The following is a 121,896-nucleotide window of genomic DNA, read 5'->3' on the forward strand; positions in this document are numbered from 1 at the left end:
TCAGAATGTTAATTTTGACAGCGTTGGTGGGCTCCAAGGGCATATTGATCAGCTCAAAGAAATGGTGGCTCTTCCCTTGCTGTATCCTGAAATCTTCATGCGATTCAAAATCACTCCTCCACGAGGTGTCTTATTTCATGGTCCTCCAGGAACCGGCAAAACATTACTTGCCAGAGCCCTGGCCACCAGTGTGAGCTCACAAGGCCGCAAGGTCACCTTTTACATGCGCAAAGGTGCCGATGCCTTGAGCAAGTGGGTTGGTGAGGCCGAACGTCAACTGCGGCTCCTTTTCGAAGAGGCTAGGAAAACACAGCCTAGCATCATCTTCTTCGACGAGATTGATGGTCTTGCGCCTGTTCGCTCCAGTAAACAGGAGCAGATCCATGCATCGATCGTGTCCACGCTCCTTGCTTTGATGGACGGCATGGACGGTCGAGGACAAGTGATCGTGATTGGTGCCACCAATCGTCCAGACTCGATCGATCCTGCACTACGTCGACCCGGTAGATTTGACCGAGAATTTTATTTTCCCCTGCCAGGAACCGAGGCGAGACGTTCAATTCTCGACATACATACCAAAGGATGGGACCCGCCACTTGACCCTGCTGTCAAAGACGAACTGGCAGAGTTGACCAAGGGATATGGTGGTGCGGACTTGCGAGCTTTGTGTACCGAAGCGGCTTTGAATGCAGTGCAACGTCGATACCCGCAGATATACAGTTCGGTGGAGAAGCTCAAGATCGACCCTAAAACGATCGAGGTCATGCCCAAGGATTTCATGATTTCAATCAAGAAAATGACACCATCGTCAGAGAGATCCACATCATCTGGCGCATCTCCTCTCCCACCCAGTGTTGCTCCTTTGCTGAACGACCAGCTTGACGTGATCAGAAACATCTTGGCCGAAGTTCTGCCTCAGAAGAAGAGGCTGACTGCTTTGGAGGAGGCGCAATATGAAGATGTCGATCACGGTCGAGGTTTTGGGAAGGAGAAAATGCAGCAAGCCTTTGAGTCTTCACGAGTCTTTCGGCCTCGGCTACTCATACACGGCAGAGTAGGAATGGGTCAACATTATCTGGCAGCTGCTTTGCTCAACCATTTCGAAGGGTTACATGTGCAAGCCTTTGATTTGCCGACTCTGCTGAGTGATACCACAAGCTCTCCTGAAGCCACCATCATTCGTCTGTTTACAGAGGTGAAGATGCACAAACCAAGTGTCATCTACATCCCAAATGTGCAAGACTGGTATCATACAGTGGGGACTACCGTAATCTCAACCTTCCTAGGCTTACTGAGATCGATCAAGCCAACAGATCCTGTGCTGCTTCTTGGATTCGACGAAGGCGAACAAGAAGATCTCGATGAGAACATGCGACGCGAATTATTTGGTTTCTCCAAAAAGAACCAGCACCTACTTTCAGAGCCAAGTAACTCCCAACGATTTGACTTCTTTCAGCCTATCAAGGATTATATCCGTACAGCACCAAGCGACTTTCCCAACCCGGAAAATCGGAAAAAGAGGCAACTCGAAAAGCTTGATGTCGCACCACCGGAGGCTGAGAAGGGTCCGCCACCTTTGACCAAAGAAGAACTCAAAATGCAAAAGAAGAGAGATCGTCAGACGCTGAACATGCTGAAAATCCGTCTACAGCCAATCATGGATCAAATTCGAACCAAGTACAAGAAGTTCCGCACTGGCGTCATTGACGAGACTCAAATTCGATATCTGTTCGAAGAGGCTGACCCTGGCACTGTGACTTCAGACTTGCACCAGGAAATCCTTGCACAAGCATCATTCAGGCCTTTTGAGATTGGCCAGGACGCACATGGTGAACCTGGTTTAGTGGATCAGGCTAACAACGTTTTCTACTACAACTTGGATTCTGTCACTATTGAAAAGCGCCTTAGCAATGGGTATTACAAGCGGCCAAAAGACTTTCTGGCAGATATCAAACGCCTTGCGAAGGATGCAAAGGCCGCTGGAGACGAAGACAGACTTCTCAAAGCCAATGAATTACTGGCAAATGTCGAGGTGGACATTGGCTCACTCGAGTTGGGCGAGCCAGCGTTCAACGCTGAATGTGAACGAGTCTACGAGCGCGAGCTGGCGCGAGAAAAAGAAGCTCTGAAGCAAGCCCAGCTTGAAAGCGATAGAAACAAGGACATGCCACCACCACAAATAGTGTCAAATGTTGCGCACGGTAATTCTGGCCCTTCAACCACTGTTTCTACGGGACCGATCTTGCTGGGAGAGCCTATGGTTCGGCGCCATGACTTTGCAGAGCGCTTGGCTCCTACTGGCATCTCTATGGCCAATTCCAATGCCTCAATTGTAACCAACGGCATTCATCATGACAATGACACGAGGACGGCGGACTCGGCAAACGAGACTAACAACCATCCGGGTGTTGATGCTTCAGGTGACACCTATATGGGGGAAGCAGAGCCAGAGACCCAAACTTCTCAGGAGAGGAGCAATGAGACACAAAAAACCCAAACGACAAGCTCTTATGGCAACCGCGAATCAGCTCAACCTCGACCATTCCATTCATACACCGCACCATCACAGCATCTGATGAAGGAATCTGGCATGTCTTTGCCTCGTTCTCAGACTGGACCTTTTACACCCATGCCTCATGGCAGTGAAGTGGCTGAATTCCAGAACGATGCAAGCACGACGCAATCGACAAATGGAAAGAGGATATCTTCTGGAGATAAAGATGGCAGTAGTCCACCAGATTCAGGGCCAAACCTGTACGAGTATAATGAACGACGATCAGTCGCATCAGGAAGTCAGATCCCTGATACACAAGGTACGATCTCTCCTCCTCAATTGCGGCAATTTCCTCAATTCTTGGAGCTGACTCAGAGAGTAGATACTCCTCACTATCCCCCAGGCTCCCCAGGAAATCCCCCTGATGTTGCGCAACTACAACCCATACCTCAACATGTGACACCTCCAGGGCCAGACCGGCAATCTCAGCCACCAGTGCCACCATTTGCTACTGCGGCAGCAGAGACAAGCCCCGTACATCGGACAAATTCACATATCGCCGATTTACTCAACCCATCACCCCAGCCCAACTTGATTCAGGTTGAGGAGCGGAATGTGGATAACTTTCACCGGGAGATCAGCGACAAGACTAGTGGCCTGAGTGTGGAACAGCTCGAACAGGTCAATAGTGTGCTCATGGACACACTATGGAGGAGCAGAGGCGAATGGGATCGATCAAAGGTCCTGGTTCAAGTCAGTGATGCCTTCAACGAGGTCATGGCTGATATGCAAGAGTCGGGGCAGGACTTTGCACCCAGTAGTTGGGGACGAAGACCCCCAGCTTAGTTGGACCACGAGAGTTGGAACCTGGAAGTTGTTGGCCTATTTTTAGAAGGGCTGAACAGGACTTGCTACGTGGGGAAGACGGAATTACATTAGCAGATCTTGGGAACAAATATGAATGATGTTGTACAACTACGAGTAAGTTTTATTCACAATTTCTTTTGATGCCACGTGACATTCCCAGGTAGAGGAAAGAAGAGAGAAGAGAGAAAGATCATCTACAAATGCTCTTGCCTTTGCTTCAAGAGATGTCTTGTTCTTTCCCTTCAATTCCCACGAGAAGAAATGATGCGATGTCGTCGGTTTTCGATTTGCGACACTTTGACATTCACTTCAAAGCCAAACGCGAGATATTCCTGTCTCACTTGCTGCAAGATTTTGGTGTTATTGTCTGCTTTTCGACTCATGGCTACTCTACCCAAGACGACAACACTGTTCTGTGCGCTCTTCATCGTCTGTGGTTTGGCCTTGCCCTCGTTCTTCACATTGTCCCCCTACTCCCCAACAGTTGCACAATGCCCTTCAACGCCTCTTATTCGCAGTGCCATCGGCTTATCTGCTGGAGAGGCATTCTATCGATCTCGACGTGACAGGGTCACTCACAGAGCATTTCAACAGTTTGTCAGTCGACAAAACGAACAACTCTCGCTCGGCGATGGGTTTACTTACCATCGCCCACCTACCATTGCACTCGCCTCAAGTGGGGGGAAAATCAGAGCCCTTCTGTCCGGGGCTGGCGTGGTACAAGCAATGGACCTTCGAGACCCAGGAAGTGGCAATAGCAACCTCAAGGGATTGTACCAAGCTATGTCGTATCACGCCGGCGTTGACGGAGGGGCCTAGTTGGTCTCTGCCCTTGCTGGTAACAACAACCAAACTGTTTCCGACCTACATTTCAGTCTGTGGCAGAGATCGTTTCCCACAGCAACTCTTCTGCCTTCGCATATTCGTCCTGGTCGAGCGTATGCTGAAATTGCTCTGGATCTAGCGGCGAAGGAGCTCAATGGCTTTCAATCGACATTGGCCGACAGTCTTGGAGGTCTCCTGTCATTTCACTTATTCTATGACGTCCCAAGGATGCCTAGGACTTTGTCCGGTCTGTTGAGACAATCTATGTTCACTTCATTTGAAACGCCTTATCCGATCATCACAGCCCTCAAATCTGACCGAATCATCGATCACAAAGGCTGCGATCAGATCACCAATAGGTCACTACAGTTTGAATTTCATCCGTACGAGACAGGAACTTGGGAACCTGGGCATCGTGTGTTTGCGCAAACAGGCTTTCTGGGAACACCACTGGCGAACGGCATTCCCCTGACCCAGCCAACTTGTCTCAAAAGCTTTGACAACCTATCCTTGCTTCTGGCCATTTCAAGCAATGCTTTCTATCGCTTCTGCTCGGTTGTGCCAAATACAAACCTTCTGACGGGCGAGTGGGGTGATATGGAAAACGATCTGATCGGATTAATCGGCACACTTCACAAGCCAACTCACCTCGATGAGTATGGGCTCATTCCAAATCCGTTCTTCGACTCTAGTCTGGCTCCAGGTCTCTCTGCGGAGGAAACCTTTTACATGGTTGATGGAACATCTGCGGGAGAAAATGTTCCTTTATGGCCCTTGATCCAACCAGAGCGTAAGGTTGATGTCATTGTTGTCAATGATAATTCTGACGACACGGTGGATGGTTATCCAAATGGAGCATCACTATACAACACTTATCTTAGATCTCGGGAAATCGGCCTTGACACCATGCCAGCGATCCCATTACCTGAGACCATGCAGATGCTGGGCTTGAAAACGAGGCCCGTGTTTTTTGGCTGTCACGACTCCTCGGTAATTACTATTGTTTATCTGCCCAATCACGCGTATAACATCTCCAGCAACAAGAGTTCTTATGATTTGAGTTGGAGTGCGCAAGATGTTGTCGATGTGATTGCCAATGGAAGAAATGTTGCAACCAATGGTCAAGATCCTACGTGGCCACGATGTCTGACATGTGCCTTGCTCGTCAAGGTTAATCAAGGATTGCTGCCCTCGCACTGCTCAGCCTGCCTCCGTCAATATTGCTGGCCAAGAGATGATGGATTGCCAAATCCAGACCTTGCACCCATTTAGTAGGATTAGCATGATTGGAATCGAGCGAGGACCACCACATGCTTGTTGTGTGGCCTACAGTGAGCATCCTGACGTTGAACAACCCTGTGAATGTACCTGCTCGTCAAAGAGATGGCGCGAGTCGATGGCGATGGCAAGTCGATGGCGCACAAGATTTTGGTCCCACTAGGAAGAGAGACTCAAGGCTGAATGAGTACATGTGGATTTTATACAGGTGCTAACCCACTGCAAGTAAGGGCACTTGCTTTCATGTCTGGTAGTACATCCATAATGTAATGTCTATATTCTAGCATTCTGTTTTATTTTTGTCTAGCCGTGAGCATGATTTCTATCGTCTGTAGGCATTTCCGAACAGGGGCATGAAAGACGATTCATTGCCCCTGTAGCTCGCAATATCTCATGCGAGTCAACCATTGGGCTCTAATTCCAAACCAGCCACCAGGATGAAACGTTCCATCCCGCCATGGCCATCTGAAATTTTCGAAAATGCCATGAATCCAAATCACTTCGTCTTCTTACCCTCTCCCTTCCTCTTAGTTGCACCAACACTCCCATTCTCAGCCCTCGCCGGTGCAGATGAAGAAGATGAAGGCATTGATTTAGGTTTTGTGGGTAAAGCATAAAGCCCACCCCCGATAAACACCACAACCGCACCGACCAAAACCCCCGCTGGGAGCGTATTCCCAAACAACCAAATACTCAACACCAGACTGATGAGTTTTCTTACATTGAGAACCATACTCACGGTGAGAGAAGACGATTGTGCCGAGAGACGATTAACGCCGACAATGCAGAGGAGTTGAGTCGTGGCGTTGAGAAGGAGAAGGACCACTGGCCAGGGAATGGACAAGAGTGAAGATGAAGATGAAAGGGAGGAGGAGGAGGATGCAGAAGACGATAGAGCAGTCAAAGTGACGAGTTGACTTTGAAGTGATGAGAATTGCGTGGCGAAGAAAGGAAGCGAAAGACCGTGACTGTAGAATAGAGTTTCGAGCGTAATCGAGCCGGATCGTCCGTGTATGGCGTACATATTGTCGGTATAGACACCCATCATGGCGGAGAGAAGCAATGCCGAAGCCAACAGAGCGAAACCAGGGATCTGAGCCGACATGGAAGAAAGTAGTACTACCTCGTCGCTAGACGACGATACTACCATCCCCTCCCGCTGCTTCTCCTTCTCCAAAACCTGACTTTTACTCATCGCATCACTTATCGCCGCAACAACCACACCGGCAAAAAGTAAAAACACCGCCACCACTTTCTGCACGGGATATCTCTTCCCACCATACACCCTCCCCACTGCCATGGTGGTCACGGGCCCGGCTGAGCGTAGGATGATATGCAGTGGTATACTGATTCGATAGCCGAATGCCATGTTATTGAGGATATTGATCGCGAGGAAATAGGCTGTGTAGATGATCCATTTGCGTATGGGCACGGAACGGGGTTTGAGGTAGAGGTTTTTCCAACCGCGGTGGAGGGATAGGTGCGGTGGGAGGGTTGTGAGTGCGACGACGAGGAATTGTAAGGCGGTGATTAATGAGCCCGAGGAGGGGGACGTGGAGATTAGGGCTTCTAATGTGTAGACGTTGGAACAACACCCGCCGAAGATGAGGATTAGGGTCGGGGCCCAGATCAGAGTGATGGAGAAGGTTGACGAGGATGTGGAAGAGGATGGTGTCGTTGGTTTGACATGTCCATTGCTGTGGACGGCAGTTCCGTTGGAGTCTTTATATTCCTTCTCTTGTATTGACTCGGAATCTTGGTCCGTACCGTGTGGTAGTCGTCGACGGGCGGTGGAAGGCGAATTCACCGAAGAGTCCTTTTGAGCGACCGCCATGGTGGATTCCTGAGATTTGACTTTCATTCTTGCTGTTACCGAATTGTTCGGTCTTCCATAGTAGGAAGAATGATAGACGTCCGAGTTATGGTGCTCAGACGTATGCCGACATTGTTACACGAGCCTTATTGTCCGGATTGTGCTACATGTAAGGCAAAAGCAAGGGGGTGGATTTGCGAAAGTATAGGAACGAGGCACGCGAGGTTGATGTTGGAGTGAAGGATGGCAGGTTTGCCGATCTGTGATAATCATAATTATTACTCCGTATGTTATTAATATTGATAATGCACCTTTCTCGGGTTTGTCTTGTCCCCCTCAAAATGTTCAGCCTTGCATCCGCCTCAGTAATCTACCAGTACTTACATTGACATCAAACATTCACTACACCCTACCCACCCCATCAACCTATACCATGCTCAACGCATATCATTAACGCCGTCTAGAAAAAATACTTTTCGCTCTATGGACGGAACGGATATTCCACTTCCGCAACCGCGACCGCGACCGCGTCCCGACGACAGACACATCCATCTGTGTTCGCCAAAAACACTCGCTGAATTCGTAGCAATGCATTACACATCTGCCGCCTCTCTCCCAGTGAACTTTTTGTTACTCAACAACCGGGTCTTGCCAACCACCCACCCAACAATCTGATCCAATTACATCATTTTGCCGCCTGCAAACTCACTCCAGCTTCGCACCTCAGGCGGGATGCCCTCCTTGCGTGGGAGTTTGGCGTTCATGCATTGCGCAAAAAGAAGTGCGGTCTGTACATAGTGAGTTAGTCATTGGTCAGGAAGTACTCGGGTGTCTCTCTTACCTTAGGTTCCATAAATAGAGGGACACCAAAATCCACAGCATTTCGTCTCATCACATAATCTTCATCCAACAAGGTCTTGCCTCGGGTTTTGGCAATGTTGAACACGCCACGGATATCGTATTTCTGGAAAACTCCTCGGAGCTTGTTCTTGTCGGTCTTGGGGAACTCAATCACTTCGATATGTGCTCCAGTCTGCTCCAGATGCTTCTTGATCTCTGGGCTGGCAGCATAGAAATTGTAGCCTAGTGGCTGGAGATTTTCGACAATCTTGTAAAGCTCGGGAAGCTCAGTCGAACCGCCGAGAAGTATTCCCTCACCTGGTTCGGGCATGCGGAAATTCATGGTTGATTGCAAGGATGCCCAGTATGCTTCGATGAGATCCTTTCCGAAGCAAGCAATTTCACCAGTGCTGCTCATCTCAACTCCCAAGAATGGATCAGCACCAGCGAGACGGGTCCACGAGAATTGTGGAACCTTGGTGGCGAGATAATCCCGTTTCACAGCCATGAGGTCCTGTGGTTCAGGAACCTCTTGTCCAGCCAAGGCTTTGGTGGCAGTGTCAATAAAGTTCACACCGAGAACCTTGCTGACAAAAGGGAAAGATCGCGAGGCACGCAAGTTGCACTCGATAACCTTAAGAGCGGGTTCTTCACCAGGAACATCGGCTTTGATAATCTGCATGTTGAAAGGACCAGTGATCTTCCAAGCGACGGCAACCTTCTCAGCAATCTCCTTGACTCGATCCATGATGCTCTGGTCAAGATTGGCAGGAGGGAGCACCAATGTTGCATCTCCAGAGTGAACACCAGCAGCCTCCACGTGTTCTGAGACGGCGTGAAGAATCAGTTTGCCATTATTGGCAACGGCATCGACATCGATCTCCTGAGCACCTTCGATGAATTTTGTGATGACGACGGGATGGTCGGGTGAAACAGCTGAAGCGGATTCCAACTTGTCCTTCAGCTCATCTTGGCTGTAGATAACGGACATGGCGGCACCGGAGAGAACGTATGATGGACGAACAAGGACAGGGTAGCCAACAGACTCAGCGAACGTCGCAGCATCAGCCACCGAAGTGAGTTCCTTCCAGGCCGGCTGGTCAACGCCGATGGAATCGAGGATGCTTGAGAATTTGTGGCGATCTTCAGCTCTGTCGATATCTTTGGGGTCTGTACCAAGGATCTTTGCACCGCCTTCCTCTTGAAGTCGCAGCGCGATGTTTTGAGGAAGTTGTCCACCTGTGCTCACAACGATTCCGCTTCCAGCTTCCAGCTCGTAAATGTCCATAACTCGTTCGTATGACAATTCCTCGAAGTAAAGCTTGTCGGCCACATCACTGTCGGTGCTGAGAGTTTCTGGATTGAACTTTTGATGATATTAGCATGATAGAACATGAAAAGAACGTGCAGAAGCAGAAAAGATCAAAAGGAAATAGAAGAATGAGAAGTTGAAAGAGTGCCATCCTTGAGAGTCCAGATGAAGTGATGGTAGTGATGCTGAGACAAGGACACTAAGAATCGACTGGGTGGCACGGTCGTTGGAGGAGGTGGTCTCCTCACTTGCAACAACAATCAATTCACTTGACTGAGCGCGATGCTCCAGGATCCCGGGTGAACAACAACTTGTCCAAAACTGGCGACAGTCTCCACGTCACGTTCGGTGGACTCGTGCCGAGTCAAAGGAATTCGAAGTGTCCAGAGGGTTCGTCCAGGGCCAAACTCATCCAAAGAAGCAATACCGCAAAACATAGAAAACATCAAAGGGCAACCCGCGAACTTACGTTAATCATGACCGTCTTGTTGCCCATGTTTCGTAGAGAAACTGCAGCATTTACCGCACACCAATCGAACTCGACAGATGATCCAATTCTGTAGACACCGGAACCAAGAATGATCATACCATGGTCATCGAAGGTCACATCATGTGAAGAAGCATTGTAGGTGGTGTACAGATAATTGGTGTCGGCTGGGAATTCGGCGGCAAGGGTATCGATCTTCTTTACCCATGGTCGAATGCCGAATTTCTGGCGACGAGTTCGCACCTCGCCCTCGGTTGAGTTGACATACGAAGCAATCTGCTTGTCAGAGAAGCCTTGCTTTTTGGCTTTGAGCATGAGTTCGTGCTTGATTCCAGAGAGAGATCCGATTTCCTGGATTTCGACCATTGTGTCCTTGAGGTTCTGTAGCTTATGAAGGAACCATTTGTCGATCTTTGTCAAGTCGTGAATTTTGTCAACAGAGTAATTTTCATGAATCATGGCCTGACCAACAGCGAGCCATCGTCGGTCTGTTGGGTTTCGCAGAGTATCATCCAGGTCGTCGAACTTGTCGCCCTGGAAGCCGACATACCTAGGGTCAACCTGACGAATAGCCTTCTGGAAGGACTCCTCAAAAGTCCTTCCAATGGCCATGACTTCGCCCACAGACTTCATGGCACTGCCAATATCGCGCTTGACGTGTTGAAATTTGGAGAGATCCCATCGAGGAATTTTGACGACAATGTAATCCAAACTGGGCTCAAAGTTGGCAGTGGTAGTCTTGGTCACAGCGTTAGGCAGCTCAGGAAGTGTATGTCCAAGCCCGATTTTAGCAGCTGTGTAAGCCAAAGGATAGCCAGTAGCTTTGGACGCAAGGGCCGAGGATCGAGAGAGACGAGCATTGACTTCAATAACACGGTAGTCGAGACCATCGGGCTGTAGGGCGTATTGCACATTGCATTCACCAACAACACCAAGATGTCGGACAATCTTGATAGCCGCTGTACGGAGCATGTGATATTCCTCATCGCTCAAGGTCTGACTTGGAGCAACCACAATACTGTCACCAGTATGGATTCCCAACGGGTCAAAGTTCTCCATGTTGCAAACGGTGATGCAGTTGTCTTCAGCGTCACGGACGACTTCGTATTCGACCTCTTTCCATCCCTTGAGCGACTTCTCGACCAGAATCTGGGGAGAGAGCGACAAGGATTGGGATGACAGATTGCTCAGCTCTTCTGGATTTGCGGCGAAGCCAGAACCCAAGCCTCCGAGAGCGTATGCCGAACGAACGATGATGGGGTAGCCGACAGATTCGGCAGCTTTGAGGGCTTCTTCGACTGAGCCAACTGCAATCGACTGAGCAATGGGAATGTTGATCTCGTTCAAAGCCTTGGCGAAAAGGTCACGATCCTCGCTGGTCTCGAGTGTTTTGATGGGAGTACCGAGGACCTTGACTCCGTATCGCTCGAAAAGGCCCATTCGGTTCATCTGAACACCAAGATTGAGACCAGTTTGACCACCAAAGGTGAGAAGAATGCCATCAGGCTTTTCTCGCTCAATCACGTAGGAGACATATTCGGGAGTAACAGGGAGGTAGTAGACTTCGTCAGCGAGCTTGTGATCGGTCTGAATAGTCGCGATGTTGGGATTGACGAGGACAGAGGCGACACCGGATTCCTTGAGGGCCTTCAGAGCTTGGGCACCTGGGTGACTGTTAGTTACTCGATCGATTTCGCAATTGCTTGCTCAATGACTGTCTGTGGTCATGGAGGGCGGGCAGCCAGCTAGGAGAGTGCTGGGTGTATCTTACCGGAATAATCGAATTCACCAGCCTGTCCAATACTCAACCCACCACTGCCAATAACCAGCACTTTCTTGACATCAACGAGGTTCTTGCCAGGCTCAATGACTCCACTTTCGAGATATGACTCGGCTCGAGGAGCTTCCTGAACAGCGGCATATCGTTTTGTCGACCGGGTGAATTTCCTGGCCTGTTGCCATGCCGGGGTCTTGAAGGTGACTAGATGCTGTCTATGAGCAAGAGGGAGGGCACGGGTGGAGAAAGATCGGAGAGAAGATTGAGGCTTTGGGAGAGATTGTCGCAGAGCGAAGCGGGAGGCTTGGTGGAGAGCTCGGGTGGAAGCAGCCATGATGAGAAGGGAGCTCTGGGCTGACCGGCTCTTGAAGATGAGGACCAAGCAAAAGAACGACTGAGCCGTGCTCAGGACACGGATTGGCGAGCCAGTGAGTTGTGGAAGGGAGTTTGGTAGATCAAGATGTAAAGAGGGTTGGAGTCACAAGTTTTTGGACGAGAAAAAGAGGTTGCGGGCGGAGAAAAAAGTCAGACGCACGCAAGCAAAGCAGCAAACCAGTATGCATCACAGCGGCGCCAGAACCAGGTACAAGCCTACATGGCTAGCTTTGGGGGGGAGAGTAGACGGCGTGGTGCCCTGACAATCGAACCTATTGGGGGATCGCTATGGGCCTGGAAGACCAGATCGGGGGCGCCACTGGCCCTCAGCAGCCCTCTTAGGCTGGCGGTGAGGGACCAAAGAGATGGAATTTTCTCCACGAAGATGCGGGAACCAATCGATAAGCTCGGATAAGTGCAAAATTGTCAAAAATCCAAAGGGTGCACGCGCCCATGATGGGTTTTTTGCTCTGCTGCTGATCGGCATCCACCTCCTCATCAAAGACATAGCGTAGCATATTCATTTGTTGAGATGAGTGGTTGGTGATTGGGAGTTGATACAGCTAAACGCATGATCGGCTGTCGTTGTCGATGAAATAATCACCTACAAGAGACTCACGCACAAATATAGTCCAGGTCTATTGGGTGACGACTCATGCACTCTCTGTGCTGGGCAAAATCTCTATCATAGAACGAGTACAGCCCGATCAGAAGTTAAAGAGAACAATCTTCAACCATCGTGGACCCGCCTACATGGCTGGAAACCTACCCTACTGCAAATCTACCTATCATTTCCTTGCCTCCAGGCAAAGTCCCGTGTTTGGACTCGCGACGAGAGCACGAAAAGGTCTTGGGGGGAATTGGCAGAAAACAAGGAAGGATTCAAGCATTCGTTGTAATCTAACCATTTTGAGACACCGCCTTGGCTCTGCCGCACTCACGCATTTACGATGAGTTGACTCACTGGAGATTAAAACATGTTCTCAATGTTGCAGAAGACGAGCTACTTTGTTGTGTCCGAATCTACCAGATCGCTTGAGAGCAGATAGCTAGACGCTTGCACTTTTTGTAAATTTAGTCTTCTCTGATCTCCACATCCAGACTTGGGTCCTGAATACCCTACGAGGCCATCAGAGCATCCCACTGTCAAGATCTCGCTCCTGCTGGAATACCATTGGCTCATCCAGAATCTTTCAACCATCGATCTTGGTGTAATTTGCTGGGAACAATCCCTGTCGGCCGTTGTATTCCCCGTGCCACCAATCTTCGTCGGGGAATGTCTGAGTCCATGTAGTCAGCGAGACTATCTTCTCACTTGCAAACTATTTCACTTACCACGTTGGTGATGGTCGCATTTTCGGGGAATGACAACTCGTTGTCCTCCCCGGCCTCGTAATCGTAGAGTGCAGTTGCCGTTGCTCCTTTGGCAGCGGCAGCTGCAGCTGCAGGTGGGCTGGGAGATCTCACAGCCGCTGGAGCGACATGGGCTCCTGCATCATCTTCATTCTCGAGAAGAGTAAGGTAATTGCTGGGTACAAGTCCAGTCTGCTAATTGTCAGTACTCCCTACTAATGACTGTCGCATGCACCACGTCAACATACCTCTCCAGCTTCGTTCTTGACCAGCCACCAATCCGGGTCGATTTTCTGGATATCAGTAACGAGTTCGCCTGGACCTAGTTAGTACTTGTCGGAAAATTGCACAACGAGCTCATTACCTTCGCGTAGTGAGACCTCATTGTCCTCCGCTGCTTCATATTCGTACTCGGCTCTTGCCCTCTCGCCTCCGGCCGGTGGTGGAGCGGCTGCTGGGGCAGATTGTGCAGCCTGCTGTCCAAGATTGGCCGCCAGTGCTGTTTGTGCCGCTGCCCTGCCCAAGTCTCGATTATTGGACGGTTCATCGTCAGATTCTTCGCCACCAGCTGTTGCCACGGCCCGTGCCAGTGACTGCGTCGGTAAGGCCTGTGGCGGTGATTCCAGTTCTTCGTGGGCGTCAACAACTGGGGCAGTCGCACTGATAGGTACGGCAACCCGAATTGGTGAAGATGGTCGCATCTCTGGAGTTGGTGGAGTCGGGCTGCGAGGTTGTGGTGGTGGTGTGGGCATGCGCTGCGTCTCGACTTCCTCCTCATCATATTGCGCTGCCGGTGCAGATAATCCAGGGATTGGTATCCCCCGGTTGGGTTTATTGCTGGTGTCCGGCTCAGGGGCCGGTGGTGGACCGCGGTCAAAGGCTCCAGAAGGAGCAGGAGCACCCATGGGAGCCGCACCACTGAATCGCTCTCGGATCGAGCTGATGCCGCCGCTTGGAGAGGATGGAGCTTCTTCCGCATCTGCTTGACTTGTGCGGTCTCCAGTAACCTGCTGTCCGATGCTTGATCGACCGGTGTGGGTGGTGGCGACAGGAGCCCACGACTTCCCAGTGTAACCACTCTTCCATTCTCCTCCACTCTTTTGAGAAGACATCGGGGGCTGTCCTGTGAAGCCGCTGGGAGACACTGGCATGGGTAGGTCTGCTGATCCGCTTAGTCCTCGCTCGCGAGCTTTCTTCTCTGCCCAAAGCTGCGCGGGTGTCTTGCCACTCGAGTCAGCAAATGACCGACCGGCTGCACCAACAGGAGTCGGGACGCTAGGCTTTGAGTCGAACCCACCCGGAGTGGGTGCTTTGGTGCCTGTAAAGCTGCCACCGCCAAATTTGTTGGCAACCTTAGGCTTGGGAAGCGACGTTAAGCGCTCTGGGCCTTGTGAGAATGCTGCTGAGCGCTCAGCAAGCGATTTGGGAGCATCAGTAGGCTCGTCCGAGGCGCCAGTGGAAGCAGCCGATACTGGCGCTGGGCGGGAGAAACTGGGCGCATCGTCGGGCTTCTGAGCCTTGGCTCGAATTGCAGCGATATCAACCTTACCAACCGGTTCATATGCACCCTTGACAATCTCTGGGCGCTCATCTCGAGTATTCCCAGACGCCTGTGCCTGTCTCCGAATGGCTGCAATGTCCACTTTGCCAACGGGTTGATAGGCTCCTTTGACGACGTCGGGCCGATCATCAGATGTACTGGAGCTGAAGGCCGATGGTGCCGGCTTTTGAGATGTCAAATCTCTCATGTTGACCTTGGTAGGCTGGTAGGCAGGCTGAACCTTTTCCAACTGTGACCGAGTGACTGGAGGGGCATCCTCTCCCCATCCATCCTCATCTACGTTGACATCTTTCTTGGCTGGTAGACTGCGTGCAGCAGGACTGTACCCGCCCAGCGTCCCGCTACTCTGGGTTGGGGTGAAGACCGGTTTCGAAGCAAGTGCTGGTTTAGTGGCGGCGGGAGGTGGGGGACCAGTAGAGCTGGAGGAGTACTTTGAACCGGAAGCATCGGCAACTTTCTGAATGATGCCATCGGGGGTGAGGTCGCGGTCGGACCTGGCTGTGATTTGGACATGGTAGCCATGAAGCAATTTAGCGACTGCCGTCAGGTGGCTTGTAAAGTAACCCTTTGTCCGTTCAGGAACGCCTTCACCACACCAGGCAATTAGGGCACTCTTGGGGAGGCCCGAATTGGAATCCTTGACCCTGACAAACGCAAATTGAATTCGGCCATCGGAGAACTCATCCACCAGGTCTACCAACTCGCCCTCGCCAGTAGTCTGAACCTTCAATACGCTCTCTTTATTGCCTGAGTCCTGTTGAAAGGCATTGGCTAGAGGAGCCGAGACTGAGAAGACTGCCCATTGACCATATGTGGGAGAGGCGGCGGCAGGACCGGAAGGAGGAGGGGCATTGACTATGGACTGGTAGCTCTTGGTGATTGATGGGCCGTTGGTAGAGAGGTTGAGGGATGCCATGTTTTGATGGCGAAGGAAAGGGTGGGGGGTTGCAGGAGCTCTATCCTAAGAAAGACCCGGTCAGTTATAGAACAAGACGAAATGAAGCCTCCTGCAATGGATCAATAACGAGCGACCTGGAAATGATTCGGTGGCTTATTAGGATAGAAAGCAGGAGGAAGGTCAAGTTGCTGATGTGTAGTCAAGTGCTGAGCCATGGCGCTTACCAGGTGGTTTCCCGGTTGCCTACTGCGGGCACGTAATAAGTCCTGTCGCACCTGGAAAACCGTGCGGGGCGGGGGCGGTGTTGGTGGAAGAGAGGTAAACAGACACAACTCCTCCTTGGTAGAGGGACAGAACGGTGCAGCAGGAGTAATGTAAATAGTGTTCTAGGAGATAGTCTACCAGTGGCAACTTTTTAGACAATCATGACAAGTCCTGGTAGAGACGCCCAAAGACCTTGTTGCTAAGGACTGGGTGGTAGTTCAACTACTTACTGCGTAGGTACTCGTAATTGCCCCAGGCGGTCTGCACCCTATGGAGGAGGTGTGGCTCTTTGGCTCCGGTTTCAACTGGCAACGATGATGAAGGCCAAGACTCAGAAGGATTTGTCACGTGGTTTGATCGGACTCTTTGAAGTTCCGGCGGGGCAGGCAGCCTGTGACTGGCTGATTGATGAACAGGCACGACAGGGAAGGAGCCAGGGAAACACACAGAGCAGGAGACCAGAAGACCAGGACAGCAGGAGTGAGTCGTGACCCTGACTCGCGCCTGCGCTCCGCCTCCGCCTGCAACTTCCTCAACATACTCCACCCACCTCCACCGCATTTTCTGGCGATCTCTCCAACTTCATCCAACCTTCACTCGAACCACTCCCATCAACCTGCGACTCACACTGTAATCAACATTTCGCACATCCTGCCTCTGCGGGATTCGACACTCCTCGTCCAACGGCTCTCGCTGGTACTTCGTTCATCCTTTCCAGCCCAAAATTTCTGATCCGCCTTACCCAGGATCCGCCTGCTTAGGCTACACGTCCCTCCCTTTTTGCCTTGTTGGATTTGCCCGCCTCTAGGCCTTCCGGACAAGATTGTTGCGAACCTCTATCCATTGGGACATGTCCAGCGGAAATATCTAAAGATTCTGTCACATCGCACATGAACTCGTCCCTTCCAGCCTGAGTCGCGCAACCCATGCGGTGACTTGGCCTCATTGTGCATCCACGCACCTTGATTTGGTTTACGCATCCATTTCCTTATTCTACTGCTCTGTGGATCACAGAAGCATACCCTCGACATGTTTTCAGTCTTGCTTCCCTTGAAAACAGACCTGTTGACACATCAGATTTCTCATGCTGCTTGCTGATACTCTGGTGGTTTAGCCTGTCCTGTTTTCAAGCCCTTTTCTTTTCAAATCTCTCCATCTGTCCCGCCATTTGCACATGAAGTTTCCATCGCTCTCTGACGGGAGCCCCGTCGCTTTGGGCAAGAGGAAACGGCAGTCGACTTCTCCAGGACTGGCTTCTAGCGTCCCAGATAATCATGCTTGGCAAAATACTGACCTGTCGCGCCTTGCCAACTTAGACCCTGATGTTGGCAAACGCCCCAGGCTTTCTGGCCCAGATTTCTCTCAAGATGTCACTTCCGGACAGAGGTCCACCGCACTGTTATCAGATCTCCCCCCAGAGATCTGGCAGCACATCTTTTGTCACGTTGATCCAGTTGCCCTTGGCCGATTGATGCGTGTCAATCGTTTGTTTCGCTCGCTGCTTGATCCTGCAGTCCCTTTGCCTGAGCCGTCCGGTGTAGACAAGGCTATCGGCCTGCGCCTACGAAAGCAAGACCTGGTCTGGGCTATCTCGCGCAAGACCTTTTTGTCGGGGTTTCCAAGACCCTTGGAAGGAATGACTGAGCTGGCTATGTGGAGGCTTGTTCGCGGTACGACGTGTTACTTTTGTAATGCATCCTCGCTACGCCCTCCTCCCTCTGCTTCACATTCTCCATGGAATGCTGGCCCAGGCAAAGATTCCGTCCGGACCATATGGCCCTTTCGAGTTCGTGCTTGTACCTCGTGCCTGAAGCCTCGACTTATCAAGGTGCGTAGACGTCGACCAATATGGCAAGAAGCCTCTATTGACCAACTCAGGATACAACTCTCCTCATGTCATCATCGGCAGCATCCACTCTCCGTTCTGGTTTGCCTTTCGCCATCTTTACGTCTGATTGGGACTACGTTCTTGGAACAAGCCTTCAGAACGCGGACCCACCATCCAATCTCCAACTTATAAAGTACTTTTTCCTGCATCAAGTTGATGAACTCCAGAACCAGCTGCAATACGTTCAGACTCTGGGGTCAGCTGCAAGTGAAGAGTGGTTCAAGGGCCTTGAAGACCGTGGGTCTCATCTCAATTCCGATGCTGCCCGATTCGAGCAGTGCGAGCTCCAAGGAACGTTCACAAGACTTCCCCAGTCGAAAACTCGGATAAATCTCCCCTCAAGGACTGGTTTCGACGCAGCGCAAGACCAGCTCTCCGAGACTGTACCTACCCAGAAGCAGATACCCGTAGCATCGTCGGGTCACACTGACACCAGACCTCTTGTTACTGCAACGACTCCAGGTAAGCAACCTCTGACTCTTGCCAGCCTTGGTAACCTTGCATTTGTCGAGAGGCACAACCTAGTCATGGGTTGTGAGAATGTTCGCACTGATTCCGGAATAGATAGGATGGATGTCACTTCATTGGAGTCTGTGATGAACCCTTCTCTGCAACCTCACCCTACGATTCCGCAACACCCCAACTCTGCGGCCGATCTGTCTTCACTGCCAGTTCCTCGCAACCGCCACGGACGCTCACTTCAGGAAGCCGAACAGGCAAAGGCTGAGCGCAGAACAGAGATCGAACGTCGGTGCCAAGCAATGATACCTCCGATCTTACAGTCCACTCTTCCCTTCATGGATGCATTCCAAGCAGCAATCAAGATCGCCCGACCCCTCACAGAGGATGATTGGAAAATTCTGGAGCCGCGACTACTATCTCAACGAATCGCTGCCCAACACAAAGAAGCGATGCAAGTCACTCCATCAGGCAGTGCCGACGCACAACTTCGACAGCAGCAATTGGAAGAAGAGCAGCGGGTAGCTCAAGAAAACGAAACCAACATGTGGTCCGAGCTCAACGTTTCAAGCCGAGACAAGATCACTAGATATGCCCAAAAGTTCATCCAGCAGACCTGGTCCGGTGGCAAAGGCGTGACCAAAGCAACTAGTAGTACGTTTGCTGCAGAGGTTCTATGCCATGTCCGGCAACGCTTCGATGACGAGATCGCGGAGGAAGACAAAATGTTGGCCATGAAAGGGACCGCATTTCCGCACACCCCCGAGTCTCTTGCTAATCGCAGGTTGACTCTAGAAGACATGAAATGGACCTTTGAAGAGTTTGTGAAGCCACATACCGACAAGTATGGAAAGGACGTCTTTCTTTGCCGTGACTGCGACGACAGCCAGAAGTTGTTTCCATTCGAGGGTATCATCCAGCACTATGCCGCCAAACATACGAACAACTTCAGTCGCGGCAAGGCCGTTGTGTATTGGAAGGCGGACTGGCCATCCGAGCCTCCCTTTGACCCTAGTCCGAACATACCCTGGGTTCAAAATCCTAGCGACAGTCTAATGCATCCACGAGCTAACATGATCCCCACGACCAGAGCACGGACGGCGCCAAAATCATCTGCACCTCGATCCATCAGCAGCCAGGAGACGATCTCCAATGAACTGGTTTGGATGATCCAAGATGTATGGCATCTGACCGAAGGAGTCTGGAATCTTCCACACAGCTTGCGGCTGTACGTCGTGATCCAAATCACTGGCAAGCGTTTTTCTCAGAGGTTCAATGAAGATCTTGGATTTCATTCTTTCTTCCACTGCGTCCAAAGTCGACCAGAGCTGTATCTTATCCACACTTTGTCAGGACTTCATTGCAAGCTCTGCGTCCCTCAGCCTGACTTACCAATGTCCCAAATACCCCCCTCACAGAACTTTGGGCTGTCACTTACCGACTTACTGATGCACTTTCAAAAGACCCACATCGATATGGATGCCTCTAGCTCGGGCAATGGTTACGGCTTGGTCTCACCTCCATGGACCATGAGTTCTGCTTCAGGGAGGCTAGACTGGAAGCGGGACATGGTCTTGCTTCCACATGGAAACGAAATTCAGGACATTCTTCGTTCGCCATCAACAGATCCCATGAAACTGCAACTCATCAGCGAAGCATTAAGTTCACCTGCCTACGCATCGACTATTGTTGCTGGCCCGCGATCAGTTCTCTCGTCGTCCGAAAAGCGAACCCTACCACCCCGCCATGCGAACTATGAAGAACACCCGCGAGCTGTTCCCAGTCGAGCGCCTTTAGCATTTCTTCCTCACGAGCCTACTGGCGCTCCGTCCGCTCTATCTGCTCCGTCCTTGCACCCATCGGAGGATGAGTATGATCCTCATCGGCCGGCCACCCAGCCTCGCCTGTATAAAAGACGGCCTCCATCGGGATCAGGTCGTGTATATCAAATTGCAGGACATGGTGCCGTTGAAACAAGCTCTCTAATTGAAAAGATCGGCACCTCCCCTCGCGGGTGGTTGAGCACGCATGACAACCCATATTATCGCGATGAAAAGGGCCCAACCTCCAACGATGGATTTGTAACTGACTTCAGGCGTTGGCGAACACCACCGGCGGCGCATGGCCGTCCAAGAAGCAGACCGTTTGATGGGGAGAGTCAGCTGATGCATGGATCGACAGAAAGAGCTGCAGCGAGCGTACCCAGAGGATCGCCACGCGTCAGTGGTGCTGGAGCTGGTATAAGTACGGCGGCAGTGGAATTCTTGAACAATTTCGATAAGATGCCAGTGAGGGGCTCGGAAGAGCTCGTGAGGAGTATCAATGGCCCGACCGTCCGCTATCTCGAAGGTGACGATCGCAGACCAGAAGCACGAATTATGGGAGCAGCGCACGAGACAAACAGTGTGGCCCAAGAGGGTAACATCGCCCACGAAGGTTACGTGTACGCCAGATCACTAACTCCGTCCTTGCCGATTCGACCACGCGAAGTATATCGACGGCTACCATCGAATCATGGCCGTTTGGAAGGCCCATTGCAGCCAGGCATGTCACACGAGGATAGCGCTTTCGATCGACAGGGCACGGCCCTCACTGGGTCGTACGGGTCAGACCTTCCCGAGCGAATTCATCGGATCGAGCGACAAGAGCGACGGATATACCCGATCGCTGGTCGGTACTTCGAGCTTGTGGAAGAGGAGACGCATCCTGAGGGAGAGAGACAAGAGATGCGAGAGTCGCGATTTGCGGCAGTTGATACAAATCCTCGAGCCTGGTACGATGACCAAGGGCAAGCGATTGCAAGTGGCAGAGAACTTGCTGTTGGGCCTGAATATGGATCGAGATCGTCTGGCCATGAGCGCTATGAGCCAAACCAGGACCATGTGCGGTATGTGACACAGAACGGAAGACCGGTGGTCGGAGGAATCTACCATGGCGATGCTGTGTACTCGCCAGCGCATCAAGAGCCAAGGATAACATTTCCGGAATATGAGGAGATACAGTACTTGCGTTCCTCCTCTTTCGAGACTAGTCAGCCTGTACGGGTTCACAACGGCAACTACGCAGGGCACGAGGAAACGTTCATGGTTAATGAACAACGTCACCCTGCGTCACAAGGGTAAAATCATGGCAAGGATGGACTTCATGGACACGCATAAGAATTACTGACTCCAGAAGGATCTGGAGATGCATACAGGCCGACTTTGGTCTGCCCGGAAAGGACTCTACTCCAAGGATTATCTGAGGAAAGTAAAGGGCTGCCAGTGTGATATTTTGATTGCAGTTTTTCACTTTTCTTGCTTAGGAATTAGCGTAGGATGATACCCCATTTTGCGATGGCTGAAATGACATGAGATTACTATATGAAGCTTCTAATTGACTATTTCCTACGCAATGCACACAAGGGTTAAGAATAACGTTGACAACATGAAGGGGTCGATGCTGATGTACCCAAGAGACAATCGACGCGAAATTCGGTTCACAATGATGCTTGCTTGATGATGCAGAAAAAGAACCCTGCCCAGGTGAATTGAGTTGAATTTCGGATCATGTGTTGTGCGATGAGGCGCGACGCGCGATGCGTTGACGCTACACGGCTGGGATGCGTGGCTGCCCAATGTGAGGCGCCGGCGGCCGCCGCCTGACGCTATCTTATGCTAGGTAAGGTATGCAATGCAGCACCTGATGCCATGCACGTAGCATTGGCATCGATATCGCGTGGGAGTTCACTTCTACATACTGACTTTTGCTGGCCTGATCCAACAAATTTGGGGGTGGGAAATCGGCATCGCATACTACCAGGTAGGTAGTAGGTAACTAAGTAGATCCATGTCAGAAATAATGTTCGCTTTTTACATGCCCATGGCCATCCATGCCGGGCAACGATCTCGATCTCGACCTCGCTTGCTTCATGATGTGTTGTGTTGTCTTGGATTATGGATTTTCCAAGTCTTGAAGTTTTGTGCAAAGCAAAAATCAATCGAACGATCGGAGATTATGTACCTAGGTATGCTAGGTATGTTGGTATGGGAGAAATAGTAGCAGGGTTGTCGGTTGTACGAGACGGAGAACGGGAAATTCCTGTTGAGTTACCCTCGGGTTTTCGGACTGTTCACACTCGATCAATCATCTGTTGCACTGCCTGCACTGGGACAAGAACGGTGAGGTTCAGGAAGGTAGGGGGTATGTGGTGGTATGGAGTTTTGCATGTGTTGGGCTGGTTTGAAAGTTGAACGACAACAACAGGCAGACACGTGCAACATGCATGGAAGACAAGAGGAACAAGCAGGAAGTCGGACTCGGGGAATTTGAGGTGTTACAGAGTAGAAAGGGGCGTGTTTCCTTCAGGAAATGATATGGGATAATTTTGGCGTCTTCGTGTAGAGGGAAAGGATCAGGGAGGGAGAAAAATGAGGAAGAATCAAGGGAGTCCTTGCGAGGTTGGGACTGTCTTTCCGTAGGAGAGAGGCAGTTGCCAGCCCACAGGTGCACTCCTGCCACATATCATAGTTGTGCTTGCCTCCTCGGACGATTATTACGTTAACATGTTCCCACGAAAGGAACAGCTGACGTCGAGGCATGCGTTGACTCTCGAGTTTGTGCAGGTGCGTGGTGTGAAATGTCTGCCTCGCCTGCGCCAATACCATTTCTCCCACTCCATCTCATCCAGTGGCAGTCAAACATGTTCGCTTCAGTCGAATTCAGAGTCTTGATTGGTGTTGATCCTCGCATCAATTTCCCTTCATGTGACCCGTGACTTCAGTATTGGTCTGTTGGGTCAGTAGTTGGTCCACATCGTGAGGAAATCAAATTTTGTATCCCAAGGTAAGTAGCTACTTGATTTCCCGATTTCCAGGACAGAAAAAACCAGATCACAGCCGGCTCAAGCTTTTTCAGTGTGAACCTCGGATGGCCAGCCCAGTTGATACATCAACTGTCACATACCTAGGCTTTGCATGAGGCGGTGAGGTGATCGGGGTTCACCGCGATTCCCGTTCTTGAAAGTCAAAGTCAGTAATGTCTTGCCTTGGTTTGGGCCGAGAGTATCCAACGTCGTCATGCAGGGCTAAGCATTGTCGGTGCGAGGATCACGAGGTTGCAAAGGAAGCGAGTTAGAGAGATGTTTGTTGTGAACAAGGAAGAACCACGACTGCCAACTGTTGGTGGCTTGCAGGTCCCAGTAACTTGGGACATGTGAGGCTGTGCAGGGATGTGACTGCTGCAACTGCTGAACCCGCTGCAGGCGAGGGAAGTGAGGCTGATAACAACAGTTCAGATGCGTGTTGTTTTCTTCGCCCACCAAGGACGGAGTAAGTCTGTATGCGTACTGAACAATTAGGTTACAGTATTGAGCCAAGGTGGGATTGCGTGTGACTGGTGTGCCAAAGGCGGCTACGGCTCGGCATTCACGTTAGAGGCGCTAGAGAGCCAAGTCGAAAATAGCGTTTTAGCTTGGCCAGGGCAACATACTGAGGGGGTCCAATGCCGCTACAAGGTCAGGTGTCGGATCCAGCCTCCTAATTTTTCACGGTACGACTTGAGAGCAATGCTTAAAGTAGCAAGTGACTAAGAGGTTCCCTCCCACCTTCTCCACCGTCGCCCCATTCTACCACTCATCTTTCTCCTCTCTTCTCTTCTCGCATCTGTTTCTCGCACTCACTGCACCCTGCACACTGCCAACTGCACAGCACTCTGCACTCTGCACACCGTTGGGCTGCCACAGTCCTAAATTGATACTCACTTTGCTGACTTACCTATCGGATTCGGTCGCCGTCGGTCCCCCATCTTCCGTTTCTTAGCTCCAGCTCACTTTGTGCAAGACATCAAGCTGCTACCTTGCGACCAACCAACCGTCCGCCGACACATCCATTCCATCGTCGCAGGCAAGCGTACCAGACCCGTAATCAAGCTCGTTACTTCCGCAACCACCTCCGCCGCCCACTCCCTCGCGACTGCCACTTGTACAGCTACAACCTCACACCCAATCAACAACTCGTGCGCGCATTAGTCGTCCGACTCAAAGCAAACCTTCTCACTCCTCTTGTTGGTCCCAAACGTCCAACCGACGCAGTCTCATCTCGTCTTGCATTGGTAAATGTATGTTGCTCTTAGTTGCATTCACCCCGTCCGCCTGCCGTCATCGCTGCCCGCAACACCCATACGCATACACCGGCACCCTACCATTCTTTGTGCGCCAAACTCCACCTCTCGCCCTCTCTTGACCACCGACCACTCTCTGGAAAGCGACACGCAGCCAGTCAACTGAGACGCCTGCTCCCGTCATCTCCATTTCCTGCAGCTGTCCGTCCCGACCCTCGTCCTCGCTCCGTCCCTGTACCTCTGATCGCTCCTGTCGACCCCTCGCCGCATCGCCGCATCGCGCCTCCATCAGCCACCACCCGTGCCAAATCGCCAAATCGCCATCATTCATGCTTCCTCCTGCTGCCATTCACTGTCATTGATCCCACCGCTCTTGTACTGACCCGGTCTCTCTTAGCCTGCCGAGTCCGCCTCACCGCGACCCTCGACCGCTTCATTCAGTGCCACCTCGACCGATCAGGGACCGACCCCTTGACCAGGGTGCATCTCTTGGGCACCAATTTGCGCGGCGTCACAGCTAGACCTATCCTCTGACCAGCGACACTTGCGTCGCTATCCACTGACGCAGCCCAGTGTCAGGCACCTAGGCACTGTACGTTGCCCTACCGGCCCCGTGTGTGTGACCACGTCACTGCCAGCCAAACATTTGCCCGCCCTGCAATCCGCCCGCTGCGGCTATCCTCGAACTACATCATGTCCCCCTCCCCACCCAAAGAGCCTGATGTCGAACAAAGTGCACAATCTGGCGAAGAACAGGAACAGATGGACCGCGACGCAGAAGGCGCACCAGGCACCGGCATTGGTGAATTTGAAGTCAAAGAGCAAGACAGATGGCTTCCCATTGCCAACGGTCAGTCCCTCCCTCTCCCTCCTCCGCCCCTTACAATCTCCTGTTGCTTCACAAACACCCTTTGCGACCGCCGCCCGCGTCCAACCAACGTGCAGTTTGTTTCTGATCACCGCGGTGGAATTTGATTTGTTCAACCCTTGCGTTACAACCATGCCACCTTGCCGCGCCTCGGCGAGGTTGCCGGGTCCATGTGCGAATCCGAGTGTGCGACGCTGCACCAGGATTTAGACCAGCCCGTTCTCATTCGTTGCCGTCCGCGGCTGCTTCTTCTCCTTCGTCAGCCATGACTTGCATCGCATCTCGCTTCTTCCCTGTCTGGCCTCGTCGCTGTCCACTCAGAAGCCTGCTCTCCACCACAACCCATTCGGTCCTTGGACGTCATGTCTTCAGACACGGTGCCCAGCAGCAGCAGCAGCTCTCGTCCACGACAACACCTTGCCCGCCCGCAGCCCACGTCTACGTCCACGTCCTCGTCTTTTGCTGCCACGTCTGATGCTAACATACGTAACTTTGCTCCAGTGGCCCGCATCATGAAAACCGCTCTTCCCGAAAACGCCAAAATCGCAAAGGAAGCCAAGGAATGCATGCAGGAATGTGTGAGCGAGTTCATCTCCTTCATCACCAGCGAAGGTACGTGGCGAGGCTGGCCCGTCGAGAAGAAGAGCGCCGGCGCCTGTTGACTAACGTTGCACAGCATCCGAAAAGTGCCAGCAGGAGAAGCGCAAGACGGTGAATGGCGAAGACATCTTGTTCGCCATGACCTCGCTCGGCTTCGAAAACTATGCGGAAGCGCTCAAGATCTACCTTTCCAAGTATCGCGAAGTGAGTTTGGACTTGTCCCCCTCCCCTCCCCTTCCGTCTCCTTTGTCATCTCGACGGGGATCATTATTCTGAACCATTGAACTGATTGGGATGAGACCCAATCCACAAGGGGCGAGAACCAGAACAGACCTACCAGCAGCGGCTACGGGGGCCCCGTCGGGGGCGGCCAGAGCAATGCCGGGGGAAGTGGCGGCGCCGCCTACGGGGCTGGCCAATCCGAGACATCCAACGACTTACTGAGCGGCGACCACGATGCCACCAGTGCATACGGATACCCCGGCGCCGTGGCCACGGGACACAACGGCATCTCGAGCGACAATTACTAGTTTGGCGCCACGTGTCGGAGACGGGCAAAACCGCAGTGGCGCAGCAAACCACCAGGGTGCGCTACTTGCCCCGTCCCAGAGCACGGTCGACGACGGCATTGTTGGGGTGGACGGGAGAAGAGGAAAGAGACGACGAAGAGGCGAGTTGTAGCGCATCGAGGGGCCCCAGCGCGGAAGAAATGTCAGGTCGGCTGTCGAGTGGATCAACGCCGTTGTAAATGAATACATGGGAGACTCGGGAACAAGACTGGGACGGATGGGAATGGCGGCTGTCTTAATACTGGAGAACGCGATCTGATGCATTCTGGAAAAGCAAGGGCTCATTGGCTAAGACGGGCAAGAGTAGGGCATGGTTCGCGCTGATGAACAGGAACTAGGGAGACAACTAACGTGTTGAGGTTGCTGTTAAGAGAGCCATTCGACTAAAATTGCAGCGAGTGTGGGGAGGAGATGGAGCCAACGCCAGCACGTGACTATAGCGAGCTGGGGATTTATGAGTAGGTAGTCAAAGATATACATGCAAGGTACTAGGAGCGGACAAGTGATAGTCGGGACTGGGACATGCGAGACCTGCTTCCAGACACCGGACATGAGGCAGGGGTAGATAGCATATCTGTGGCTGACAGCTGCATCAAATGGATACGACCAGTTCCAGACTTTGACATGCATACATTATGAGAACAAGAGCCGAAGATACTGTCTGGATGTGACAGGCTGGCCATGTTCGTATAACCAAGTTGATGAGTAGCGTAGAAGATACGTCGTGCTTATGGGATATGTCGTAGTCTAAGGTATTTAAAAAACGGAGACGGTGTGTGTCTGACATCTCGACTGGGCATGATGGCGGAAATTTCCCGAATGCGCGTTGAGGCCAAAATTAAAGTATGAGGGGGCGGAATACAATGAAGCAAGTACCTGGTACTGCATTTACGATCGTACAGTTAAAGGAAATACCATACAGCAACAGTCAAGTTCCAGTGTACCGTACCTATCTGCCTACCTCGACAGAGAGGTACCTGTACCACAGTACAGTACCTGACCTGGTCCGCCGGCGCGCGGCCATTCGCGTTCAGTCCCACCAATCAAAACTCTCAGACCCCGGGGTCACATGACACTTGTGCCTCGATAGCCGGCGATAGCCTCGTCTGTGCTTGAGTGAGCTGCCGTCGCAAAGCGAAATGAGTTTCAATTGGCCTTGAATTCTCCGACGTGCCATCATATGTGGGCTTTGCTTTGGTGGCAATCAAATGAGAATGTGTCTTTCAAAGTTTCTAAGTAGATTGATTGCATTACTGCAGTGTGGACATTGCAAGGGCGTGCCGCGTATCTACAAACAAATGCTTCTCGCCTGATATACCTATCGATGCTATCATTTACATAATCGCTCCAATCCGGGTTTATTTACTGAAAAGGTCTGCTTCATGTGAGGTCATTTTTGACGCCCTTTTCATCACAAGCCTCGAGTTAATCTTTGCCTTTGTGTAAAAAAAAACTCTTGATTCGTCTCCACGAGGCCCAGTATATAGGCCTCCACGGGTCTTGCCACCATTGCCTTATAGTGTGCATGTGATCCGTTTTGTTACTATATTCCATTCTACGGCCATTCCTCTCCCTTGTCTCATTTACATCGCTCTGCCATAGAGGTGTTGTTTATTTCGAATCAAGATTAACCCGACTAGCATCGTCTCATCATCGCTATCACTATCACCATGGCCCCCCATGCAGATGTTGAACCAGTCACCGACACATCCAGTGTAGTCGTTCCGGATCCAGTCCTGGTCAAGGGGGAGGTATCTCCCAGGTTCGGCATCGACGATGTCTTCCCCCTTCGTCAAAAAAACCCACCTCTATCCACCATTGTCGCTTCCTTTTCATCCGCCCACATGTTCAAGAGCAAGAACTCGGCGAACAGACCCGCGGCAAAACGATGGGATCATCGAATTTCCACAGAGAGTAAACTTCGTCAGGCCTCTTCTCTCAAAGGAGCAATGAAGTATTTCAACAAAGACACCATTTCGCTGTGTGGTGGACTGCCATCACCTGAGTATTTCCCATTCCATCAAGTCAGCGCAAAAACCCCTGTCGCTCCTCATTTTGCCCAGGACCAAGTATCTGAGGCTGCGACTTTCTCCTCGGGAAAATACGACACCAAGACCGACGATGCCATGTATGACCTGCATATTGCTCTCAATTATGGTCAATCTATGGGACCTGGTGCCTTGATGCGTTTTGTGACCGAGCACACCGAAATTGTCCATGACCCTCCTTACTCTGACTGGGACATCTGTATGACGGCCGGGAGTACATCCGCATTGGACATCTCACTACGCATGTTTGTCGAAAAGGGTCACTATGTCATCACTGAAGAATATAGCTTCAGTTCTGCCATCGAAACTATTCTGCCCATGGGCGCCAAGCTGCTGGGCATCAAGATGGATGCCGACGGTATGCTTCCAGACCACCTCGACGACCTCCTCTCCAACTGGGATCCACAAGAACGTCAAGCTCCAAAGCCTTTTGTCGTCTACACCGTTCCCACTGGCCAGAATCCCACTGCAAGCACTCAGTCGCTCCAAAGAAGAAAGGCTCTCTACGCCATTGCCGAAAAGCACGACCTGTTCATTCTTGAAGATGAACCCTACTATTTCCTCCAAATGGATCCTTACGTCCAAGGCCATGTCCACACCACGGCCAGACCATTCAAACCCGCCCCGGTCAAAGAATTTCTCCAAAATCTGACCCCTTCATACCTTAGCCTCGACACCTCAGGTCGTGTGCTCCGACTCGATTCATTCTCCAAAATCATCGCACCAGGCTCCCGCTGTGGCTGGGTTACGGGTTCCAGCCAGGTCATCGAAAGATTTCTACGCCACAGTGAAGTGAGCGCCCAGACCCCATCAGGCTTTGCCCTCGTCACATTGTACAACCTCTTGGAAGTGAACTGGGGACACAAAGGCTTCCTCGAATGGCTCATGTACATTCGAAGTGAATACACCCGACGCAGAGACGTCATTGTCAACGCTTGCGATCGCTATCTTCCGTCCCAGGTCGCCAGCTGGACTCCTCCAAAGGCCGGTATGTTTCACTGGATCAAACTGGATGTGACCAAACACCCCCTTTACACTGAAAAGGGTTTCACCGTCGACGAGATTCTCGATATTGAACATCGTGTCTTTGAAACCCTTGCCCACCAGGGAACTCTGTGTGCTAAGGGCTCATGGTTCAGAGCTCAGAGGAAGACTGACACCGAGCTGTTCATCCGCCTGACCTTTGCCGCCGCCTCTGAAGAGCAGATGATCCAGGCTGTGGAGAAGATTGGAGGTGGTTTGAGGGTTGAATTTGGGTTGCCAGCCCAGTCAGCTATGAATGGTCATGCCAAGTGAATGGTGTTTGTCTGGTGTGAGGGGCCCAAGGCGCCGTTTGTCTTTCTTTGAATGCCCTTGAATGCAGGGTCTGAACTGCTCTGAAGCGTGGGCCCGGCATGCTACATGGTTCAGGGGTCTAGCAACTGGAAGGACATTGTTTATCTTGCCGCTTATGTGTCATTCATGCATTTTCATGCATCGATACGATAATTCTTGGTTTATAGTCATTTTGTGGGTTCGCACGGCGCTGGGGGAGCATTGCATCACGGACACTAGAAGTGGTCGGGAGACTTATCGACAAGTTAGGCCTGTTCATTGAAATGTATATAGCAACATAGCAGTAAATTCTGTACTCAGAAAATACATACCTACTAGGTAGTACCTAGGTACCTAGGTACTGTACCTTATCCACATTCACATCTTTTGAAAAATCATGCCTTGACGACATTAAACCCCTTCCACCCATCCAAGGCATCTCTCGTGACTTGATTATAGGCATCCACACCATTCAAATACAACAACTGCTCTCTCGGCTTACCGGGGATATTATCACCCATATACCAACTCCTCGCTTCAGGATAAAGAGTCAATTTATTGACCTCCTGAATATCATTCCTCCACTTCTCAGCCGCCTCAAACTTTGCATCGATATACTTGATCTTCTGCTCTCGCATCGCACGGATCGCATCGGCGATCCAATCGATCTGAATCTCGATGATCGGAGGACCATTACTCAGACTTGTCGGTGCCTGAGGTGAATAGACCATGAACAAGTTCGGCAACTTGTCGATCGTCAAACCCAGATAGGTATATGTACCGGTCTTCCACTTCTGAGCCAGCGACTTGCCGTCAATATCGGTCAAACCCAAATCAATCAGGGAACCCGTTACTGAATCGTAACCGGTAGCCAGAATGATAATGTCGAAATCATATTCCCGATCGCCGAATTTAATCCCCGATTCCGTGAATTCCTCAATGGGCGTCTTATTCAAATCCACCACCGTGACATTGTCCCGATCGATCATCTCGTAATAATCCTGCTCCAGACTCGGTCTCTTGGTTCCAAACCAATGCCTCTGTTCCAACGGAGCCATAATCTCCTTCTTCACCGGATCTCGAATCCTGGCGCGTACTTTCTCCGCCCAAAACCGATAGAATTCACGGTTCGCGTCCTTATCCGTCAGGAATTCGCGGTAGTTGGAAATAAGAAACGAAAACCCGCCTCGTTGCCATAATTCTTCGAAATACGCGAGTCGTTCTGCCGGTGAAGCTTCGAAGAAGGTCTTGGTCGCGGGATTATAAGGAAATCCTGATCGGCAGTCTTTGGCGGATTGGAGCATTGATTGGTAGAAACCTTTGGCGTGTTCTTGTTCTTCTTTGCTCAGTTTGCGCTGGTGCATTGGGAGAGCGACGTTGGGTGTGCGCACGCATGCGAATAGTTGACAGTCTTTTCGGGCGAGGGTCTGGACGATTTGGACGCCGGTGGCGCCGGAGCCGATGACGCAGACTTTTTTGCCCGTCACGTCGAGGTCGTCCGGGTAGAGTGCGCTGTGGATTAGTTGGCCTTTGTAGTGGGATAGGTTCTTGAAGTCCGGGAAGTGCTTCTTATATGAACTGCCGGTGCAGGACACGAGATATTTGCATGTTGCTTCGCTGCCGTCTTCGGTCTGCACGTGCCATTTACCTTGGTCGGTGTTGTATTGGGCGGATGTGACGATGGTGTTGAAGACGGCGTCTTTGCTGAGGTTGAGGGTCTGGTCAATGTGTTTGAAGTATTTTCGTAGTTCCTCGTGTCCGGGGAAGCGTTCTGTGAAGGTCCAATTCTTGTAGACTTCGGGGATTGAGAGCGAGTAATATGGTGTTTCGCTATCGACCCGTGCGCCGGGATATCGGTTCCAGTACCAGGTTCCTCCAAAGTCGGCGCCGGCTTCGAACAGCTTGACGGAGAGACCTAGCTTGCGTAGCTGATGGAGTCCGTACATTCCGCCAAACCCTCCTCCGATGATCAAGATATCAACGTCGACATTTCGAGATTGACTCTCACCGTTCACTTGTTTGTGAGTTCCGTTGATGCCGTTGGCCGTCGAGTGGTTCGACGTGTTAAAGTCTTGTGTTCTGTTAGGCAAGGCCGCCATTTTGGCCAAGATGACGCCTGGATGGTGAACAAGACAAATTCTACTCAAGAAATTTGATCAAACCTTGTGTCTGAGTTCCATATGAATCGAGAACAACATGGCATCCAGGGGTGTGCTTTTACTTTGTACCCATGCCCATCTTCCGCTGGCCGTCACAGCCGGAGACGGCAATGCAATTAGCCTAGGCAGCTTGCGTGATTCATCACTTTTCTCACTTGTCAACACAGTGAAAGGTTCGGTCACGTAGCCAAATTATACGAGTCAGGGTCGCCAGCGGGGTTAGATACCTCGGGTCAAGTCCCCTCGTTCCTCTCCGCTCGTGCGGTCCATTGGGTCTAGCCGAAAGAACCATGACAGCAGCTTTGTGGGAGCCGAGGCGTTGCATACCTTTACAAGGTTTTATCTTACCTAACATTGGGATAAAATTTGGACCCTAGGTTAGGATGGGTTGGGATAGGATCAAGTTGGGACAGATGCGTTGCTGGTTAGAGAGACAAAGCTGGGGCGCACACGCCCTCTCTTTTATGTAAGCACAACAAGCTGCGAGGCTGAGAACGCATAGCACCGATATGACAACTGCAGTACTAGGCGCTAAGTACTCTGTAGGTACTTATCAGGTACCCCATATCCATCAAATCACCACCAACCGGTCTTGGATTAGCTGCAAAAGGCCTGAGGGGGCAACCCTAAAGGCCAGATGCCCTGGGCCCTTGGGTTTCCACAGGTCGCCCAATAGTAACGGCCGCTCCACCCATCGGATTGCTGTCTTCGATTCTCGAAAGAAATAGAGCCAAGGTTTAAAAGAAAAGCTCATAGAAATTGAAAAAAGTTAATCTCACGGGATCGTAGATAATGATGTTTCATTTCGGACCATCGACCATTGGCACGATAATTGATTGTCTGTGTTGTACTTATTAGTCGTCTCTACTCACTCCTATATTCGCCTACAGTGATTGTCGATTTAGCGTATCAAAGGCGCCCGTCCAATTTATCACTCAGGTTGGGAAAATCCATGCGAGGCTAGGGCTGATCTGATAGGCGTGTTCTGGACAGGTTTGGGGGTATTTCGTCCACGCTTCGCCCTGTGCTCACTGTACATCCAATCCAATACATGAATCCCAATGTCAATCCGATAAGCGAGTCGCGTGGCCATTTATGTACTTGCTGAAGATACAGGCTGGCTGGCTGGCCACTATTGGCAACAGGCAACTCTTCGCACTTGGCCCCTGCTGTTGCGCTGGACAGCACAGGACTCCCTAAGTCCGCCAAAGTTCCATCTTCCTTGGCGAGTCTGATGTGGCTGAGCCTATCATGAAGCCAGCTGGTGCCGGGGGACGACTAAACCCTGACATGGCTGCTCCAGAACTGTCTGGCCGCTGCCGATCCAATTGTCATGGCCAAACGTAATCGCTCCATCACCATCTCGTGGTGTGGTGCCACGACGGTCTCAGGGAAAAGAATGACCATGTAAAACGGCTGAGGATAGCTATGTTATATTATGTGGGCATGCTGAGATGATTAGAGGCTCGGCTTCAACATAATCAAATATGATGCGATGAGCATATCAATTTACAAGGTCGACAAGGAATCTCGCATCGATGCCCTGATGGTACGAGCCAGTTGCTCGACGTACAATTTGATAAGGGGAGCCGCCAGCCTCCGCAGAAACCGCTGCTGGATGACGCCTAATCAGCAACGAGGCCCTTAGAGAGTTATGGCATAGTAAGCACTGTCCGGGGTAGCTTTTGGTGTAGCTCCGTACAGCCAAACAAAGCAAGTTCAGCCTCAAGAGCCGACTCGTCGGACTGCTAGTGTGTTGTGTCGCCGCTCTCCGATATGCGACTTGGTACGCAGGGTCAGAAGAAGCAATTCAACCATTGACCTTGCCGAACACTATCAGTGGAGTGGGGATGCCAAAAGCCTTCTATCCCATCCCCCAGAGCTATCGTCTTAAATCTGGTCGTATTAGGGCAAGCGGAAGCCGCCTTTCGTCTTGGCTGTGACCCGTTGTGTCCAATCGTATCCAGTATGATCCTCCACCACACTGATGGCCCTTATCATACTGCTTGAATTGTCTTTGGATCACCATCTACGGAGTATGATCGTGATCTAGCCAGGCGTGTCGCTTTCGTACCATGAGATCACTTATTAAGGACCCTGAGTTCCCTCATCTGTCGAGCTGGAATATCCTCCTCGTCGACTCAGCTCAGTCTATTGACACAGTCAGTCTACTCGACTTCGACTTGCTCTGAATCCCAACCTGCCGCCGCCATGGGTTTCAATTTCAACGAGAAAATTCACAATGCCAATGTGGCAATCGCCAAATCCTTCGTCGGACGGCGATTCCATTTGGAAGGGTCGGGCCACCGTCGCGAACGAAAGGGATCATTCTTCTTTACAGAAATCCGTGCTGGTCTAGCCACCTTTTTCGCAATGGCATATATTATTTCGGTCAACGCCACCATCGTCTCTGATTCTGGTGGAACTTGCGTCTGTCCGCCTGACAGCCCCGATCTCTGCCTTTCCGACTCCGATTACATGCTCTGCGTCGCCGAAGTCAAGCGCGATTTGGTTACCGCTACCGCCGCAATTGCTGCTCTCACCACTTTCTGCATGGGTCTCTTCGCAAATATGCCTATTGCTCTGGCTCCGGGTATGGGTCTTAACGCTTACTTCGCATACACTGTCGTCGGCTTCCACGGATCAGGCTTGGTGCCCTATCAAGTTGCAGTCACCGCCGTTTTCGTCGAAGGTTGGGTCTTCGTTGCTCTCACAATCTTTGGTTTGCGACAATGGTTGGCTCGTGCTATTCCCAAGTCCATCAAACTCGCTACCGGTGTGGGTATTGGCCTGTATCTGACCTTGATCGGTTTGACTTATAGCGCTGGTATTGGTGCCGTCACCGGAGCCACTGCTGTTCCCCTCGAGCTGGCTGGCTGCAAACCTGAATTCAGAGACGAATCGGGTATCTGCCCCCCTGGCGAACGAATGCGCAACCCTACCATGTGGCTTGGTATCTTCTGCGGTGGTTTCATCACCGTCTTCTTGATGATGTTCCGTGTCAAGGGTGCCATCATCTTTGGTATCTTGCTCGTTAGTATCATCTCCTGGCCCCGTGGAACTCCGGTTTCCTACTTCACATATACTCCCCTTGGAGACGACAATTTCGACTTTTTCAAGCAAGTCGTCACATTCCATCCCATCGGACGGGTTTTGGCCGTTCAGGAGTGGAATGTTTCCGAGTATGGTGGTCAATTTGGCCTTGCCTTTATCACCTTCCTCTACGTCGATATCTTGGGTGAGTCATCATTCAGTTTTCTTCCCGCCCGTTCCTCCATATACTAATTTCATGCCATAGATTGCACGGGTACACTATACTCCATGGCTCGATTTGCTGGCGCCATCGATGAAAGGACTCAAGATTTCGAAGGTTCTGCTGTGGCCTACATGGTTGATGCAATTGGTGTCTCCATCGGTTCACTTTTCGGCACGCCTCCAGTCACCGCATTCATCGAATCTGGTGCTGGTATTTCCGAAGGTGGCAAGACCGGAATCACTGCCATGGTCAGCGGCCTCTGCTTTTTCATCGCCATCTTCTTCGCTCCTATCTTCGCCTCAATTCCTCCCTATGCCACTGGTACCACCTTGATCATTGTTGGATCTCTGATGTAAGTTCTGCCAACCACTCACTCTCCTTCAGACCTTCTCAGGCTAATAATTATTCCAACAGGGCCAAATCTGCGGCAGACATTAACTGGCGTTACATGGGAGATGCCATCCCGGCCTTCCTTACCATTACCATCATGCCCTTCACATACTCGATCGCCTACGGCCTGATTGCCGGCATCGTCTCTTACATTGTCATCAACACCGGAATCTGGCTAATTGAACTTGCTACCGGCGGCCGACTCAAACCTGCCGACAAGGAAGAAAAGGACTTCTGGACTTACAAGATCGAAGGTGGTATCTTGCCTGGATGGCTCACCAGAGCTGCCAAGGGCAAGAAGGACTTCTGGAGACCCTACGAAGATGTCGAGCACAACACCGGCCCCATTGGAACCCACCTTGATGGACAAGAAGCTAAGAACGATTTTGACAAGGGCCCAGAGACCCCAGCTACTGTCATCAAGGACCGAGAGGATTCGTCTTCCGACGGAGAGAAGGCCAAGCCAAACTAGGATGCTATCAATGGTAATACTGTGTCAAACGAACATCCGGTCGGATTTTGGCAAAATAGCTCTAATTGACAAGAGAAAGATAAAGATAGCCTTGCCAGTGCGTGATAGAGCATGATCAATCATTGCATAAAGCAAGGTTGGATTTCAAACATTCATTCCATAGTCTCAAGTCATTAACTCAATCTATCTTCATACTTCGTACATTTCAGTGGCCTTGCGACCTAACTCTAATGGTTATTACTAGGGATGTTATATCGACATAATTAGCATAAAAGTCCTGGAGACTTTTCCGCATATGTCGGTTCATCTCCCACACTTCGCATGGCTTTTTGGCCAATCAGCCCGGGCAGTAAATGGTACTTGCGCATAGAAGCCAATACCATTTCCACCTGTTGAGAAGTCCCCACCCATCGGCAAAGATGCTAGGCCAGTGATTCCACATCCTTGTTGGTGCGATTTGCGATAGATCTCCGATCCATACGAACCCGCCTGCATCAAAGCTTTGTTTGATCATAGATCATATCTTGACGTTATCTTTCGCCAACAAGGCTTCATTTTCGAATGCTGATCGTGGTCTGACATCTTTACCCCGCCGATCTTCCACCGGCACATGATACAAGCCACGATTTTTGTCTGCCATCACCTAATAAACGGATATCACAGTCAATGCTTGTCCAATGCCGCTAAAAGGTGTGAATCACGTCCTTTGAATTCATCGACATCATATCTCCATGGCGACCGTCGTCCTGAAGCCCTGGGTCCTGTCCAGAAGGGTCGACGGGAATGATATTTGAAAACAGCCTCGTCATAGGCGTCTGGTATTGGTCGATTTCAAAGTCTTGAATGTGATCCCAAAAATTCACCTGCGGCCATTGAAGATCACCAGGGCTGCCGACACTGCTGAAGCTCGGAGTTGGTAGGTCATTGACACCAATATTCACTGCTTGATTTGGTGATTCCTGACTATCGCGAGTGGAGCTCGTCATTCTGCGGCGTTTGCGAAACTTCGGGTCTAAAGCTGAAAAGTGTTTGATCATCATTCGATCGTCAGAGGCGGATGACTGGGATTTCTCTGTGATGTCGTCTGCCAATACATCGATCAACCCTGTGAAATGTCAGTCAGTCAGTCATGACAAGCTGCGAATGTTCGGGTCAAGTTCCATACGAAGTGATGCAGATCCAAGTTTCCAGTAACTTGCAAAATGTTTGATGAGTAACCTGGATAGGTCCGTGCAACGAGTCTTAGCTGGATGATTATCTTCCAGAACAACGTCTCTTGTGTTGATCAGCGCACAACACATCTATAGGGAGAATTGTGAGTATGGTATACTGTATGGAGGAGCCACAGGATCGAGGTACTTACAGTTGGATGAATAAGAGGAATATACTCCTGAGGCCAAATTTGGGCTAAAGTGACAAGCATAGAGTGGAAGCGCTTCCCGAAAGCGGTGGGATCACTGGCAAAAGAAGATAGACTATTTCTGTGGGTCTTGTGGCATGCCACTTGCTGAAGAAGAGTCTCGCAGCTGTCTCTTGTCAGTGAAAAGAAAATATCAGACAAGAAAGTTATGGGATACATACGCCATAATCATTAGATGCGTCGACAAGATCCAATGACATTCTGCGAAATTGCTGTCGTCAAAATGTAACTGTTTCAATTGAAAACTCGCCGGCATTGCCATTTTGAAACAACCAAGTGCACTTTCCAGCTCTGCCACTTGCTCTGGCGATGTATTTGAGGGCCGACGTGCCGCGTCGGCAACAGAAGAAGACAATTGGTTGCTCATTAGGAACCAAGCCCGGGCTGGTTGAGTGGTTGAATGCTGGAGGCTCTTCCAGATTTGAGAAGGATGAAGGAGTAGCACTGATGATTTTGTTGGTACGCCCTTGAACCAGAGCTCATCAGAAACTGGGAGCAGGACTCTCATAGACTGTCGATCGAGTCCGAACGGATGACTTGAGACGGTGCATAGGAACGTGTCGAGGTCGGAAATAGCCCACCATACCCTTCGCAGCTCCTCTTTGCAGACCCAGGCTTCTGACTCATCGAAATCATCATTTTCGACAGTTCCATCTTCGCAAATTTGTTCGTCATCAAGGTCGTTCAGCGCTAAGTTATACGCGAAGCGAACACAGACGCTTAACAAGACGGCCCCGGATGCCATTTGTCCTGCAGTGAGGCAATGAGAAGCGAGGATCACACAGGCTTTAAGCAGCTCGGTAGAGGCTTCTTCGACTTTCCTAATGATGGGATCTTTGAGGATAGCAGCACGCTCGGCAAAGGCAATACCGCGCGTGACAGGATCTATACCGTCAAAGCATGGTGCCTTAGAGAACCTAGCAGACAAAGAGAACATGGATAAGATCATAATAATGTGGTCGGTTGGAAGGCTCTGGGGCTCCACCAGACGGTCTTGTTGATTATGGCGGCGAATGTATCGATTGAAAAACGATGGACGATGCATTATTGGTAGCCAGGGCTGAATTTTGTCGAAGAAAATGTGGATTCTAATAGAGTCAGGGGCTGAACGTGGTGTGATGTGGAAAGGTGATCTTACAGGTCAAGAGCGGCTGTATCTGGAATACCCCAACTCTGGTGCTGATCTTCAGTCTGATGGAGATTTTCTGGATGCAAATGTCTGCCAGGATGTGATGCTGGTCGAGCTTGCTCAGCAGGAGTGATGTTGTTAGATGTCACCCGGGCGGGCCTATTGTGGACAACGATCTGGTCTTGCATAACGACATCCGTGTCCTGATTCGAGGAGTGTCGTGCGCTGAGACTGTCGCTCAATGTGTCCGCTGTATGTTTGTCAGCATGGAACTCTCCACGTCTCGACCTTGGACAGGGACATGACTGACTTGTTATTGAGACATGGGAACCCTCATCATTGACAAAGGCATCGAGCAGGTCGAAATTCCGCGATGCGGCTGTAAATCAGCGCGAGTTCTTGGTCCGCTGAAGACAGGACTTACTATGACTGATTGATGTACGGCGTGTGGTACTTGAATCCTTGTGCTTGGTAATGTTCTTTTTGGTGCCGGGTCTATTGGTGGAGTGATTCAGTCGGACTCGAAACGTGCATCGCGCCCCGATTCTCTGGCAAAGACCACAGACCGGGCGTTTCATATCACCTGAAGGCGCAAATTAACATAAGATGATCTTATCGAAGCAGAAATCCGTTAACCTCACACTTTGTTTTCTTCCGGTGACATGACTCGCAGGCCCGGTTAATTGTTGGTGAATGCACCGAGTCTGCCTCATAAGGACGAGGGTCTTGCCCCATTTATGATTTTGGCCGCTACCGGGCGGGTGACTGGGGTAGTATATCTAGTTAATTGAACGATGAGTGAGAACTGATGATGTTCACCGGAGTGTAGTGAGGACCAAGTGCTTTTTCCCGATTAAAAGGAAAGCTACAGACTAAGCCCCGTGGCCCCCGTCTTCCAGACTTCCAGGCCGGGTGCTTTGCGGGGGTGGAGCACTCGTCTTGGATAACCCAATCAACAGTCAATGCTATTACCGAACCTGGTCTAGGCCAAAGAGTTGGGGCTGGAAGCCATGTCATCGTTATTGAAAGAGTCGTGGCGATAACATTGAAGCCGTGAAGCAGTGATGGTGTTGAGGTTTGTCAAAAATCCCTCGTTATGTCATGCCTTTTCCCACAAACCCTTCTCATTCAAGTATATATGCGTATAGCTATTATAGGTAGTCTCATTCGCTTGGCTATGCTAATTGGAGCTCTCTCTTCCAGTTTCCTCGACTACGTGGTCAACATGACCAACTTGTCTTTGACATAGCAAGCGTTCTCTTCTGCGGGCGGTGTGTATTAAATAGTGTACACAGGTCTCGACTGCTTCAGGTTCCTTTGTACGGGGCTTCAAGAGGTCCCATGGGTTCTCCAGCCGCAGAAGTATCTATAAATTGGTCATTGCCGACATTGCCGTGATCCCGTGGCGAGAATCCCAATTGAGAACCCCGCGATCTACACCCATTCGCAAAGGCATGGGCCTTTACGGCCGAGAATGTTGACAACATCTCTGCAGCAGCGCATGGTCTTACTGTTTTTCATGTTTACCAACATGTTAGTAGTAATTATGGTGATCTGATCAGCGTGGCGTTGCTATTCCCTCAGTTTTGTTGTCTACGGCCATCTCTCTATATAGGTATTATTTCTTTGGAATAGAGCGATATCTGGGTTCCATTTAATGGCTGGCTTAGTGGGCTGGCCCCCCTGAGAGATATTCATCTAATTGGCATCACTATGCACTCATTGAATATTGAATCCTTTAGTAACTCAAGAAATCCCGCTCCATCTACCACATTATTTGTGGGCTAGAGTCCATGCTGTCGAACATTCTCTGGTGAATAGAGTCCGTTCAGTTCTCTCTCTAGTTCGAGCAACAGAGTATAGATACCATGTATCGAAGAAGTTCAGGCAGAGCCAAACCCAGGACCCGCGTTAGGATCGAAGATGGCAATGACTTTTCCTACCAGAAATTCCTCAACACCGAATCTGCTGTTGTTTTTCCCCCAACCGCTGCCTTTAACCCCTCCCAGTGGTACAGGGGACTCCTCCCAAAGGGTCATACCATTAATTGTGATCAACCCAGCCTCTATTTCCTGTGCAACACGAAGTCCCTCCAACGTATCGTTCGTGTGTACTGCTGCGGTGAGACCGTATGAAGTGTCGTTAGCGACCTTGATTGCTTCATCTTTGTCTGCGACAATATGAATAGAAGCCGAGGGTCCAAAGGTCTCAAAGTTGTAGACCGGGTTGTTAGAGTCCACGTTGGTGATGAAAGTTGGCTCTAAGGATGAACCAGTATCTCCGTTCTCCTGATTGCTTCCTATTACCAATGTTGCACCTGCATTCTGGGCATCAGCAATCGCCTTTTTAGCCTTTTGAGCCATGGCTTTAGTAACTGCGAAGCCGGCATTGCCTTTCAGGGTGCCGACCACCTCCTTGAGAATCTTAATGAAGTCGTCCGCGACCTCCTTTTCGACAATGATCTTGTCCGTTGACATGCAGACCTGGCCGTGGTGCATAATCGCGCCCTGGACGCTAAATGTTGCAGCCCTCTGGAGGTCAGCGTCTTTAAGGACGATCATAGGGTTTTTGCCGCCAAGTTCCATCAATACTGGCTTGAGGTATTTCATCGCGACCTGGCCGATGATTTTACCAACTGTCGCGCTCCCAATAAACTCAATCTTTCGGACAGCCGGACTGGCGATGATTGTTTCGGTGACTTCCGCAGCGTCCTCACGTCGAACTTGTAATTGGCTGAGTGCAGCCTGCGGCACTCCCGCGTCAAGAAATGCCTGAACGACGCCTGAGTGTGTCCTAGGAGAGAGCTCAGAAGCCTTGAAGACTATCGTGCAGCCCGCAGCGAGCGGTGCAGCAAGTGTCCTTGAGGAGAGAATGATGCTCCCATTCCATGGTGCTATGCTTAGGACCACTCCAATAGCTTGTTTGAAGACGAGGGAAAAGGAACCCTTGGTCTCAGGAGGAGGGACAAGCCCTGTACAGGCAACGCTAATACTGGCTGCTATTTCTCGAATACCTTTAGCAGCAAGGATGACGTTGAACTTTGCCCACTGCTCCGGGCAGGAAGTTTCGTCGATTTGATAACGGGCAAGTTCTTCCACTCGACTTTCCAGGATGTCTGCGGCCTTCATCAAGATGGCGCGCCTGTCCTGATAAGGAGTCTGGCTCCAGGCCTTCAATGCCCCTGCCGCTGAATCGACAGCGGCCTTCGCGAGCTGGGGTGTAGCAGACTGTGCATAGTGCACAACCTTTTGTTGCGCTGATGAGGTGACCTCGATTAGGCGGGTAGGGTCAAATGCGGTGGCTTCGCCGCCAACCAGGCAGGGGATGACATCGAGTCCTTCGTGTTGGTGCAGTTTTGGCGCCATATTTGAAAAGATGGTCTTCTGAATGACAGATTTGACACGCAGGGACCCAGAGTATTTCAAGGGGTGATAGTTGTATATCCTGTCTGTGGATAGGCGGCAATCACGGATATATGTTGATGAGGCCTCCCAGTATACTTGGGCGGACAACTGAAATGTCCGCCAAAACCGAGTCAAACCGAATAATCATTACATGATACTTACCCTACCACTCCGTGTTGAAGAAAGTAAATGCTCTTGTGCATATTCTGTCCTCGTTGCATGTTAAGGCCTCCAGAGCGATATCCAAACGACATTCGGTGAAGAGTGTGGCGACATATATCGACGGAGTTATCAACTTCTTGGCGCCAGCCGACCACACCACAAAGAATTCCCACAGACGGGTGGTAAGGAGAAAAAGTAGACGAAAATGGGCCTCATAACGCGAGCAATTGTCATGCGAGAAGCGGGCAAGCCACCTGAGATCGAAGCAATTGAACTGGAGCAACCCCGACCTGACGAAGCAATTGTCGAACTTCAAGCAGTTGGGATTTGCCATGCTGACCTTGCTGTGATCCATGGAAAGATCCCAGTACCCTTCCCCGTCGTGTTGGGTCATGAAGGTATGTCTTGATTCTCTCGGTTTTCCTTTTGGGACAGGCTTTGACAAATAGCAATAGGGGCGGGTATCGTGCGCGAAGTCGGAGCCGAAATTACACATGTAAAACCTGGTGACAAAGTTATCCTTACTGTCAACACCTGCGGAGAATGCTTCTATTGCAATAGCAGACTCCCGACCTATTGCGAAGATACTTTCGCACGCACGTGGAGCGGGCGCAGACCAGACCAGACCACAACCTTGAAAGATGGCAGCGGGAAACCAATTCAGGGCAATTTCTTTGGACAGAGCTCGTTTTCAAGACTTGCCCTCGTAAACAAGAGCACGCTCATTAAAGTGCCGCAACAGACAGACCTCAAACTATTTGCACCCCTCGGTTGCGGCGTTCAGACTGGCTCAGGCGTCATATTCAACACTCTCAATCTCCAACCGGGCGACTCTATTGCAATCTCTGGTTGCGGTGCAGTAGGACTGAGTGGAGTCATGGCGGCGAAAGAGCGTGGTGCCAGTATTATCATAGCAGTCGACCTTAACAACGAACGCTTGGCCATAGCAAAGAAGCTGGGAGCGACTCACGCGGTGAACAGCAGGGATGGCGACACGGTGAAGCAGATTAATGAGATCTGCCCACTGCCTGCAGGGGTAAAGTACACATTTGACACGAGTGCAGTTCCCAAAGTTATAGAGTCGATGATCGCTATCACTGGACGAAAAGGTAAGATAGTGGTTGTGGGCGCGACACCTTTCGATCAGAAAATTAGCATTCAGCCGTTAGAGTTCCTCAATATGGGCAAACATTTCATAGGAAGTGTTCTGGGAGACAGTTATCCTCCTGAGGTGAGTCTGGCCACGTCTATTCATCCGAGTGCTACCGCCACTGACATACTATGCTAGGCGATTCCTCATCTCATCGAGCTTCATTCAAAGGGGTCGTTCCCATTGGATCAAATCGTCAAGTACTACAAGTTTGAGAATTTTCAACAGGCATTTGATGACATGCTCGGTGGACCAGCCATTAAGCCAGTCCTTGTTTTTGATGACGGGGATGGTTTGAATTAGCTAGAAGGCTCTCGATGTCAAATACAACGCAGAGGCGAAGAAGAGATCACATTTCTCATCAAAGGTGTCAAAGGTGGAACCTATTGTATTAAGATATCAAGTTATTACCAGTCCAGATTGGCTGTACGAGGAGTAAGGCGTACTGACGTTAAATCTATGTTTGATCAAAAGTCATGAGAAGCAGCTTCGTAACTTCCGAGAATCAGTAATAGTCAGTTGAGACTAGCTTGATCTAAATCTATATATCTGCTATGGCTTGCATATCAAACCTGAATTGACAGCGCTGCTTTTTGACTTGTTTTCACACGATCCTTAGGTTACAAGATATGGTTCATATGTCCTGTGGTATTTCCTTGACTCATGCTGACGAGGAAAAGCGTGGAAACAGCTTCAATGCATTGCCCCAATTTATTGCCTGATGCAATTCCGGATCCAAGTTCTCCTTGTCAAAGTCCTCTATAAAGCTTCTGATGCCCTTGGGAGGCCCATATGGATAATCACTGCCATACATGATGTGGTCAGGCTTAGTGAATTGGAGAAGGAGCTCCACGTTCATTCTTGTCGAGGATAGGGCCAGGTCAAAGTAGAAAGATCCAATGTCCTCGAGAATCTCTTCCGGTGACTTTGGCGAGAGACCTAGTTGGCCGATTAAAGCGACACGTTTGGCGATATAGGGCAGAGTTCCACCAGCGTGCGAAAGAATGATCTTGGTATTCTTGAGAGAACGGACCCGGTTTGAAACCACCAAGTCTACTGCTGTCCTGGTTGTTTCGTGAGGATAGTCGGTGATAGGTTGTGGTAAATTGGGCGCGACAAGATGAGTGTCTACAGGATGGGTTGGATGGATCAGGACCACAGCTGCACGGTCATCTAAAGCTTTCCAGATGGGGATGAACGCTTCGTGTCCCAGATACATGTTAGTCTTGCTGTATCGTGTCATCAAGATGACACCGTCGGCTTTCAATTCGTCGTATGCATACTCGATCTCAGCAACCGCAGCATCCACGTTGATTAGATCGGGGAGAGAGGCAAAGAATCCATATTTGGCAGGGTTCTTGTCCCTCAAGGCAGCCAAGTATTCGTTTGTTTGACGTGCCAGTTGAATGGAGCCGGCTGGTCCAGCTATTGGAGCTCCTGGTGAGGTCAAAGAGAATATCGTAACAGCAATGTTCAAAGTGCTAGAAAACTCATCGTCCGCCTCGATGGTCCATTTGGGAGTATGGGAACCGGACGGATCGCCACCAGCATCTTGCAGCGCCTGTGAAAGTCAGGAACCTCGAGGCCTGATAAGGAAGTGCTCAAAATGTTCTTACCTTCAAGTAGAATTCTGGTACAAAATGATGGTGAACATCAATACGTTTTCGTGCGCCTGGTGCCATCTTCCTTGTGGCTACTGATTTTCAGCGAGATTGCTTTTGGAAGTCGTGTTATGAAATCCGCAGTGATGGATTCAAACAAAATTGGCTCTCTTAATGCATCAGCAGATGTACATGACATGGACCCAGATCATTCTAACATTCTATTTGCTTTCGTGGAGTATAGGTTAACCCCGCGTTAGGCAACGGCGATCTCTGTGGATGACCTAGCATTTCTCCGGAATGACCGAAATCTCCAGCGTGTCCACACAGTCACCTTGACTATAGTAACTGCCCAATCGATGTTATACAAACCTGAACGGTAAACTGTTTGACGTAGAAGAACACGTAGTTTCACGAATGATAGGGGAACACATAGTTGAAGCAGTAAGAAGACGAGCCCACGCCCTATGATCTTACCAAGAGAGGTGCTATCGATAACCCCAATATAGACAGAAGTTGATATCTCCTGCGCGAGTAGAGATCAAGAAGCTATGGGTACAGGGCTCGAAATAGATGCTCTTTTTGGAGGGCTATACTCATCTCTAGGCTGGGGGGTGGCAAATGCTCTATAATGCCAAGACCGGCAAAACTGAGAATGGGGAACGGAAATCACGGAGATTTTGGACAGGCGACGACAGTAGCCAAGTGCTGATGTAAAGTTCCTTCTATCGAAATGTATTCAATTCGGAGAATCTAGAGGCTTTGTAGTCGTTCGGATTTCAATGCCCTACTGTTCTCGTAGCCGCTCGGTGCAGCACCTGGTGAATGCAGTCAAGCATATCGGCCCATTGGCAAGCAGACTTTCAGATTATGAACCACTCATTCTATCCCCCGCTTACTGAATACATGGAGAGAAAAGAGATGCTGACATGTTCGTTGTCGTTGTGAGGCGTGGACGCGTTGATTCCTGGTCAGGGGAGAAAGCCTCGTCCCACTCCTTTTAAGAGGACACGACGACGTGGCGTGCAGTGGCAGCTTGCGCCGACGGATATGCTAGGGCGGAGTATTTATGCAGAAGACATACCAATTTTGTTTACCGAGTTTCAAAATTTTGTGCTGTTTGCACCATTTGCGATGTTTGCGATCTTGTGGCCTGAGCAGCGGAACCTGGTCTTCCGGACCTTCACCGCCTGCAAGGGACTGTCCAGTGGCACAACTCTGGCACGCCACTGGTCAGCCCACCTCTTGGAGATTTGCATCTGAGATTTCTCGGATCTTGTTGAGCCCCAGCAGGACATCAGGCCGTCTTGCTCAGGGCCCCTTTCTCCCCGAGTGATGCCACCCACGTCTGCGTCCAATAAAACCTCTGCCGTCGAATTGGCTTCAATCTACCATTGTTCCTAGATCCAGGATACCTCACATTCATAACAAAAAGTTGACATCCTAGATTCAACTTTCATTCTGCCTGCAATCGTTTTCACTTCTCGACTTTCTACCCTATATTGTTTTGGTACCCCACTACGTACTTCCGCCACTCCCTCTACAATCTCCCTCGACCCTTGAGGCACGACACGAGTGAAACACCGCCTTCAAGATGCTGTATGAGATTCTCCGTCCGTCGTCGCCCGATCTTCAGGCTAACATGTCTGCTGCAGGAACTCGACAGTTGCCTCGCCGGTGACCTACACAGACTACTTTAACGACATTTCTCAATATAACGTCCACCTCAACGTCTTCGAACGGGCCTGGATGGCATGGTACGCTTACATGCAGAACGATGTTCTCGCCACCGGCATCATGTCTTTCACCCTACACGAACTTATTTATTTTGGCCGCGCCTTGCCGTTTATTATCATGGACAAGATCCCTTACTTCCGAAGATATAAGATTCAAGCTGTAAGTCACCACACATTGGCACCGGATGTGGAGGACCCGAGACTGACTCCCGCTTGCTGCAGCAAAAAATGCCTACATTGTCAGAACAATGGGCCTGCGCTCGACTTGTCCTCCTCTCCCACTTCACTGTCGAGCTTCCCCAGATCTGGCTGTTCCACCCCATGGCCCAATACACTGGCCTGTCAACCACGGTTCCTTTCCCTTCTTGGGTCACTATGGCATGGCAGATTTCCTTGTTCTTTGTCCTGGAAGATGCTTGGCACTACTGGTTACATCGCGCCCTACATACCCCTCGCCTCTACAAGATGATTCACAAGCTGCATCACCAGTACAGCGCCCCCTTTGGCCTCGCTGCCGAATATGCATCGCCTCTGGAAACCATGATTCTTGCATTCGGAAGCGTCGGCATTCCCATTGTGTTCTGTGCCATTACCAAGAATCTGCACATTGTCACCATGTATATCTGGATCGTTCTCCGTCTGTTTCAAGCCATCGATGCACACTCCGGCTATGAGTTCCCGTGGAGTCTGCACCACTTCCTTCCCTTCTGGGCTGGAGCCGACCACCACGATGTCCACCATGAAAAGTTCTTGGGAAATTATGCCAGCTCATTCAGATGGTGGGATGCTGCCTTGGACACCGATATTGGAAGCTCTTGCGGCAACGCCAAGAAACGCGCTGCCAACGCAAAGCTCGAAAAATCGCAGTGATGAACAAACAGAAGCATTAGTATTCTGCGGACGGAGCCCTCGACCGCCTCTGTCGTACATAAATGGTCGAAGCATTGGACAATGTTGCATGGAGCGTTACATGGCGTTGGATGGTCGGACATGATAGATTGGACAGGGGAGTTTGGTGGCTGGGCTGTCGTTCACTCGAAGCTTGTACACTGGATTTGTCGTCAAGATACTGTTACATACTGTAATCATACAATTATTACCCTTCCGTCTTTGACGTGCTGCGCTTTTGGCAGCCTTAAGTCCCTACTGTATGCAGGTCTTTCAAGGTGATTTAGAGGAGCCTACGCCATCGGCTTTGACCGAGGTGTCTGGCGTTGTGGGCATGTCTTTGGTGCCACAAGCACAGCTATCGAGCGCTTCAACAATGGCAGCCATGTTCAGAGCCAGTAATCTATTTTGCTCTTGGAGAATGTCATCTTTCACCGTGTCCTGTTCTTTTGGGAGACCTTCAAGCTTCAGAGGGACCAGAGACCTATCAATCCTGGCGGCCAACCTGGTGTCACGCACACTTAAACCTCGTGGTTGGTGTGTGGTGCAGGTGATGGTCATGCAAAATGGATGGTCGGATGTGGCACCCAGAGCCAGGTGGGGATGATGGTCCATTTCATCAGCAACAGTCTTGACGAGCTGGACGGCACGATCTCGGTCTTGCTGGGATTTGAATTCGAAGTGCCGAGTGATGCTGGCGCCTTCGGGAAAATCCAGCTGCCATGATGGGCTGCTGAATTGTGTAGGGGCATCTTCCTGTTCTCCCAGGAGATCCATCAAGCCAACCTCGAGGCGATCGAGTCGAGCTTTGGGAGTTGGCGAGATTGGCTGGGTTCTTGCAGCTCCTTCAGATGAGAACAGCTGTGCTTTCTTGCGGTCGGCTGTGATTACCACTCGCTCGACCACGAAGTTAGATGTGTGTCGCATTGTTCCAGGGACTGAAACGGAAGGGTTTGAGAGGAAGGACGCATGGTTTCTCTGGCGTGGGAGGACTCGGCAGTCAATGATGATGGCCGTTCGGAGGGATAGAACCTGGCATGGTCGTAAGAACATCTTTCGAAGCCACCGCCATGTATGACTGTGATGTGATGTTGATTGTGGTTGTGGTTGGTCTGGATGGGATAGGTCCAAAGATGTGTGTCCAAGCCCCAGATGGCCTGCGGTCACGACCTCGATGACGACCTTTGCAGCATCAATTGGATAGCCTTCTGGGGCCTTGGGGGCTCCCATTGGGTGACGCTCGCCCATAAGGTACCCGTAGCCTTCAACAATCGGGGGGCCGAGAGCCCAGAACTCCGACGTCTTAGACTTGGCATCAGGGCGCAGGAAGGAATTACTTGAGCCTCTCTGCCACTATACCAACTATACCTAAGGTACCCTAGTCAATAATGATTCTTCACCTCTACATCCATGATCCTCCCTCTCTCAACGGTTTTCTCTGGCTCTAGACCTGGTCCATGCAAGTTATTAATATTCATGGCATCATTCTTCAGACGTGGGCCATAAGCTTGTACTAACGCTTAGTGTATCTGCCCCATGGCTATACCATGACAATCCGGTAGGTCCTTGGTCTCACACACTACGAGCAGACGTGCCGTCGACCATCAATTTCTTGTCTAACCAAGTCAAAACACTCTTCACCTTTCGAGGTAACCATGGAAGGTGGTTGATGAAGTTTACTCCCTCCATCCAGGAGTCGGTCTCCGAACCAGAAATGGGTTGTATGGCGTTCTGATTGCGAATCCGCCCTGCCTTAAATATCTGAAACGAGGACTCCCTACAAGGGCAACCTTGGCTCACTCGACGTTTGAGGAGCTTCGCCTCAGACCAACCACAACTCGAGGGATTCGCTAAGAAGGAGCTCATCAGCCCCCAGGGGAAGCCTGACTGAGGCTTGTAACTCAACGACATGTTGTACAAGCCTCGATCAAACCTGGGTGCACGTCTAGATTTCAGTTTTTGCCTGGGAGTTCAAGTGCTGAGTTTGCATCCTGCCATGGTATGAAACCGTGCAACAACCCTCTTGAACGGCATGATTTGAATATCGGCCCCAGCCGATCTGATCTTCACTTCTGCTCGTGTTGGTTTTCCTGTTCCCTTCACCTTTCTGGATCATCTTTACAACGTTATTGTTATCTGCTTCTCGTGGGCTGGAATTAGAGTACCTCTCAAATTGAGGCTCTGGGTTGGCCATTGTTTACCACCACCCCGCCTCATGCCCAAGACGTGATGCGTTTTCTTAATCTCCGAATTGCTCTAATTCTTTTCTTGACACAATGCACGATCGTGTCGTCAGCCCCACAGAGGTTCGCTGAGAGAATCAAAAGTGCTGCGAGCGTTGCGAGCTTGGAGAGCGCAGCAGCAGCCACAGCAACAGGATCGAGCAGCCAGACAGCTACGGTGACGAGTAATGCCGGCGCGGCCTCGACGACACTTTCAAATGGCAGCTCATCAAATCCAACAACGGGGGCAAATGCTACTCCGACCCAAGCAGCCACCACAAGCACCAACGGCAACTCAGCTGAGTGCTCTGATACACCCGACATATCATGTGGTGGGGAATCATCGAATGGCGATGGGAGCACAGGCTCGAATAGCGGAAATGGATCTGGAAGCGGCAACAATGGCTCAGGCTCAGGTTCCAATTCCGACACAGCAGCACAAAATCAAAGCAACTCTTCCGGTCTCTCCACTGGCCAACTCGCCGCCGTCATCACCCTCCCCATTCTAGCCTTCCTAGCCATCGTCATCTGCCTATTCTTCTTCTGCCGGCAACGATGGTCCAAGTGGCGACAGGCACGAGCCGAAAAAGGCGCGTATCGTCGCACTCTCGACGATACTGTCATGTCACAAACAGACGATGGTAAGCAGAAGTTGACTGGACCTCGCTTCAGGGAGAATCTCATGCGACCATTATCATTTGGCTTCTCACAACCCGCCGACCAAAGCATCCGGCGGAAACCACTCAATTGGGATGCCAACAACATCGGCACCACCAATGGATTTAGCTCGATTGGCATGGCGGTCCCCATGCCAGAAAATGGCGACGAGTCCGAACGAAGGCATCTACGAAATCAAAGCGAGGTCTCTGAGCCCGCCGTACCGGAGCCTAGCTCTACGGGAGATGGAGATGGCCGAACCAAAAGTCTCGGTCAGCGCAGTGCTGTTAGTGCAATGAGTACTGAGGAAGAAGTCACAAGAGTTGATGCTACTCAGCCTCCGTCATGAAGATTGTCTGGACGGTAGCATTGATTACAAAAACGTGCTTGTGTCTCATCTTACAGCGAGGTGTTTGAAGGAGTTTGAGTTTGAGTTTGAGTTATTGGACCAGCGATGTGATGTGATGTGCATTTATTGAATGATGGAGAGGGAAGGGCTAGACAGCTCTAGCCATACCATACCCATACCCATACCCATATCAATAGTCACTCTTTATTAGGTATTATTGACCATGATGGATACATATTGAATTATCCCATGGTGTGGAAGCGAGAGATGATATTCCTCGCGAGGATCAAAAAAGGTAGTCGAGGCAACGAGAGCGTCTTAAAATATATCAATACATTATTAAATTTCTTAAAATTGGCAAAGATCATATGTTCAGGTCATGTTGGTGTCGTTCAGGCCGGAACTTGAAATTGAGAAGCATCCACGGCATCTTAGCTTCAGCCAACCAGAAGAGCCATTGACGACATGCATGAAGATCTTGGTCCATAACGTGAGATTTTGTGACTTGAAATCTCTAGATTCTGGGATGTTGTGCCACCATCCAGTAATCAATAAGTAGGAGATTGAATTTGAGTGGGATTGCCTTCTCTTCGCCAATCCTTAACTTGCTACTTACTGTTTCCTCGTCTCAAACCTCAACGCACAAAGACAACCTGGCCTCATTCGCTCGAACTTTTTGAGTTTTATTTTATATTCAATCGACATCCCTCAACTGGTTATATTCAAGTCCCAACATCACAAATCCAAAAATGTCCAACCCCGAAATCTCCCTCCCCGAACTCCGGGACACACTCATTTCCATCGCATTGGAAGCCGGCAGGCTAATCACGTCCGCCACGCCATCCACCACCTCATCCCTCACCAAGAAAAACACCGCTGATCTGGTCACCGAAACCGACCGAGCGGTTGAAAGCTTCATCTCTACAAAACTCAAATCTCTGTACCCATCCTTTTCCTTCCTCGGCGAGGAAACCTACCAACCAGGCCAAAACCTCGGCCCCGAACCAACATTCGTAGTCGATCCTATCGACGGAACCACCAACTTTGTCCATCGATGGGGATATGTCTCTGTAAGTCTGGGCGTTGCTATCGATCGTGTCCCTGTGGTGGGTGTGGTATATAACCCCTTCCAGGGGAAATTATACCATGGTGTTAAAGGGCAGGGGAGTTATCTCCGTGACCAGACCGTTCAGACTGGGGAAGGGGAGAGGAAATTACCGTTGAAGCCCCTGGAGCCGCTGGAAGGGTTAGATGAAGCGCTTGTTGCGATTGAATGGGGATCTGATCGGTCCGGTGCGAATTGGAAGACGAAGACCGATACGTGGGATAATTTGGGGAGGGCGAAGAGTGAAGGTGGAGCGATGGTGCATAGTGCGAGAGCGTTGGGGTCGGCGGCGCTCAATCTATGTGCTGTGGCAGAAGGGTCGATTGATGCGTATTGGGAGGGTGGGTGTTGGGCGTGGGATGTTTGTGCTGGATGGGTTGTTCTGGCGGAGGCCGGGGGTGTTATTGTGGATGGAAATCCGGGCACTTGGGAAATTCCGGTTGATCACAGGAAATATCTTGCGGTCAAGGGGGCGACGACTGGGCAGAAGGAGTTTGTGGAAGAGTTTTGGGGACATGTCAAAGGGACGATGACTTATGATCATTGATCGATTCCAAGGCCATTGGCTATCTATGGAAGGGAGGGGAAATGATAGATCTTCCTGTCTACTTAGGGTTCGGAGATGAATATATGCATATAGACACGATATAGATCAATCAACCACTTAGACTACAACGCATGGAGAATAGTGTTGAAGAACATGATGATCCCAAGTTGGAATCAGAGACTCTATCTTGATCTTTAGCAATCCACCCGAGTCTAATCTGTCGGTGGCGCTTCACTGCTGTTCTTTTTCAAGAGGTATTGTTACATATGCAATGGCCGCTCTCAGAAACAGGCACCCAGAAACTGTAGAATTTACTTCCAGAGTTTGCCCAATGACACCTCCTTGTCATCATGCTTGTTGAGGACCTTGGCTGTCGCCAGGTCGAAATCCTCCTGCGTCACGTGCACTCTGCGTTCTCTCAAAGCAAACATACCAGCCTCAGTGCACACACCCTTCAATTCGGCGCCTGAGCAGCCATTCATCTTCTCGGCGATCTTCTTCAAATCAATTCCACGTGTCAGGTTCATGCTCCGAGAGTGAATGCGGAGAATATCAGCTCGGGCTTCGACTGTTGGTGGAGGGAATTCAATCTTTCGGTCAATGCGACCTGGTCGGAGAAGGGCAGGGTCCAGAATGTCGAGACGATTCGTAGCCATGATGACCTTGATGTTCTTGGTCGGTTCGAACCCATCCAGCTGGTTCAACAACTCCAACATTGTTCTTTGAACTTCAGAATCTCCGCCACTGCTTCCCTCGACACGGCTGGAGCCTATACTGTCGATTTCGTCCATAAAGATGATACTTGGCGCATGTTCGCGAGCCATGACGAAGAGTTCTCGTACCATTCTGCTTCCCTCACCAATGTATTTCTGTACCAGTTCGGAACCTGACACTCGAATGAATTTACAGTCGGCGTGATGGGCGACCGCTCGCGCGAGAAGTGTTTTTCCTGTCCCAGGAGGCCCGTAGAGTAAAACGCCTTTGGGTTGAGCGATTCCCAACGATTCAAAGAGTTCAGGGTGGTTCAGACCCAGCTCAATAACTTCCTTGATCTCCTTGATCTGCTGATCGAGACCACCAATCATGTCGTATGTGCTGTCAGGGACCTTTTCAACCATCATGAGTGATACCAAAGGGTCGACGGATGAAGGCAACATTTTCTCGAGCTTGTAGGAATCGGAAAGGAGGGAGACACGTTTGCCGACGGTCAATTTGGTAATGTCCACACTATCAGCAATGTCGACAACTAGAGCACTGTGTCAGCATGAGTTGATGGAGGTATGTCTATCTCAACACCGTACCGTATTTGCCTTCCGGATGGACCTTGACCAGGACTTTCTTGGTGCCCATGACTTTGACCACTTCTCCTACATAGGAACCCGGTTGTTGCAGGAGTCCCAACTCCTCTCGTAGTAGTCGTACTCTTGAATTGTAATCATTGCGTTGTGCTTCTAATCTCCGCAGAACGGCTTGACCTTGGATGATTTCGAGTTTTAATGATTCGATCTTGTTGTGGTAGAAGTTATCGAGCGCCATGGTGGCGGTTGTGAGAGTGAGAGGGGGGAGAGGTGTCGAGGCAGGCTTGTGAGGTCGGAGGAGAGCTGAGGTCAAGATGAATCAATGGAGATTGGGAGTTGCGAGGTTGAAGGCGACAGATGGTTGTGGAACTCTGACACAGACGCAGACAGATGCAAATGGTTACTCTGTACATTACGGGACGCGCCTCACATGGGAGCCTCCCTGCGAGGCAAGCATGATTACATAAGAATATGGGTCTAACCGTAAACGTCGGCGTCTAGGGCGGCTGGGGCGGCTACTAAGCGCAGTAATATACGGAGGAGTAGAAACCGTATCGCTGGCAAACCTCAAGTGAATAATTACTTCAGTATGGTGTCATCTGCCTGCAACCAAAGAGTCATGCGCTGGGTGATGCAGTCCGTGGGGTTTCCAGATGATCACTTTCTACATATGTACGTGGTTTATTTCTGATCAAGACAAGGGTGTGGTGGGTATGATCAGTTGACCGCCTATTCTAAACAGGATGGTTCAGAATGGAGGACGACTGGATGGATTCTATTTAGGCAGAGGCAGCAAAACCGTTGCCCCCGCCAGAAGCTGGGTTGACACCAAACCAAGCCTAAGCGTACCGTATGGTGGTTGCAGACTGGGGGTTCTGGGGCAGTTCATGCGTACCTAAGGTGGGCACGCCATGCCTAAGAAAGTGGCTTCACTGGCCCCGGGGAAGAGTCAACCCGTTGCTGCCCAGAGGTCACAACGACTTAGTGGTGGAGCCACCTATTGTTGGCCCCTCGGCCCAAGATGCCTTGCTATTCCTTGTCTTTCCACCAGACTTTGGTACCAGGTGAGCAGAACCGGGACCCGCGGTCGCCGTGGCACGGGCTCCAAGACTGATGAGATGCGTCAACCCCAGAAAAACAATTTGGATCACAGACTACAATAGTCATCTGCCATCTAATTGATCACTAATGACGCGGTCTTTGTCGTGTAAACTGAAGGATCAACGGTATGATGGGCTATCTCGGTCATTTTGACAGTCTCTCCGAGTTGCATAAGGGTGGGACATCGTGGATACCTACGAGTTGCGAGATAAACTTAGGGTACACGGTAGCACTGCCGGTCGGTCAATTCTTCCGCCGTGGGTGGAACATGTACGTCTTTTATCTTAGCTTCCTTTTGCTGCATACTTGCGTCGTCAAAGTTCTGCCAGTTGGCTCCAAAGTGTATTTGATTTGTTATTCGCACGTGCATGTTTCCGACCTCCAGAGTCGAAGAGAAACGAGGCAGTCAAGAGAGACGTGGAGAAACGGATCTCTCCCAGCAAAACACTAAACACGAACACCTCCAGCTGAACGCTGCTTTTTTAGCTTCTCGTATCACATCCATTCTCTTCCGAGTCGTCTTCAAGTTGTCAGTAGTGCCACAGTCAGCTCGATCGCAGCTCGATATCACTCGGCCGTTGTACAAGGCCATCGCTCGCTTCCCACCTCCTCTGCAGATCCTAGTCCTTGCATATTACCTTTTTCCCTGCCGACCTCATCATCTGATCACCCATCTCCACGGCCGTCTCATGTGGTGCAACAACAAGCCTGCAACAGGCCTCAAATCTACCGGGTTGCACAGTCCAAAGGTTCACAACCTGGCGACATCAGTTCATCCTTGACCTGCAGTTCATTCTCCTTGAAAAGACAGTGAACTTTCACGACCATGCCTTCCGATGATGCTCCCCCAAGGAGCCCTCGGCCAAACCTCACTTCCAATTCTCAGAGCACCAGCACCTCTCCAAGGCCGACCCAGCCCTCGATGCGTGATCCCAACGAATCCGATCTCAATGCTGCAGACCAAGGTCCCTCCATTCGACGCGACTATGGTATGGCTCCTCTAAATTTCTATCCTTCTGTCCCCGTTGCTGCTAATCTCGCACTAGCCAGTATCAACACCTCTGCTCCATCCGCCCACCGCCCGAGAAGCGCACCTCGCCCCGAATCGCCCACCCAAAGACCAGATCGTTTGGAATCAGGGTCTCACCTACAATCCCCGCAGCCTACCCGCGCAAGACGTCCTAACACCATGAGAAGAATATCAACTGCCAGGAAGAAGTTACCCCACCGCGGTGAACACTTCTCTGTCGATGATGATCCATCTGAGATCGATGACGATCGCCCACCTCAAACTCCCAGAGAAGCCTCCATTCCTTCCCTTTCTCGCAAAGAATCTACCGTCCGCCGTCGAACCCAAGCTGTTGTCAACACTCTCCCTCGTGTCGACTCGGCCGAAGAGGACGAGGCTGCGGAACAAATCCCAGATCTAGATCCCGCCGATCTTGAAACAGAAGCAGACAATTCTGATATCCTAGAACAAGGCGACCTTCAGGACATGGAAGACGCAGACCTTAGTGATGCTGAAAGTTTCACTCTCAAGGATCGACAGTTGGCCATTAATGAAACCCATCCCTTTGGTATCAGAATATGGAAGCCTGCCTTGTACAAGAAAAATCGCTCGGTGGAGAAGACGGCCGAGGAAGATATCCATTCCTCACCAAGCCAAATTGTGAGCCGTTGGCTCTGGGTCTTCAATTGTCTCTGGACTGTTATCTTCGGCTGGTGGCTAGCTCTCGCTGCCTTCATCGCCGCCGTCGTATGCTTCTTAGTCGCCTTCGAGCCAAGTGCCGCTGCCTATGGTAATGTCTTCTGGTCACTAGGCGGTTACTTATTCTGGCCTTTTGGTAAATTCGTCAAACTGGAACAGGACGAGAACTATGTCGACGAGGACGAGGGAGAAGGCCGAAGCATCAGTGAATATGAAAGATGGCAAAGTGGAGACCTTGAATATGGTCGCTTGATGTTTGGCCCAACTATGACGCACACAGGTTCCATTGTCGGCAGACACAGAAACAGCATCGATTCCGCTAGTGAGACCGACAGTCTACTTGATCGAGGAGGTCGAGCGGACAGGTCAGACACTGCCGCCAGCTCACGCGCCAAACGACGACTCTTTGGCCGTGGCCAGTGGACTTTGGGAAGAGTCATCTTCTTCGTCTTCTTTTATTTCAATGTTGCTCCTCTCATGCTGATGGTATCCATGGTCTGCTGGTTCATGGTCTTTTGGATCCCCATGGGCAGGGTTTTGCTCATTCTCCTCTATCACCTTCGGAAGCGGCCCTTGTCTTTAACGTTCCATCGAGACGTTTCCTATGCTAGGAGCTCTACCACGCCCTCGTCAATTGTTCTGTGCACCTATCGAGCAGTCGGGCTCAAATACTGGAAGTACACAATTGACGGCACCAATATCTTTCTCATAAACTTCTTGGCAGTGGTTGTGTTTGTCATCCTCGACAGCTTCATCTTGAAAGGTGCTCTCAAGCTTGACATTTGGCTCACGAGTCCGGCCCTCCTCTTCACCTTGGGTCTCGTCTCCATCATCCCTCTTGCCTACTTTATCGGACAAGCTGTGGCATCTATTTCAGCCCAGTCATCGATGGGCATGGGAGCTGCAGTGAATGCCTTCTTCTCAACCGTGGTCGAAGTCTACCTTTACTGCATAGCCCTCCAAGAAGGCAAGGGGGCATTGGTGGAGGGTAGTATCATTGGGAGTATATTTGCGGGCATTCTTCTCCTACCTGGACTCTCCATGTGCTTTGGCGCAATCAAGCGAAAGACACAGAGATTCAATGTCAAATCTGCCGCAGCCACCTCAACCATGCTTCTCTTCGCTGTTATTGCCGCATTCGGACCAACCTTGTTCTACAAGATATACGGTAGCCATGAATTGATTTGCAAGAGCTGTTCGGTGGACAGGGACTCTGAGGCCAGTCGAGACTGCAGGCAATGCTATTTTCGTCAAGTTCCCGCCATTACTGATGACTTCTTCATCAAGGCAGTGAGACCATATTGCTGGATTGCCGCTGTCCTGCTATTCTCGTCCTACATCATCGGCCTCCTATTCACCCTCCGAACGCATGCAGCTGTCATCTGGAGCACTGAGGGGGAGGAGAAGCGACCCCACCCAGTGCCAACTACAGCAGAAATAAGCCCTACAGACACTCGACATCACAGTGCGTTGAATTCACAGGTGCTCCCAGCTGCGCATGGGTCTTATGTTTCAAGGCCGGCCATTCGAGAGTCGCAGTTGTATAAGAGAATACTGGGGCAATCTCTGCGATCGGCTGGCTTTCCTGAGGAAGGAGAAGGAGTCGCCGAGCACGAAGCTACAACCTCATCTAAAGCAAAACCACGGCATACAGCATCCGAGTCCCACTACAACGGCGAGTTGCCTCATGTAGTGCCCCCGAAATCTAGCCACGGTTCTGATCAAGCCGGTAGTCCCATGCTTCGACCGGTAGTGCCTGGCCTTTCAGAAGAAGACAACAAGAATCTCGTGCGACATGTGGCTGAAATGGCGGCCACCGCAGCCGCAGTTGCCGCCAGGGACGCAGTGCATAATCCTAGATCTACCTCATACCAGACTACACATGCTTATAAGGCTGATACTGCCAAAATCCCGCGCCCTGGGGCTACCCGCAGCAATACTGTGGGTGACATGTTGGTAAGGCGACCCACAGAACAGCCATTGCCTGGCGCAGCAGAAGGAGGAGGACACGACGCTCCGAACTGGTCTCGAGCCAAATCATCTATTATACTCCTCGTGGCAACAGTGGCTTATGCAATTGTCGCCGAGGTGCTTGTTGACACTGTTGATGTTGTACTCGACTCGGTCGAAATTGATGAAAAGTTTCTCGGAATCACGCTGTTTGCCCTGGTTCCCAACACAACCGAGTTCCTGAATGCCATTTCTTTTGCCATGAATGGCAATATTGCTCTCAGCATGGAGATTGGATCCGCATATGCGTTGCAAGTGTGCTTACTCCAGATCCCCGCGGTGGTACTATTCTCTGCTGTCAGTGGCCAGTTTGTGGACCCGGCGGATCTTATCGACCACACATTCAACCTGATATTTCCCCAATGGGACATGGTCACGGTGATTTTGTGCGTGTTTCTACTCAGTTATATGTCGGGAGAAGGCAAGAGCAACTATTTCAAGGGTAGCATTTTGGTCATGACATACTTGGTTGTGGTGTTGGGTTTCTTCTTCAGCGGCTACACCACCATGACCATTATGGGAGGTGACCCTAATGATACACTTGCCATCATGTCGAGTATGGCGTGGCAACACAACACTGTTGGAGGCCCCGCGCCAGCCAGATCGATTAGCAGAAGAGAGCTTTGAAAGGGGGATTGCAAGAGAATGGTTGTTGGGCGCATGGATATGGCTGCATTTTATTTGATTACTGGCGTGCAGTATACAGCAGGGACGTCCCGGGCTTGGAGAGACCTAGACCATGGTCACCCTAGCAAGATCCTATCCTACACCGCTTCTCTGACTAGCATTAATCCATCGACATTGTTAAACGGTTCATTTCTCGTATAAATTAATGATTGGGGGTGGGAGGCGGAGTGGGATTTTTTCCTCGTTGGGGTTAGTGCTGTATTTGATACCCGCGCTTAATTGGCCCGCCAAACCTTTTTGGGACGACGACTCATCATTTTGTCTGGTGCCAATAGAACACGCCATCCCATCGTGATGCGTTGGTGGTGGCATTGAATCATCCCTCTCAACACCTGATCTGCTCATCAGGGTGGCCTTTTCTCTTTCTTTTTTTCATCAGCACCGATCGGGATCTTGTCTGTGGTCTTGTGGTTTTGGCGTTTCACTACAATCCCTCGGATTCTATCCATCCATCCACAGTGTCATTTCATCCTTTCCCCCCTGTCCCAGCGCTTTGGAGAGATATGTTTATCGAAGACATATTGGACTCCGCCGCTGTACCAATTTCATTGTTTGATCTGCTGTCCAACTCGATCGTTCTGGACCAGACAGTTCCATATCTGCCATGTTCTAGCCTTTTTGCTCTTGCAAGAACCTGCCACTCTATCCGCGACCTACTGTTCTCGACGCCATCGGTATTCCGCTCGGTCGACCTGTCACGTTGCCGCGGTGCGTATATCAATCCAGAGTTGCTGACGAGGATCGACTCTGGCGGAAACTCGTGGCGGGCTGAACGCATAGACGAGCATCTAACCGAAGACGAATTCTATGCTGGACCACTTCGGGGCGTGTTGTGGAAGTTGGGGCGCATGCATGTATTGCAGCGAGTTCACACTCTGATCCTTGATGGCTTGGCCTCTGTCACTCAGGATTTGGTCAGCGACCTTGTGTCAGATCCCCAGTACGCCGTCACCATCCTGAGCATCCGACGATGTCTTAATGTCAACCCATCAAAGCTCCAACAATTGCTCCGTCACATCTGTCGGCCCACTAGACCTACTGGCACTCCTCGCCTCAAAGGTCTTTACTACTTCACTCAGCCTTCGTCATCACTCAAGTTAACAGACGTGGATGGCCCAACGACAAGAGGGGTGACGCTGTCCGAAGGTGCTCAACTTGGCGCCTCCCCCACCCGCGGTCATGTCAACCCCGACACCATCGACCCATGGTATACAGCAGCAGGACAGGTCATATCCATTGGCCATGGAGAACGTACCTCGTGGGAGGAGACATTGCAAACCTGCCATGGAATCATCAGCTTTGATGCTGTGCTGTGCACGCACATGCATGCGGATATGGAACCAGTTCTACACGCTGCATCTCGTGATTTTCTGATGCAAAACAAGCCGGGCATTGCTCCAATGGCCACAATTTCCCTTGGGCCGTCCGGATGTGCCAGTTGCGGACGACACCCACGAGGTGGACCCGTTTGGGGTGAAAGTGACGTGCACGAATTTCCACTGATTTGGCCCCCGCCTGCATCAGGAAGGCTCGTCGATGCCGTACGACCGCCTCTACGAATGGCTTCGGATGGGAGACAGTTAAAGCAGCATTTGACTGTGTCGTGCACCTGGTGTCTCACTAATCGTCACTGCGACAACTGCCATCGGTGGTGGTGCAGTGACTGTTACAATCCAGGTCGAACGAAGAAGCTTGAGGATCTGGAACAATTAAGTCAGGCTGGCTTGAGCTATCTCCCAAGCCTGGAGGAACTTTGCACCGGAGTGGGGGAAGACCATGGTGACCGGATCAAGGTATTTAATGGCCTTTGCGTTGAAAATTGTCTGGTGAGCGAATGGATGGCTGGAGCTGGCGGAGGCGGCATGTGGGGGTGACAGACAACGAGTTGAGGAAGACGGATGAGATCCAGGGACATGAGAGAAAACTGGCCTTGGAGATTTCGATCCAATCTCAAGCTTCCCACAGGACTGCCATCCAACGAGCCCGCCGCTGACCACTTCGTCGCACACCATCAATTTTGTCCTGTGTCCATCCATTGACCATTGTGTCCAGCAGAAACTCAAACTATCCCCCGGTCAAGCCGCCGTGATGCGCCACTGCTTCGACTGTGGTCGCGTCTGTAGTGAGTGCGCACCTCTCAGCGCCCGGACGTGCATTCGATGCAAGAGCAGTTATTGTGTCCTTCATAACACAGGCTGCGACGATAAAACCGTATGTGCAAATTGTTACCACCGCTTCCACTACGAGGAGAGATGGCTCCGCAAGAGAGGACGACTGATGATGGTTGACTTGATCTAGTGTGACTGGTGTATGCATGGTGGACGAAGAACCAGGGAGCTGTATTGATGATGGCTTTTCAAGGAATTTGATCATCGCCATCACTTGACTTGACTCGACTCTTTTAGCATCTACCGGATCAGCTTGCAACTGGACTCGAGTGAGCCTCTATCTGCGCACAAGTCCCTCCTGGACTCTCATCTTCAAGGCTCTCCGTTCATTCGAACCTACTACTCGATGACTCTCAACTCCAATCTCAGCCAGGTGCTGTTTCTATCTAATCCTAACCACCTACTCTTGACGAAGCCTGATGCGAGCGACAAACTCTATTTAATTCTAATATCTAAGGGGTTGATATTTTCCAGTGTGTTTTGGCATGTTGGGCGTTGGTGGACTGGGAACTATGATGGTGTGTTGTTAAGCAAGCTCTTTTGTATTTTGGGAGTATATCTATCACAATGACGGTGCGGAGGATTGGGCTGGAGAGACCACAGCAAAATGTATCTTCGCTATTGACGCCGATCTATACACAAGTTTGATGGCATGTGAGAGAATTTGGACTTGCTGGATTGTCACCGAGAAACTGACGATCAAGGCTAGAATTCAAAAGGTTGGCAAGAAAATGAGAGAATCTGGGCAGAGAGAAGCAGATTAGCGAGGTCAATATTAGCAATAGATCCAGATGCTCCGGGGTACGCCCTGGGCGGTAGGCTTTAACCGTCCACGGCTATCCTCGCGTCACTCTGGCGCCTTTGGACGTTGCTTTTTAACCAAGGATGACCCCAATGAGCGCACCTGGCGGGGGCAACGGGGGCCAGGGTCCAGGCTTCCTACCAACCAGAATGGCTGCCATGCTGCCCCTCGGCCGCCTCAATGCTTATGGAGTCACCAGAAACAAGCTTGGAGATCCCTTTGTGGCATGACGTAGTCTACAGTACGTAAACCTGGCACTTTGTGACGCCAAAGGAGAAAAGTACGACGACATGATGCATGTGTTCTCTCTTCTACCTGGGTAACAAAGTGGTCAGAGGGAGCTGAAGACGCATTGTCGTCGTTGTCGTGATATTCCATCATTAATTCCTCCATCATTCCATCACTTCCTCCTCCTTTAAACCCCCTCTATCTCCACGGACACGGGTCGTGTCGACACACCGTCCCATCTGATCTTCAGCCCCTGCCTTGACTGCGCCTGACAGAGTTGACCGCCTACTGCGTTGCCCTCGCCAACATCAGCACCCAAGTCCATCATGGCTGCCAAAGTGCTGCAGACCAACTTTGATGTGGACTATGTCGTCACCTATCGCATGTGTGACGGTGAGTCGTCGATGACTTGGACTTGATGGGCATCCACTGACTTTCTCGCGTCCAGACAAAGCAAAGGGCATTGCTCAATTCCAGAAGCTCATTCGAGTCCTCAACCAAGTAGGCTTGACCACCGAGGTCCGCAGAGGTGATGAGACCTCGCTGCTCATATTTCTGAAAGCCGCCGACGAAAAGATCTTGGCCGATGTCGTCTATCGCTCTAGAATTAGGGATTGGCTCCATGGCATCCGTCAAATCCAACCTGTCTCTGATACTGCCCGAGCCTTGACTGCTGAGCCATTGACTCAAGCTGAACGATATCGCCAAATCCACCACATGATCACTTGTTCCCCTGAAGATGGCGGCGCAGGCATAACTCCACAATATGGCGAGTGGGAACAAGTCGAGGCTATCTTCCCGCTTCACGACCATGTTAAGAACAAGAGATGGTTGACTGAGTTCTCCCGCAAGACCTTCCTGACACCTGAGGACTTGGATGAGATTCGAGACACGATGGGCGAAAAGGTACTATTGTTTGGTCCTGACTTGTGACTAATCCTCTCACTGACCGGTTTCAGATTGCCTATTACTATGCCTTTATCCAGTCCTACTTTACCTTTATGACCTTCCCCGCAGCATTTGGATTCTCCTGCTGGGTATTACTGGGAAAATTCTCCCCTGTCTACGCCATCGTCAATGGCCTATGGACGGTTGTGTTTGTCGAGTACTGGAAACGCCAGGAACAAGAGTTGGCCATAAACTGGGGAGTCAAAAACGTGTCTGCCATTGAGGGCAAGAGGAAAGAGTTTGTGCCTGAGAAGACGGCGACTGACCCCATCACGGGCGAGAAGATTGCCTTTTTCCCGGCAAAGAAACGCCTGCAGAGACAGCTGCTCCAGATCCCACTGGCCTTGCTGTGCGTGGTTGCTCTTGGAGTGGTGATCTGTACCTGCTACGCCATTGAGATATTCATCTCAGAGATCTACGATGGTCCTCTGAAGTCGATCCTGGTCTTCCTCCCAACCATCATTCTCACTTTGGCGGTCCCCACCATCAGCTCACACCTCACCCAATTCGCCGAGCTGCTCACCAGCTTTGAGAACTATGAGACTCAAGAGGCCCACGACAAGGCCATGGTGTCCAAGGTGTTTGTGATCAACTTTATCACATCATACACAGCTATCTTCTTGACATCGTTTGTCTATGTCCCCTTTGCGACACTCCTTGTGCCGTATCTTGACATCTTCAGCCTGACGGCCAAGCCCTTTGTCAACGACGAGAAGCAAGTCGAGATTCCATCGCCGGCAACCTTCACCATCAATCCGAATCGGCTGCGAGACCAGATGATTTACTTTGCCGTTACCGCTCAAATTGTCAACTTTGGCATGGAGACAATTGTGCCGCTTTTGACTCAGAAAGGCACCAAGAAATACAAGGAAATGCAGTCTTCCAGGGCAGAGAAAAGTGCGGGTGCGGCACCTTCGATTTCCGCATCTGACCCTCCCGAGGAGAAGGAATTTCTTACTCGTGTCCGTGAGGAAGCAGCCCTGCCAGAATACGATGTTACGACGGATCTTCGCGAGATGTGCATCCAGTTTGGCTATCTCTCTTTATTCTCTGTCATCTGGCCACTGACACCAGTGTGCTATTTCATCAACAACTGGATCGAGATCCGAGGCGACACATTCAAGTTGACAGTCGAGTCTCGGCGCCCGACTCCCGAGCGCGCCGACTCAATTGGACCATGGCTGGACAGTCTTGAATTTTTGGCATGGCTTGGAAGTATCACGTCAGCAGCACTGGTCTACATGTTCAACGGCGGGAATGGACCGGACGGGAAGCCACACGCCATCAAGCTTTGGGCTCTGTTGTTGAGTGTCTTCCTGTCTGAACACATCTTTTTGGTAGTGCGGGTGCTGGTTCGCACGGCCATCTCGAAATTGGATTCGGCGGCACAGCGCAAGGAACGTAGTGAACGGTTCATGGTTCGCAAGAAATACCTTGAAGATGCTGGATTGGCTGACGCCATCAAACCGTTGGCATCCGCTCCCAACAGCCCGCTGGTTGATTCAGATGGTGCGCAGGCATTCAGTAATATCACCAGAGAGAGTCTGGAGGAGGATGCAAGACAAGATTCGCTGCAAGACTCAGACCCATCTGGTCGGTTTTGGAAGAGGCAGCGGAGTGGGAGAGAATCGGAACAGGTTGGCTTGGGATTGATTGACTTGATGGATCTGGGATCACGGGACAAGAAGAAACAGTGAAGAGGAACCGGCGACATCTTGGAAGCGTCTGGGGACTGAGTTTATGACGGCGATACGAGAACACGACACGACACCATGCGGCGGGGCGTTTAAGCTGGGGCTTGGAGAATCTGGAGAAATGGCAACGTGGTTTCGTTCTGCCTTTGTAGCACAGGGGCCACAGGGCGATTTATAACAACAGGTGTAGTCAGTCTTTGGTGCAGTACAGTCCTATAGGTATACGCCGATGACAATTGAGTCGTATGGGTTTCCAAAGGCAATGTCTGGGGATCATGATAGTCCAGCTTCCAAGTGATCTAGACTCCATGCTTATGGAATTGTTCAATTGTCAATATAATTGCAATCAAAATAAAACTGGCATGGCGTGGTTATGCTACCGTTCAGCCCAGCGTCATGAGTCAGGGGTGTCTATATATTTTGGACAGACAGACACGCTAAGTAGACGCCTCGAGATCTTGGAGAAATTCTGAAATTGCATGCATGATGATGGCCGAGGGCACGCGATGAAACTCCCCCTGTGGCCCCCTCGGCCCAAACCTAAACCACCCCCCCGGCTGGTTCCAGACAGGCCGAAAAGGAGGTGGAGAGGGGGAGAGCCCGGCGCGTTAAGTGTCTAATAATAATGAAAATCCGTTTCATCTCCAGTCGATCAGCCAATTTTCTCACACTCATGGCAGCAGAAAAGCGTCACTGCCTCGGGTGCAAGTTGAAGATGGGTTGCACCTGCTCAAACTGATGACTGGCTTTCTAGTTTTTGTTCTGTTCTGTGGAAGGAGCGTAGTCAGCCTCGTTCGCATCAATTGCATCCATCCGCCATCCATCCGCCATCCATCCACCATCCATCCATACCGTATATCCACTCATCAGGCCATCGTCCCTATTAGGCCCTCGGCCCAAGGCGCGCCAACTACTTAACCTAAACTTAGTAACCACGCGTGCCATGGCTGCCAATCTCACCTCGACCCAAGAAATGGGATCAAGGCTTCTAGGGTCCAAACCTCGATCCATCATCATTCCCATGGTCGACATGACAGATGATGGCGATTATGTTTCTTCGTCTGCGATGCCTCTTCCAACTCTTCAAAGTATGATGCTGGCGGCTCCCCCCTGGCTTCGTCGCCAGAGCTCCACGATGGGGGTCCTGGTCGGATTTCTTCCTAGCTTCGTCGCCGATTACATAAACCACAAGCCTCGCAAAGCTTCTTCAGATACCAAAATCTCCGCCCTCGATGGCCTGAGAGGCATCTGCTGCCTCATGGTCTTGCATATGCATTGGACTTTTGCCGTCACCGATAGCAACGAGGGTGGCTCTGCAGCCGTTAACACCCAGTTCTTGTTCCACCGGCCATTTTTCTACCTGTTGTGGGCCGGTACCAGTCATGTCTACATCTTCTTCGTCATGAGTGGTTATGTCCTGTCGGTGAAATGTCTGAACATGATTCATCAAGGACTGTCAATTCACAAGGTCATCACCTCGGCCGTCTTTAGGAGAGCGATTCGAATCTTTTTGCCGCCCATTGCTCTCCTTTTCATCTATCTCCTGGCCATCAGGGCGCATATCTTTGACAGGGGTATCCAGGTCTTCAACGAGAATCGATGGTTTGGCGAGCAACAAATTCGATATTTTGAGAACCCTCCTCAATATCTCGACAGCTTTTCTGCTCAGTTCTGGGATGTTCTGGGCGCTGTTCATAATTTGGTGGATCCGTCAACTCACTTTGGCAACTTACCTGAGTATGGTAACTACGACACTCACCTGTGGACGATGCCTGTCGAATTCTATTGTTCCATGACCCTCTTCGTGGTCTTATTGGCGACCTGCCAGCTGAAGACTCGGTATCGCGTGTCTCTGCATGGTGCCTTGGTCTTGTTCTGCTGGCTGACAAAGCACACCAACCACGGCCTCTTTTTTGCAGGTTTGTTCATCGCCGAAATGGACATCCTGGCCAAGAAGTCCTCAGATCCTAAATTTCAACTCCCTACTTCTCTCGATACCCAAGACTCCATTTTCCACAGGCTCCAATGGGGGTCCCCGGAAATATGGCCCTATCTTTGTGTCTCAAACATCATCTCCGTGGTGGCTTTCATTGGAGGCCTCTATATCTTGTCAATGCCCCTTCTATGGGCGGATGAGACCCCAGGATACACTCAGCTGTTGTCATATATGCCATCATTGATGGGCATGGAGCATCGCATGGAATCGCTGCGAGCCTTGGGCGCCGTGCTCGCTGTGTGGCCAATCACCTATGCCTCCGCCACAAGTGCTCCAGGTTCCACTCCAATCATCCGCTTCTTCCTAGCCAACCCAGTCTCCAAATATCTCGGACAGATTTCGTTTGCCCTGTATCTAGTCCATGGCTTCGTAATCCGCAGCCTCGGATACAGCATCTTACCTTCGATTTACAATATGGTTATTCGCGACCCAGAGCGTCGTACAGCGCTAGCAGTCCAGCGCTACCCCCAGGGTAACATTCCTGCCCCGTCACGTTTGACACCTGGCGAGCTGGGAACCATTTGGGTCTTGGGCTACCTCATCGTTCTCCCTGCCTGTGTGTGGGCGGCTGATTTGTTTTATCGTTTCATTGACGTCAAGAGTGTCAGCCTTGGCAGATGGATTGAACAGAAGATGACAAAAGATGAGCCAGCACCTCGAAGTGGGCCGTTGATCGTGGTCGAAGACAAGATTTACTGAATCCCAGATTGTCGGACACATTCGTCCACCCAAGTCACCGGACCAATGGGAGACTTTGATTTTGACAAGGCTGTGGCGTGTGATTGGCCAACCGCCACAAAATCTCCGAAACACCTTCGTTCAGTTCAGCCTTTCGGAAATTTTACCAGTTCACCATTGTCGGCGAGATCATCAGAGTTGTCGTCTATATATACAGCCTCCAGGAACACTCGGCGTGCGTGGAATTAACATCATCCTACATTTACGACAGTTGCTCAAGCAAAATTGAACAAGCAGTTAATTTGTTAACCACGTACCTCAACGAAGCATTCATCTCTACAACATGTCGACTATTCCTTGGCTACTATATACATATGCCTGGATGCCATACCCACGGCGCATCTCAATCTACCTTCGAGAGAAAAACATTCCAGAATCTCTGATTCGCATCATTGATTGTTGTGATCCAGCAACTGAAGGCATGCTGAGGGAAGAAAATCTACCCGCCAAACCAGCCGGCAGTCTCCCAATTCTGGCCATTCCAAATCACGGTGGCGCGGATGGACACTCGGACAAGGGATACACCTATATTCGTCAATCTGTCGCCATAATCAAGTACATTGACGAGCACTGCGACCAAGGCATATTAGGATTTCCAAAGTCAGAATACTCTATGACGGGGGAAAGTGCGATAGAGAGAGCAAGAATTGCCGAGATTTGTGCCCTAGCAGATGATTGTTTGACGGGGTGGAACTCAGTTCGCACGTTCGGCTCTGCAGCTGGTGCACTGAAGGATCCTGCAGCATCCAGGCAAATGATGACATGGGTCAAGAGATCACTGCAGACGATTGAGCAATGGTGGAACGATCGTGACATGCAACTCCTGCGCACGGGAGGCGTGGGGCAGGTCAATTTGGGAGACATTCTGCTCTTCCAATTCCTGCAATTCACCAAGGAAGATTACGGTGTGGACATGACCAAAGGGACCAACACCGTGATCAAGGATGCGTACGATCGAGAGATATTGGATGACTACCCCAAGCTTGCCGAGTTTTACGAGGCTTTTGGGGGTCGTGACAGCGCTATTCTCGATGGAGACCGCGGCGACATGGCGCCAGAAAGCGCATCCAAAGTAATGAAGACCTGGTGGGAAGGAAGCTTGGCAGAGAGCGCGGCATTGCCTGTATAGAGTACCAGCTTTCCAAAAGCATCAAGTTGGAGCAGATAATTCAGATCGTACCCGTCTCATTTATAGATGATCCAGTGTATATTGCAGTCGAGAGAAGAGCTGCTCCGTACATTCAGAAAAGTAATCCCAGACAGAGGCACTCACCCAAAAAGGGGGAGTCCTCCGAAGGGATTCAAGCTAGTCCAATTTAGGTTAGAACACCTTCTCTTTTGGACTTGAGGCAGCCTCGTCCTAGTAAATGGGGAATATGAGCATCATATCACAACCTAATGTGACTCTATTCAACATCTCGACCGCCCTTCATATTGGTGTCCTGAAAACTTTCCATAGCAGTTGTGTTGTCTGTTCGGCTGGCGGATCAATTGTGTTGCAGGCAACAATAATGAGATAAAGTTGCCGACCACTGTTATGCAAAACCTTTTGCCAGATTCCAAAGCAACGACTTCATTTGACAATAGGACAAGTCGTGGGGGACACAGTCAAAGGGTCCCAATTTTCAACGATGAATTTCAACATGCCGACTTGGTGATCCGTGGACGACCACCCAATGTCCAGGTCGATGCCTCGTCTGCATCTCTGGGATCCAGCTCGTTTCACCACGGCTTCTCCATTGATAGAGTTTCCTCACAATGGACAAGATCAACCTGGTCTACTGCCGGGCAACATGGCCGCATCCAAGAGATCGATGACGAAGACGAAGGCGAACCCGAGATCAAAGACGAGGTCGAGGGTCAAGTCCACGAGGTTACTCCTCTGATCTACCTTGACGAGTGGCAGAGCGATCCTTTCTCAGCCCTCCCTTCTGATTTACCGAAACATGTTCTGGCCGAACAGATGCACCAATGTAAATTACACCACAGTATCACTTGAATTTGGGAATGAACCTCCACTGACAATCATGATATTGATAGCCAAAACATGTCTACTGGAGATGGTCACCAACCGTTCAGCGGATTCGTACGGTCCGCACTTTGCTGGCAATATCCTCAATCTCGCTGTCAACAATACCACTTTACTGTACGCCATGATGTATGCGGGGATGATGTTTGCCCGCACTGCAAGCAATCAAACGACACCTACGGTCTTGGAACTTCAATTCGGTACTCGCGCCATTCAGATGCTCAGTCAACAGCTCAGGTCTCCCGTGACTGCTGCCACTGAGGCTAATGTCTGGGCCGTGGTGGCTCTGGGCTATTGCGACAACTTTATTTCATTGAGGCCTGGCAGGCTTCCGCGGCAGTCGTTCCTGAAGGAGCTTCAATCTCTGCATATCTACGGCAGGATGACGGTCAACCTCGCACATATCCAGGGTTTGAATCAGCTGATTCAACTCCTGGGCGGGCTCGATAAGATCCGCACGCCTGGGATTGCTCAAGTGATTTCCTTGTAAGTTCGATACCATGCTTTAGACCACTCGTGCTCTGTTGACCAGTTTCCTCACTTTAGTGCGGACTTATTCGAATCGACCCGCTACCTTTTACGGCCAGGTCTGCCTTGCATCTTTCATACTCGGACATTCATAGTTAATGATCGTCTCTCGGTAAGTTCGCAAGAGAGAAGATGGGCTGAAAAGGCGTTGGGACCACTGGGATCCTCCTTCCGAGAAATATGGGGTACTTCTTCGCCGTTACCGGTTCAAAAACTCTGCGAAGTCATCCGAGACGCATGCGATTTTACCATTGTTGTGGAAAACTATGTTGAAGGGAGATGGGTTCCGAGACTGCCTGCCGAGCTCACCGATCAACGAAACTATGTCCATCACAAGCTGATGAGCCTGGACAGCGAAACCGAAATCGCTGAACGCGGAGAGTGGTTGCACGATCAACATTATGAACCTTGTCGACTGGCCTGCATCGCCTACAGCTTTCTGGTCATTTTCCCATTCCCTCCCATCTTTGGGTTATTTGAGAGACTAGGAAGTCGACTTCAGAAGTCCATTATGAGCAGTTCGCTCAGGTTGGAGGAACTTGGTCGCACACGAAAGGAGCTTCATCTCTGGATTGTGGTCATGGGAGCTATCATATGCACCGGACTACCTGAACGAGCCTTCTACATCCGAGAACTTTCTCAGACCTTGAAACTGTTGAAGGTGAGCTCCTTTGACAGTCTGGTTCGCATCTTGCAGACGTTTCTGTGGCATCCCAAGACCAGCAATTACGATGCAATGGACCTCTGGCGGGCATTGAAGCTCGACGTCTGATAGGGTCGTCAATATTGATATGGACGATATATTTCCAACAAGAATGAGGAAAGAACGAACGACACGAACGACATTCCCTCGTTATTGCCTCATATCACCGTCATGCAGCGCACCTTCCACGTTGACACGGACCAAAACCGCCAAGAATCTCGAAATCGATATTAGCCCAATCAAGGAATTACAAGCGACGGTCAAGCCATCTTCGCCAAGCACTTTTGGCAACTTCCTCAGATCGGCCATCGTCATAGAAGGCGACTGACAATCTTGACGAATAATCTCGAATTCTCCTCGACGTCGCTTCTGGATGATATTGTTGTCGTCGATATATCAATAATTGCCCCTCTCTACGAGGCTCATGGTTTCCTTACGGCACGGCTATCTCTAGCCGTATCGTGGACCATGCCTCGGCCGATCTCCCAACGAGAAATCGACCTCGATCGCAAAAGTACTTTGGTGCTTGGGATCCAACCTCGACCCCAGTGTTGATAGATTTCATTGAAATATGTAAGGACCCGATGGTCTCCTTGGATACTTGGTTGCTTGGTCCCCCTCTTAGCCTGGATCCTCACTTACCAGCGAAACACCTAGGCCTCAAAAGATCCAATTCGTGACCGGGTACCCCCAAAGTCAAAAGGAAAAATCGGAATCTCGCAATTTAGTCAAAGCCAATGCCTCGAGGATCCGATGGAGGCAGGGCGATGTTCATACTTCCATCAGCACCACGCCTGTACAACCCCCCTCAAACCGACCTTTGGATTTTGTCGGTGAGCTCGATCTTCAAGGAGAGCCGTCACAGAGGAAACCATCCACCGCTCTTCAACCCTCGCAAAACACCCCTACCCTAGAGATTGGTCAAGAGTTTCTCTCGGCTCATGATCCAACCCGTTTACAGCCAGGGTCTGGGTTACCCGTTCCTGAGATTCCCCGGCCTCTCAGCATCTCTTTTTCTTATGTTCATCTCCCATTACAAAGTCAATCACCTTTGGCGAACCGCGGGACCGATGTGATTCTCGCTAAAGGTCAGTCGCTTTACATTGCCGCTCGCTTGATCGCTCTATGTCCTGTATGAACAATATTGACTCGGTGACGTACCTCCAGTGTACGAAGATCTTCATCAGATGTTCCCAGCAGACTCTTCCGGCAGAAGTCACATAGCAACAACGTGGTTCGAGACCATTATTGCCGATCCTGGACTCCTTCATGCCAGCTTGTATGCTGCCTTGGTCCGAAACAAAGTAACCAAACACCTCCTTATCGACCGAGAGGAGCTTAAAATCGCCGTTTGCCAGTCCGAAAGTGTCCAAGCTATCAATTCCAGGTTGTCAGACCCCAAACCCGGCGTTGCCTGTGGTGACCTTAATATTCAATCTGTTTTCAATCTTGCATTCAACTGCCTGCGGAGCCAGGACAGTGGCGCGGACAGCTCCTCGAGTCAATCCCAATTCACCCGTCCAGCTCAAGGCCCTCTCGGTTCATTGAAAATGATTGATGTTTACGGCGGTCGCATTGAGACAATGCCAGTACATTGCCATGGCCTAAACAGGATGATTTCTGTCCGTGGTGGACTTCACAAGCTCGAATTGCCGGGACTGGCGTCACAGATATCTTAGTGAGTGATAGTAAATGGCTTGAGTTGGCATCGACTACCCACTAACGAATATTTGCAGTAATGATCTGATTGTAGCTTCCCGTCGGCTCGAGCGGCCCTCGCTGCATTTCGTCGCTGGTCTCAATTTCGACATGGCTATGTCGCTGTCAGCGCTCCGTCGAGTTGACCGCCCACTCCGTCAACTGGGCCACGGGTTTCGCATTCTAAAAACGCTCCGTCCCGACACTTCAGACAGACTGTTAACATGTCTCCACCATCTCAGCCTATATACTCTTGGCATGGATGACTATCTAGCCGTACGCCCCGAAGCGCAATCACTGATAGTCATCGCGGATCAACGAAATTATGTCCAACACAACCTCATGACCAAAATACCTAATTCAAAATCACCTGACACCCACGACAATGATGAAGATCATCTTCTTACCCTCTGCCATCTAGCCGCCACCATCTACAGTTTTCTCTGCATCTTCCCAATTCCCGCCGCTCCATTTCATTCCCTCGCAACACGAATCAGAACGATCCTTGGATATGCCAGATTAGCTCGCGAATTCGCTGAAGCGCCTGAACTTATGCTGTGGATCTCTATCATGGGAGCACTAGCGTCAATCGGCAGTCCGACAGGAGATCGTGCTTGGTTCGTCGCAGCTCTTGACCGTGGCTTCAGAAGGTTGAAGCTCGAGTCATGGGACGAACTGCGCGCCCTCTTGTTGCGCTTTCTCTGGTTTCCCAGTACCAATGATTACGACGGTGGTGTCTTATGGGAGGAAGTCGAGGCTTCCGATCCATTCGATTTTGGACCGCCCAGCCAGATCAGTGCTGGAGGTGTCGGCTGAGGAAATTCGGTGTCTTGGTTTCATTTTTATTACATCGAAAGACCTCTATGGGTTAACTGATCTCGTTCTCAGTGGACTGGAGCACACTCATTGCTTCAAGACCAGGCACAAGCAATACCCGTCACGGTTTCTGCTCCTCAATGAGATCACGAAGAGCCATCCAAGCTCTAACTCTATAAATCAGGACCGTCATGGAAATATCGTGCGGCCATTGGCCTGCCACCCATATATAATTCCAGCATGATTGTGAGGAGTAAGGCATGCTATGTCCAAGGGGTATGGACAAGAAAGAAATATCCGCAATTGCTCGCTCGTTTAGTGAGACAAGGAGGATGGCAGAGTAGATGAGCTGCCCACGTGAGGGAAGCGTCCCAATTATATAGCGAAGGAGAGGACGGTGCCGATAACTCCTATACCGTGTTGGCTGCATCGTGGTAGTAGAGCCAGGCGCCATGATCGCATCTGATTATGGATTTGAATGAATGAATGAACGAACAAATGAATTAATGGATACATATTTACTATATACACTCTTCTGCGATCGTCTACTTGACTCTGTTCTGCTCTGCTCTGATCTGATCTGATCTGATGTATTGTTCCTAAGTATCAGTCAACCATCTCCTACATATGTATTAATCCCTGGTCGCCAGGTCAAAATTGTCCAGATTACCAGGACTGGCAGATCGCTACGACAGTGACAATTATGGTTATGCCTTTTACTCTTACATCATTTTATAACGTTCATATATAGAACAGGAGATGTTATGGTAGAAAATCTTTTTTTTAAAGAATCTTTGTCATCAGTCATAATCATTATATGCCGTAGAACGTATATACAGGCTGAAAAGGTTTGTTGTACAAGAATAGTGGTCCATCGTCAATCTCTGATGATGCCTTGCCTCAGATGGGACATCGAAGCCAATCTCAATGTTTGGTTGTTGAAGGGTATTTATTCAAAGCCAATTGTGAATGGCCGAATGTTCGTGAATCCCGGCATATTTGAGATTCTCCTTGATGTCCGCCAGATCGCATGCGTCGCAGATCTGGATGGGACTAGGGAGAAAGTAGAGATCATCAGAATTTGAAATGTCGTTTCTGAGAAGATACATCTGACAGCATATTGGTGATGAGGTTGGTGGCTCAGAGGCCGGTGGTCTCTGGGTGTGAGATGAGTAGGAGCTACTAGCTCTGTCGCATTCTGAGAGGTGGTCGCAATCTGAGAGGTCGACAACTAGACTGATGCGATGGACTTCGACCAGGGGTGGTGGACTTAGTTCTTTATCTGAAGGCGGTTGTTCGCTGGCCTGTTTGCAAGCGGTAGCGTGGGTTTGGTAGAGATCGGACCAGCGTTTATTGCAAGCTGACTCTTCTTCATTCGATTTCTCCGTGGTCTTCTTGCGATGTCGTAGTTTCTCAAAACTGGTGAGAGACAATCTGAAGGATTTTGGGCGATGCATTTTTTGACGATGAGATAGAAGTGAACTTCACACGAAAGCTAGAAGAAGGGAAGCATAAACTACGGGGACATTGGGGTCTCAAACCTGGATAGATATAGTTCAGAGCAGAGCGAGTCGCGTGCTCTGGGCATTCGTAAGTTCTCTGAAACTTGTGTAATCTGGCTTGCATCGAGCTGGAAGAAGCCGTCCGTCGATTCATGGAATGCCCGTGCTTTTTGTCATGCCACGCGAGCTGCCTACTTGAGTTAAACGGACGGGCGGCAGGCAAGCATAACTTTCGACTTTCTTCGGGATGAAAGGGAGAAAATCCCACGGACCTTTTCACCACGTGTTTGACACAACCCGAAGAGATGGTTCAGGTGGATGTACTCCGTAAATGAGATCATTCTCGGCAGAAGGATGGTTGTTTGGGTTAGATGTGTTTGACGCACAGGGCACATTTCTTCAGCCTGGGATGCGGAATATTGAAGTTATATGGGCGCACGGTCGCAAAAGTTGAGCAGGCACGGCAGGATGAGAGAGATCCACGAGATCTCAAGCATTGGCCACGTAATTCGTCGATCTCCAAGGTATTTATCATCGAGAGAAAAAGTGTTCCTGGATTCTCGGCATCGCACACAATCGATATGGAGAATTGCATCTGTCTCCCGATTTCCAAGCAACGTCGGATATCGGGTGCGTCGATGCCGAGAAATGTCTTTGCGTAGATCCCCGATGCATTATACACTGTTTCCACAAAGGTGTTCTGTCCGTGTCTGGATTGATGTGGATTGCCAGCCTGGTGGGAACTCATCTATCTAAATAATAATAAGTCCTTCGTAGTCCGTAGTGTATTTTCCGAAGCGACCTTGGCAAGGATTGTGAAATGAAGAATCTTTCACATTCCATCGCACCTTCCCTGCCGTTTGCTTGTTCCCTTCCTTCCTTATATGCCTCGTTCTGAATAGGAAGTGACGGTTTAATTGTCATCCGGAAGGCGCTACCCGACTGACCCAGTATGCGACTGACTATCACCTCAACAAGCTGGTTTTCGCTTCAATTATGTAGCATTATTCCAATCCTGAAAATGATCCATACAAAGAAGACGGTAACTTTTGAATGCTATACTAGTTCCGTATTTTTTTGGGTCCGAATATAGCTTCCTCGGACGATTCTATGCACCGAAGCGACTAAGAGCTCTCTCGCTGCTTCTTCTGCTCAATCGTCTTCACTTCACTGTCTCGTGGGTCTCTTATTTCTTGACTTGGATTTCCTTTTCTTCTAGACTCTTTGATTGCGGCCTGTTCAGAAGCGGCTGGTTTGTTGCTGTGGAAAATATAGTAGCCCGGGATGAGCGCAATTGCAGCAAGCCCAGCAAGACTGCATGTGGTTAGCTACCTAGCTTGACTTAGGTGACCATCTAGATCGCCACCATCAGGTGACTCACAATAGCGGTCTACTCTCCTTGCCAGATTGAGGACCAGTTGATCTCGAATGGTCGACCTGCTCTGCGTATGATCTTGTCACTGTAGGTTTCTGGGTTCTGATGATGACAGAGGATGCTCTGGAGAGTGGTCCTCCGAGAGAGTGGCTTTGATGGGCGAGAATTGTGGACATTGCAAAGGAGTATGGATATCGTGTATGCATCACGGTTCGAGTGTTGGTTCCTAATCAATTAGACAATGGAGAACAGACTGTGTTTAGTGTCATCTTAGAAGAACAATGTTTTCTATGAATCTTTCAAGAACGGTCGCGTCATGATCTTATTCCTTACATCATGATTTTATATGACGTGGTCGAGGGAGTTCAGTATCCGGCCCAGTGAATACCTAGGAGTGGTTGGCTGAAAAGGGTCGCCACATGACATTTCATCAGTCCGTGAATTACTTATGTCAAGGCATCCTTCCATCCAATGTCTGGCTTCTAGTCATGGAGCTCATGTTTATGGAGATGTGAAGATGTGAAGATTCTTAAGTCCGAATGTATCCTACCCCTCAAAGGCTCCCATCTTCCCCGCACAGTTTACGGAGTACTTTTTGTCCAGGTTAGCATCTTGTCCTCCAACAGGTATGGATATAAGTACTAGGTAGGCATCGATATACCGAGATCTAAAGATAAGTACGTCCCATACTCGTACCCTGCTGTGTCATTTTTCGCAACTCCATCACCTGGCGCTAGACTAGCAGACAAAGATTCTTCAAAGCGAAGGTTGCTTCAAACAAGCGTCACAATCCCATCATCAAAATGAGGGCTCAAGTCTTGTCAGCCTTCAATGAACCCTACGTGTTCCAAGATGATTTACCAACACCCAAAGACATCCCCAAAGATGACATATTGGTAAGAGTCCTCGCTGCCTCCTACTGCCACACCGACACAGTCTACTCCACAGGCGTCATGCCACCAGCAACACTCCCCCGAGTCGGCTGTCACGAGTTCACTGGCGAAGTTGTGGCTCATGGCTCCGGTGTCCCACCTAGTCTCCTCCAGACCCTCAAAGTCGGCACCAAAGTTGGTGTTCCCGTTCGTTCCTATCACCCTTGCGGACACTGTCTAGAGTGCCTGAACTCCGAGGACGATGATGTCCAAGGCTATAGTGTCATTTGTCCTAAAGCACATCGACTTGGTATCTCGATCGATGGTGGATTCCAAGACTACGTCTGTGTCGATGCCCGCCAGGTCCAAGTCATCCCGGAGCCTTTGACTGCACTTGAGACAGCGCCGCTCATGTGTGCTGGCTTGACTATTTTCGCCGCCCTGCAACGAATTCAGGTCGAGTGCCGACAGAGGGGCCGACCGTGTGACAAGATTGCAATTATCGGGGCGGGCGGGGGTCTTGGTCATCTAGGTGTGCAATTTGCCGTCAAGATGGGCTTTTCGTCCATCATAGCGACCGATGCGTCCGATGGTGCTATGAAGGTTGTCCGGCGCGTCTGTGATGGGTTTAGTACTTCTGAAAAGGAAAGGGTTTTTGTGGTAGACGCCCGTACGACAGATCCCGCTGAGTTGTTGGAGACTTACTTCCCTCATGAGGATGCGTCTCTTGCCATTGAGAATGGCGTGGATGCAGTCATCGTTCTCCCAGAGACGCAAAAGGCCTTTGACTATTCAATGAAGATTCTCCGCAGACATGGAACATGTTGTATCGTCAGCTTCCCTTCTGGATTTCAAATGGATCCTAACGATCTCATCTTCCGTGACATCAAGATCATTGGAAGTTTGATCGGGACGAGGAAGCAGATGAAAGAGATGATGCAATTGGCGGCAGATACGGGTGTCCGCGCCCAAATCAAATCATTTGCCTTGGAAGATCTCAACACACTGGTGGATGAATACCATAAAGGCAACGGTGGGAAATTGGTCATTGATATGACCTTGAACAAGGACCAGTGAAGAGAACACCCTTCAGTCGCAATAATATCAGACATACAACAAACATAAGTTCGACACACATCCGGTATCCTGGATCTTGGACCAGACTCATCTGCCTCTGAAGCAAAGACGGTCATGGACTACGACGGATCAACATCTCTACCAAAACAGAGGAAAGGAAGGCTAGACAGGTTTTATGAACTCGTGATGTTTCGTTTCACTTCATTAACTCATGTTCCACAATAAGGTGGAATCGCTTTTGGCACTTTTGCCGGACCATTTGAACTATGCAGCAACCAGCAACCAGCAACCAGCAGCCGATCAACACCACTTCCATGTCACCGACCAATTTATGCTCAAGATCCAACCGAGACGCCTTCGCAAAATTCATGGCAGCTCGTGAAAACTTTCACTTTTTTTTTGGTGAGAAACGCCGCCCCGTAACAAACAACAATCTCCCCTCGATAAGCACGCCCCAAGGCATTAAACCTCGTGAAGATAACGAGGGATATGTGCAAAGTTTCTTTGTACCCATTCGCAAAACTCGGGAAAAGGCAGGGTGATTTGATGCCCAATAGTATCGCTTCGCATCGCATGAAAATCATCGACTGATGTATGATTGGGTATCGTAACTTTTGGAGAAACGAAAGCAGGGGAAAGGAAGATGATGGACGATGAGAAAGTCGTGTGTCGTGACCTCAAATCATTAAACATCATCACGCAAGCAATGTTGCTCGAATGCACCAAACAATGCATCGTCAATTCGGGAAGGTGTAGGAGGTGCAGAACGCTCAAACTCGAAGATGTCTTCATCCAGAGTGGCAGCAGGAGCAGCAGATGCAGTGGCAGCTGTGGTATCAACACCCAGGGTGGACAGACGTAGAGGCGAATTGGGATATTCACCCGCAGGGTACTCGTAGGTGTTGCCGCCGTAATAAATCTGGTTGCCCAACATAGTGACTGAGCCAGAAAGGAGACCATCGCCCTGGAAATTGTCGTCAAAGTCCAGATCGCCAGCTTCCGGATCGTAGGTGCCATAGTATAGAATGTCCTCTTGCTTGGCAGGTCCGCCAATAAGCGAAGCCAGGGTGGATGTTTTCTTCACTCCCTTGTCCTTGCGCGGCTTGCGTTTCTTGGGTACTTCTCCTTCGAGTGAGGTGCTGGTAGCCTTGCGTTTCTTGTCGCGGGTCTTCCGCTTGCTCTCTAGACCGAGATGAGCAGTGCGGATGTGTTCTTCTAGACTGGCTTTGCTTGTAAAAGAACGTGCGCAGCCTTTAACCACGACGTCTTGATCGCCGTCTTCGTCCAAAATTGTCATCTCTGTCTCACCACAGACAAAATCGCGGCGATTCTCATGTACTGTCTTGATGTGGACATTGAGGTTGCCTTTCTTGGTGAATGCTTTACCACATCCAATATGGTCGCACACGAACGAAGGGTTGATGACTGGTCCATCCGGTGGAAGAACACCATGCAGAAGTTCCAAATGGCGGGTCAATTCCTTGTTGGTGGTGAATGATGTGGGACATTGAGGACAAGTTGGTGGATGCACGATCTTGAGATGTGCCTGGAACTCTCCATAAGTAGAGAATCCCGCAACCTGTTGGTGGCTAGGGTCCAAGTCACCGCTAGCCAACAAGGCCTGATTGTGCTCCTGGCACTCGATGCATGAAAACCTTGAAGGATCATGCTTAGCTCTTTGATGAGCACGTAGATTCTCGGCGGTGTCATATGCTTTTTCACAAGGTTGACCAGTGACAGAATCAGCTTCCTGACAAGGGAAGGGTCTGATGTTGTGATGAACAGACAAGATGTGTCGATCTAAAGTGCCTTGCTTCCGGAACTCTTGACCGCAGTCTGCATAATCACACCGAAACTTCTGCCCCTCATGAGTATCAATGTGTCTGCGGAGGCGGGTCGCGGTGGTGAAGCTTTTGTCACAACCCTCGTAATCACACTTGTGGTCACGGATTTTCTGATGTTGGCTTTTGACATGGTGCTTCAGGTGGCTGTCCCGGAGGAAGGATTTGGTGCAGGGAAAGTAGGAGCACTTGAAGGGCCGTTCATTTGTGTGAGATCGAATGTGTTCTTTGAGACGAGCCTGGCGGTTGAATGCCTTCTCACAATTTTCGTATGGACACTTCAGATTCTTGGGTCGGGACAGCCTAGAGCTGCTACCGGAAAGGGGTGTCGTTGCAGGTGTGGAGGAGGCTTGTGGGTGGGTGTCGAAGTCATCGTCGTCAGAGTCCGCTGCCGCAAGATCGTAGTCGTCGCAGAGATCAAAGTCCTCGTCCTCGTCGTCCGAAGCTGCCTGCACTCTGGGTTTCGGCATGGCAGCGGCCAACGACGCCGCTAATGGCTGAGGAATAGCACTGAACAAGCGTCTCAATCGCAGTTAACTGGGAAGATTTGTCTGCAGAAGGGACAAACTTGAACTGTGATTTCTTGGACAACCAATGACAGTGAGTGGGGTTGGGCGTTTCGGCAGATTTTCATACTGTAGTGATTACGGACTTGCGGGATGTGCGGTTGGCCCAGGTCTCCGCTGACAGAACAATTTTCTTGTTCGCCGGGGACTGTGAGGATAGGGATTGCATGAGGTGGTGATTGATTCGTCCAGGTTTAGCCAAGATCTGTCCACTTTTTTTTTAAAAGACACTCCGTCCATTGGTGATCACGTGAATTTTGATGCCAAGAGTTTTCTTGAGTTCTAAAGAAAATCACGTGATTATGATTCCCGCATTTGTGACTTGGGGGAATTTGAACTCACCGGTCGCGGAGTCAGAAAAGTTTTGAATTCACTGGTTGTTGACAATATCATTGCGCGCATACGACTGTGTTGAGACATTGCCTGCACTGTCTTCCAATCCACTCGTTTCTACACACATCTAAAACAACAGGTTGTGACCTTGAGTCAAGATCTAATCGGACACCTCTGCAACAAAACTTCACATACCCTCCAAGTCACGTCTTGATCATGTCTGACTACGGCGATGAGGGCGGGTACGTCTCCATTGACACACGCTTTTGCTGCGTCTGTCTATGACTCCCGGAGAGATGGCTAACATAGTCTGACAGCTACGGTAACGATGAGCCGGATGACACCTTTTACGAACCCGAAGAAGACGTTCAAGATTTTGCCCCCGATGCCGAAGTAGATGAGGATGCGATCGAGGCCAACCGCAATGCCGAAGATGGCGATGATGATCGAGTTGTTGTTTCCGGCGATCCCAACCAGGTTCAAAAACCCTCCAGCGACGCAGACAAGAAAATCCCCGACGATAAGCGAACCACCACTCCATACATGTCAAAGTACGAGCGGGCGAGGGTTCTAGGAACAAGAGCGTTGCAGATCAGGTATATACCATTTTCTTGAGCCGCTGGCTACTGAACAAGATCTTTCTGACATAATCAGCATGAACGCACCTGTCCTTGTCGACCTCGAGGGAGAGACCGATCCTCTTCAAATTGCGATCAAAGAGTTGAACCAGAAGAAGATTCCCCTTGTCATTCGACGTTATCTTCCTGACGGATGGTGGGTTCTTCGTCATGCTCTTAGTGGTCTATACTTGTCTAACTTGGCTCAGGTACGAAGATTGGACATGTGAAGAACTGCTATGAAACCTCGTAGGGTTCGTTACCGCACTCCCAGCGTCTCTCGAACTGTTCGACCAAGCTCCCAATGCACTTCGCTCGCTCTTCGCTCGCTCTTTCGGCCTACAAGAAGCCGCGACTGGTGGTGGCGGTGGCGATGGCGGCCGTTTCCATGTGATTTTTCGTGCCAATCCCTCGTTATAACCTGGTGTCGACTGCCGCCACGAAGACTAGAGCCTCCTTTGAGTATATGCGAAACCTTACCGGGGAACACCTCCTCCAGAATTGGTTATTCCTACTTCGCGACGGTCCTTGGCCACGAGGTCGCCACCGCCGACCCGGAGAAAGCTCACAATGAGGCCTGTCAATCAAGAGGACTCTATGGTTTCACGTCTTCAAGAGCGTCTCCTCAGTATTCGCGCAGCGATCATCGTCCTCATCCACAGGCCGTGCATCTCTAGCGATGAAGTCCAACCTTGCACAAATGCCGTGATGAAAACGTTCGGCAGCCGGTTGTATCATCATCATAGAAAGGATCACGAGTCACGGGGGGATTACCGAGGCGGTCGGGGTCTGTGATAGGAGTCGTGCATTGTGCGAGGATTGGTTCCAGTCCATCCTCGACAAGAGGGGATTCTTCCGCAGTTGCAGAAATTAGGTTTTCAATGCATATCTCTATATCACAATGGCATCGGAATCATGTAACACGAGTGCACTTCATACGTATGTCAGCTTGATTGAGGATACCGTAGTCTACAAGTCTACTCATACCTGCAAACCTCTCTTGCTACTTGAATACAACGCAAGTGGGCCGGGCTGGATGTCTCTGAACCATTGACATCAGCAGTCTAAACTAGCGAAACAGCAATGACGTTGGATCAGCAAGTCTCGATGCAGTTGAGAGGTGAATTGATAACTTTGAACGAGATGCTTTAGTTTCATTTGATTTGATTTCATTGATCCTGCTAACCTACTTGATTGCATAGTGACTAATCGAAGTAGAAGACAGGAAAGAGGTAGTCATTCCCAAGGCGTGACTTGTGTTTCTCAGGAAACAAGATACTTTTTCGTTTTGTGTTTGTGTTCGCCTTCATGACCGATCCACCGCGAGTCAAGTCAAGTCAAGTCGCCGCGGAAGGAAAGACCCATTTTGAGGCATTTGAGGACATACGGCAGGCAGGCAGCAATGGCAAACATCCAGCTTTCTAAACATGACCAACCAACCCCTTCTTTCATGGCATACCACAGAATACCGCTCTAGTTCATTTGTCTGACCAAAGCATTGATGTTCTCCTCACGGTTACCCAAGTCACCACCCTCGATGTAGTGCTTGAATTTGCGGGTACGGAAGCCACCGGTGGGGTTGGACAGCTTGAAGGGCCACAGGAAGTTCGCAGCCTGCTTGAAGTTGGGGCCAACGGTGAAGATCTCGTGGATCAAATCCTCCACACCGACGATACCGTACTTGCCAAGAGTATCTTCGATGATCTGGTTGTCGGTCAAGGCAATGCGTTGCTTGTCGACCTTGCCGTATCCACGCTTGTAGATGAGTTCGCGCACGGTCTTCAGGTTGGGGTAGCCGTAGGCGATGTAGGGGTTGACGATGGTCAACATCTCTTGGGTGGCCTTGGTCAACTTGATGAAGACGCCGTTGTTGATCTGGAGGAGACGGAGGAGTTGGAGAATCTTGCGAGGCTTGGGGGCAATCTTGTTGATACTGCAAAACTTTTGTTAGTTTTTCCTTCTTTGCAATCGGTTTTGCTCGACAGGAGAGACACTTACCCCTTGATTCTGATGACGAAGACAAGCTTGGGGGTCTCGTCAACGAACAGGGTGCCTTGCTGTCGGCTCACGCGAGCAAGTCTGATCTTCTCGCGCTCCGCATCACGGTATTCCTTGACGTATGACTCGGCACGCTTGAAGAGAACTTCACGCTTCTTCTTGTTGTCCTATAGTACTTCCGTCAGTCAAAATGCTCACAAGAGTTCGCAAGTCTGGAGGATGGGTTGTGGAATTTGAACGCTCAGCCCCGAAAGATGGTTAACAAAGCGACAACATCGACCTGGGTCTAGCCGCGAAGTGTGGTATTTATCATCACCGTAAAACAGAAAAAAGAATGTGTGCGAATATGGAGAATGTGTAAACTTACAGCCTTGCGCTTTTCGATGGCAGAGCTGCGCTCGGCTCTGGCCTTCTCCTGGCTCTTTCTCTTCTTCAACAAGGTCTCAGGCACGAGGACCTGGTCCTGGGTTGGGACAGATCTGTAAGGGGGATGGTGATCAGTATGGTCTCGTGGGTGTGTGAAAAATGAATCGCCGAGTTGGAACTGCAGCTATGGCGCGGCATTCTCAAACTGGTGACTGGGTGTAACTCGACGAAATGAATTTAATCAGTGAGACTATTGATCACAGTAGCTCTGGCATTTCTGCTCAGAGCATCGTTGACAATTTTGTCTCATCTGACAAGGCCTCGACAAGATGTCAAGATATTTTGCGCTCTTCGATATTTCCCAGGGTGACAACCGTGGTACTCATCTTCATGAGCTCAATGGTTTTCAAGGAAGATGATGTGATTCTTCTATCCTCAATGCCCCAAGTCCTTCCACCACAACTGTGATTTCTCATGTTCTCTGGTGTAGGCCATCGGGAGGATCGAGCTGGCGCAGCTCAGGCGAACCAGCGATTTTGCGGACCATATCTGCCGTTCCCATAATCAGCAGACAAAGACATATACTTACGATTTAACGACTGGCTTGGTCATCTTGACTTGGTGTCGCTGGTTGAGGATTTGGCGTGGAGAAGAAAGGGAGGATGTGCGGTGAGGTTTGATCGAAATTCTGATTCTGGGAGGGAAAATCGACGAGACTGCGCTGAGTTGTGGGTGAGCTAGATCAAAAGTGGAAAAGCGTTGTGAAATCTTGGCGTTCAAAATCACATGACCATATCTCGCGCCGGGTGTTGATAGAAAGGTTTACGGGTTACGTGTGTATAGGCAGACAGATATCAGTTTCTTTCCGTCTTATTAGCCACACCCTGCAGATGAAAGAGACATAGTCATGTCAACTCGGCGGGGCGTCGGGTTAGGCGCCTTCACACAACGCAATGCTACCGCACAACAATATGCCGCTCATGGTTCCAATCTCAAATCTGCCAATGCGGCGTCGCTCCAAGCCCAGCTGGAGGTCTTCCAATCTCTTCTACACAACTTTGCTCTAGAACATGCTGCGACTATCAAGTCGAATCCCACATTCCGCGCAGAGTTTGCTCGCATGTGCAATGCCATCGGAGTAGACCCGCTTGCTGGCAGCAATATCAAAGGCAAAAAGACCGATTCTCTCTGGGCCAAGGTACTGGGGCACGATGTCAATGACTTCTACTTTTCGGTTGCTGTACGTGTCGTTGAGCTGTGCCAGTCAACACGTGCTGAGAATGGTGGGCTTTTGGGATTGCAGGAATGCTGTGAGAGTGTGAGCAAGGGCAAAGCCATTGGTGGTGGCCTGCAGGTCTCTGAGGACGACATCGAGCAGGCAGTCAAATCACTGGAACCGCTTGGATCTGGATTTGTGATCCTGACGATTGCTAGCAAGAGATTCATACGTTCGGTGCCAAAGGAGCTGAACACCGATCAGTCTACGGTCCTGGAAGTTCTGCAATTGCTTGGGAACGTTTCGGTCTCGCTGCTTCAGCTCAACCTGAACTGGGAAAGAGCCCGCTCTGAGACTGTTCTACAGGACCTGTTGGCAGATTCTCTCGTTTGGGTCGATTACCAGTGTCGTGAGCCAGAGTACTGGTCACCACAAGGGCTGGTTGATGAAGCTTATTGAGATGGGTCCAACCATCTGCGAGCAGAAGTGGCCAACACTCTTCTTGCCGCACCAAAGATCTATCTATGTGGGGAGTGAGCGCTTATACTCTTCTTTCAGAACCCATCGCCCTCGACCACGGCTGCCCTTCTCCAGCTTTGCAAGCAGCTTCAAAGTCTCTTTGAATTCCGCAGTGGCTTGTGGAGTTGTACAGAACCGATTGAAATGGTCAATCAGCATTTGCGTGTGTACAGCTCCGCCATGGGCTGTCAGATAGTCACGAATCAGACGGCCAAATTCTTTCCCCTGAGGTTGACCTGGGGTGCTGGACCTAGACCCTGTCGCTGCAGAGCCAGAAGAGCGTGCGGGGCTCGACGTACGAGGAGTCAAATCATGTGCCGCGTTTGCCTGGCGCTGCTGCAGATTCGTCAAGAGACTCGATGACTGAAACCCGCCACCTCGCGACCTGGAATTTGAGCTGAATGCCCGCTGGGCAGTGGTTTCTTGTGGTCTGCCAGATACGCCAAATTGGCCCGTCCAGGTTGGAGTTCCAATGGGCACAGTGCGAGCGACTTCACCCGCACGTCTGAGCTCCCTTGCTGCTTCCGCAGCTACTTTACGAGCCTCTTGCTCAACGAGCACAGGGTCTGCGGCAACCTTCTTGGGCGTCTTACCGTCGATGATGGCGTCGTGCTCGACAGCGGAGTGAATGCCTGAACGGGCGAATATACCTTCCATCATTCTGGCTTCTGAGTTTGCTGCGCCCTCCTGATTTGCATTCTTCTCCTCTTCGGCTTCGCCGGCGAATTGCTCAATCGAAGACACTCCGGGCAATGCTTCTATATTACCATCTTGCTGAAGAGAAGGCGAGTTCTTTTGGTCGTCATTTTTTGTTGATGATGTTTGAGGTTTGGAGTTTGACTTGTACTGAACCTCTGCGCCTCTGAAAAGAGCGCTCGTCTCGGTTGGGTCGCCCTCGTCACCCAAACCAAACAAATCATGTAAATCGTTAAGATGGAAGGTTTGCCGCTGTTTCGGGTCCTTAAGGATTTTGTTAGTGAGGAATTGCTTGAAGATCTGTCGATGGTAGATCTTTTCTTCTATCGTGCCAGCCGTCATCAAACGATAAATAGTCACTTCCCTCTTCTGACCGAGACGCCATGCTCGTTCACGGGCTTGCAAATCTGTCGAAGGGTTCCAGTCAGGATCGTATATAATCACTCTATCGGCGCCAGTCAAATTGATGCCTAGACCACCGACTTTGGTGGTGAGCAAGAAGACATGCAGACGAGGATCGGTGTTGAATTCATCCACCATAGTTTGCCGCTGTGGGATTGGAGTGTTTCCATCCATCCTCCTGTACTTGAAGCCTGAAAGGGATTGTACGTATTTCTCCAGAATGTCCAGCATGATTCTATGCTGAGCGAAAAGGAGTGTCTTGTGGCCAGTCTCCTTCCACAACTCCAGGAGCGACCCAACGACTTGCATTTTGCCCGACTTTTCAGGTTTGCCATAATCATAGCCTGGTTTGATGGATAAGCGCTTGTGATCAGTGAGGTCCGGGTGATTGCAAATCTTGCGAAGAATATCCACTCCATACAAGACCTGCCTTTTCCCTCTCATGATGGCATCCATATCTGCAGAGTTGATGAAGCGACTGTATTCGGCCCGCTGCAACTTTGATAGTTTGCAGAACAGCACTTGTTCGCTTTTTTTGGGCAAGTCTGAAGCAACGTCGATTTTGAAACGTTGAAGGAGATAAGGACTGATGGCATCCTTAAGGGTTTCGGCGCATTTAAATGCGGTCTGCACCTGAAGGTTCGAGGCGTTGGCGTAGCCCCCTTGACGAATGGGGATCTCAAATTGATTGCGGAAATTAACCAGCGTACCAAGTCGCATCGGAAAGACGAAGTCGAACAGTGACCACAGTTCGATAAGATTGTTCTGCATCGGCGTCCCAGACAGGATGATCCGGTTTGGTGTACGTAATTCCTTGCAATATATGGTGATGGCAGTGTTGGGGTTTCTGATCTTGTGTCCCTCATCGAGAATGGCATACTGCCAGTCGACAGGGATTAGTAACGGGGCATAGGTCTGTAGACCAGTATATGTGGTCACTAGAACACCTCCGCTTTCTAGAACTGGCTGTAGCAGCTTCCTAGCCGACTTCTGGGCAGGTGTCAGTGGTTTGTCGCGGCGACTGGGATCCCACATCATGTCCATGAGCCTGTCTTCTTGAGTAGATTCACTGCGTAAATTGAGCATACCGCTTCCGGAAGAATGCAGAATTGTGACACGAAATGGAGGCCACCACTTGTGAAACTCGTTGACCCATTGCTTCATGACTGTCGCGGGACAGACAACAATGAGAGGTTTGTTCAATTTCTTGCTGTAGTGTAAGCCAGCTAGAAATGAGATGATTTGGATGGTTTTACCCAAACCCATCTCATCGCCAACTATGCCGCCAACTTGCTGTGTATACAGCTCGTGAAGCCACTGGACACCCGTCTTTTGGTAATCGAACAAACTTGGGTAGATATCGCCGGGGATCTTGTAGCCGTCGGCAAAGACAGTGTCTGCGACTTCAGGGTGCGGGAGGTACGGTTCTTCTGCGATTTGAGCAGAAATGTCTTCAGATTCCTCTTCCGATTCTCCTCCAAGCGCATCTCCATTTTTAGATGCCTGTAGTCGAGCCCGGTGTCGTCTTTTGGCCCATCTCTGGAGGCGCGACTGGTAGAGTGATTCAGTACCATCATCGAGACCGCGAAGATCTTCTATCTCGTCGTCTGTGTGTCTGAGACTTGACCGACCTTTTCTCTTCTGTCTACCGCTTGTCGTAGGAAGGTCTTCGTCTTCACTTTCGCCTGCACCAGAACTGGAATCATTGCTGAGACTGCCCTCGTCATAGGAAGAATCTTCATTTTTGACAGCTGCATCTTGTCTTGATTGAACTCGACGCTTCTTGAGCGGTCGATTAGAGTCCAGATTTTCGTCAGTGTCAAGATCGACAAAAGAGGAAGCAAACCCTGGCTGTCGGAGATGTCGATGAGACATGCTCTTGGAAGCTAAGTCGGCTTCTTCTGCTTGTACGAGGTCGGTCTCATCCTCGGCGTCAAACAAAGCACCTTGTAGGGTCGCAGAAGACTCTCCATGCGATGATAACCCGAACTTGCTGAAAGGGGTTATTTTGCCGGTCCTGATAAGAAAATCTCGTTGCGATTCATTAGGGAGTCGACCAGAGGTTTGCTCGGGGCCATTGACGGCGGAGGCGTTTGCCTCGCGCGCGGCTATTCTCTCTTCGATCTCTGAGATGTCATTGTTGAGATCGTTGATCTGGGATTCCATTCGACTTATTTCAACATGGAGTTTGGCACGTTGGGTAGTACCAATAGGTTGGGAAATGGTCTCGCGGGTTTTACGGATCTGGTTTTCGAGCTTCTGCTTCTGGGCCTTGCTTTTGTCTAATCGTTGCTGATCTCTCTGATTTGCTTGTTTCGTGAGCATCTTGTCGGCCTCAAGGCCAATGTTGCGTTCTAGATCATCTTGATCGCGCACAAGGGCGTTTAGATTCTTCAATCGATCGGCCTCGAGTGTAGCAGCAGCCGGTGGGCTTCCATTGTGATTAGCCCCCATCGATTGGTCATGGCTGCCATCAATACTAGGATTAGACATTGTGAATCCTGTGAAATGGTCGAGTTTAGATAATTTTTGAGGATGAATACTGCGTGTCACGAGGCCGTCATCATGACCCCCGAGAACAGAACCACTTTATCGCTGCTTAATTAGGGGCAATCAAGAACGAGAAGCGGTAAAACTCTGTATCAAAGCGAGTAAAGTGAAGGCAACACAAAAGAGAAGCAGATATGTTGCGAAGATACAAAGAGGTGGCGACTGGATGCGTGGCAAACATCGATGAATCGAAGAAGCAAGAATGTCAGACGCTCGAAGACTCAGAAATTTTTGTTTGTGAGACTCGAGTCACTGCATCGCCCTGCCACAGGAGGATGATGGATTCGACAGGGAACCTCACTCTTTGAGTAGTGGCAATGTTCTTTGTCGCATGTATGGATGATTTCTCTCTTTTCAACGAGTACTTGCGTCAGAGGCCCTTGCACTTCGTCGAGGCTGATTGGGCCAACGGATGACCTAAGTGGTCCATTATTAGGCTGCCATGGCGGTCACAGGCAGGAACAGGAGGTCTTCACACGGCACCAACACTTCGCAGTAGATGATAGATACTTGGCACCAAACACTCCGCTGTAGCTGCCATCGGTGCCAGGTGCCTAGAAATGCCAGCAGAAATGCCAGGAACTCTCTCCTCTTGCCTGTTTGCACACGACGCTTCCTCGTTCGCGCCTTCCGTTGTTCTTCCTTATAATTACAGGCAGGAGATAACAGAGATCCTTCCAGCTGATTGCCACTGTGGCTTCTCACTTCTGACAAAGCCATCCAAATATTTCAAAATCAATGAAGACTGCAAACCCCATTAGTGAGCAACAATGACACATCTCTATGCCTGCCATGGCTCAAGAATCGGAGCCAAAGCCGGTTTAAACTAGGGACATGAGATAGCCGCCGTCTGGTGCCACCCATTTGACAAACCCACGAGTAGTATACACGCAAATGCCGTAGTTCTTAACACCTGCAGTCTTGATTGTTCCCTTGTCCTACTTTTCAGGTCGGCAATCAATTTTGGTTCACAAGATACGTAACTCGAACAGTCCGTAGCCCCCGCGGCCCCTCGGGCCCCATTCTCTGTCCAGCCAGGCATGCCAGGGGATTACCGCCAGCACCAAGTACTCCGTAGCCTCGATATACAGTCTTGTCCAAGAAGTAATTATGGGACATGGTAAGCAGAGACTGATGAATACAAAAAAAAGGTGAGTCTGATCCTCCAATTCTCGGCGGTTCATTTGTTCCTTAAGACTCAAGCAATCCAACGCGTGGCCACAAACCTCTTGGGTTGTGGTTGCTAATCCCAAACCACTCAGTCCGTAAACCTTGAAAGAGGGACTGCCAGGACTGCCACTCCGCCTGGTCATCCAACCAACTGCTTGTTCCATGTCTGAAGGGCAGATTGTTAATTGTTCAGTGCTGACAACCACCAAATACTGCGAAACACTCACTCCCTGAACATCGACTCACTAGCACTGCTCTTCACTACCCAGTTCAATGTTGACTCCATGACTCCTCGTTCCTCAAATCTACCACCACTCTGAAATAATCCCATTCCTGCTTGACCATTAAATTTGTTTGTCCTCGAACAACATCTTTCACCCTTCGCAATCTTTTTAATTCGTCGTTTGGGCCTTGAGCTTTGTACTTGTACCTCTTTTATTTCGGGCACCCGTTTCATTGGGCTAGTTTTCACTTCCACCGCCCACAGCCCCCCCAACCCTCTTCGCCCTTGGGTGTTGATCTACTTACCGTCTGTCATCTCTCCACCACCAACCCGACACCAGCTGTCACCACTGCCCAAGCTCGTTGCGCGCCCACCACTTCGTCACTTCACCCTATTCTTCCATTCTTTTTCCTCCTCCCAACACCTTCTCGACTTCTCGACTTCTCGACTCCTGGCCTTCTCTTTTCAACATCCAACGTCAACATCATGGCCGAATGTTGAGCCTCTTGGTCGCTTTTACCATGACTGTCATTCTACCCTTGTTCCTCCAGTCTTTGTCGACTGCGCTTACCGGAACTCTCCAGCCGCTCAATCAACCCCTCTAAACCACCAAAAACACCCTCACATTCTCTATCCTTCAGACCATTCGCAGATAGTCTCGAATCTTTACACCAGAATCTTGTCCCATACTGGATTGGCCGGTGCCACAGTCCATGAACAACGACATCGCCTAGACGCAGGCTAAGCAGCCTCAGCTCAACCCACCACGACTACCACCACCACCCACATACTCCCACATCCACCGTTGGCGCGCCTCGTCCCTCCAACTCACCCCCTTCGCCCTTCCTTTTCTCGATATGTCTCTAAACTCGGCCCCGCCCACTCAGGCACACGCCTACGATCCTCAGAACGAGGTTGATGTTCCCATGGAAGACGCCGATCCATACAACAGGTCAAAATACCCCCCACGCCCCATGCATCAACATCGTCTTTCTACACAATACATTCCTGAAGCTTCCTCTGCTGCTCAGCGCTATTCTCCCATGAACGTCCAACCTGGATCCTCTGCATATGCCTCCAGCCCAAAGGCAACAGCCTCGAACAACTTCTCCTACCTCAATCAGACTCCTTCCTCGAGACACTCTCCCACTCGTTCCACCAGCTACCAGAGCGATGCATATGGGGAACCTCCCACCCCGACCCGTTATCCTTCCAACTATGCTGCGGGTATCCAGAACAATGAGCTCAGCCCTGATGCGTATTATCCCTCCAACACCCCCAACACAAGACCGCCGCCATTGTCTAGGCAATCTTCCCAAGCTCGTGGTTTGGGTCCTGTACCCCGATTTCAAAAGGTCAAGACAATGCAGGATCTCACACCTCGAATCAATGCACAGCCTCAATTTCGACGGGCGAACCCCGAGGGTGGCTTCATCAGCCCCCTGCAGGCCCTGACTTCTTACCTTCCCGCAACATATCGGATATGTAACCCAAGCTTCAAATACGAGTCGTCTCGAAACCCGAGGCGAGTTCTGACCAAGCCGAGCAAGGGCACAAAGAACGATGGCTACGATAACGACGATAGCGACTATATTCTCTACGTCAACGACATCCTAGGCAGCGAGGAGGCCGGCCACAAGAACCGTTATCTCATCCTCGATGTGCTTGGCCAAGGCACATTTGGCCAGGTTGTCAAGTGTCAGAATCTTAGAACTCAAGAGGTGGTCGCGGTCAAGGTTATCAAAAATCGAACCGCATACTTCAACCAAAGTATGATGGAAGTTTCTGTTCTAGACCTGTTGAATCAAAAACTCGACAAGAATGACGACCATCATCTCCTCAGGTTGAAGGATACCTTCATACACCGCCAGCATCTCTGTCTCGTCTTTGAGCTGTTGAGTGTCAACTTGTACGAGTTGATCAAGCAAAACCAGTTCAGAGGCCTCAGCACGACCCTCGTCCGTGTCTTTGCCCAGCAGCTGCTGAATGGCCTGACACTGTTGAACAAAGCTCGCTTGATTCATTGCGATCTGAAGCCAGAAAATATCCTGTTGAAGAATCTCGAGAGCCCCATCATCAAAATCATTGATTTTGGTTCTGCTTGCGACGAAAGGCAAACTGTCTATACCTATATTCAGTCCCGCTTTTATCGCTCCCCAGAAGTCCTTCTTGGACTGCCGTACTCCTCTGCAATCGACATGTGGTCCTTGGGCTGCATTGTGGTTGAACTCTTTCTCGGCTTACCTCTCTTCCCTGGCTCTTCCGAATACAACCAAGTATCACGCATAGTTGAGATGCTGGGCATGCCTCCAACGTGGATGTTGGAAATGGGCAAACAATCCGGAGAGTTTTTTGAAAAGACAAATGATGAGTTCGGCCGTCGAACCTATCGATTGAAGAGTATGGAGCAGTATTCTCGCGAGCACAACGTCAAAGAGCAGCCCAGTAAAAAGTACTTTCAAGCGACCACTCTACCAGAAATCATCCGAAGCTATTCTATGCCACGGAAGAATATGAAACCGGCCGAAATCGAGCGAGGTATGTTCCCCCACCACGCCCACCACCCACCGTTCCCGTAACTAATGACGTGCAGAAATGAATAATCGCGTTGCATTTATCGATTTTGTTCGAGGACTCCTTACGACCAATCCACTTGAGAGATGGTCTCCTCAACAGGCCAAACTGCATCCTTTCATCACACAACAGAAGTTTACCCAGCCATTCGTACCCCCAATGAACCTCAAATCGCCTTCTTCGAGCAAGACACCCGCACCTGGTGTTCAACAACAGCAACAAGCCGAAGCTCTGAGCAAACAAAGGGCTGCTCAAGCGGCACAGGCGCAAGCTCAGGCTGCTCAGGCGCATGCACAGGCACAGGCACAGGCACAGGCACAAGCACAAAATGCAGCCCAGAACGCGTACGCAATGCAAATGACTCCATACCCACAATCGCAACCTCCCATGTATAACACCATGTACCAAGGGCATCAACAAGGTGCCCCGCCTCCATATCCAGCTCACAACGCAAATTACGCTCCGCCGATGGGTATGATGGCCCAACAAAACCCCCAGATGAATCCAGCGCATTACGGCCACCAACAGAACCTATACGCGCAAGCTACTCAGAGGGCAGGGCGACAACGTGCTTCTACCATGGATCAACAGCAGGCAGGAATTCCTGCAGCGATCCAACGTGTTGCAAGTCATCTTGACCCCAATGCTCCAATCAGGCTGCAGCCCAGCCCGGCATATTATCCACCACCCGCTGATGGCTATGTTGACTCCCCATCTTCGACTCGACGGCGAGGAAGTCGGAACCAAAGGAATCGTGACTTCATAAGAACTCTGGAAGACGGGGCAATGGGGGACACTTTCATGAACAAGGCGCAATGGCACTGAACGTTCGAGGGGTTTCTGATCATGCATTGTAAGAAATACCGCTCCCGCATCACAGTGTGTCCATCCTACCTTGACACCAGAAGGCGTCGGTTGATGATGATGACGACGATGGTCGAAGGGTCGGCCTGCTGGTTTGACTACACATAACCTGGGCCCCAAAGTGGGATCGGTTCAACCTGATGGCTTTTATAAGTCAAGTTGTCGCGGAGGTACGGCTTCCCAAGGGCAGAGGCTACGAGCCTATCACGGCTTCGGTATTATTAGCCTCTACACTGGAGAAAATTGGCATGCTGACTGCGAGCATTGCAGCCTACTTTTGCGGCTCGTGCCACTGGATTCTGCCTTCATCCGCGTGCGGTCACGAGACATGTACCTGACACCATTTGGGAAAGCTAGCACTCTCGGAACATTACCAGTTGGGACAACAGAAAGAGAGCTGTACAAGTCCGACTAAGTGGAACTTGTCCGGTACTAGTCCAAGTCTCTCAGGTTTCTGTTTCCTGCCGAGTCCCGTTACCGAAGTAGTATATCATAGAACTCAATCAGGACAAATTTTGACGCACTCTACAGGTGGGCAGTGGTTCCCATCGGGGACATAATTTCCCGCTCTATTATTGAATCAATGCACGCCCATAGATCTAACAGACAGCTTGACTGCCCACAGAAATATCCTTGACTCTATCTGTACATCACTGTGAAACACGTTATCAGCACTGAAAACGTTAAAAAGGCTGCAGTGGGAAATCCGGTCACGTGATGACAAGTCTTGGCGATGACTGGCACACGAAAAGTGCAGGAGGCGCAGAGTCACACAATTTTGTTGCCGCAGCCCAGACTCTTTTCGACCACCGGTCAACCACATCACCTTTCCGCCAACTGGCTTCGACTCTCCCACAAAGTCAGCCAACATGTCTTCACGATTCTTTCACGGCGGAGATAGCGACAGCGAGAGCAGCTCCTCCGAAGAGGAAGAGCTCTACAGCCACAGCGAAGAAGAATCCGAGGAGGAATCCGAAGAGGAAGAAGAAGACTCTGAGGAAGAATCTTCTTCTGACGATGAAGGACAAGGAGTCGGTGCGAGTCGTTTCTTGAAACCCTCGGGCGGTGCGGCCGACGATAGCGACGACAGTGAGGATGATGACAGAGAACGAGTCGTCAAGAGTGCAAAGGATAAAAGATTCGAAGAATTGGAGGGCACCATTAAACTGATCGAGAATGCCGAAAAGATCAACGATTGGGCCGTTGTTTCAACAGGTTTGCATCGCCTCATCCCGCGATATACAGTATTCTAACCATCTCTCTCTCCAGAATTCGACAAGATGAATCGACAAGTCGTTAAAGTCCTGCAGCAAGGCACCACCCCCAAAGTCTACATCAAGATCATTGCCGACCTCGAGGACCTGATCAACGAAACCAACGACAAGCAGAAGACCGGCGGCAAGAAAATGAACCCCATCAACGCCAAAGGATTCAACGCCATGAAACAAAAGATTAAGAAGAACAACAAAGACTATGCCACAGAAATCGACAAATACCGAGATGACAAGGATGCATACATGGAGTCAGAGGACGAGGACGACCACCAAGAAATTGTCGAGAAGCCCCGCAAGAGCAAAGTGCAACGGTTGGATGCCCTTGAAGCGTCAATTGATGAGGAAGGCTTCGCCACGGTTGGCAGAGGTGGAAAAACCCTGGTCTATACTCCCGAGAGCATCCTGAAGCACTTGAGATCCATTGTCGAATCCCGTGGCAAGAAGAACACCGACCGAACCGAGCAGATCCGGATTATGGAAAGACTTCTCGAAGTTGCGGTCAGCCCTTATCAGAGAATCCGGGTTTTGTTGACTTTGATTTCTACACGGTTTGATGTGACTGCATCGTCCGTCCAGGCTTATATGTCACAAGAGTCATGGCGAGCTGCAGAGCGTGAACTTTCTGCCTTGCTCGAGACTTTGGAGGCAGAGCCCAGCTGGATCGTTGTTGAAGGTGCCGATGAGTGGGAGGATGATGACAAGACGCCCAGCGTCGAAAAGGGAGAGATCTTCAAGATTCCTGGCAGTGTTGTCTCATTAGTTGAACGACTCGACGACGAATTGGCACGATCACTGCAACAAACCGACCCCCACACAGCCGAATACATCGAGCGACTTGGTGACGAACAATCCCTATATGCTGGCATTCTCCGAACCCTCATCTACATTGAAACTATCAACAAGAAACTCGAGAAGTCGGAGAGTCGGCAAGATAATGTTAATCGGGTCACCATCCGTCGCCTCGAACATGTCTACTTCAAACCTACTTTGGTGGTCAAGATCCTCGAAGAGAAAGCGTGGGCTGCGTTACCGCCGGCACTCAACTCAGAATTGACACCTCGAGGTCAGTACACCGAAGTTTCCGAGCTGGTCCAGAAACTCTGCAACCATCTGTTTGAAAACAGCGAAGGCATCATCCGGGCTCGTGCCATGCTGTGCCAGATTTATTTCCTCGCACTCCAAGACGAATACTACCGGGCTCGTGATCTCGCACTGATGAGCCATCTGACCGAGAACATCTCATCCTTTGACGTCAGCACACAAATCCTATTCAACCGAACGCTCGTCCAGATCGGACTGTGTGCGTTCCGCGCCGGTCTGTGCTACGAAGCCCAAGGAGTTCTTCAAGAAATCTGCGGTTCTGGCCGACAGAAGGAACTCCTAGCTCAAGGCGTCATCATGCAAAGATACTCCACCGTGACACCTGAGCAAGAACGCTTGGAACGACAACGCCAACTTCCATTCCACATGCACATCAACCTTGAACTTCTCGAGTGCGTCTATCTGACATGCAGCATGCTTCTTGAAATTCCTCTACTGGCACAAACAGGATCATCGCCAGACGTGCGCAAGCGAGTCATCTCCAAGACGTTCCGACGAATGCTCGAGTACACGGAGCGACAAGTATTCCAAGGTCCACCAGAGAACACACGGGACCATGTGATGCAAGCAGCCAAGGCGCTGGCGCAAGGCGATTGGAAGAAGACTCAAGAGCTGATCTCCAAGATTGCCATCTGGGACCTACTGGGATCAGACAAGGACAAAGTCAAGGAGATGCTGTCTGCACAAATCCAAGAAGAAGGTCTACGGACATACCTGTTCACATACGCGCCATACTACGACACACTGTCCATCACAACCCTGGCCAGCATGTTTGAACTCGACGCAAAGACCATCTCAGCCATCGTCTCCAAGATGATTTCACACGAGGAACTTGCCGCCGCACTTGACCAGGTCAACGACGCCATCGTCTTCCGCAAGGGCGTCGAGCTGTCCCGTCTGCAGAGCCAGGCCATCACGCTAAGTGAAAAGGCGATGGGTATTCTCGAATCCAACGAAAAGGTCCTAGAGACCAGAACTGCCGGTATGGTCAATGCCTTCCAACGCGATCAAGGCGGTCGAGGCGGTCGAGGCGGTCGTGGTCGTACTGGTGGCGGTCCGGCTGGTCTGCCTAGAGGTCAGCCCGGTCAGAGGAGACAACCTGGTGGTCAACAGTTCAGTGGTGGTGCTTTAGGCAATGCCATCAAGACTTAGTTACTAGTGGGAGAGAAATGGGGAATGGGATATGTGCATGTAGTTGGCCACCTTTTTTTTCTTCTCCTTGATCTCGTCCATTCATTATGAAGATGAAGACGAACATGCATTCAAGGAGAATGGGGCCTTGGGCTTTTGTTTGTAGAATGGCAGACAGACAGACAGACAAATGACTTGTATGAGTTCGAAAAGGAATTCACATGATGTTTTGATCTTTGATTTGAATGTGGGGAACTTGAATTGCTTCTCCCTGCTCCCTGTGTATTGAGTGGTTTGATGAACGACGGAGACGCCCTCTGCTTGTTAACTCACTTCGACTAATACTACTTGGTACAAGTCACACATTGTGACCTTCATCTGAACCATGACATGAATAAACGATAGAGTGGCTTCTCTTATTTAGATCAACCAATGTTTCATACTTGATTTATATCAACAATAAAGATAAACGCCAGGCCTGGAGGGAGGTAAAAATCCCAATCGAAACCTCGATGCCTGGAGACGCCGAAAAACATCCAAGACATCCCACAGACAGGTCTTTATACACACATGTTTAGACCATGATCATCAGCATCATCAGCAGCAGCATCACAGGACATCCATCCTCATGAGACCAATTTCTTCCATCCATCCATCCATCCCCTCTCTGAGTACGGGGTTTGCTTTTCACTTGTCTTCGGGCTCACGCCATGCCATGCCATGCCATGCCATGATGGTCCCATCAAGGCCGAACACATACCAACACGGAGCCCTAGCCAGCTAAACTCTCTAAGCCGGACTTTCATAATGTCCCAACCTCGTGGTATCCTCGGCGCCCGCAATCAACCAATTCCTCCTTGCAATCCACCTCCTGACACTATCACCCGCGGCGCGTCCAAAGACCACACACTCCAACAACGAACTACCACCCAACCGATTTCCACCATGTAAGCCACCTGTAATCTCGCCTGCGGCCCACAAGCCCTGAATCGGGCGTTGTTTCTCATCCAAAACCTCGGCATCGGAATTAAAGGCCACACCGCCCATGGTGTAATGCACGACTGGTGTCACTGTACCAACATACAAGACCGACGAAGCGTCTGGGTTCCTGAGTGTCCAGTTTCCAAAGGTCGTGCGTCCAAGCGGATCGGGGGTTTCTTGTGATGCGATTGACGAGTATGATTTCAGGGTATTGAGTAAGGGGGTGTATGAAGAAGTAGTAGAAGTAGTAGTTGAATGGGATTCAAACGTGGTGTTTGAGTGGCTTCGTTCTTGTTGTAATTCGGCCTCGAGCTCTCCGACGGTGGTTTTCTTCATCAGACCTTTCCACATGTAAAAATCGACGTGGCTTTGAACGGATTCGTAGGTGGTTTGGTCGAGAACGAGTTTAACGTCCCATTGTCGAAGTAAGACGGTGTTTTCGTCCGCTTCTTCCGAGGATTGAGGTTCCACGTCTTCGAGGTCTTGTACTCGTTCCGTCACGACTTTGCGGGTTTGAAGTTCGTCGACGAATCGTTTTCCGGATTTGGAGATTAAGATGCCGCCTTCGCCGCGGAGGGCTTCGGCGGCGAGGAATTTCGTGGGGCGGAAGCGTGCCGCTGGGTCGACGAACCCGGTGGGGTGGATTTGCACTTGGTCCATATCGCGAAGTTGGGCGCCGATTTGGCGGAGCAGGCGGGCTGAGCCGGGCATGGCGTCGTTGGTGCTGGGTAGGGTGGCGAGGTCGGGTCGGTAGAGGTGTAGTAGGCCTCGATTGTCGCCGGCGAATCCGCCAGCTGCGAAGATCACGGGCCCGCTGACAAGTTCTTTGTTTTTGTTGGGTGGTGCTGGCACGCCAGAGGAGGAGGGGTCATGTTTGTGTTCGACTTCGACCCCGACGACAACGCCGTCGGTACCTCTTCGGATCACGGAGGTGACGTTGGTGTTTGTTTCGATGGTGGCGAGTTTGCTTTCTTGGATTTGTTTGAGCAATGCTGTGACGATTGCTCGGCCTGGTGGTGTGCTGCCCGCGCCGCGATGTGTGCGAGCGAATGAATGGCCTCCCAAACGGGTGACGTGGCTGAGGTCGACGCCGATTTCGTCGGTGAGCCAAGTGATGGCGCTGGCGGAGCTGGTGGTCAATGTAGCAATCAAGTCGTCTCTTTGTTCGTAGAAGGACTTGTGCAAGAGTTCTGGACCCACGGAATTGGTGGTGTCATTATAAAAGGCACTGATCGAATCAGTCTTTTCGCCTGAGCGGCCTGTGGGTTGAAATCGAGTAGGAACGCCGTTGATGCCACTGGAGGCCTTGATACTGTTTCCGCCAAGATGAGCTTGACGTTCGATAATGTGAACGGGAATGTTGTGGGAGACGAGCTCGCTGGCGGCGGAGAGAGCAGCGAGTCCTGATCCAACAATGACGACTGGTTCGGTGGTTAGATCGTGGGAGTAGGAGGTCATTCGACTGAAAGTCTGAGGCCGTGCAGCAGTAGCCATTGATTGCGCAGAGGGAGCTCTGGACGAAAAGGCACTGATACTCGCGGTACTGAGGGAGAGGGTCGACATCTTGACGAGTAAGTCAATGTTGCGAGTGGTATGGGGTAACAACGAGATGTAGCGTAACGACACCATCGGGTATAAGTGTACATGCAAACGTGGGAGAAAATGAGTGAGAAAAAAGATGTCGAGCAACCTACCTGACAGTGGAACGTCACCTGCACCACTATTTGTTTATTACTCTGCTCACCTCACCTTTCATGCGCGACTCGGCATTTGGTCGCGTGAAAGGGTCAGTGGTCTGCTCACCTGGTGGACAAGCGGAGTTGTCCAATGGCTTTGACGTTCTTATTGAGGTATTATCAAACTGCTCCGTGGAGGGGACGGCGGAGAGAGTGGGCTCAGGCACAGATTGTGGGTCGAGATGGCAGATGCCGGAGAGGGAGGGTCAGATCATGTAATGATGGAAGCGAGAAAGAAACATGTTCGGGTAGAATATGCGGGTTTCTTCACGAGTATTTGAGCCCCGACCTCGCTGTTGGAAGCGGTGGATTGTGTTTGGCCGTCACGCCACTTCTCGGATGGACGCTTATGGGAATCCATCACTCCACCTTGGCTGAGACCGCCGCTTCTCGTTCTCGACCACTTTTGCATGGCCTGTGACCGAGAAATATCCAGAGTCTGGAGTGACAAGGTCTTAGAGAGTAAACTCCGGGGTAGAATCTGATCTGATGTGAATTGTGTAGAAGAGATAGATCATGAAGGTGGGAGAAGAGAGATGAAGTGATGGGAGAATGTCATTGGTTGACGAGGCCCGCGAGGTTGACCAATCATATTGCACAAGGCTGTGACGTATAGATTTGGCCGGATTATCTCCGTCTCGCTTGATATTCTACAATGTCTAGAAGGCTTTTAATGTCTCAGATAGGATGGCAGCGGCCTTGAAAGTGCAGATACATCAAAGACTCTTCTATATTGACGCCAAATCACCACAGCTTTCAATGCTAGCCCATCGGGTGGCGCCATCATATATTTCGTTCAGCTCATTCATTCTTCTTATGTGACACTGTATCTGCTCTCCGCTGCTCTGCTCTGCTCTGATCTACACAACATCAAACGTGCAAAACCATGTGTGCCAAGAAGATCAACGTCAAAGGCAGATACCCTGCCCGGGGCGTCGGTGTTCAACTCGCCATCGATGGCAATATCATGACCGCTTCTTGACCTCCGTCGCCCAGCCTTGAATGTCATCACCCTTGGATCCCACGGGAATGTCGACCGAAATATTCTCCATTCCTTTGGTGCCCATCATAAATTCAGAATTACTCATTCCACCCGCATTGGCGCGGGCTTCGGGCGCCAACTCCAGCATAGGGCTGAGAAACGCGCTGGTTTTCTGGGCCTCCTCGGGGGAGAAGTGATACTTCTCCCGCAGAACATCCGGCAATGCCCAGTGTCGTAATCGATGGATATTTCGTAATTCACCTTTTCTGTTGAAGATTTCTTGAGACCACTTGCCAGCAAAACATAACGATTTGGGGAAAGGTCCAAGGAGTTCGATGATCTGTGCAATGTGGTCATCATCTTTGCCATACTTGGTTCCCGATTGAGGATCGAAAAGATAGTCTCCGGTAATCAATTCAAACACCTGGTTGAAGTTAGCCTTGGAGGATACTCTCGCGTCTCGTGAATCCGACGACTTACCATGCATGCCATACTCCAAACATCTGTGCTCGCACCCCACTTCGCGCCAAGGATGACCTCTGGGGATCGATATTGCCGAGTTTGGATGTCATTGGTAAAGTGATGGCCAACCCAACAGGCGTTGCCCAAATCTGCAATCTTGACTGAAATGATCTCGCCCAGGGGATCATCCTGCTTCTTCGCCGCCTTGACCACCTTTTCAGCCTCAGTAGGCTTTTTGCTGTCCAAAGACACGCCGGCCAGGTCTTTCTCTATGGGATCTGTGGTGCCCTCACGGCTTTTCGCCGAAGCCGACTCGTCACTCGACTGCTTCGACCGAAGTTTCAGTTGCTCGACCATGGACAAGCCCTCGCTCTGTGACTTGTTTGTGGCCTCACTCAATACTTGATTCAGACTACTAGGCTGGTGGATATGCGGGTTCCCGATTTTGTCCAAGCCGGTGAAGCTCGCGTTGAGCGGACTGGGGAGGGGTTGACTGCCTGTGATCAGAGTTCGTCTTCTTCGACGGCCATTCCTATTGTCATCTTTTGACGATTCTTTGTCGTCCTTGACAAAAGCCTTGACAATTTGTTCAACGTCTCCAATCTCGATAAGGACGTTCTCTGGTTTCAGATCGGTGTGGATAATGCCACATTCTCGATGAAGATAATCGAGGCCAAGCAAAACTTGTTTTGTGATTTGCTTAACCAAAGGCGTGGGAATGCCTCGATGGTTCCACCTTTTGATCAAACCAAGAAGGTTTTCTCCCAAGACCTCAAAGACCATACAGACGTGGAGGCCGTTGGGACCTTCGTGTTGGAAAGAATCGAGAAGGCTCACAACGTATCTTCGGCCAGGATGATCCGGGTTGGCTTGGACAACTTTTTTCAGCAATTTGATTTCATCAAGAGCGGTTTCGGTGTAATGCGCGGCGGAGCGGACGACTTTGAGGGCGACATGTTTGCCGTTGGTAGTGTCTTTGGAAAGCCAGACGGTTGAAAAATGGCCCCAGCCCAACTTTCTTACAACAACATATCTGCCGTTGCAGTAGGTTTCACCAACATGAACTGGATGGTAACCACCTTTGCAATAATCTTCCGAGTCTTCTTCATCGGCGGTGGTTTCGGCAGGGTCTTCTTCGGAGGTGGAGGAGGAAGGAGATCTGTCAAGACGTGAGTTATGTGAAGGATTTTTGTTGTGCGATAAAGGAGACTCCATGGCTCTGGCGAATGACGGATGATCAGTTTTTGGGATGTTAGGGTCAAAATGCGGACAGAATGATGCGATCACGATTCAGGCGGTGGGGGGTTGGTGGGATGGTCAAGGGTCAATGCGTACGATGCGATGGCACAGAATAAGCAGCAGGATAGACTTACTCAGGATCATTTTGAGTGGGAGAGGCATGTAGATTTGATGAAGAATTTTCGGATGTTATGATGGGTTTGAGATTGTCGCCTTTCCTCCTCTTCTTTTGGCCATTGCCGTTGGCGGCGAGGGCGGCGGTGGTCGCAACCTTTTTTGCCTGTGAGATGGCGGCCTTTTTGAGGTCGGTGCCGTTCATCATGGCGAAGGCGGCGGCGTTGGCGGCCAACAGTGTGGGGGATTTGGTGAGGACTGGTCCCTTTGCAGGGCCAGCTTCGGACCTGGGAGGAATTGTGAAAGTGGTGGTGGAGGAGGAACGCTTTGGATAAGAAGTTTGGAGGACCTTGTGTAGGTCGGGCGCGGGCGCAGGCGCAGGTTACGGCAGCAGCTGGGCCGCAGTCGAGCGCAGTCGAGCTGGCCTGGGCTGGGCTGGGTGGGATCTGCAATGGATGCAATGGATGCAATGGACACGGGGGACAGTGTCAAGGGCCCAAGGGGGATGGCGGAAGCGTGGTCAAGGGCTAAGGATAGGCAATCAGAGTGAGAGTGATGGTGGCAGGGCATCCAAGGACTAGGGAGGCACGAAATGGTACCAATGGTGACGGTTGGACTTTGGTGGACTTTGGTGGACTGGCTAAGAAGTGAGGTGCGTGTGCGTGGGTGCGCCGCCTGGGAGCGCCTGCGAATGATGGTGGGTGGGGTGCAACTGACGGGGCAGGGAATCTGCAGGACTTGGACTTGGAAGGCCAACTGGAAATGTGATGATGTTGGAGACTCGTGCTTGTGAATGGACAGTGATGAGATGGACTCGGTTGATTTAATGTCAGACAAGAAACACAGGACTTCTTGATCTTCGTAGGTCGTAGCGCAACAAGTCTGAGAGGATGTGTTCTGGTTGTGTGGTGTCGTGTTGTTCTCCACAGAAAGACAATGACTTGTGGGCTTTTACAAGGTCAAAAGTCGGACGCTTCTGGCTCTTCTGGCTGGTCTTGGGCGCTTGAGATTGTTCGGCCGCCGGCGTCAATCATGGACGGCTCGGCAACTGTGATGTGAGAGGGCAGAGCGTGGTGCAAAAGATTGAATGTGATTCGTGCAAGTGATGATTGGGGCATCCAACCAGTGTTGCAGTTGGCGGCTAACTCTGGGACTGGAGCATTGAAATAAAAGGTAATTAAGATGTTGGAAAGGACCTGAAAAGGATATGGGAAGATAGATGGATGAGTGATGGAGAATTGGTAGTGTTTGGCACTTCTTCAGATGAGTCGAAGCGGTGTATCCGGCACAGAAGTTTAGCCAAAGTATGGCATGTAAGAGGTGAGCTCGTTGGAAGGAGCTCTGCCCAATTGCCCAATTTGTTTTTGGGTGATGCAAAGAGATGGATGATAAATACTACGAAACGACTGTTGTGTCAAAAAGCAAAAGATGGTTTATGTCTACCAAAGCTACGGGTTGCAAACAAAGTCGGGTCGGAGAGTCTGTCTGAGCAAACGCCTCGAGGCGGGAGAAAGAGTGGGCGGCGGATTGCGGACATGGCTTGAAACCAAAGAGTCAAAGACCACGAATGACACAATGGCTGATGATTTCTGTCGAGGAGAGGCCAATGCTCAGTGCTCAGGCAAACACTACATGCGTTTTCTGATTCTTGGTGTTGAGTGGCCAGTACGATAATGTGAATAATCAACCTGGACGCTGAGTCCGGCTCTGATAACTTGGTTGGGATACGAGCGAAGATGCAGTCAAGATCAGGCATGAATCCCCGGAACCTCGCCTTTCTCTCGCCTACAACAGAATTCATTTGCGTTGGTGGTAAACGACATCAGGACGATCGATCGAACATTCTCAAGCTCGACAAAAGCATGACGATCTTGCAAGGTGGGATGAATCGAGTCTCAAGCTCTGATAGAGATACGAGAGTCTTGACTGCCCCGCCACAATCCGATCGATTCAATTCACTAACTTTGTATGACGCCACTACTGATTTATCCCACCGATGAAGAGCAGGAGAACCGCCCAAGAGTCTTTGTGATCGGGTTGCCCAGAGAGCCTAGGTAGGTACCTACCTAAAATAATTGCCCGCACCGTGTCGCCTGAGAAGCTTGATTTTCATTGAAGGAAGAATGGTGATAGGGGAGTTATTGGAGGGGAATGGGGGCCGAGGGCCCAAAGATGGGTCCCTTCTTGGTAACCTGCCTACTATACAAGCAATCCTTAGGCCAAAATGAGAGACTCTTCGGCCTTGGTCGCAATCATCATTTGGGCGATGTGGGAGCGTCTCGGCGTCCTCTTCAGGCTTCTCCATCACACCTCGACAGAACTTGATTAGCGTCGCCTCCAGCCGCTAAACACGACCCTTTTAGGCATGACGTTGGTGTGGGAGGATAAAAGTATAACTGTCCGACACGCAAACATTTTGAACCGCGCATCAAGCAGGAGAAAGGTCGAGGTTGTGTGTTTTTTTGATAGCCAACGACATGAGTTGCGACCCTCGACACCATCACCGGAACGTCCTCCCCTATGCTGTCCAACTTATTAACTAAACCTCCTCATCATCATGGCCATCCTCTCACCCCCCGACTCTCCATTCTCACCCCCCTCGTCCCTCTACACCTTCATCTACCACCCTCTCACCAGCTTCGTAACCTTCATCCACTACCTCGCTCTCTACCTTCGAGGCGCACCATATATAGCACCCAAAAACAAAATCCCCATAAGAGTAGTCTGCCTATCCGACAGCCACTCCAAAGTCCCTCGCTATGCCATTCCAGGAGGCGATCTGCTAATCCACGCGGGTGATCTCACCAATACCGGCTCTCTCGCCTCCATCCAACAAACAATCGACTGGTTGAAAACACTTCAAAAACCCTGGCACGGGTCAGCAGACGGATTTCGTCATATTGTGGTTATTGCTGGTAATCATGACAGTTACTTTGACGAACGAAGCCGAAGTGCCCATGATACACGATATTCGAAACGACAACTCGATTGGGGCAGGATTCATTACTTGCAACACTCGTCCATTACGCTACCGTTTCCTGACGGGCGGTCTTTGAAGGTTTATGGAGCTCCGCAGATTCCAAAGGTTGGGGGAAAGGAACATGCGTTCCAATATCCACGGGGACAAGATGCGTGGACGGACACGGTTCCCGACGATGTCGATGTGCTGATTACGCATAATCCACCAAAGTGGCATCTTGACTTGGCTGCGAATGGCGGGTTGGGCGATGAATTTGAATTGGCGGAAGCGTGGCGTGTCAAACCTACGTTGCATGTCTTTGGACATGTTCATTCAGGGCATGGAAAGGAGGCGGTCTGGTGGGATGAGGGTCAGAAAACTTATGAAGATTTTCTGGCCAGTGCGTACCAGAAGCCTGCGGGTACTGTGGCGAGCCATCGTCTGCCTTTGACCGAGTTGTTTGACATTCCACTCTGGGTGCTGGCGGTCAAGTCTATGGTTGCGGATATGCGTGGTATCCTATGGACACGTCTTTGGGGTGGTGCTAGACATGGTGGATATATGGTCAACGGGGCCTTAACTTATCAGACGACTGAAAAGTTGCTCAATAAGCCGCAGGTTGTTATGCTGTAAAAATATGTGTAGATAGATAGCTCTTGCATGGACATGTACATTCTAGACGTCTCTGGAGCGAGCTCATATGTAGGCCCAACGGCGCAATCCCGCACGATACTACTTCGTCTTTTCTACTGTTAGTCGTCTACAAAGTAAGGAAACGAGTTTTTGAATAGGCTACAATTGAATTTTGGCAAAACTTTCGCTGATGGGAAATGGCTAGGAAACGTAACAACGTCCGACAAGCCTGGCCACCTCATACTCCTACTCCTGCCTGTCCTGTGTGTGTGCTGCCCAGCCATATCCATCCCACAGACTCGTTGAGATATTATCCAATCCAAACCGACCAGTCCCTGGCGGAATTGCAAAACTGCACATTTATCAGGATCTGACAGATCGATGACACAGGTTGAGACATTTTTTCAAAGTGTCAGATGACTCCGATCAAATCCCTTCCCTAAACACACTTTTCCGCGTACTGATCGGACTGGTATTTCCGTCTCCACTGTCGTTGGTGTCGAGGCTGGGGTTGCCTTTGCTGTGGCCGGCTCCTTCATGTGGTCTGGGACTGAGGCTCCTCAGACTGGGTGCTTCATTCTGATCGCCAAATGGGTTCATTCCTCTTGAGCTTGGACGGCCACGGTCGTTGTAGCCGCTGCCGGCGCCGAGGTAGTCTCCTCCACCGCCGGCTCCAGCTCTGCCACTACTACCACCGCCGTAAGGCTCATTGTGTAGTCCTGGTGTGGGCGCAAGACCTAATTCCTGTTCCTCGTAGCCGCTATACCCGGCTCTATCGCCATATGGGTCTTCATTGCCAACTCTTGTGTCCCAGGCGTCGTCCTCCAACCTCCGGCCAGTCCGTCCACCAGCGCCACCGAATCCGCCGCCACCGCCGCCACTTCCGTCGAGCGGACCTGCTTCTTCATATGCGCCGCGGGCAGTGCGCCTGTTGGTCAACTTGCCGAATTGCTCGCGAATCCATTCTAGTGGGTTGGTCGACCGAGGAGCGGGATAGTTCGAGGCGCCTTCTTGTGGCATGAATGGGACGTACGTTTTCCATGATTTGAATGATGGTGCCGTCCGGCCATCCCGGCGCGCATTGATCTGATTGTATGCAACCCAGCTGACGACGGCGAAGACCAGGAGGAGGAAGAGAAGGAAGAAGAAGAGACCTAGGCGGGTTAGCATAGGTTGAATGATATGGTGTGGATCGTGAAGGATCTTGAAGCGATGAGTGACGTACCCCAGCCGCGCATGCTTGCGATGTAGAATGTGTTGGTGAGATGGAGAAATTACAGTGAGATATTGAAGAGGGTCGCTGATGCAGGTATTGGGCTTGCGCAAGTAGATGACTTTTGTAGTTTTGTCGTTTGTATGTCAGTTCCAAGTCGTGCTAAGATGTTCAGCTGAAACTGCGGGCGGCGGCAGGACACTCAGGCTCAGGTGAGCATGGTCGCCGACGACTCCAAATTCGGAAGCCTGTGAGTGGATTGAAACCTGGGTTGGTGCAGGGAACTCTGAGCTTTGGATATACACTGTGGTATGTCAAATCGACGTTCGACGAGTTGTGTGGATATACAACAAATCAGAATTGTTACAAGAATCTGTTGTGCAAAGGAGTTGGCAAAGAAACTTGGGGAGGTTGGCGGAATGTCATGAAAGCTGAAGTTGGTGTGGTGCGGTGCGTACAGGTCAGCATCAACTCCGCTTACAGCAAAAGGCGCCCGAGTTTAGAGCTGGGGGGAAGAGTTCTGGATGGGCATTCATATGGCATTATTGCTGGCTACGGACTATGTCATATTTTAGGCTCCAAAAATGGTCCAGGTCAGTGGTTGGAGAACCAGGCTAGCGCCTGACTAACAGCCGTGCACTAACAAGTTAGGAAGCCCGTACGGGGTCCGTTACTGCTCTCGCTCGGGCTCTAGTGCCTATTACATGCCTAAAAATGTCGTGGGGACCAGCAGGTGGTCGAGATCATTTCCAGAGTGGACAGGGCGAAGAACACGTGATATATCTTACATGAGAGTCGAGGTGGTCATGCTGAATTTGGTCTCGAGGCTCTTGTTTCAAGTACCAACTTCGACAATCTAGTCTATATCATTGCCCACTCGGGAGTTCGTCTAGTACAATCATCTCTATCGGCATCATCAAAAGCACCTCCAAGGTGCATATCTAACAAACAAGGTCCACCACCTTTCCTGCTTCAATACCAGTGCCAGAGAGCCTCTTGACTTCCATCCAACCACCTTCTTCAATTGCAATGATCTTACCGTCGACGCAGACCATTCTCCATAATTCGTCATCTTCCTCAAACTCGATGCGCATGCTATCGATCTCTCGATAGCTAAGCTTGCTATCGTTGGCGTGGGCACCAGCTTGATACGCGAGACCCAAGATGCGCATAATCTCACTCACCGGTTCCGGACCAATGTGTAAGAGACGAAGTGAACCATCGAGCGGCTTGCTGTGTGGTGAGATTTGGAAATGCTCTTCGAGATTCGAGACCATGATGGACAAGAGATAGGCGTGTTCTGATCCTGGAATCTGCACCCATTCTCCCCCGGCTTTCCTCCACTTGATCTTTCCCTTGTAGATGTGGAGGTCCTTGGCCAGTTCTTGTGCTGCCATCTGGAACCTTTCCAGGCCATGTTTGCGGTATTCAGCCGTGTCACTCATGGCTACAAGGCTAGCGTGGAGGCCCCAACTGGCAACGACCGCTCCATATACCACGATGTCCTGGCCTTGAGTAGAGGTGATTATCTCCCTGCTCTGACCTTCATTGGTGACCAGGCGTGAACCTTGACTGAGAGAGACTTGAAAAGCAGGCAGTGCTTTAGGAGATCCCTTCAACAGAACCCCTAGAGGGTCTTGTGCGACTTTGGAGCTCCATGCAAGGGCATTTGCCGTGCCCATTGGGACCAGTGCTACCACGGGAGTGGTGTAACCTGCCCTTGTTTGGTGGTCATTCTTCCTTCGGAGTAATTCGGTGTTCAGGGTATTCACAATATCAATGATCCCGCCATCTCCCGATAAGAGGATCAAGGTCTGCTTGACACCCTGTGTTGCATTGGGAAGAATGAGTGATTTGGTCAGCTCAATGATGGTCTGGGCCGACTTTGTGGTATGCGTGGCGTATTGGAGTTTGTGGTCGTCCAGCCATGGCTTCAGCGTCTCATCGTAATACTCCTGGGCTTTTTGCCGGCCTGAGAGGATGGACACGATGACATGAATTTCATGGTCAGGCTGCAGATGAGGAGGCAGGACACGAGTCACCTCAATACCCATGACGGATAAGATGTGCTGAGATCCTCTAGGGCTGCAATCATGCGGCGATGGCTTGTGTTACCACTGACATGGATGTCACTCTACCCGAGCAGAGTGATGCCGTGGTCCAGAAATGGAACTCGAGAAATGATTGGGCCTAATTCCGTACCCAAAACCAGAAAACTCAGTATGAGGAGCCAATAACGTCGTTGACGTTTAGGCTGTCAAGAGTTGATATCTTCTGAGAGGACTTGACGGCCTCACCACTTTTTTAGAGCAGGTGAATCTTGGACGTCTTCTTCATAAAGTTGTGTCAAGGGGGATCAAAGCTCCATAATGCCTAATCTTTGTGAAAATCAATGCTCACAGAATCAGGGCAATGTCGACATTATTCAGACATGACAGGTACTGCACGCGTACACCTGAAAATGAGGCTGACCACAGGTGATGATCCAGGCAGTCGAGTTTGGCAGACTGGCAGCCTGGGAGCCTGGCCTTGGATAGTGAGCAATAGGCAAGTAGTGGGCAGGTACGGAGTAGTGGGCAACCGTGGGGCCGAGGGGCTACGGTCGAGGGATCCCCTCGTCCTTCTTCTGGGACCCTGTGGCCCCTCGGGCGTCATCAATGCCCCCTCGGCCTCCTTCCCATGGCTGATTTGTGGCGCTTGTGGCGCATGATTGCCGAAATCGTGGTGACGCCTTCACCTCATATCGAGGCAGTCGCAGTAGGAATCCCGACGATGCAGGTGCAGTTGCAGTCGTGTTACAACTGCAGGCACGACTCCCTCCCACTCAAGTTGACTCATCTCAACTCGACTCGACTCTCTTCGTCTCGATTCATCTCATCACATCATCTTCTCTCTCAAAGTAACACCCTTTTGTCCATCAGGAACTACATGAGTTTGCTTCTCAGTCGTTGAGTGGCACTAGTAGTGGAGACGTCTTTCGCCTCCATCCTCCTCCCACCCCGCATTCAGACAATCACCATCCTCTGTCCACTGCAGCTGAAGGATCACCACTGAACATAAGGTGACATCTCCTAGGTCTGTACCATGTTGCTCGATGGTGTATCCAGTACCTTCCTTCTTCTCTAGCGCTGACAGCGATAAGCCCCAGAGAAGGACGCATCAGTAGGACCGAGCCCCTTAATAGCCTGCTCTATTGCAACGTCTTCGATCCTCCTCGGCGCGCCTTATACCAAGATCCTAAGATCTCATCCCCAGCGCCTCCTACCGACCCACCAAGTATTTGTCAATTCTTTCGCCTGACTAAACTTTCACAGACATTGGTCATCCTCCCCTTCATAATGGCATAACATGACCATTGCCAGTCCATACAACTTTGCCCTTAAGCAAACATCAAGCCAGATTTAACTCTGCCGACTCGCCGTGGAGATAGTTCGGTACATTCTTCGGTACATTCGGTACACACTTGATAAGCCTCTTTTTGTGTTGGACCCTAGATCCACCACCCCAGAACGACTACTCCGCAACAGGCTTTTATGAACGAGCGGTCCTCATTTCACCGGAATAGCAAGCGTCAATTTCAAGCCTCTTGACAGGTCACATCCATCCTTCCCCGCATTTTCAACTCGAACTCGACACTCAAGGTTCGAGTCGACTCAGATCTCCCCCTCGTGTACCTTCTTTGCCTACCCGTGCCAACCCTTGTCCGTCATTATGTCTCCATCGCTTGTGACACGTACTTCGACCTGGCCGAGTCTGTCCCAGCTCGGTCCACGGGCAGAACATGCTTTCTCCCTGGATCCTCCTTTTGGGGGCCGCGGAACCCAAGAATTGGCCAGCTCAGCCATTCGATTCTGACTGGCATATATAAACCCTACTCCCGTCTCTCTTGGTTCGTCCTTGGTGCGACAAGTCCATTCAGACACCCAACCTTTGGCACAGCCCTCCAGTATCGACTTAGACAACCGTACTCGCACTCATCATGGCTACCACCAACGGCGTCAATGGTGCCAATGGTGTCAATGGTGTCAATGGCACTCACAAGACCGCTCATGTTTCCGTCGACGAATTTGTCCAGCAAAGTTACGATTACCTCATCGTCGGTGGTGGCACAGCCGGCCTCACAGTCGCTGCCCGTCTCACCGAGAACCCAGATGTCACTGTTGGCGTGATAGAGGCTGGCAAGAACCGTTTGGGAGATCCTCTCGTCGATACTCCCGCCCTCTTTACACAAATGCTGGGCAACAAGGAGTATGATTGGGCATACGACACTGTTCCTCAGGTCGGTTACCCAGCCCTTTTGCTTTCCTGTCTGACATAAAGTGTAGGCTGGAAATCGCAACAGAATCCATCAAATACCCCGTGGTCGTGCCCTTGGTGGCTCCTCTGCAATCAACTACATGATGTATGTGGCCCACTCAAGACATAGTCCTCGTGTGATTAGCCCTGCTGGACACTAATCCTCCATCCCAGGTACGTGCGAGGCTCTGACCAAGACTATGACGATTGGGCTGCCTTGGCCGATGACCCATCCTGGTCTGCAAAGGCTATGAAACAATACATGCGCAAGCATCAGACCTTGGAGCCCATCGACGAGAGAATCACCGATCGCACTACTATGCCATTTGTGGGAGAAAATCACGGCACCAGTGGACCGGTCCGAACGAGCTTTAATGACTCCAAACTTCCCATCGAAGATGACATTGTCAAGGCCGCCGATCATGCCGCTGGTTTTGATAAAAAGCCCATTGACCCTTGGAGCGGTGACCATATTGGCTTCTACAACACTCTGGGCTCCATCGTTCGCACTGGTCCAAACAAAGGCAAACGAAGCTATGCTGCCCGAGGATACTATCAGGCCAATGAGAATCGCCCCAATCTCAAGGTAATCACCGAGTCCCTAGTTTCCAGAGTCATCCTTGACAATGACATCGCCACTGGCGTCGAGTTCGTGTCAGCCGGCCAGAAGTACACAGTCAAGGCCAAGCGCGAAGTCATCGTCTCTGGAGGCGCAATCAATTCCCCTCAGATTCTCGAGCTCTCTGGCATTGGTGATCCGGAGATTCTGAAAGCCGCAGGCGTTGATGTCAAAGTCAATCTCCCCACGGTTGGCACTAACTATCAAGACCATGTAGTCGGCGCTACGGTCTACCAGCTTGCCCCTGGCCAGATGTCCGGCGAAGCCGTCTATATTCCTGAAGTCATGGCTGCAGCCCAAAAGGCTCTGATCGAAGAGCAGGGTGGTCCTCTCACCAGCATCCAGTCCGTCCAGGGCTTTTTCCCCATAAAAATCTTCCTCGAAGATGGAGAACTCGATGAGATCATCAAATCCATCCAGGACACCAAACCGGAGACCGAGTTTCAAAAGAAACAATGGGAACAGGTCATCTCACACTTGAAGAGCGACAAATCGGCCAACTTCCAGATGGTTTTCATCAGTGTCACAGGAGACCTCGAAAACGGAACCGCAGACCAGTCAAAACTTTGGCCACCACCGTCGAGCCCTGACCAGCCACATGGTATCACCTTTGCTCTTTGCCTCCAGTACCCTGTCGCCCGTGGAACCATCCACATTAAATCCGCCGACCCGACTGTGTATCCAACTATCAACCCTAACTACCTCAATCACCCCGCCGATATCGCTGTGATGGGAGCAGCTTACAAGTTCGCTGAGAAGCTGTGCGCAGCCCCTGTTCTAGAAGGCAAGATCGGCAAGCGTGTCCATCCTCCACCGGAACAATACCCATTGAATACCGTTGCCGAGCGCCGTAAGGCCGCAGAGGCATACTGTATCGGAGAGTATCACAGCTGTGGCAGCTGCGCTATGGGAAGCACCGTGGATAGTCACTTACGCGTGTATGGTGTCAAGAACCTCCGCGTCATTGATGCTAGTGTCTTTGCGAATAATGTCAGTGGCAACATTGTGAGCAGCGTCTATGCCTTGGCAGAGAAGGGTGCAGATCTCATCAAGCAGGATTGGGACTATGCAGCCCTAAACAAGGTGGCCAAGTGAAACGATTTCTGTCTTATTCCTTTACGCTAGCAGTTGGTGCGCAATCAAAGTCTGTTGGTGTCTGTTCTCGATTCTGTGATTATACGTATGGTCATTTAGCAATAAACTCCATCCGCCGTGTCAAATCAGATACCTTTCCAGGCTCGAAGGCCTATACACTGATAATGTTTCCTGAAACTTCAGTCACAGTCTGTTTGCCCGGGACGCCATCCTTTTCGTCCGTTAGCATGTCACGCGTGACAATTTTGTCCCTCCCTTGATACTCTTCGCCACAGGCCTTTGTAGGTCTTTGGTCAAAGTAATAGTATGCTGTGTCTCCACCATTGACCTCAACACCGGTCAAACCATTCCTCATCAAATCCACGAATCGATTTCCAGACCAGTATTTGAGATTATAATCTTCCCACCGGATACGATCCATGACTTGACGGAAGTGTAGCACCGAACCGGGATATTGAAGAGCTTTGCCCTATTGAGCAGTTAGTCAGCCTGTATCAAAACGCATAGGGCTGACCGGAGTTCGGCTTCTTGATAGATAAGGTCAGCTCTCGCCATTCAGGTACGGGACTTACATTCTTAGTATTTGATTTATACCATGACCGGCCTGTGGAACGCATCGTCAGATTAGAACATTGTTCCCAGAAACGTGAAAAGATTCTGGTAGTCTCATTTGGTTGGTGGTCGGGTTCAGCTTACAAGGCGTCTCCCAAACGGTCCGCTTATTGAATTCACGCTGGTACGCATCGAACTCTTCCCAAGCCTCTTGCTTAAGCGACATAGACTTGATCCCTTCTTCTGACATACGCTTCGCCGCTCGAAGCATATAATCCACACCCAAGTCCAAAGCTGGAATGAGACTGCCGTGTGCAAAGACGGAATTGGCGGCTAAACTCATGAACATATTGGGGAATCCACTAGATGTAAACATAATGTTCTCTCGTTAGCTTGCGTTTGGTTACCAGCAACCTTGGGGGTTCATTTGTCTTGTCTTGACTTGTTTTTACTTACCTGTAACATCTTCCCATATAACATGGTGGACCATCCTCTTGAACCCATCCATCACCTAATTTCTTGCCATTTTCTCCGATAATGTCAAAATGTGGTTTCAAACTAGCGTCGAAGCCGGTGGCGCAGATGATCAAGTCGAATTCGTATTCTTTGCCACTGCTAACTTTGAGACCCGTTTCTGTCAGTTCGGTGATTTCGTTCATTTCGATGCTGACGTTGGGTTTTTGGAGGCCGGCTAGGTAGCCTTCGCCGGGTCTGCAGGACGGGAACAAACCACCTTTGTTAGTCTTGAAATGAAGAATGGGGCCGAGGCGAGGGTAGATTCGGGTAAGTAAGTAGTGTACGTACGTGATTCTTCGACATCCAACAGCCCAATCTGGAATCAATTTCTTTCTCAACTCCGGATCCATATCTTTCAAACCCTCTTCCATCATCTGTTTGACCAGCTCATGTCTCTGTTTCTGCAACTCCGAGTTGGCGTTTGTAAAGTTATAAGCCAGATTGAATTCCTCTTCCATCTGTTTCCGATATTTGAAATATGCCTCTGGATCCTTCCTCCACAGCGCGCGTTGCTCGTCTGGATATTTGAAGTTCGCTCCGTCACCAGTCGGAGTATGTTCTGCCGCAAAGCCAGGGGTGATCCAAGTCGGTGACCGTATAAACGTCGTCAAATGTTTGACGTCAGGTTGAATCGCCGGTAGGATTTGAATCCCCGTCGACCCGTTTCCTAAAAGAGCGACGTTCTTTCCTGTATAGTCGTAAGATGTGTCCCATTGAGCTGCGTGGATTAGTTTCCCTTTGTATCGGTCAATGCCTGGAATGTCGGGCCAGTTCCAGTCGGTGGTGAAACCGGAGCCGTTGAAGAAGATATGTGCGGTATCGTGGATGATTTGGCCGTTTTTTTCAATCACAAAGTGCCATTGGCCGTCTTCCTCGTTCCAGGTCGCGGATTTTACCTTGGAGTTGAAGGACATTACGTCTCGTAGCTCGAATCCGTCGACCACAGAGTCACAGTATTTTCCAATCTCCTCGCCTCCGCTGTAGAAATGCGACCAGTTGGGATTGGGTGCGAAGGTGAGTGCGTAATTGGCTGCTGGGACCTAATATGTAATCAAGGAAAAGTTAGAGTTCTGTGATCCTTAACCAATACTTAGACCTGTCGTGATATGGATATGCAAACAAAGGGTTGCGAGAGCCATCTAGGAGGTTGGGTCCGGTACGTACATCGCAAGCCACACCTGGATATTTCCACTGTTTCCAAGTTCCACCAGCTTCAGGAAGTCTCTGTATATACCGAGTCAGTATGCTTGTTAAAAATACAATGGTATTGTCACCACCAACCTCGTAGATCTGAACATCACAGTATTCGTCAGTCATCTTATGCTCATGTTTAGCCTTATAGGCCAAGATGATTCCTGAGAGGCCCGCTCCAATTCCCACGATTCGAAGCCTCTTGGGCTGGTAGAGGTAATGGTCCTCATCGATGACGAGTTTTGGACGTACGGTTCCTCCGTTCGGGGAGGCCCCGTTTGTGGTATTCTCAACGGTCATTTTGCTTGCGTCAATGAAGGTCTGGTCTGTCTGGTCGGGGAGAGTGCTGTGAAGTCTATTGTATGTATCGACTCCCTTGAAGCCGGTTATGTACTACAGTACATATGAACGCCTCGGTAACCGCGGCCCGCTCAACCGCGTCGTAAATTCACCATCATGTGTGGATTTCAGTCGGATATCTCTGACTTGCCTGAATAGTGTCTCCTTGGTCGGTCTTGCCCATTTATCTGCGCCTATTAGAAGCTACATGTTCATTATCCCTGCAACTGACAATAAACCTATGACAGCTAGACTATCGTCAGAGATATCCTCTACCTATGGGAATATTCATCCATCGGTTAGTAATGTTTGTAATTCTAACGCAATATCCATACTGTCAACCGTGTTCTTCGGGTGGGTCCGGGGGAGTCAGGCGCCCCAATAGGCACCTCTCACCCCCGTGGGCCTTACCCGAGCCCTCCGTATCTCTCCAACAGGCGGGGTACATGGTACTCGGAATGCCGAAACCTCGGCCCACTCTATCCCTGTTCACCTAACCCCGCCTGACACAGTCCCCCTGACAGCGCGGAAAAGATAACGTTGCAATTATGCATCCTGCAAGCATTTACAATAAACTGAGCGAAATGCGCGTCGAATTGCCATAGATGAATGGCCTGAATGCGAGGTTGATCGCTGAAATGCATGAGAGTCGCTGGAAGAAGTCTAGATACTCGAGGTACTTTTGGCAAAATTAGGAGCATATGCTGTAATTGCCATCTCAATACATGACTAATAAGATGTGAATACTCCGTACGAGGATGTTGAACAAAACATCACTGCAAGTCCCTGGCCTCCTTTATGACACAATCCTGTATACGTCTTTGTTTCTCACTGCTAAAAAAACATTCGACGCTACGAGGTTTTCACGGCTTCGCAGAATTAGTAGATAACCCAACATCTCCGGCGTGACAAATATTGTCTGACTAATTGAGGCAACTCTATATCAGATCGTCTGATCGTCCAGATGTCAGCAATAAGACGTTCTCATCGGCCCATTCCCTTCACGTTAGCATTTTCAGCAAAGTGCATCTCGTTTACGGAGATTTTGTTCGAAAGTTTCCTGTCGAGTCGACATTCCCAGAGGGCCCCAACATTATAATTCGCAATGAAAAGGTTGCGTACGAGCAGATAGGAAGGAAGGAGCCATACTGGGAGCTGTATCCTCCGCATCGTACTTCTCTCGAAACAGAGACCTATTGTTCTTTCTGTAACTTGGGAGCATAGGCATATCAAGAAGTCGAACGTCTTTTCAGACAGAAGATTTTTCCGGACGTGATGGAGGTATTCTAAGGGTGTACCATTCGCGGATGTTGGGAAGGGAGATTCACGTCAGCTGAGGAAATACTCGCGTCGTTTGAAGAGGTATCAGCAACGTCTAGTATAGGAGAAAACAATCATTCTACCACATATAAATGATTGTTTCGGTTCGCTCGATGGTAGGTTCTGTACCACATGACGCCCCTGACTCGCCTAAGTCCATCATAGAAAACTGGCGTTGATAGAATAAGCATGATGACATTTATAGACAATAGTCATGGAAGTGCATCTTGAGCGATGTTCACTTTTTAGAACTTTCGAGAGATCTGTCCTTTCAATGTATCAACGCAAGCGTATATCACTCAGGCGCTGCAGATTGTAGAGTACCTAAAGTTTTGGCTAATGGGCGGAATGTCCCTCTCCCCACGTCTCCACCCGCCTACCCGCGCAAATAGGCTATTCGAGGCGGGGATAGCCTATTTGATATGCATACCAAAGGTATGTAAGGGTGGATCCTCACACTAAAACCCGACGTTATACCTTTTGGTGACTGTTATGAAGTTTGAGCATTCTCGCTCTTCACTGCTAATATTCCCTGTAAGGTGAAATACTAGGTTCTACATGAATCGGGGGAATGCACTTCCATTTTATCAAGCTCACGGTGCTCAGCTCCACGAATAATACATAAAAAATGCTAATGGGCCTGGGCCTCGAAAGTAAAACTCAGAGGAAGGAACATGTCCTTGTGCCATGATTGTAGCACCCATTGAGGATCAGGCGTCATGTTGTATAGTCACGTATCTTGACTTGATATCACCCACTTGATCAATTCACGCTTCTAAAGACTGGCTACTCAAGCAGGACACTGTCACTTCAACAACTACTGTATGCTTTGGAAGTGTGGCATCGCTGAGAGCTTTCTGCGATCACACCTGTCTCCCGACTTCCCAGATACTATGCCACTTCGGATAATACACGGCTTCCGGGCCGTGGCCGTCCTACACAACAATACTATTTCAAGTCGGAATTCATACCACAGCTAAAGTTGTCATTGAGGAATAATTCCGTGCTATAGGCTTGAATGTTTGCATTTGAGAGGCGTCACTGACTCGCTGCAGATAGGAGCTGGTGGAAGTGGAGCTATCGCTGATTCGCTGGTTCTGGCACTTGTCCGAAAGTAGTTATGACCCTCTCGCTCGATTTGGTCACCCGATGGCTCCCACGAACTATCCCAGGAACCACATCGGCCTCAAAGTGACCCGAATATATCGTCCACGTCGTGATGATGGTGGGAATGCTATGATTCGGACTAAAGACTCGGCCGACCCTTCAGAGTAGACAGCCATTTGATAAATGTATGTTTCCGAGTGTGCACTCTGCTTTCTCTAGCTTCACGTTCCATCTCTCCAGTGGCTATCACTACCTCTATACCTCCAGGTACACATCATCTCCTAGACTTCTCTTGACTCAACGACCTCATTGCCTGACTTTGTCTGAGAGTCTTCTTCCCATATCTCCTTTGAATTTGGCGGCTGGCCGGCAATAATGCCGAATGGAGGCTCTTCGTCTGCGTTGAAGGTCGAGTAATAGTCGTATGCATCCACCTTACCGAGCTCAGGTGGTGGGCAGAAATGATTAATCGCATAGTATATAGCACCTGTGCCTAGATAGCCTGCTGGGTAGCTCTTTGTTGAAAACAATCAGTTCACGTGACCTTAGAAAACACCCTTTTGCGAGGCCCATACCATGTAGAACAAATGTGACCAGCCTGACGAGACTTGGATCGAAGGAGTGATGCTGTTGACAAAGCCGGGGACAAACCATGGGAAGCCAAGGCAAAAGGCTAGAGGCGCTCGCCTGTATACATAGTTAGCATGAATGTCGAAGGTTATGGTTACGAGGACTGGGAGCAAGTTACCAATTGAAGCCGTGGAAGAACCAGTAAGAAGAAGACTGGTTGGGAGTATACAAGTCTCTCAAGGCTAATCGTTGTCTTCGCACAAGGTAGTAGTCGCAGTGAAAGAGCCCGGCTAGGTTTGAAGTCAGGCAAGAAATCCGTGGTCATACATCAAAGAACTCACTAAGTGGCGCCAGAAACACAGCATATGACCCCATCACTGTGACGAACTTGTTGCTAGAATTCGCTCTGCATCGGCTAGTCAGTATTTGTCCGAAACTATGCAAGACGTACTTCTTACAGTTGCCATGGCTGTATCACTATAGCATCTCATTAGTTCGATGTTCCCTTTCAGGAGGGTGTGTAATTTGACTCACAAACTCCGATAATAGAGACAACCCAAGCCCCACGCCGAAGATTGAGGAATTTAGGCAAAACCCCTGACAGGTCGACTAAAGTTCTGTGTTAGACGAGACATTTCCTTGCAGCGCCTGGAAAAACTTACTTCCGCCTGCGATGGCCGCACCCGTCACCGTGATCAGAAATGAGGATGCCACAAGAGGGAGGGAGGCGAAGAAAACTACAGCTCTTGTTGCCGGTGACCCATGGAGTTGGATCTGAGAGAGCAAAATGGCCGGATTCCATAAAAGTCCAGCCTCTGGGTAGAGAGCTGCGCCACAGGATGCGCAAAGGACTCCCATAGTGGTCTGAATCACGGTTAGCCCCTGAAAGATGCCAAAACTCCGATGTACCCACCACAAACGTGTTCCCCAGAGCCACGCCCAAGGCCTGGGGGATTCGCTGAGCATTGGTGGTCTTTGCATAACGACCCCAGTCCGCGTAGCCGATGATGCCGGTAGCCACACTAGATATGATGGTGTTGAAGGTCCGGACGGCCATCCAAGCCAATTGAGAGCCTCTGACCGGTTCGACCCCGGTTAAGACTGCGCTGGAGCGGAAAAGGGGTCCGGGTCCTCCGACTTCGTGCAGCATCCAAGCCATCATTGAGATGGAGAAGATAAACATGGAGCATGAGGTGACAACAGCTGGCCAGTGAAATTTCTCCGGTCTGACCAGAACAGCAATAAAACAAAAGAATGTAAAGATGAACCAGGCAACAAAGTCGTTGGTCTGCATGGGTACGGACGCTGGAAATGTGTTCTTCATGGTGTAAAATGATGGCCACAATGCACCGATCATGGTTTTGACGCCTGTGCTAGAGTTAGTCAAGCGGAGAACATCCTAGTCCAGATGCTACTGTCTCAACTTACACAAGCCACCTAGCCAGGTTTCGATGGAGTACCACGTGATATTGAGCACGACACGGTTAATCACAGGAAAAGCTGAACCATGCATTCCCCAGACAGCTCTGCTGACAACAGGAAAATTGACGTGCCAACGACCTCCCCTGTGATGCCAAAAGTTGGGACTTTAGCCTGGCATCTTCTGTGTGGTTAGGCGTTCCAGGATTTCACTTACATTTCCGACCCAACCGCGGTAAGAATTCCCACGGTAGCAAAGCCAAATATAACTGTGACGATGCATTGCCACGCATTCTAATTCCATGAGTCAACAGTTCTGCTGCCTCGAATGAGCGAGAGCAAACTCACGAGTCCGAGAATGAGAAGACTTGAACCAAGCGACCAAAGGATAGGTATTATCCCCACACTGCATTGGTAGCAGAAGAACGTCAGGCCAGTCCATGTGCGGCGATGTGGTGGCAGAGGCCGAACCTGTCCGCTGTCAGTGTATCGGTATAC

At 50.4% G+C, this 121,896-nt stretch overlaps 37 protein-coding genes across 43 annotated transcripts in view; 21 read left to right on the top strand and 16 right to left on the bottom strand.

Moving 5' to 3' along the window:
- Positions 1-3,472, top strand: part of PV10_07248 — a 5,673-nt gene extending 2,201 nt beyond the window's left edge. The window contains exons 1-2 of one of the 2 annotated variants that reach the window (XM_016372128.1): positions 1-2,813; positions 2,877-3,472. The exon at positions 1-2,813 is cut by the window's left edge and continues 2,201 nt beyond it. In XM_016372128.1, the coding sequence (XP_016221460.1) occupies positions 1-2,813; positions 2,877-3,340 (3,277 nt within the window). In that variant the 3' untranslated portion in view covers positions 3,341-3,472. The other variant, XM_016372127.1, reaches the window with a different exon arrangement.
- Positions 3,473-5,767: 2,295 nt separating this feature from the next.
- On the bottom strand, positions 5,768-7,440 carry PV10_07249 (uncharacterized protein). The gene has a single exon (XM_016372129.1). It carries the CDS (start codon positions 7,323-7,325, stop codon positions 5,961-5,963), a length of 1,365 nt encoding a protein of 454 aa, XP_016221461.1. The 5' UTR covers positions 7,326-7,440; the 3' UTR covers positions 5,768-5,960.
- Positions 7,441-7,560: 120 nt separating this feature from the next.
- On the bottom strand, positions 7,561-12,183 carry PV10_07250 (carbamoyl-phosphate synthase, large subunit). Its single transcript, XM_016372130.1, has 4 exons — positions 11,688-12,183; positions 9,899-11,580; positions 8,119-9,483; positions 7,561-8,065 (listed from the first exon to the last, which is right to left on the bottom strand). Exons 1-4 carry the CDS (start codon positions 12,025-12,027, stop codon positions 7,958-7,960), a joined length of 3,495 nt encoding a protein of 1,164 aa, XP_016221462.1. The 5' UTR covers positions 12,028-12,183; the 3' UTR covers positions 7,561-7,957.
- Positions 12,184-12,994: 811 nt separating this feature from the next.
- Positions 12,995-16,377, bottom strand: PV10_07251. 2 transcript variants are annotated; one of them, XM_016372131.1, is made up of 5 exons: positions 16,105-16,377; positions 13,786-15,938; positions 13,670-13,737; positions 13,404-13,613; positions 12,995-13,348 (listed from the first exon to the last, which is right to left on the bottom strand). In XM_016372131.1, exons 2-5 carry the CDS (start codon positions 15,896-15,898, stop codon positions 13,262-13,264), a joined length of 2,478 nt encoding a protein of 825 aa, XP_016221463.1. In that variant the 5' UTR covers positions 15,899-15,938; positions 16,105-16,377; the 3' UTR covers positions 12,995-13,261. The 2 variants fall into 2 exon arrangements, with proteins under 2 accessions (XP_016221463.1, XP_016221464.1); XM_016372132.1 differs by lacking the exon at positions 16,105-16,377 and having other exon boundaries at positions 13,786-16,098.
- Positions 16,378-17,318: 941 nt separating this feature from the next.
- On the top strand, positions 17,319-21,755 carry PV10_07252 (the record flags this gene model as incomplete). 2 transcript variants are annotated; one of them, XM_016372134.1, is made up of 3 exons in its annotated part: positions 17,319-17,972; positions 18,023-18,494; positions 18,597-21,755. In XM_016372134.1, 3 exons carry the CDS (start codon positions 17,319-17,321, stop codon positions 21,611-21,613), a joined length of 4,143 nt encoding a protein of 1,380 aa, XP_016221466.1. The 2 variants fall into 2 exon arrangements, with proteins under 2 accessions (XP_016221466.1, XP_016221465.1); XM_016372133.1 differs by having other exon boundaries at positions 18,023-21,613.
- A 2,335-nt stretch (positions 21,756-24,090) lies between these two features.
- PV10_07253 (uncharacterized protein) lies at positions 24,091-27,252 on the top strand. Its single transcript, XM_016372135.1, has 4 exons — positions 24,091-24,587; positions 24,988-25,440; positions 25,960-26,070; positions 26,135-27,252. The coding sequence occupies exons 2-4, from the start codon at positions 25,284-25,286 to the stop codon at positions 26,332-26,334; spliced, it is 468 nt and encodes a 155-aa protein (XP_016221467.1). The 5' UTR covers positions 24,091-24,587; positions 24,988-25,283; the 3' UTR covers positions 26,335-27,252.
- An 869-nt stretch (positions 27,253-28,121) lies between these two features.
- Positions 28,122-30,372, top strand: PV10_07254 (uncharacterized protein). The gene has a single exon (XM_016372136.1). The coding sequence runs from the start codon at positions 28,298-28,300 to the stop codon at positions 29,969-29,971; it is 1,674 nt and encodes a 557-aa protein (XP_016221468.1). The 5' UTR covers positions 28,122-28,297; the 3' UTR covers positions 29,972-30,372.
- Positions 30,373-34,359: 3,987 nt separating this feature from the next.
- PV10_07255 (uncharacterized protein) lies at positions 34,360-36,269 on the top strand (the record flags this gene model as incomplete). Its single annotated transcript, XM_016372137.1, has 3 exons — positions 34,360-35,386; positions 35,447-35,756; positions 35,819-36,269. 3 exons carry the CDS (start codon positions 34,360-34,362, stop codon positions 36,264-36,266), a joined length of 1,785 nt encoding a protein of 594 aa, XP_016221469.1. The 3' UTR covers positions 36,267-36,269.
- Positions 36,270-36,949: 680 nt separating this feature from the next.
- On the bottom strand, positions 36,950-39,393 carry PV10_07256 (uncharacterized protein; the record flags this gene model as incomplete). The annotated part of the gene is made up of 7 exons (XM_016372138.1): positions 36,950-37,371; positions 37,432-37,567; positions 37,630-37,792; positions 37,848-38,774; positions 38,825-39,065; positions 39,126-39,194; positions 39,240-39,393. 7 exons carry the CDS (start codon positions 39,391-39,393, stop codon positions 36,950-36,952), a joined length of 2,112 nt encoding a protein of 703 aa, XP_016221470.1.
- A 7,100-nt stretch (positions 39,394-46,493) lies between these two features.
- PV10_07257 (uncharacterized protein) lies at positions 46,494-47,975 on the top strand. The gene is made up of 3 exons (XM_016372139.1): positions 46,494-46,731; positions 46,788-47,028; positions 47,091-47,975. The coding sequence occupies exons 1-3, from the start codon at positions 46,727-46,729 to the stop codon at positions 47,736-47,738; spliced, it is 894 nt and encodes a 297-aa protein (XP_016221471.1). The 5' UTR covers positions 46,494-46,726; the 3' UTR covers positions 47,739-47,975.
- Positions 47,918-48,986, bottom strand: PV10_07258 (uncharacterized protein; the record flags this gene model as incomplete). The annotated part of the gene is made up of 1 exon (XM_016372140.1): positions 47,918-48,986. One exon carries the CDS (start codon positions 48,984-48,986, stop codon positions 48,030-48,032), a length of 957 nt encoding a protein of 318 aa, XP_016221472.1. The 3' UTR covers positions 47,918-48,029.
- A 2,540-nt stretch (positions 48,987-51,526) lies between these two features.
- PV10_07259 (uncharacterized protein) lies at positions 51,527-52,764 on the top strand. Its single transcript, XM_016372141.1, has one exon. The coding sequence runs from the start codon at positions 51,734-51,736 to the stop codon at positions 52,634-52,636; it is 903 nt and encodes a 300-aa protein (XP_016221473.1). The 5' UTR covers positions 51,527-51,733; the 3' UTR covers positions 52,637-52,764.
- On the bottom strand, positions 52,741-54,308 carry PV10_07260 (26S protease regulatory subunit 8). The gene is made up of 2 exons (XM_016372142.1): positions 53,938-54,308; positions 52,741-53,882 (listed from the first exon to the last, which is right to left on the bottom strand). Exons 1-2 carry the CDS (start codon positions 54,170-54,172, stop codon positions 52,948-52,950), a joined length of 1,170 nt encoding a protein of 389 aa, XP_016221474.1. The 5' UTR covers positions 54,173-54,308; the 3' UTR covers positions 52,741-52,947.
- A 1,106-nt stretch (positions 54,309-55,414) lies between these two features.
- Positions 55,415-59,594, top strand: PV10_07261. 2 transcript variants are annotated; one of them, XM_016372144.1, is made up of 2 exons: positions 55,415-56,024; positions 56,082-59,594. In XM_016372144.1, the coding sequence occupies exons 1-2, from the start codon at positions 55,862-55,864 to the stop codon at positions 59,378-59,380; spliced, it is 3,462 nt and encodes a 1,153-aa protein (XP_016221476.1). In that variant the 5' UTR covers positions 55,415-55,861; the 3' UTR covers positions 59,381-59,594. The 2 variants fall into 2 exon arrangements, with proteins under 2 accessions (XP_016221476.1, XP_016221475.1); XM_016372143.1 differs by having other exon boundaries at positions 55,415-59,594.
- Positions 59,595-59,702: 108 nt separating this feature from the next.
- On the top strand, positions 59,703-62,472 carry PV10_07262 (uncharacterized protein). Its single transcript, XM_016372145.1, has 3 exons — positions 59,703-61,233; positions 61,493-61,651; positions 61,739-62,472. The coding sequence occupies exons 1-3, from the start codon at positions 59,944-59,946 to the stop codon at positions 61,784-61,786; spliced, it is 1,497 nt and encodes a 498-aa protein (XP_016221477.1). The 5' UTR covers positions 59,703-59,943; the 3' UTR covers positions 61,787-62,472.
- Positions 62,473-62,698: 226 nt separating this feature from the next.
- PV10_07263 (uncharacterized protein) lies at positions 62,699-65,551 on the top strand. Its single transcript, XM_016372146.1, has 3 exons — positions 62,699-63,031; positions 63,087-63,544; positions 63,598-65,551. The coding sequence occupies exons 1-3, from the start codon at positions 62,965-62,967 to the stop codon at positions 65,281-65,283; spliced, it is 2,211 nt and encodes a 736-aa protein (XP_016221478.1). The 5' UTR covers positions 62,699-62,964; the 3' UTR covers positions 65,284-65,551.
- Positions 65,552-66,223: 672 nt separating this feature from the next.
- PV10_07264 (uncharacterized protein) lies at positions 66,224-67,975 on the top strand (the record flags this gene model as incomplete). Its single annotated transcript, XM_016372147.1, has 1 exon — positions 66,224-67,975. The coding sequence occupies one exon, from the start codon at positions 66,224-66,226 to the stop codon at positions 67,973-67,975; it is 1,752 nt and encodes a 583-aa protein (XP_016221479.1).
- Positions 67,976-68,297: 322 nt separating this feature from the next.
- Positions 68,298-69,143, top strand: PV10_07265 (uncharacterized protein; the record flags this gene model as incomplete). Its single annotated transcript, XM_016372148.1, has 1 exon — positions 68,298-69,143. The coding sequence occupies one exon, from the start codon at positions 68,298-68,300 to the stop codon at positions 69,141-69,143; it is 846 nt and encodes a 281-aa protein (XP_016221480.1).
- A 408-nt stretch (positions 69,144-69,551) lies between these two features.
- Positions 69,552-71,369, top strand: PV10_07266 (uncharacterized protein; the record flags this gene model as incomplete). Its single annotated transcript, XM_016372149.1, has 3 exons — positions 69,552-69,987; positions 70,055-70,529; positions 70,590-71,369. 3 exons carry the CDS (start codon positions 69,552-69,554, stop codon positions 71,341-71,343), a joined length of 1,665 nt encoding a protein of 554 aa, XP_016221481.1. The 3' UTR covers positions 71,344-71,369.
- On the top strand, positions 71,351-74,284 carry PV10_07267 (uncharacterized protein). The gene is made up of 4 exons (XM_016372150.1): positions 71,351-71,847; positions 71,932-72,362; positions 72,442-72,952; positions 73,011-74,284. Coding segments are annotated over exons 1-4 (1,722 nt in total). The 5' UTR covers positions 71,351-71,845; the 3' UTR covers positions 73,789-74,284.
- A 297-nt stretch (positions 74,285-74,581) lies between these two features.
- On the bottom strand, positions 74,582-75,312 carry PV10_07268 (uncharacterized protein). The gene has a single exon (XM_016372151.1). The coding sequence runs from the start codon at positions 75,243-75,245 to the stop codon at positions 74,742-74,744; it is 504 nt and encodes a 167-aa protein (XP_016221483.1). The 5' UTR covers positions 75,246-75,312; the 3' UTR covers positions 74,582-74,741.
- A 1,102-nt stretch (positions 75,313-76,414) lies between these two features.
- Positions 76,415-76,841, bottom strand: PV10_07269 (uncharacterized protein; the record flags this gene model as incomplete). Its single annotated transcript, XM_016372152.1, has 2 exons — positions 76,415-76,604; positions 76,672-76,841. The coding sequence occupies 2 exons, from the start codon at positions 76,839-76,841 to the stop codon at positions 76,415-76,417; spliced, it is 360 nt and encodes a 119-aa protein (XP_016221484.1).
- A 1,940-nt stretch (positions 76,842-78,781) lies between these two features.
- On the bottom strand, positions 78,782-81,155 carry PV10_07270 (uncharacterized protein). Its single transcript, XM_016372153.1, has one exon. The coding sequence runs from the start codon at positions 80,923-80,925 to the stop codon at positions 79,300-79,302; it is 1,626 nt and encodes a 541-aa protein (XP_016221485.1). The 5' UTR covers positions 80,926-81,155; the 3' UTR covers positions 78,782-79,299.
- Positions 81,156-81,384: 229 nt separating this feature from the next.
- On the top strand, positions 81,385-82,989 carry PV10_07271 (uncharacterized protein). Its single transcript, XM_016372154.1, has 4 exons — positions 81,385-81,596; positions 81,672-81,950; positions 82,009-82,128; positions 82,181-82,989. The coding sequence occupies exons 1-4, from the start codon at positions 81,571-81,573 to the stop codon at positions 82,212-82,214; spliced, it is 459 nt and encodes a 152-aa protein (XP_016221486.1). The 5' UTR covers positions 81,385-81,570; the 3' UTR covers positions 82,215-82,989.
- Positions 82,990-83,118: 129 nt separating this feature from the next.
- Positions 83,119-85,036, bottom strand: PV10_07272 (60S ribosomal protein L7). Its single transcript, XM_016372155.1, has 4 exons — positions 84,925-85,036; positions 84,337-84,448; positions 83,970-84,136; positions 83,119-83,904 (listed from the first exon to the last, which is right to left on the bottom strand). Exons 1-4 carry the CDS (start codon positions 84,945-84,947, stop codon positions 83,445-83,447), a joined length of 762 nt encoding a protein of 253 aa, XP_016221487.1. The 5' UTR covers positions 84,948-85,036; the 3' UTR covers positions 83,119-83,444.
- Positions 85,037-85,211: 175 nt separating this feature from the next.
- Positions 85,212-87,268, top strand: PV10_07273 (uncharacterized protein). The gene has a single exon (XM_016372156.1). The coding sequence runs from the start codon at positions 85,243-85,245 to the stop codon at positions 86,008-86,010; it is 768 nt and encodes a 255-aa protein (XP_016221488.1). The 5' UTR covers positions 85,212-85,242; the 3' UTR covers positions 86,011-87,268.
- Positions 85,358-90,025, bottom strand: PV10_07274 (uncharacterized protein). The gene has a single exon (XM_016372157.1). The coding sequence runs from the start codon at positions 89,659-89,661 to the stop codon at positions 86,074-86,076; it is 3,588 nt and encodes a 1,195-aa protein (XP_016221489.1). The 5' UTR covers positions 89,662-90,025; the 3' UTR covers positions 85,358-86,073.
- A 1,020-nt stretch (positions 90,026-91,045) lies between these two features.
- PV10_07275 (uncharacterized protein) lies at positions 91,046-95,178 on the top strand. The gene is made up of 2 exons (XM_016372158.1): positions 91,046-93,649; positions 93,705-95,178. The coding sequence occupies exons 1-2, from the start codon at positions 91,969-91,971 to the stop codon at positions 94,508-94,510; spliced, it is 2,487 nt and encodes an 828-aa protein (XP_016221490.1). The 5' UTR covers positions 91,046-91,968; the 3' UTR covers positions 94,511-95,178.
- A 167-nt stretch (positions 95,179-95,345) lies between these two features.
- On the top strand, positions 95,346-98,288 carry PV10_07276 (eukaryotic translation initiation factor 3 subunit C). The gene is made up of 2 exons (XM_016372159.1): positions 95,346-95,764; positions 95,819-98,288. Exons 1-2 carry the CDS (start codon positions 95,419-95,421, stop codon positions 98,074-98,076), a joined length of 2,604 nt encoding a protein of 867 aa, XP_016221491.1. The 5' UTR covers positions 95,346-95,418; the 3' UTR covers positions 98,077-98,288.
- A 177-nt stretch (positions 98,289-98,465) lies between these two features.
- PV10_07277 (uncharacterized protein) lies at positions 98,466-101,015 on the bottom strand. The gene has a single exon (XM_016372160.1). It carries the CDS (start codon positions 100,663-100,665, stop codon positions 98,845-98,847), a length of 1,821 nt encoding a protein of 606 aa, XP_016221492.1. The 5' UTR covers positions 100,666-101,015; the 3' UTR covers positions 98,466-98,844.
- A 366-nt stretch (positions 101,016-101,381) lies between these two features.
- Positions 101,382-104,976, bottom strand: PV10_07278. Of its 2 annotated transcripts, none has more exons than XM_016372162.1 (3): positions 103,590-104,976; positions 102,235-103,375; positions 101,382-102,178 (listed from the first exon to the last, which is right to left on the bottom strand). In XM_016372162.1, the coding sequence occupies exons 1-3, from the start codon at positions 103,775-103,777 to the stop codon at positions 101,738-101,740; spliced, it is 1,770 nt and encodes a 589-aa protein (XP_016221494.1). In that variant the 5' UTR covers positions 103,778-104,976; the 3' UTR covers positions 101,382-101,737. The 2 variants fall into 2 exon arrangements, with proteins under 2 accessions (XP_016221494.1, XP_016221493.1); XM_016372161.1 differs by having other exon boundaries at positions 102,235-103,435.
- Positions 104,234-105,148, top strand: PV10_07279 (uncharacterized protein). Its single transcript, XM_016372163.1, has one exon. It carries the CDS (start codon positions 104,793-104,795, stop codon positions 105,111-105,113), a length of 321 nt encoding a protein of 106 aa, XP_016221495.1. The 5' UTR covers positions 104,234-104,792; the 3' UTR covers positions 105,114-105,148.
- Positions 105,149-105,488: 340 nt separating this feature from the next.
- Positions 105,489-107,244, top strand: PV10_07280 (uncharacterized protein). The gene has a single exon (XM_016372164.1). The coding sequence runs from the start codon at positions 106,127-106,129 to the stop codon at positions 107,159-107,161; it is 1,035 nt and encodes a 344-aa protein (XP_016221496.1). The 5' UTR covers positions 105,489-106,126; the 3' UTR covers positions 107,162-107,244.
- A 64-nt stretch (positions 107,245-107,308) lies between these two features.
- Positions 107,309-108,896, bottom strand: PV10_07281 (uncharacterized protein). Its single transcript, XM_016372165.1, has 2 exons — positions 108,387-108,896; positions 107,309-108,315 (listed from the first exon to the last, which is right to left on the bottom strand). Exons 1-2 carry the CDS (start codon positions 108,397-108,399, stop codon positions 107,588-107,590), a joined length of 741 nt encoding a protein of 246 aa, XP_016221497.1. The 5' UTR covers positions 108,400-108,896; the 3' UTR covers positions 107,309-107,587.
- A 311-nt stretch (positions 108,897-109,207) lies between these two features.
- PV10_07282 (uncharacterized protein) lies at positions 109,208-110,556 on the bottom strand. Its single transcript, XM_016372166.1, has one exon. The coding sequence runs from the start codon at positions 110,426-110,428 to the stop codon at positions 109,316-109,318; it is 1,113 nt and encodes a 370-aa protein (XP_016221498.1). The 5' UTR covers positions 110,429-110,556; the 3' UTR covers positions 109,208-109,315.
- A 651-nt stretch (positions 110,557-111,207) lies between these two features.
- PV10_07283 lies at positions 111,208-114,501 on the top strand. 2 transcript variants are annotated; one of them, XM_016372168.1, is made up of 4 exons: positions 111,208-111,449; positions 111,517-112,653; positions 112,700-112,776; positions 112,845-114,501. In XM_016372168.1, the coding sequence occupies exons 2-4, from the start codon at positions 112,354-112,356 to the stop codon at positions 114,382-114,384; spliced, it is 1,917 nt and encodes a 638-aa protein (XP_016221500.1). In that variant the 5' UTR covers positions 111,208-111,449; positions 111,517-112,353; the 3' UTR covers positions 114,385-114,501. The 2 variants fall into 2 exon arrangements, with proteins under 2 accessions (XP_016221500.1, XP_016221499.1); XM_016372167.1 differs by having other exon boundaries at positions 111,208-112,653.
- Positions 114,502-114,535: 34 nt separating this feature from the next.
- PV10_07284 (uncharacterized protein) lies at positions 114,536-116,943 on the bottom strand (the record flags this gene model as incomplete). The annotated part of the gene is made up of 7 exons (XM_016372169.1): positions 114,536-114,853; positions 114,957-114,988; positions 115,081-115,298; positions 115,393-115,647; positions 115,741-116,492; positions 116,617-116,676; positions 116,734-116,943. The coding sequence occupies 7 exons, from the start codon at positions 116,941-116,943 to the stop codon at positions 114,536-114,538; spliced, it is 1,845 nt and encodes a 614-aa protein (XP_016221501.1).
- Between the last annotated feature and the right edge of the window lie 4,953 nt (positions 116,944-121,896).

Source organism: Exophiala mesophila (genome assembly GCF_000836275.1).
Source record: "Exophiala mesophila strain CBS 40295 unplaced genomic scaffold supercont1.5, whole genome shotgun sequence".
Taxonomy (NCBI): Eukaryota; Fungi; Ascomycota; class Eurotiomycetes; order Chaetothyriales; family Herpotrichiellaceae; genus Exophiala; species Exophiala mesophila.

Coding starts and splice junctions, on each gene's coding strand:
- PV10_07261 (XM_016372143.1), top strand. CDS start 55,862: ATGCCTTCCGATGATGCTCCCCCAAGGAGCCCTCGGCCAAACCTCACT.
- PV10_07279 (XM_016372163.1), top strand. CDS start 104,793: ATGAGTGATGGAGAATTGGTAGTGTTTGGCACTTCTTCAGATGAGTCG.
- PV10_07278 (XM_016372161.1), bottom strand. CDS start 103,777: ATGATGAACGGCACCGACCTCAAAAAGGCCGCCATCTCACAGGCAAAA. Junction 103,436..103,589: donor CCCACTCAAAATGATCCTGA/GTAAGTCTATCC, acceptor GTCATTCGCCAG/AGCCATGGAGTCTCCTTTAT. Junction 102,179..102,234: donor TTTGGAGTATGGCATGCATG/GTAAGTCGTCGG, acceptor AACTTCAACCAG/GTGTTTGAATTGATTACCGG.
- PV10_07273 (XM_016372156.1), top strand. CDS start 85,243: ATGTCAACTCGGCGGGGCGTCGGGTTAGGCGCCTTCACACAACGCAAT.
- PV10_07276 (XM_016372159.1), top strand. CDS start 95,419: ATGTCTTCACGATTCTTTCACGGCGGAGATAGCGACAGCGAGAGCAGC. Junction 95,765..95,818: donor TTGGGCCGTTGTTTCAACAG/GTTTGCATCGCC, acceptor CTCTCTCTCCAG/AATTCGACAAGATGAATCGA.
- PV10_07275 (XM_016372158.1), top strand. CDS start 91,969: ATGTCTCTAAACTCGGCCCCGCCCACTCAGGCACACGCCTACGATCCT. Junction 93,650..93,704: donor ACCGGCCGAAATCGAGCGAG/GTATGTTCCCCC, acceptor AATGACGTGCAG/AAATGAATAATCGCGTTGCA.
- PV10_07283 (XM_016372167.1), top strand. CDS start 112,354: ATGGCTACCACCAACGGCGTCAATGGTGCCAATGGTGTCAATGGTGTC. Junction 112,654..112,699: donor CATACGACACTGTTCCTCAG/GTCGGTTACCCA, acceptor CATAAAGTGTAG/GCTGGAAATCGCAACAGAAT. Junction 112,777..112,844: donor TCTGCAATCAACTACATGAT/GTATGTGGCCCA, acceptor CCTCCATCCCAG/GTACGTGCGAGGCTCTGACC.
- PV10_07253 (XM_016372135.1), top strand. CDS start 25,284: ATGTCCCCCTCCCCACCCAAAGAGCCTGATGTCGAACAAAGTGCACAA. Junction 25,441..25,959: donor ATGGCTTCCCATTGCCAACG/GTCAGTCCCTCC, acceptor ACTTTGCTCCAG/TGGCCCGCATCATGAAAACC. Junction 26,071..26,134: donor CTCCTTCATCACCAGCGAAG/GTACGTGGCGAG, acceptor AACGTTGCACAG/CATCCGAAAAGTGCCAGCAG.
- PV10_07250 (XM_016372130.1), bottom strand. CDS start 12,027: ATGGCTGCTTCCACCCGAGCTCTCCACCAAGCCTCCCGCTTCGCTCTG. Junction 11,581..11,687: donor TGGTGAATTCGATTATTCCG/GTAAGATACACC, acceptor ACAGTCACCCAG/GTGCCCAAGCTCTGAAGGCC. Junction 9,484..9,898: donor ACAAGACGGTCATGATTAAC/GTAAGTTCGCGG, acceptor TATCATCAAAAG/TTCAATCCAGAAACTCTCAG.
- PV10_07282 (XM_016372166.1), bottom strand. CDS start 110,428: ATGGGTATTGAGGTGACTCGTGTCCTGCCTCCTCATCTGCAGCCTGAC.
- PV10_07268 (XM_016372151.1), bottom strand. CDS start 75,245: ATGCATCGCCCAAAATCCTTCAGATTGTCTCTCACCAGTTTTGAGAAA.
- PV10_07267 (XM_016372150.1), top strand. Junction 72,363..72,441: donor CGATGTGATTCTCGCTAAAG/GTCAGTCGCTTT, acceptor ACGTACCTCCAG/TGTACGAAGATCTTCATCAG. Junction 72,953..73,010: donor CTGGCGTCACAGATATCTTA/GTGAGTGATAGT, acceptor GAATATTTGCAG/TAATGATCTGATTGTAGCTT.
- PV10_07277 (XM_016372160.1), bottom strand. CDS start 100,665: ATGGTGTCGTTACGCTACATCTCGTTGTTACCCCATACCACTCGCAAC.
- PV10_07251 (XM_016372131.1), bottom strand. CDS start 15,898: ATGGCATCCCTCAACCTCTCTACCAACGGCCCATCAATCACCAAGAGC. Junction 13,738..13,785: donor TGAGGTCTCACTACGCGAAG/GTAATGAGCTCG, acceptor AACTAGGTCCAG/GCGAACTCGTTACTGATATC. Junction 13,614..13,669: donor TCAAGAACGAAGCTGGAGAG/GTATGTTGACGT, acceptor GACAATTAGCAG/ACTGGACTTGTACCCAGCAA.
- PV10_07257 (XM_016372139.1), top strand. Junction 47,029..47,090: donor GAAGATATAAGATTCAAGCT/GTAAGTCACCAC, acceptor CGCTTGCTGCAG/CAAAAAATGCCTACATTGTC.
- PV10_07263 (XM_016372146.1), top strand. CDS start 62,965: ATGGCTGCCAAAGTGCTGCAGACCAACTTTGATGTGGACTATGTCGTC. Junction 63,032..63,086: donor CACCTATCGCATGTGTGACG/GTGAGTCGTCGA, acceptor TCTCGCGTCCAG/ACAAAGCAAAGGGCATTGCT. Junction 63,545..63,597: donor GAGACACGATGGGCGAAAAG/GTACTATTGTTT, acceptor GACCGGTTTCAG/ATTGCCTATTACTATGCCTT.
- PV10_07272 (XM_016372155.1), bottom strand. CDS start 84,947: ATGACCAAGCCAGTCGTTAAATC. Junction 84,137..84,336: donor CCATCGAAAAGCGCAAGGCT/GTAAGTTTACAC, acceptor GAAGTACTATAG/GACAACAAGAAGAAGCGTGA. Junction 83,905..83,969: donor TTCGTCATCAGAATCAAGGG/GTAAGTGTCTCT, acceptor AAAGTTTTGCAG/TATCAACAAGATTGCCCCCA.
- PV10_07270 (XM_016372153.1), bottom strand. CDS start 80,925: ATGCCGAAACCCAGAGTGCAGGCAGCTTCGGACGACGAGGACGAGGAC.
- PV10_07260 (XM_016372142.1), bottom strand. CDS start 54,172: ATGGCGCTCGATAACTTCTACCACAACAAGATCGAATCATTAAAACTC. Junction 53,883..53,937: donor CCATCCGGAAGGCAAATACG/GTACGGTGTTGA, acceptor ACAGTGCTCTAG/TTGTCGACATTGCTGATAGT.
- PV10_07280 (XM_016372164.1), top strand. CDS start 106,127: ATGGCCATCCTCTCACCCCCCGACTCTCCATTCTCACCCCCCTCGTCC.
- PV10_07249 (XM_016372129.1), bottom strand. CDS start 7,325: ATGAAAGTCAAATCTCAGGAATCCACCATGGCGGTCGCTCAAAAGGAC.
- PV10_07274 (XM_016372157.1), bottom strand. CDS start 89,661: ATGTCTAATCCTAGTATTGATGGCAGCCATGACCAATCGATGGGGGCT.
- PV10_07259 (XM_016372141.1), top strand. CDS start 51,734: ATGTCCAACCCCGAAATCTCCCTCCCCGAACTCCGGGACACACTCATT.
- PV10_07271 (XM_016372154.1), top strand. CDS start 81,571: ATGTCTGACTACGGCGATGAGGGCGG. Junction 81,951..82,008: donor ACAAGAGCGTTGCAGATCAG/GTATATACCATT, acceptor TGACATAATCAG/CATGAACGCACCTGTCCTTG. Junction 82,129..82,180: donor CGTTATCTTCCTGACGGATG/GTGGGTTCTTCG, acceptor AACTTGGCTCAG/GTACGAAGATTGGACATGTG.
- PV10_07254 (XM_016372136.1), top strand. CDS start 28,298: ATGGCCCCCCATGCAGATGTTGAACCAGTCACCGACACATCCAGTGTA.
- PV10_07262 (XM_016372145.1), top strand. CDS start 59,944: ATGTTTATCGAAGACATATTGGACTCCGCCGCTGTACCAATTTCATTG. Junction 61,234..61,492: donor ACCATGGTGACCGGATCAAG/GTATTTAATGGC, acceptor CATTGTGTCCAG/CAGAAACTCAAACTATCCCC. Junction 61,652..61,738: donor CAGGCTGCGACGATAAAACC/GTATGTGCAAAT, acceptor GACTTGATCTAG/TGTGACTGGTGTATGCATGG.